Source organism: Papaver somniferum, chromosome 8 (assembly GCF_003573695.1).
Source record: "Papaver somniferum cultivar HN1 chromosome 8, ASM357369v1, whole genome shotgun sequence".
NCBI classification, from domain to species: domain Eukaryota; kingdom Viridiplantae; phylum Streptophyta; class Magnoliopsida; order Ranunculales; family Papaveraceae; genus Papaver; species Papaver somniferum.
In genome coordinates, this window is record NC_039365.1 from 30479224 (window position 1) to 30623402 (window position 144179).

General features: G+C 37.1%; 6 protein-coding genes, 1 long non-coding RNA gene and 1 other non-coding gene across 13 annotated transcripts in view; 6 read left to right on the forward strand and 2 right to left on the reverse strand.

The window, feature by feature from the left end:
• Nucleotides 1-12217: 12217 nt before the first annotated feature.
• Nucleotides 12218-22336, reverse strand: LOC113306060 (WASH complex subunit 4-like). Of its 2 annotated transcripts, none has more exons than XM_026555046.1 (26): nucleotides 22248-22336; nucleotides 21854-22128; nucleotides 21263-21612; nucleotides 20838-20955; nucleotides 20582-20705; nucleotides 20421-20501; nucleotides 20018-20237; nucleotides 19483-19552; nucleotides 19341-19397; nucleotides 18713-18781; nucleotides 17927-17983; nucleotides 17738-17845; nucleotides 17560-17629; nucleotides 16952-16995; nucleotides 16529-16624; nucleotides 16142-16323; nucleotides 15899-16007; nucleotides 15318-15416; nucleotides 15045-15188; nucleotides 14674-14835; nucleotides 14353-14574; nucleotides 13739-13935; nucleotides 13438-13609; nucleotides 13125-13298; nucleotides 12651-12836; nucleotides 12218-12449 (listed from the first exon to the last, which is right to left on the reverse strand). In XM_026555046.1, the coding sequence occupies exons 1-26, from the start codon at nucleotides 22255-22257 to the stop codon at nucleotides 12360-12362; spliced, it is 3486 nt and encodes a 1161-aa protein (XP_026410831.1). In that variant the 5' UTR covers nucleotides 22258-22336; the 3' UTR covers nucleotides 12218-12359. The 2 variants fall into 2 exon arrangements, with proteins under 2 accessions (XP_026410831.1, XP_026410830.1); XM_026555045.1 differs by having other exon boundaries at nucleotides 13125-13307.
• A 12388-nt stretch (nucleotides 22337-34724) lies between these two features.
• LOC113306846 (dihydroorotase, mitochondrial-like) lies at nucleotides 34725-38804 on the forward strand. 3 transcript variants are annotated; one of them, XM_026555758.1, is made up of 8 exons: nucleotides 34725-34933; nucleotides 36532-36677; nucleotides 36782-36963; nucleotides 37079-37215; nucleotides 37619-37784; nucleotides 37883-37999; nucleotides 38086-38246; nucleotides 38445-38804. In XM_026555758.1, the coding sequence occupies exons 1-8, from the start codon at nucleotides 34892-34894 to the stop codon at nucleotides 38643-38645; spliced, it is 1152 nt and encodes a 383-aa protein (XP_026411543.1). In that variant the 5' UTR covers nucleotides 34725-34891; the 3' UTR covers nucleotides 38646-38804. The 3 variants fall into 3 exon arrangements, with proteins under 3 accessions (XP_026411543.1, XP_026411545.1, XP_026411544.1); XM_026555760.1 differs by lacking the exon at nucleotides 34725-34933 and adding an exon at nucleotides 35054-35251 and having other exon boundaries at nucleotides 36514-36677; XM_026555759.1 differs by lacking the exon at nucleotides 34725-34933 and adding an exon at nucleotides 35054-35251.
• An 864-nt stretch (nucleotides 38805-39668) lies between these two features.
• Nucleotides 39669-40637, forward strand: LOC113305342 (F-box protein At3g07870-like). Its single transcript, XM_026554398.1, has one exon. It carries the CDS (start codon nucleotides 39669-39671, stop codon nucleotides 40635-40637), a length of 969 nt encoding a protein of 322 aa, XP_026410183.1.
• Nucleotides 40638-43705: 3068 nt separating this feature from the next.
• Nucleotides 43706-48503, forward strand: LOC113304751 (enolase 2). The gene is made up of 17 exons (XM_026553894.1): nucleotides 43706-43883; nucleotides 44030-44093; nucleotides 44198-44262; nucleotides 44345-44392; nucleotides 44512-44598; nucleotides 44716-44796; nucleotides 44883-44984; nucleotides 45093-45173; nucleotides 45313-45387; nucleotides 45796-45858; nucleotides 45973-46053; nucleotides 46669-46863; nucleotides 46955-47005; nucleotides 47118-47206; nucleotides 47287-47338; nucleotides 47501-47557; nucleotides 48090-48503. Exons 1-17 carry the CDS (start codon nucleotides 43815-43817, stop codon nucleotides 48168-48170), a joined length of 1341 nt encoding a protein of 446 aa, XP_026409679.1. The 5' UTR covers nucleotides 43706-43814; the 3' UTR covers nucleotides 48171-48503.
• A 15688-nt stretch (nucleotides 48504-64191) lies between these two features.
• On the forward strand, nucleotides 64192-64265 carry TRNAN-GUU. The gene has a single exon. It is a non-coding gene; the product is annotated as a tRNA-Asn (tRNA).
• A 686-nt stretch (nucleotides 64266-64951) lies between these two features.
• On the forward strand, nucleotides 64952-66978 carry LOC113301755. Of its 2 annotated transcripts, none has more exons than XM_026550560.1 (4): nucleotides 64952-65312; nucleotides 65413-65483; nucleotides 65598-65733; nucleotides 66305-66978. In XM_026550560.1, the coding sequence occupies exons 1-4, from the start codon at nucleotides 65006-65008 to the stop codon at nucleotides 66736-66738; spliced, it is 948 nt and encodes a 315-aa protein (XP_026406345.1). In that variant the 5' UTR covers nucleotides 64952-65005; the 3' UTR covers nucleotides 66739-66978. The 2 variants fall into 2 exon arrangements, with proteins under 2 accessions (XP_026406345.1, XP_026406344.1); XM_026550559.1 differs by having other exon boundaries at nucleotides 64953-65330.
• An 18248-nt stretch (nucleotides 66979-85226) lies between these two features.
• On the reverse strand, nucleotides 85227-86675 carry LOC113302747. The gene is made up of 3 exons (XR_003337071.1): nucleotides 86527-86675; nucleotides 85853-85937; nucleotides 85227-85623 (listed from the first exon to the last, which is right to left on the reverse strand). It is a non-coding gene; the product is annotated as an uncharacterized LOC113302747 (long non-coding RNA).
• Nucleotides 86676-136734: 50059 nt separating this feature from the next.
• LOC113304755 (protein ENHANCED DOWNY MILDEW 2-like) overlaps nucleotides 136735-144179 on the forward strand; it is an 8010-nt gene continuing 565 nt past the window's right edge. The window contains exons 1-18 of one of the 2 annotated variants that reach the window (XM_026553897.1): nucleotides 136735-136959; nucleotides 137573-138010; nucleotides 138092-138188; nucleotides 139588-139638; nucleotides 139717-139880; nucleotides 140473-140569; nucleotides 140668-140766; nucleotides 141146-141393; nucleotides 141512-141601; nucleotides 141683-142030; nucleotides 142199-142343; nucleotides 142428-142529; nucleotides 142712-142804; nucleotides 143109-143150; nucleotides 143302-143412; nucleotides 143732-143803; nucleotides 143941-144059; nucleotides 144144-144179. The exon at nucleotides 144144-144179 is cut by the window's right edge and continues 28 nt beyond it. In XM_026553897.1, coding sequence (XP_026409682.1) covers nucleotides 137604-138010; nucleotides 138092-138188; nucleotides 139588-139638; nucleotides 139717-139880; nucleotides 140473-140569; nucleotides 140668-140766; nucleotides 141146-141393; nucleotides 141512-141601; nucleotides 141683-142030; nucleotides 142199-142343; nucleotides 142428-142529; nucleotides 142712-142804; nucleotides 143109-143150; nucleotides 143302-143412; nucleotides 143732-143803; nucleotides 143941-144059; nucleotides 144144-144179 — 2321 coding nt within the window. In that variant the 5' untranslated portion in view covers nucleotides 136735-136959; nucleotides 137573-137603. The remainder of the gene's footprint in view (nucleotides 136960-137572; nucleotides 138011-138091; nucleotides 138189-139587; nucleotides 139639-139716; nucleotides 139881-140472; nucleotides 140570-140667; nucleotides 140767-141145; nucleotides 141394-141511; nucleotides 141602-141682; nucleotides 142031-142198; nucleotides 142344-142427; nucleotides 142530-142711; nucleotides 142805-143108; nucleotides 143151-143301; nucleotides 143413-143731; nucleotides 143804-143940; nucleotides 144060-144143) is intronic. The other variant, XM_026553898.1, reaches the window with a different exon arrangement.

The window sequence follows — 144179 nt, forward strand, 5'->3', positions numbered from 1 at the left end:
AAATTTTATTTTGCTCCCACATTAACAACCAAATTTTTTTTTTTTTTTATCCCACCAAAACCAAATTTTTCCCAAAAATCCAAACCCATTAAAAACCAAATTTTGGGCTTTGTAACATAGTTACTTAGCTTTTGAGCCCAATCATGTCTAGATCTTGGTCTACAGTTGGGGAATACAACAAATCCCTTAGAGAACTTGCGTGTGGACATACTTCACGTTATGAACCTCCCATAGACCATGATGTCAATAGTCATAGGAATTATTATGGACATTTTCAAAGTCCCGAGCCTCAATACATGAACCCTAATGACTATTCACACATGCATCATTCGCCACAACGTGAAAATGAACATTTTGCTAATACCTCACTCACACAATCATCTCTTGAGGATCAATTAGAAGCTCGAATCGCAGCTTTAGAAATGCAATCACATGAGGAATCTGTCACATCTAATTTTCTTAGGCAACCTGAAATCTATGCATGTCCCGCATGTGGTAGTTTAGACCACCCTGTTGAGAATTGTCATAGTTTGCATGATTTTAGGCAATCTAGAGAAAATCCAAGGTATGAAATGCCCATAAATTGTGAGGATGGTAGTCATTGGGACCATAATCAATCCTTTGAGGGTTGCGATCAATCTTTTATAAACCCTAATGACCATGCACACATGTACCAATCACCACAATTTGAACATGAAGAATTTTGTACTCCCATGAATTTAGACTCCACCACAGAAGCTTTAAGACTCAGTAAGCAAGACTATGATAGATCTACATCACGAATTCATGCATATTTAGATCAGATTTTGCTTCACCTACAAAAGGAGTAAATTCATGAGGAAATGTATGTTGTCCCTAATGAAGTGTCTAGTCCCATTCATGTAAATAATGTTGAATATGAACCTAATTTAGAGGAACATGAATCGACTAATGACACCACCACTGTTAATGAGGACCAATATGCATGCTACCATGATGATGATTATGATGATTATGATGATATGTTAGAAGAACATGAAAATATTGTGGAACCTGTTGGTTCAAAAACATATGGCTTCTCGCCCTCGACCTTCATGCATGTTGTTCTTTCTAATACTCATTGTAATTCATATGATTTTGATATTGACATGGGATTCGTACAATTATTCTGTGAAGATGAGCATGACATAGGAATAGTTGAATCTTCTGTAGACACTAATATGCATGAAAATATATTTGATGTGTCTGATTCTCTACCTGGGTCACGTTGTGATGTTTCCAATGATTTGCCGATGCATGAGAATAATTCTTCTGATGATGTTGATGATTCTGATTTGTGTGAGCATGGTGAGAATGTTGTGACACTTGTAGAAGACTTAGGAGATGTTGATGTGATTAATAATGATGTGCCTATCGTCCTACATAAGTCACAATCTGATGGCCTTCCACCCAACCTAGATTTGGTTTGTACCCATATTGTCAAACCGACTTTTCTGAGAGTCCCTAATCTAGGTTTGGAACTGTGTGCTTCCCAAGTCCTCTTGGACTATTTTGCTTCTAAGTATAATACATTTGAGGAACCACAGTTGGAATTAGCATGTTTGCCCGTCCCTAGCACAGTTCACTTTGAGCTAGACCTTGTACATGATGAACCCCCAAAACTGCGAGATTTTGTTTCCAAAATTTTATCCGTTGAAAAATCCAGGTTTGGGGGTAGCTCATTTTGTTTCACAGCTTCACGTGCTTTTCTTTCATGTGTGAAGTTGTTGAAACCGCTACACTTTGTCTTTTGGGTTGATCCTCAACTCTTTAGACTTTTGGTGTATGGTGAATTTTTTGTATATAATCCAGTAGATAATTTTTAAAAAATTTTGGTTTCTTTTGTATATATTTTTGCTAATCCAATATAAGCTAAGTTGAAAATGTTGGATTCTAGCCGGTGAATAATGGAGTTCGGTTCGTGTTTTCGACGAATCGGGTATTCTCTCTCCTTTTACTCTACTTAGCATGTTCCTCTTCATATGTTGCATTATAATTTTGTTATCTTTTGAAACATTGAGGACAATGTTTAGTTTAGGTTTGGGGGTATGGAATGGATACCATGATAATATGCTATAATTGAAAACGAACTCCTTCTTCTTTTGAAAAAATCGAAAAAATTCAAAAAAATTAAAAAATTAGAAAAATGATAAAAACATAAAAATGGAGCTCATTTACCTTGAAATGTTGACTCTTGTGCAAATATGTAATTATTAGGAGTCTTAGTCTAGATATTTAGGCACCCTGATTCTAGCACAATTCACATAGTGATAAGAAATTTGCACGCGCACGATCTACCAATACATGTATGGCCTCGATCTTCAAGGTGTTTGATAGGAAGTCACGATTGCCAATCACTTTATAATACTGAACGAAACTTGACTAGCTTGTTCTTTGGTTGGTTGGGATAGAAGGTGGAGGTTACATTAAGAAAGACAACCATCGAATTTAACTGGGTGCATCAAAAAGGGCTACCTCTTGTAAAGTGTCATGTAATCTTTTGTTTCCTTTTGTATATGTATCAAAAGTGTTTCTTTATCAATGTAAAAAAAAAAAATCAAAAAAAAAATCAAAAAAAAAATCAAAAAAAAGAATGAAAAAAATGAAAAAAATCAATCAAGTATTTTTCAATTCCATCCTCTCTTGTTCCAAAAATAAAAGAGAGTAGTCAATGTAAATAAGAGTCATGTAAAGAATCATTTTGTTGTTTCATTGTAATAAGCAAGGAGGGTGTATGCCATTGATGTACAACGCGAGTAATTGTGAAATACCTCCAACTCATTCACAATTCTCGTAAAGTCCGGACAGCTAGCTAGATTTCGACCTTGGTTCTTAGCCTGAGAAACTATCTCTTGGTGATTAGTAGTCATAACTTCAGATCTTTCTTTACACATGTGTAGATACACTTTACACTCTTATCACATGTCTTTTTTTGTTATCAGTGCTAGGATTGTGCCTTTGATAGCTAGATTGACATCTCCATTTTGCTGTGAGCTTAAACTGACTTGCACATGTCACATTTGATGGAATCTGAGCTTATATTTTGACCTAGAACTTTGTAGGTACGTTCTAAGCAAACCTTCACGAGACTTAACTCGTCCACTAGGGACACTTAGTGGTTTAAAAGGCTTAGTGCATACGCTAAATGCATTCGAGAGACCAGCGACAGTGGTATAGGTAGGATTTCCTTAGTTTTGTTTTACTTGAGGACAAGTAAAATTCAGGTTTGGGGGTATTTGATGAGTGCTAAAAAGTGCATATTTCTATATATTTTTCTTGGCATTTAACTCATCTTTTGTGCGTTAATTCTACATTTTATCCCATATTCTGTATTTTCATTGTTTCCAAGAATAAATATTTTTCTTAATTAATTTTGCATTTTTAGGTAACAAATAAAGTTAGATGAATTGCGGAGCGGAAAAGAGCAGAAAAGTAGTGAAAAGCCGGGAGGAATCACGCAAGGAAGCCGCGAAGAATGTTGTGCACAAGACCAAAAGGCTAGAAGTGGGCTTGAAGAGGAAGAATTGTTCTTAAAAAAGATATGGGCTTGGCATACCCAAGGCCCAAAACCCTCACCCAAATCCATTTCCTATATCCATACCCGTTTCCCTTTCTAGCCGTCAGATTGGATCATCTCAGCATCCTATGGTCGCAGCATCACCAGTACATCAAAGTCTGAAGCTCCTGTCAAACACTACAGCACCTAACTCCATCTTGAGCCGTCAGTTTCGTTGTACTTCCGCATCCAACGGTCGCTCCTCGCTTCCTTCTGTCTCGCCGTTAGATCGATCCATCATCTTCGCATCCAACGTCGCATCCTCGTTGTTCATCAACAATTGCTAAACTCGCCAAACACACGAGCACCTAACACCTTCCCCTACCAAACCAAACGCACCCTTCCTTCTTTCCCATCGAACCCATCTTCCCGCACCTCACCTCTGCAGAACCACTACTCCACTGTCACCACCTTCTCCATCATCGCCACCACTCCCTGACGCCACCAAACACCACCAAACCACTCTACCTTTTCCATAAAAGCAAAACCCATCATTTTCCCCATCCTTCTAGCCTCCTACTTCATCAATCTCGCACCTTCCCTATCCCTGAAACCCTAGGTTAGAGATTGATGAATTAGGTGAAGCTAAAGAAGAAATTGAGGCGTGGGAATGAAGCAGTGAAGTCAGAGGAAGATTGGGTCGACATTGTGGGTAAGATTAGACCCATCAAAGTATGTAAATTTCATAGCCCTAATTCACTGTTAAATTTGGGGATTTTTCGGAATTGTGTGTATGAGCTAGAATTGTGTAAATTGGGTATAAATAGGATGATATGGTGTGTGTTGTAGGCATGCCTGGGCTAGCCAGAGCTTCACCCAAGGGGCCTGGAATAGCCAGTGCTTCCAAGTTGTTTTCAGTTCATGTTTTGAAGTCAGTTAATTTCAATTTCAAATGTTAATTATGTTTATCATGTTTTAATTTCATGTGCTAGGGTTTAGATGAAACGCTTGATTGTATGTTAAGATAGTTAGTAATTTGTCATTGTTCTTGTAGTGCTAACAATGAGTTAGGACTGCTAGTAGCCATTTGAACAAGCAAGCCTGTGATCAGCTGTGCTGTATAAAGACAGCTGATGCTAGGGGTAAGTGAGTGATAATGGTTAAAAATTCAGTACATTAGAAGGATTGAGCCCAATTGCCTTAGAGTTGATAGATTAAGTGGTTGTGCAAGTAAACCTGTGATCAGCTGTGCTGTAGAAAGACAGCTGATGCTAGGGGTATGCTAGTAAAATTAGTTGATAAATCATCCATTACAATCTTCCCTGAGATGAAACAAGAACATGATTGATTAGGATCTGCCTTAGTTTAGGATCAAGAAGTAGATTCAAAGACCCCAGTACCTTCATTCTTTACTTCACTGCCTTTGGCTCATTGCCACTGTCACTTACTGTCACTGCTTAGCTTAGGAAACCTCAACTACACACACCAATTCCCTAAGGACAAACCCCTTCTTACTCCACCTATCTACAACAACCCTGTATACTTGCAGGTGTAGTTGTAGGTTCTTTTAAAACCACACCAATATGATGCATAGGTAGTCTTAGAAGATTATGCAGTTGTAGGATGAGAAGATGATCCAGTGGTAGGTTAAGAAGATGATGCAGTGGTAGGCTGAGAAGATGATGCAGATCCTTTTGCTCTTCCCCTCTTACTTTCCCTTCTACTGGTACTAAGCGCTGCAGGATCTGGGTGAGTAGTCTTGAGACTTCCTCCTTCCATCCTAGTTCTCTGTCTTTTTGTTTTTGGGTTAGATCCAACTGGTGCACCAGCACATGTCCTCTTGTTGTGACCAGACATCTTTCATCTCTTACAAGTTCTGACCACCTTCTCACTGTGAAGTTCATCATGTCATCTCTTCCTTTTCTTGCAAGGCCTTCCTGGTTTCCTCATATCTATGGGTGGGTTGGTTTCTACCAATGGCTTCAAAATGAAATGAGAAGGAAGACGAAGATAAGTATATATGAAACATAGTGAAAACCCTAATCTTAAAATATTGTTTTCCAAAAATAAAAAGATTCCCTACAATAATATTGTTAAATGACATCAAAAGATATTAAAGGAAAAAAATATGAAAAGTTAAAAAAAAAACATCATACCTCAGGCCACTCTTCTCTTCCAATCAGTAACCCCATCTCAGGTGCATGAATTGCCTTATAAGATTCCACATGATAGTACTTGCTGCAATAACTGCATAAATAACCAGAGCAATAATAAGTGAGAAATAGGTCACCATTACAACTAACAACCCAAAAATAAATGCAAAACAACTAAAACAAATATATTACACCAATGCAATAATAAGTGAAGTAAGTCAGAAATCTCACTCTGCCCAATTGATTTTCATGTCTATGAGCACACACACTGCGTGTTGACATACAAAGTCTCTAAGTTGCCATTGAACACAGGAACAAGTCTTCCCAACCACATCAACTTGAAATAAAACATTGGTCTTTGAAGTCACTTCATATAGCTTATCAATAATAGCTCCATTAACCCTGAATGCTCCACAAAATTTATGCATCTCATCAATCAAGTCTTGAGCAGTTGGCACCAACTTACCATCTTCCCAATTTGCACTCGCATTTCTTCTGTTGAACATAGTACCCATAACTAGCTGGCCATATATCATTCCAAGGGTACAAATAGGCTTGCTTGTCTCTCATATGTCTATCCATGTTATTGAAGGATTCTGAGAAATTGTTGTTTAAGTGCTCATAACATGCAGATGGGTCAAAGAAAGCCCTAGACCATTGTTCTGGTTTTTCCTTCAACATGTAAGCTGCAGCAGCTGGGGACAACTTGATCAGATCATCCATATTGGTCTACACATACCATTAACAAGATTAATTAAATGCAAATCCATAATTAACATGACTAAAAAAACTCACAATAGTGAATTAGGAAGAGAGATTACCTTCCAGTGTAGCATTTGCAGCATTGTATACAAGGTGGTGCAACTTTGATCCATTGAAGTGAGTCTTCAAGTTCTTGAACATATGACTGGTTCTAAAACATAGCATTTCAGCAAGAGTTCTTGAACATGACTGGTTCTAAAGAGTAAATGTTTAAAGAGTAATAGGATTTCCTTTAAATAATTAGATATTGTAAGACTCACCGAAGGCAGTATCTTTTGAAATGTTCTGGGTAAACCTCATATAATGACTCTTGGAGACCTTTTTGTCTATCTGAGATAAAGGTTATCTTCCAAGTTGGATGGTCTTCAATAAGTGGATTCAGATCTTTCATGAGTAAGTGCCAATTTTCCCCATATTCATTCCTGACCACCTTTATGGCTAGAGGAACAATCCAATTTTGTCCATCAAAACCAATGAATGGTCTACCACCATCCCTCCATCCTTGAATTGGTGCTGCAAATGCAATCATCATGGACTCAAAACATTTGTCCTCATTGAAACAAACATAATCATAAGATATAAGTTAGCATAGTATTTTATGTGGTTATACATAATACATAAACAAATTATAGTACTGTTACTATAAGAAATAAACTAACTTAGTAAAGTTAGATTCCAAAAGTGTAATTTCTAACAGAACCAGGATTAGTTGCTTCTACCATATCACAAAAGGCTGGAACCAGCCTATAAGATCCATCATAGATGCCATTGAGTGTTTCTAAAGTCATTGTTCTTGCTCTCCAAGTAACATGATATGGAACATTGGTATTGTGAGTAGTAAAGAATTGATCTTTCAGTGCATATGGCAGTGGCATTGCATCTCCTCTCTTTATCTTGTCATACAAATACTCAGCAACAAATTCTGCATTATCTTCTCTATTCCTGGTCTTCAGTTGAGTGGTACATGTATGCTTTAAGTTGAACCTCTTCACAGTAAAAGTTGGTTCACCCCAGAAAATGCGGGGGTCTAACAACCACACCCAAGAATTCGTTTGGAAATCTGAGAGGACTTACTCCAATACACTTTCTAGAGAATCAACTAGACAGTCAGAATCAATATAGAATAAAGTATATCAAAGAGTTTAATATCTCCAACTCTTAATTCAATCCGCAATCAGCAAATAGAAACGTGCGAGCCTGATTGAATATAAGGGGAGTTACTTGAACGGTACCAAAGACCAATGTTCAAGTGTCAATCAATGTAAATCAACAACCAAAGGTTGGATATTCTAATTGATTGATCTTAATGCACAACATGTGATATTTCGATTATATAACAAAATATAATGCGGAAACGAAATAACACATACACCAGAATTTTGTTAACGAGGAAACCGCAAATGCAGAAAACCCCCGGGACCTAGTCCAGATTGAACACCACACTGTATTAAGCCGCTACAGACACTAGCCTACTACCAATTAATTTCGGACTGGACTATAGTTGAACCCTAATCAATCTCACACTGATTCGAGGTACAGTTGCGCTCCTTACGTCTCTGATCCCAGCAGGATACTACGCACTTGATTCCCTTAGCTGATCTCACCCACAACTAAGAGTTGATACGACCCAAAGTCGAAGACTTGATAGACAAATTTGTCTCACACAGAAAAGTCTATAGGATTGAATAAATATGTATCCTACAGAAATACCCAAGAGTTTTTGTTCCGTCTTTTGATAAATCAAGGTGAACAGGAACCAATTGATAAATCGGACTTATATTCCCGAAGAACATCCTAGTATTATCAATCACCTCACAATAAACTTAATAGACTAGCGAGACAAGTTATTGTGGAATCACAAACGATGAGATGAAGTTGTTTGCGATTACTTTTCTATCTTGCCTATCGGAGATATAAAATCTCGAGCTAATTATTTCAATTGCACTCAACACGATAGAAACAACAAGATCAGATCACGCAACTACAAAGATAATAGTTGGGTCTGGCTTCACAATCCCAATGAAGTCTTCAAGTTTTTAACTTATAGGGTCTCGAGAAGAAACCTAAGGTTAAAGGAGAATCGACTCTAGTTATGCAACTAGTAACACACAAGAGGTGTAGGGATTAGTTTTCCCAGTTGCTAGAGTTCTCCTTTATATAGTTTTCAAATCAGGGTTTGCAATCTATGTTATCTTGGTAACAAAGCATTCAATAATCACCGTTAGATGAAAAACCTAATTCAACCAAGCTAATATCTTTCAACCGTTAGATCTAACTTAGCTTGTTACACACAAATGAAATGTACCCTCATTTAGGTTTATGTAACCGTACCTAAACATGTGCACCAGTTTGGTTCACAAATAGTTAACCGAGCTTAGCCATATGATTACTCTCATGTCAACCTTATTCATCTTAACCATAACTAGTTCAAATGACTCAAATGAAACTATTTAAAGAGTTGTTCAATTGTTTAGAAAACACAATTGAAACCAAATCGATTTGATTCACTTGAATCAAGCATGGACATTATAGCCATGGTTTGCAAAGATTGCATTCCTTATGATTTAAATGTTTAAGTCCATGAACTGACCGATTTAACAAAGTAATCAGCTTAAGTATGCGTACGGGTATGCGTACTTAAGCAACCGGTCTTGAGTTTGTAAAGTTTCCAAACTCAGCAGAAACTTTCGGCCAGTATGCGTACGGGTACGCATACTTAAGGTGACTAGTTAAGAGTTTGTCAAAAACCAAACTCAGCAGAAATTCTCGGTCCGAGAACTAACCTGTCTCCCTCACCAATTTCGTATACACACATATGCATACTCTTGGCTTCCGGTTTATGGATTTATACACTAATGTGTGAACACACTATATATGCTTATATCCAAAGATGGTTACATCATCAAATCTTTATTTCAATCATTGAAACATTCTTTTATAATGACAATAGACCTTTTCACACACTATTACCGTCAAAGCAATTTTTAAGATATTGAAATAATCATTATCGAAGCATTCCAAGCCTACATCAAATGATTGTATCACAAAAACCATGTAAGATGTTACTCGGCAATTTTCTCATGATATAAGATGAAATTGGTCGAAGCGAAAGCGTACCAACACATATTTCGAGAAATATGTAAGCGAGATATACTCAGCTCGAAATCTCAAATGTGTATAGAGAAAACTATATCGTAACACGACTTATGTCTCAATATAGGAGATAGTAGAAATAGACTTTCCAGGTGATAGATGATTTCAAGTATCCACATAAATTTTGTCGAAGAAGTTCCACACGCTCCCCTTAGTAGTTCTTCGTCTTCAAGAGATGAACGTCGAGAGATCTAAGCTCAACTACACTATCCGTGTCATAGTCCGAGACATCTATAAATAGGCTAGAAATCAAGACTTATTGTTTTGATCACTAACATTGAAAAACATGCTTGAGATAGAAACGCATGCGAGTTCGACCGAGCAATGCTCTAACAACCCCTGGTAACACTTGCCCACATAAAGAACTTGCAGTCTTGAGATTTGTTGAACCTGCATATAACTTTAATCATATCATTGTCATTGGGCTTAAGCTTGTACTGGAATCTCTTCTTAATGGCATAACCCCTGAGGTGCTTCTTGAAGTCATCTTTGTCCATAAACTGCATACCCACAAACATTGTGTCAACATTAACCATGATTAATGTATTCCCATCAACATCAGTAAACAACTCTTCATTGCCATCTGCATCAATATCTGGACCATGTATTTGCTCAAAATGGTTGTACCGTAGATTAGGTTTTCTGATGAGTTGGCTCATTAGCACACTCATTGGGACCTTGGACTTTTGTTACACCTACATACACATAAGGACTTGGTTTGTCAGTTCTTTTATATGGAAGCAAACAAACTAATGCCATGATTAAAATAAAACCTTATAAGTTAGACAATTACCTTCAGAGCTTGAACTGTCATCACCACTATTGTAATCCTCATTACCCTCAGCATCATACAGAACAATTGATTTTCCTTTAGGATCTTCCTGCTCCACACCACTTGCTTGTACTTCATTGACTACTTCCATATATTGTTTTGGATGTACAGAGTCAACCTAGTTATGGTCCTTAAAGTAATTGTTGACAAATTCACAGTATACACCAATGCTCATTTCTTCAGTATCAGAAACTGGACTTCTAGAATCATCATTTGGATGACAGACATCTTTAGCATCATTAGGTAGTTGAATGTTCTCATACTCCCTCTCAGCTTGGAGTGTTTCAGCACAAAAAACAACATTCTCATAATCATCATCATCAACATTCACATACTCATCCACATTCTCAAATAACCTCTTACTATTGCTAGTACATCCAGTCACTGCATCAACAAATCTCTTAATTAGCCTTGGACTCCTTTTGACCAGATGTGGTGATGTAATGCATGTTAACTTCTTCTTAGGTGTGGCAACATCTCTGGATCAAGTCTGACTGGTGAAGAAGCATAGTTAATGCATGTTACTGAGCTACTTATAACCTTGGATGGTGTTGAGTCCCTCTTGTTTGATATCCCAGAAGTTTCAGCACATCCATCACCAGGAGGCACAATCCTGTCACTAACATCGCACCATAAATTTACATACCCTTCCTCAGCAACAGCCTTATTCCACATTTCATACCAATGTGAATCATTAACCATATATTCTGGTTTATCATTACCAATCCAAATCACCTCAACCTTCTTATTTGGTGCTAACTTAAAAGAAGCATGAACTTTATCACAAAATGCCTTCAACCCACCAGAATTAACATCCACATTTGCAAAATACTGAATCTTATTTGTCCAAAACCATTATACCCTAAAATTCCTAGTTGGGTACTTCACATACTTCCTGCACAAAATTGAACTGACAATGATTACCATTTACTAACATATAATCAAACCCTAGCACAAATTTTATGAAGAAAATCCCAAATCCCCAATTTCATAAAATTAGGGTTTATGAAGACAATCCCTATTAACACAAATTTATGGATTATCAGTAAAAACACTAAACCTTCAGAAATTTAGGGTTTATGAAGAAAACCACAAATCTAGGGTTTATCAGTAAATAATCAACATTCAGAAAATTAGGGTTTCTGAATCGAGTTGATAATCTACAAAAACAGCATAACAAGGAAGGGTATTTACCTGGTGATGTTTGTAAACATCTTGATGGCGAAAACTAACACTGATTATCTTCAAAGTTCGATAACTGATGTGAAGAACTCTCTAAACTCGTATTTCGCTTCATAACTTTAGTAGATCGAGATGAAGAGGAAAAGATATTGAAGAAATATCTGAAGAAACAGATCGATCTATACTGCTTCATGGGATTACCATCATCTTCTCCATTTCTTCAGAGAAGAAGCTATCAAACAGAGGCAGCAAGAAATGAGGTGGGAAATGGTCACACTATCTTATTTGTGCTAGGGTGAAATGAGGTGGAAAATGGTTACATTATCGCATTTGTGCTAGGGTTTTCTTTTATTTACTATCATATTTGTGCTAGGTTGAAATGAGGTGGGAAATGGTTACACTATCGTATTTGTGCTAGGGTTTTCTTTTGTTTTGATCCAGCGTCCCACATTTTTTAGAGATTTGTTAATCGATCCCACACGTGCAAATGCCACGGTTTAGGAGTATTTAGGTAACTTAACAGCCCGACAAACGTCCGACACGTGACATAACTCCGCAATTACATGTCCAGTGACCGTTTTGTTAATACTTTGTAACAGTGGGATCGATTTGTAAACCGGAATAGTAAAGTGTGATTATTTTTGTAAATACCCTATGTGTAAAGTTAAGTGAGGGAGCCCTTTTGGCATGAAAAAGTTTTACAACTAAAAGAAAGGCATACAATTAAACAACAACAATAACTACATCAGCTTAAAGTATTCCCCTAGTTACAAATGATGATTGTCTGCGCGATATCAAGACTACAGTGAACAAGCTCCAACTCATTTTGGTAATTCTTGATTTTATCAATGACCTGCAAACCCAGTTATATGGGGTAGGATGTTAGTAATCAAGCCAAGTGATAAACTAAATGAGGAAGAGGTAGATGATTGTAGGAACTAGAAGGCCCGTTTGAACAAAATAACGATTCTAGGATACCTGAGAAAAACCTTTACTCGGCAAAATCTGGAAAAAATATTAGTTGTTGACAAGTAGAAGGAGATGTTTATCGAACCTTTTTTGTTTCTGTTGAAATTGGTGAACCTGTTTTGCCCCATATCTTTAATTGGGTAAGACCACTGTTACCCGTATGTTGCTCTGTATCTTTACTTTCCTCCAGAGACAGCAATTGCTGATGTAAGTGCTCACTCATGTTGGCAAACCAATGAAGCCCATCTAGTGCCTTTTCTTGTTCTGTAACCTGCAATATAAATATTTGGGCACGTTAATGCTAGCCTATGAAACTCCTGCACATATTTTATCACACAAATTGCCAACCATCATCAATTATAAAGACATGTCATGAGAAGCAAATTTAGCTTTTACCTTTTTCACTTAAACAAAAATAGTTAAATAAACAAAAATTCTTTCGTTTGTGAGAGAAAGGAAAATCACCCATTTTCTTTCACATATTTTTCATCAACTAAAACGATAAAGGAAAATCAGTTTGCTAGAAGAAGAGGTAAGAATAAAATTTAAGAGAACATACCTTGAGAACAAATGCAACACCCATCATGAACCCATCATCCATAATTATTTGGTTTACTGTATCAGGGCCCCTCCTCATTATTTTATCCTTGCCATTGATTTTGAAATCTAATGAGTAGATTATAAGGGGTGGAATTATAAGATAGAAATCCCTGACAGGCATTTTCTCACTGCTCTGAAGTCCCTACATACAAATGAATAGGTAGTAATACTATTAATTCATTTATAAGACGAAAGTAGTAATAGAATGGAGTTAATATTCTGAGGTTTAGCAACTAAGACTCATATATGACATGAACAAAAATCAAAGTTACCTTTGAAACTGTAGTAAGAAGAGAAGAAAAAAATTCCACATGCGCTTCAGCTTGATGTATAATTTTTACTGCTGTGTGCATAATTTTGGCGGCTGTAACCATTCCATCTATTGAGCCAAGCTTTTGAAATTCTTCGTCGTACCTTATGATACTTGCCGGTTTGCGTATAAACCTACAAGTCAGAAAGTCTTATTGAGTTCATGAAACATAATTGCTTCTTTTTTCCTTTCTGCTAGATCAAACACGAATGAATTGCTGGCACAAGATAAATCCATTTGTGAAGTTTGTGTCATATTCATACCGAGATTCACTGTAGGCATAACGCAAACACCCTGCTTGCAGGACCCGCACCAACCCTAACACGTTACCAATATAAGTGATGGTACAGCGTATCTGTTCCAAAAGCCGTAACTCATCATCCCCAAATGGCAGCTTCATAGCCACATCGTACCTATCCCCTTGTACTGAAGGATAACCGTTTGTAGATTTTTTGCTGATCTTCAATATGAAAAAAAAATATAAAAAAATTCAAATTGTTATTGTGCAACAATTTATAGTACAGTGAATGACAGACTATTTCATGCAGAAATGTGACCACCAACATGAAGAGTTATCGTACATTGTACAACCATGTATTTATGCATAAATAAAGGAGGAGGAGAAGAGCATTGTCACATCTTGTGATAAGATAAATACTCGAGAGGCTATCTATTATTCGCCACCTAAACCCAGTTAAATGTTCCCTAGTTGGTGGTATATTTAGAGCTGACTCGATGCCAACTACAAAAGTAGGCAAGTATATCAAGAATCCCAGGCTTTTGCATAAGAATGATTAATAACTTTAAAGGGAGCCCCTCTGTCATATACTACAGTTGATATTGTTGACATGTTTTCTCCTACACAACAATCACATACCTTCAAGACGTTGATATCCTTCCGTGAAATAGAATTGACAAAATTTTCTTGAAGGAACTCCGGCAGAGCTATAATCTTCTGAGTTACAAAATTGAGCACAGAGTTTAATGCTGCAGAGATCATTCCAAAACCATGGGTAGTTATTGAAGAGACAACATTGTCCGCTCCAAAAACACTAGAGGCCTTTCGACCATGATTGCTGGAAGCCTTCCTGATGAAAACCTAAAAAAAGAAAATAATTGTAACTCAATTAGACCTTCTTTGCATACTTAATCTTTGTACAACATCCTCTGAAACAGATGCAAGCTACCAATATCTCACCTGATTACTCATGTTATACGAGTATGTAGCAGCAAACTCTTCAAGATTTTGCATAATACAAGCCACATCAAAATCAGTCTCCAAAGAATGCTCCGGTAGATGAATCTCATTTAATACAAGCCCATACTTCAATCCGGCTAGTTGTCTCATATCCAAGTATATCTGGAGTTAAACATGTCAGAATCAGCTCAAACCCACAACCATCACCACACCAGATATTACAATAGTTCAGGTGTAAACAGGTTCTAGAACATGGCAACAATCATCTCTTGCAAAGTTGCATGCATCTAGAAGCATCCAATAGCAAGGTACATGGAGTAATACTTTGTACAATTTAAAGGAGGATAACAAATAAAGAAGATGATATTTACCTTCCAATCATTAGGTGACATGGCTGTGTATTTGTGGAAGGCAGAATTCAAGTAACTCTCCACATGTAACTTAATATGAATAGACTTCATTGGTAGTCGCAGAGGCTTCAGCTGTATGTAGCAAGAAAGATTCCGTACGCCAGTCTGGTGCAAAAATCCACAACAGTACCATATTACAACAGCAGTAGATAAGAGGAGGCACTCACCCAAAACAAGAAGAAAAAAATGAGAAAAAGGGGAGACTGATGTCTTCAGTCAGCAAAACTTGATTACCTTTCGTGGGTTTACAGGCACAGATTCCTTTAAGTGGGTAGAATGAACATGAAGCCGGAGATCGGTCTCGATATCTTTACAAAGAGGTGCAAGAATATCCTGTGATCAAAGCAGACACTTTTAGGATGAGCAGAAAATGCCATCAATTAAAGGAATACAATAGCAGAATCTTTTTCCCAGAAAAAGAACTTATATCGTTACAGAAGGAAGGATCCTTGTATAACGCTATCCCTAAAATGTTTCTGTGGGCGCATGCACACGCTTATATGAACATGAGGGTGTTAAATCACTCGAACATCACACCCCCAACAGAGTCGGTCAAAAATAATCCATAAATAGCTCAACATTTTCATTATTTCATTTCAAACACCTTTTGATGGAATAACAAGTGCAGATCGGGATGGATATTTCGAGGGTGGTCACTGGTGAGGAGATTATACCCACCAAAAACACCCCAGTTGATCATCTCCATACCACTACAGGATGACCTATCTCAAGTAAGGGTTGAAACCAAAGAAAGCCAATGCTAATTGAAACGAATGCATACAAGTATAGCGAGTTCAGCAGTTAAACTTACACACATTTTTAACTGCACTCTCTATTTTTTCCTCCAGTGAATGAATGACCGACTTTCCTACATGACCATGTTTGAGAAGCCTCAATCCATCACAAAATGCATCAAGAAGGTACCTGAAAATCGAAAACTTATTACACCATACAGCAACATTCACTTAAATATAGGATATGTTGATTCCTTTTAAACGTCAAAGTAAGTTCTAGATGTCTATTAGTATAGATGCGTAATTGGTTTCTTGTCGACTTACTGCAGCCATGAGAGCTTGTTTACATCCATATAAACCATGGAAAACCAAGTTCCCATCAATTCCTCTCTCCAGTACAAGAAGCTGCATTCTGTAACGTCCTCCAATATTCTTTGAAATTTAGCAACAAGTTCAACCTTGGATATGAGCTTCTTGATTCGTGAGTAGTCAATGTCCAGATAACCCTGGTTCAGTGAGCAAATATATCCATAAACATGAGAGAATAAGAATTATTACGACTGTCCCACACATCCACATTCAAGTGTGCAAGCCCAAATGCAGCATCAGTTTGCAACAAATGCAGTTGAAAGCTAAGGGCAGGGGAACAGTAGCATTCTCATGGTAAAATGGATGATAATTACAGAATGCAAGTTTTGTCCACCAACTAACCAGTAAAATGCTTTGGAGGACATCCAGGGCTGTAGAAAGTATGCAAAGCCTTTTACCGCTACCCCCTCCTTCCAGCATACGCAATGATATCAGCACCTATAGAAATGGTCAAGACGTTTTGCAAAGATTATCAGAAAAAGCATCAAGCTTTCAATTGATCATATATTACAACAAGGTCCCGATGCCTAGAATTTCCTGAAAAGGCTAACTCCTATACCAAGAAACTGTCCAATTTTTTGTGTTTCAGAGATCAGATGTTGTATGAAATAGAGATAAAAGAAATTATAAACTACGGAGTACTAAACAAAGATCGTGTACCAAAGGAAAACTGAGGGGATGTTTTAGAACAAAGCAAAGCTTAATTCAAGCACAGATTTATATAAAGAGTCATATACAAGATGGTAGTAACATATGTGTCTTTACCAAAGAAAGTGCATCTGTCAGCCTTGTGTCTGTATCTCTACCACCTACATCCAGAGGAGTTTAAGATTAAAATACCACAAAAGATACCCTATATTCTTGCATAGAAATATAACTTCACAAAATCAAAGAATGATAACAAGGTAAAGAAAGAAGCTTGCACTGAATCAGCTCAAGTGGGTATACAAATTACAAATAGACTATAATTCCTCAAAAAAGCCAACTCATGCAAACTCCTCCAGTACATGAAAAGCTCCAAGATTGTTGCCAAATTGCTTTTTGATTAAAATCAACGAATTTTGTTCTGGACTATTTATTTCTATTAGTCAACTCATCAGTACTCAACCAAAAGACATAAAGGTTGTCTACAACACAGAAAGAGTGACATACAAGAATGATGGAGAGTACATGAATGCATGGGTAATTGGCACTTGACGAGTTCTTTTTTTTTTTTCACTCCTGAAACGAGCATCAGTTATTCATATTACAGAAATTTATTGCTGCTTCTATATGATATATTTATTCTTGTGTAAGCAAGTTTCTTTTCATTTAAAGGTCAAAAGTCTTAACTTCCCGAAAGGGAGAATGATGAAGCCCAAATATATGCTTACGTGTTAAAGAGCTTAAAATTTTAATCTTGCCCGCTTGACTTCCTCTAGAAATTTCTGACAGCAGCTTTTCCTACAAACAACGATTAATATCAAAAGATGCATTTCCAAATTAACCTTATAAAACATGGAAGTGTGCAACATCACACGCTAACGCCCGAGAGCAGATAAACATATATACCTTTACTAGTAGGAGTAACTGCTCTATCTCCTCCTGGATAAGATTTATCATATGTGGAAGAGTTTGGATGATATCTAGTTCCTTCTTTCTGAATGTGCTCTCAACAACCTATATCAAACAGACTACATTACATACAAGACGCAACCACAACAGGTCCTCCAATTGAAAATAGCAATATTGTTGTCTTACCTTGATTAAAACTACAATGTGGCAGAGAGACATCAATCTTTCTCTCCTGATAGGAACCTGCAAATTTTCTAGAGTTTTTAAAAGGAGAAAACCAAAAATACAAACGACTCAATATTAGTAATAGACAATAAGAAAAGTGCCTACAAAGAAACTTAACTGATTAAAGATCACAAATTGGTGATGCAAAGGAAAAATGACCTTTAATTTCAGTATACACTGTTCTGGTGATTCGATGGCATAGCTAACACAAGTAAATAAAACTCATAACATAAAAAATGACTTACTGATGATGGGGTCCCAAACACAAATCTATCACCTGATCCATTGGATTCAAATATTTATCATTTTATAGTACCAAAAGGAATCCAGACAGCTGCTAATATAGAAAATACGCCTTAAACAATTGTGTCAAGTAGAACCTATGAGAACTAGCTGCCACTGATTAAGTTTTTTTCAAATACTAAATACTATCTTCGGTATGCACTATGTATAGTCTTTTACCAATACAAAGGAAAACAATTTATTTTCTGCGTTCATATTGGCTCAACTCCTACCTTTATTTTCTGTAAGGTAGAGCATGGTACTCAAATATACTTGCTGGAAAATCAATCTTTTAACCTTATAAATTTACAAAAGTAGCAAGCAAAATCGGAGACCAGGTACATCTTTCATTGCCCTTTACTCATCAAGACATACCACCATGGGAAATTAAAAGCTTAATTTATCACTGACCACTTCGAGCTAACGAAAATGAATAAAGACACTGAATAAGCATGTTTAGCATACCTGAAGTAGCATATGAAGATCCAACATCGACGTGACCATCATTTGCATTCTATTCGCCAGAAGTATTCCCTGCACTGGATTAGTACACTTGAATAAGTCTCCAAGCTGATGTTCAAATCCGAAACACATCATACATGAGATACACAAGGCATATTCCCCAGAACAAGAACGAACTTTCGGGACATATTTGTGGCTCCCACATGAAGATGAACCGGGGGTGATTTATGAGCTGTCTACTGATATATATGCCAAACTAACTTTTTAAGGCCTAAGAGGTATCAAAACGGGTGAATGTTAACTGTGGACGATCTAAGTGGTGATGAGACCGTCCTTCCACCCCTGGATGATTATAATTTTGGTGGGTCGCACAAAATACTTGTCTATTTCTTGCCTTACAACCTTGACTGCCAATCTTGGCTCAGATGGGAACTAGAATCATGTGTTCAAAATTTCACTTTTAAAATGACGTGAGGTCATATAAATTCAGAATATTCTGATATATGACACTAATATAAAGAATACAGCTCTAAATTAACTCCACCTTGTTACCTAAATAATCTGTTAAAGGATGAGTAACTACCCATGCGATTGGCCAAAATACAGCTCTAATTTAACTTCTACTTGTTACCTGAATAATCTGTTTGAAGTGAAGTGTTAGGCATGCCTCAACCTTTGACAACTCGACCTACACCCACAGTAAACAGGCGACTCAATACCCCAGATTTAGTAAGTAAGAAAGGTCTAAGAAGATAAAGCAATTCATCAACTACCATTTGATATATAGTTGACTGAAAGGATGCAACCCAACAAGCTAATGCATTTTTCATCGGCTGCCAGTCCCTGAAAGGTAAATCAGTTAACATTTCTTATGGTATTCAAATGTTTCTGGAACACATACTGGTGCAGTTAAAAAAATATCTACAAAATTAAAATCGGGAAAACAGGTCATGGCTATACATCGGGTAATGCTTAATTTATCAGACTGCCGAATCCACAAAATGACTAGCATTCAAACAAATACTTGTCAAATGAGCTTTCTCATGAAGAATGTGTATGGGAAGTAAGCAACTAACAAAAACCTGGAAGAAAAAACAAAATAATGATTGTTTTCGTTTTATAGAACATTCATAGGATACTAGGATATGATTGCCAAATGTGAGAACATTACTCTTCGCCTCTTCCATATAATAATTAACTCTATGCAAAAGAAATGTGTGTATATAATTTTATAAACATCCTAACAAGATACGATGAGTCTAAATTTCAGTATAAAATAAAACATATTGAAGGAGCATCCAAGCATACCTAGAATACATCTCATTTAGATGTATAAGATATTTATTCTTGATAGTAGCAGATTCGGTTGTAGCATCTCTCAATATAGGCCATGCTGATAGCGGTGGAATAAACTGACTTCTCAACAAGTCCAAGAGTATAAATCTAAAACCACCTTCACAATAAATTACAGGGACCACTTGAAGCATCTCCTTTATGACCTTCCCTAATCTTTTCTCCGGCATTTGAGCTGAAAGTAACAGATGCATAAAATCATCAACTGGAAAAAAAGGATGAGATTCAGCACCAGGCTTTGTCCCAATTTAGTTAGTGAATAAAAATAATCTAGGATGAGACTTAGAAGAAACTAGGAAGCAGTTGTGGCAAAAACAAAAAACAGATAATTATGATCAGAACATGTAGAGATCCATACCTGTAGCATAAGTACCAAATAAAAGTAGAGCCACGTAATGGAGAATCTCCTTACGATCCAAAAGAGACTCCTTCCACGTATCTGTGCCACACAAATTACTGACTCTTCAGTCTGCGATGAAAAGAAAAGAAGAAACTTCAAAGCAACTACGTAATACTTACCGAGCCGTGGAATGATTGCTAATAAACCATCGTGAATACATGAAGTACATGCATCAAGGAATTTTCTGTTCTGGTTGATCTTCTGCAGAATTTCATTCCATGACGATTCCTCACGCAATAAACGCTGAAACCAGAAGCGAACTATCTTATACCTTTAAGGTTAACACAATGCTGAGAAACTAATAAAATTGGAAGAAAAGAAATATTGGAAAATGGATACTAAAGCTCATGCATAAAAGAAAAATCAGTATTTTACCTTAAACAGCCCAAACTCCAAAAGTCTTCCTAGATGACTAAGTACTTGATCTAGGCAGTCCAGATCCCCCACCGCAATCCCAAGGTTGTCAACTTCAAGTTTTACCTTATTCAACATACTAGAGTAAAATATGATTCTTAGAAACCGAGTCACAAACAAAAGTAACAAGAATTTGTACAAAGATCATTTACAACAAACTCATCCCAAGTTGTCCAGGTATAAGCTACACTGGACACACGTGCAATATTACTTCAAAATTGTGGTTCTATCATACAACATTACCCAAAGGATATTGCCAACTCAATAAAAAGATGCGGTCTTAAAATGATCAGTAAGCAAATAGGTATAAGTTTCAAACTTTTACTAGGTTGTGAAAACATGTTTTAAAAGATGTCTACAACAAACTACGGGAAGTCAAAGTATACCTTGTGAAAAGAGATAAATAGTTCTTAATGTGGTCATTGTTTGCCAATACTTCATCCAAAATAAGAAACATCGCCAGACCATCACCGAGGGAAGTAAAGGCGGTTACAAGTGTAATGTTCTTAAAAGATTTGCATGGTGTACCATTCTTGTCTTGCAGAGAGTATATGAAATCCAGCTGCTGGAGCAAATTGCACATCACGGCACTCATCCTACGAGTAATGTCTGATAGCTCCATGAACAATGGTAACGCGTGACCAAAGGCCTTCTGTGGCTCTCCCTCCAATAGCATTTCTTGGGGATTTGATCCATGACCAAACAAAGAAAGTTGTCTATAAATATTTCTTCTGGCCTACAAGCATTGAGAGAATCTATTATCGTCTTATCGAGAGAGAAAGAGACTGTGCCAACTAATTGAAAAACAAATAGCAAACATTGGTCGTCTAGTATTATAGTGTCTAGAATTTCCCTAAAATTTGAGTTCACTGCAACTACGAATCCAATAAAAACCTTTTAACGCCCAATTTCCAACAATTTCAAAACCAAAATCACACAAAAAGCAGAAAATCAAGTCAATATTGAGAAAAACATACATATCGACTGAGCCTGGATATTTCGCTGCAATCATAAGAAAGCACAGCAACAAACTTCGAAACTGCAACGTTATCCGATTCAACAAGTGTTGAAAGACTAGAATGTTCTAATGGCTCGGCAAATACACGAACTGGATCATAATTTGAACTACATGCATCAAATGTTGACGGCGATCTATATGGATCTTTTGCTAAATTGTTTAATAAAACATTGCTTTGTAATCTCCAGTCATCTACTAATCTTCTTAGTTTTTCTTGCTGTTCTTCAAGTGCAACTGTAAATGAGAATGAAGAACAAATTTTCAGTTGAAAAATGAGATTAAACAGATATCAAAACTAGGTTAGTGATTGTATAATATACATTGAATTTGGGAGAAATTGACAGAAATCTCACCCGATGTCATGGATATAGTTAGGGTTTTCAAATCTTTAGATGCAGTTTCAGGAGAGGTTTTTAGGGGTTATTTTTAGCTGTTGTTGTTGGTCACGAGTACGGAAAAAGCTCATGAACTGAGGAGCTATTTTTGCTACATAATGTGCGTGGAAGTCAAAGTCAATCCAACTGAGACCAAACGAAGAATAGCTTCCACCAAGTGCCTCAATTAGAAATCAGTAAGTACCGAAGAGGATGATTCTACACCGGCAGTAATTTATCCAGTAAAAAAGGGAGATTACAAACATACAAAGGTAAATTTCGATTTCTGTCCCGACTCTCATTGAGTCATGGGATCCACCACCCAAAGGAGTTAATAAGGGCCATTTCTGTGTGTGGTGGGTCTCACGACTCAATCAGAGTCGGGATCAAAATCGAGAATTTTTTCTCGGTTAGTTTATCATTTTTGGTACAAAAAATCGGAAAAGAAGATGGATCGGTAAGAGTAAAGCAGGTGGGAATCGGCAAATGAACAAACTTGATTGTGAACACCAGACCACGCTTGGTATCTTGGTGCCACACTCAATATTCGCAGTTATACTAAATCAGTATGATCAATATGAAGGCGTGTTAACGAGGTGGCATATGATCGTTCACATGACACCACGTATATGAAAATGAAACGATATAACGATGTAGCAATAATAATTGTGAGTGCAGTAAACATAAGTGTGTTAATGCAAGTACGATAATGTAAACATAAGTGTGTCAATATAAAGGCCTACGTTCATAAGGGTATTGAAAGAGTTTCAGTGTATGATTTGGACTTTGAGTAAAAGGAAGGTAAGATAATACAATGGAAGTTCCCATATAATACTTACTTTCTCTTTCCTATTAAATTTTCTTTTATCGGTAAAGATTTTGGTGCTGGTGAGTTTCGAACTCGGGTCACTGGTATCATCACATAATGACTTTACCACTGCAATACAGTGACACGGGCCTCTTCTACAATACTTCTTCTCTGACTAAATTGCTAATCTTTTGTCCATTAATGGAGTTGTGTATTTATAGAATCTTCGGATGGACCCCACCGATACAGTTGTTGCGCAGTCCCTCGGGTCTTGTGCCTTATCCCGCTGCCTTGGATCTTCGTTACACGAAGATGCTACATTGGTGTGTTACTTCTCCAACGGTCCACCCTTTTATTAACAGAACGGCTTACACGTGTTATCTGCTTGTTGTATTTAATGCTGGTAGTTGGCTCGATCCATGCGGACAGTTGTTAATGGTGTCTTGTCTTTTCAATGTCAGTTGGACTACATCTGGTCCGTTTATTTTGAATTTATCTCGAGATGTGTTAACATAGATTTCGGGATATTAGTGTGCAACGCGTGTACATATGCATCTGATGTGATTTGGTTGGTGATTCCCACGCGTCTATCTTGATTGCCACGTGTATGCTAATCCAGTACCTATAATTGCCCCATTTCTTTTTCTTTCTTCCAAGGGTAGGATGGGAAGAAAACTTTCCCACGATTATACGGTTACCAATACCGGCAATAACTCCTCTTAATTTTTGGCGGCAGTTTCAATTCTTCTAGGTATAAAAGTTGGAAACCAAGGGTTAGATGGCTTTTAATTCCATTCACTGAACATTCATTTCCTTTGTCTTCAAAAGTAACTTCTATGTCTCTATATTTTCTTCATTTATCTTCTACTTCTTCAATCTAACATTAACAGCATCTGGACCTTTAATCGTCTTTATTGCTTTTATCACACATTTGCATTGATATTTTTGTCCTTGGGTTTTTCGATTCTTCACTTAATGTTGGTTGGGATTTCGCATGTCGCCACTGTTGAAGGTACGAAAAGCTATTATAGTTGATAGCTTTGTTTTTTCTCGTCTGTTTAGTGTTATTCTGAGTTTATCTGCCTGAATTTGTTTATGTTTTTGTGGTTTGTGATCCTGGGTTTTATGATGGAGAACATGATATACTTAAAAGTATATATACTTGCCCGTGTTCTTCATCATAAAACCTAGTGTTGGTTGACTTGCATTAAAAAAAATACTTTATTGACGTATTTAGAATTGCAATTAGTTATCTAATAAAGCGTGTTTGAAGTATGAGATGGGATGTCAATCAATATTTGGTATGACAAATGGATACTTGGATGTTTTGTTCATCTGTTTGAGCTAATCTCAACCGCAAGTCCTAGTTTAACACTTGTGTATAACTGGTAGATTTAGATACCTAAAGGAGGGAGATTGTTAACATATTCCCTTCTGTAATTGCCAATCAAATATTACGTATTAGGATTTTCAAGAAATTAAAGGTATTGCAAAATATATGTTTATAGACATAAGACTTGTGGAAAGATTGAACAAACTGTCAAGTTTCTTCTTCTTATTAAGTTTCTTGGATAAAGATTGTTCACTGAAATTGACTATTTCGATATTCTTTGCCTGGGTTTGGTCTTTAACCAAAGGATCTTATACTAAATAACCGGAAGATCCTTTACTCTAGTACATCTCTGATTTAAGGATTGATTTTCGAGATTGATCAGTGAGTTGGTTACTGGAACAAATTCAGTATTTCGTTGTTTCGGGTTACGATCCAAATGAGTTAAGAGCGCAAGTCTTCGCAGCGATGAAACAACTCAGTAAAGTGGAGTTTATATTTGGTTCACATGCTTAGACCTGATTGGTTGTTGGCGTAGGGATACTGAAGGAACTGAGGTAACGAATGAGTGTTTACTCAACAATACGAAACGACAGTAGTGCAATTTGTATATCAGCGTAATTCTGGGAGTATTCAAAACTGGACTATGTCTCAGGGTTTTTGTGCCAGGTAGTTTTCCTCGTTAACAAGATCTTGTATGTCTGTGTGATTTAGTTTCCTTTCACCATTATAATTATTGCTATAGTTATAATAAAATAAATACACTTGTATATTAATCCACCTGGTACGATCCTGTAGTTAGTTCAGTTTCAAACCTTGACTATATACCAAGCTACACCTTGTTAAAATGGTATTTTTGCAGTTATGATTTCTGAAATATTATACAAGGTGTCTCTATATAAGTTGACATCGAAAAGATTGCGGTGCACTCGGTACCCTTGTCATTTCAAGGGAAAAGAGATCTCATAAGCTGAACCATGTATACATATAAAAAGAAGATAATTAACTGCATAGCATGGCCTCTTAAGTAACTTAAAATGACAGTTTAAGACCATCTTGAAACATGTGACTCAGACCACAGATGATTGCACCTTTTTTCGTTGTTTCGATTTCATATATGGAATAAACAATACTAAAGCAGCAGATGCACTAGCAAATAAATAAATAAATAATTTTTTGGGATGAATGACATTAATTTGAACTCAAATTTCCTTGTTTAGCAATAAATAAGTCTAACATCCACTAACTTGCATTAGAAGTCTCTACCGCGTACATAAGTTTTATTAGGGGATGGATAAGGGCAAACACTCCATTTAATTAAGTTACAATGGTTTAGTAAAAGTTCATTTCTACTGTTAAAAAAGCTTTGAATTGATTTAATGTAATTTTGTAACCCAAAAGTACTAGGTACAAAAACTTGAAAAGGGAAAAAAGTGAGGAAAATCTGCAAATAAGTATTCACATGGTACAAACTCATGAATAAGGAGTTTTTAAATAAAGGCCTAAAAATAATTTTACTATACACGAGCATAAATAACTTTTTTGTTACATTACCTCTTTTGAACTTAATATAATCTAACTGATCTCTCGCCTTCCCTTATGAAGCTCTTATTTGTCTAGATTTTTCCATCGTTTTTTTGTTATTTTCGTTTTAAAACTTTCTCTTATTCATCTGATCTCTGCTTTCCGATGGTGTTTTCATTAATGTATGTGTTGTAATTTTTTAATATTAATAATATTTCTTACATCTATCAGGAAAAAAAATCTCGTAATTTTTTTGAAAAGCTAGATGCAGAGATGTAGATTCTTTTTCTTGTTATTTATTTTTGTATATAGGTCGTTGTAAGTTTCATTATTGAAGGTGTGTTAGAACTTTTTTCGGAGTTCTCTTATTGATAAAGGCAGTTGTAACCTTTTTTTTATAGAACTGCTTGTCTTTAATAATTGTTGGTTTTATATTTGTTTAGTTTTTAATCCCGCCAGCAAGCAAGATGGATAAGAAACACTTTTTGCTTCGTGAATATTTCCTTGGAAAAGTTATCTTCTCTGGCATATATATTTTTTTTATCAACAAGGCTACTTGTGAAGTTATGTATGATCGATGTTAACTTTTTTTTTTCTTTTTTCTTTTGTGGAATGGAGTTTGCATAAAAAACTATCAAATATACATACATTGCAGGTTTGTGTCATTTACGAGAAATAAAAGCATAAAGACCAACCCTCAAGGTACACACCAAACTAAAAACAAATAATTTTTATCCAACAATAAAAATACTGCTAACACTATTTAAGCAGGTAAAAAAGTTGAAAGAAAATGGACTTCATTATGTAACCTGACCAACCACCACTTCGATTCCAGCAAAACGGAGCTCCAGTTTAAGACGCCGCAACAGCACCACCACCGCGTGTTACAGCAGAAGTACGCTGCTTTCTTTCATCTCAAACTGCACGTACAAAATTAGCATGTTAAGAATCAATCTTATCAACTACCTTGTGGACCTTGTGCCTCGAAGCACCATGCGAGTCAATAAATTCCTGAATGAATTGACGCATACGTGTAGCTTCTTTAGCATCAACGACGTTCATGTCAAAGTTGTCCATAAAGGTTGTAGATAACCTGAGAAAATCAACCATTTTATCTTACATAGTGACGCTTATGTGACCATACTTAAATTTTTGGAACCTCTGTCAACTGTCTTTTGATTCCAGAAAGCTGCTCATTCATGTATATGTTTATGTGAAAATCATGGAGAAAGAAACAACAATAACCTAAAATTTCAATCTTAACCGCGTTGCGGCGCTAGAAGGATACATATAACGGATGTATATGTATGTATGATGTTAATATTTTATATTGTTGTTTACTTTGGCGATCCTTCTTTCTTTCCATAAGTATGTTATACCTTGCATCCAAGTCTTAGATTTGCATTTTTTTTTCCTTCCAGAGAAACTGATATTATTACTCCTCGGTGCCTTCCTACGGAATTGTTGAAACGTCTGAATATTATCCGAACCGCAAGATATGGGCATCAAAATATGATACAGGTTTGAGTTGTGTAACTTTATGACTAGTTTGATTTTATTTTATTTTTGTGTTTACTCTACTGTTTTCATTTTTTGTCGAGGTTTAGATCTTATAGTGTTTTCGTACTTTCTTGTCACTTTAGATAATGTCGTGTGCTCGAATATGAAATAATTAAAAAAACTCTATTTATTTTGTTTGTTTGTTTGTCATGATTGCAGTGAAATGGAAATAACCTTTGTATATAAACACATTTACACGAAGATGCGGTGATACTGGTTTGAACTGTATTGCTTATGATGATTTCGATATTTTTATGTTTCATCAAATGTTTTCTGGTAATAAAGGGGGTAATTTGCGTTACCTCCCCCGTAAAGATTCATAATTTGTATTACCTCCCCTACAGAAATAAAATTAGCAAAACCTCCTCTCGTCAATAATTCTGTTTATTCCAAGTTAGCTGACTCGGCACTAACTTAAACTTGGTTTTTATTTTTTTTTGGGTAATTTGCGTTACTTCCCTTGTAAAAATTGGTAATTTGCGTTACCTCCACTATAAAGATTGGTAATTTGCATAAGACGAATTGAATAACTGAGAAATGAGTCATAGTCTTTGTGCGTGAAGGAGTTATCTTGGGCTCCGCCAGAAATTTTCCTTTATTATCTTTTCCTCTAGAAGCTCTTATATATAGTTGTTTATGTTTCGTATGCACTTGCGCTCGTGGAAGGAAATAGAGCGGGTGTAAATTCATTGTAATTCAGTTAGAGGGGTTGTTTGTGTGACTAAATACATCCTTAAATTGGGTTAATTACAACCATGACTAAATACAACTCCCTGATTTATGTAATTAGTTTGCTAATTGTAACCCTTACTTCTTTTTACAATCCTTTTATATACAACCCAAGTCAAAGTTGACTGTTTATTCCACTCTTTTTTTTTTAAATCTGAACTTTTATTACCCATCTTATTTTCCTCCACAAAGACAGTGAGACGAAGCTTTTCCCTGAGGAATTTTGTTTGAAAGAATTCGGCTTAGAACCCTCTCCAACAGATGTTGAGATTGCATTAGTCAATGATGGTCGAACCCACTATTATTTTTACCTATGCTATATTGAAACCACCTACTTATGATTCTTGGCTTGAAAATTTAAATAATTGTTGAATTCAAACCAGGTGTCCATTCTTATTGTGCTTTGGTTGAAATAGTTTTGAGAAGACAGTGCAGTTCTTAATCATCATTTTCTAATGACGTTGTTCATTTCCGTATTTGAGAAATAAAGAAAAACATTTGGCGGTAATCCGAAAGCTTTTTATCCTTCATCAACCAATAAGCCAATAAGAAAGAGTTTATGGTCAGGTATTCTAAAAAGAAATTCTACTATGATTCAAAATTTTGTCCTTAAGGTTAATAATGGAGACATATTTTTTTTTTGGAGAGACATTTGGTTAAATGGTCATAAACCAATGACGTTGTTTCCGGCTTTATTCAAACTTATCAGAAATAAGGAAGTCAGTGTTCAATAAAGGTTGATGATGTCCAGTGATAATAGCTGGAATTTTGCTTTAAGTAAACTGCTTAATGATTGGGAAATTGAGGATTTAGCACATCTACTGAATTTAATTCTTACTATTAATAACAACAGTGGCAGTACCAATGAATCTGGGAGTCAGGTAATAATTTTTTTTTGTAGCCTCTTGTTATAAGACTTTAGAAGATTGGCTTACTAGTATTCTCATACAAATGCATATGAAATCCGAGAATTCCACATAAAGTTATTTTATTCGTTTGGAGTCTTTGCTATGAGGCGACACCTACTTTGGATTCTTACAAGAACACAATTATGGTCAATGGATGTTTGTTGTGCAAGAAGGATGCAAAATCTTATCATCACATATTCCTTCATTGTGAAAACCACAAGGTTAGTTTGGCATCATTTTCTGAACTACTATAATCTAAGTTGGGTATTTCAAGCTTTAGTTAGGAACACAATATGGGAATGGAGGAAAAAGAAGACATATAGCTCTCACCCAGTGCGAAAGCGAATTTGGGATATCTACCATTTCACAATTTGGTAGACTATTTAGATCGAGAGGAATACGCGTTTGTTTAATGGGAAATACAAAAACCTTGACTCTATAATTGACAGTGTAAAGGTATTTGTTTATAATTGGTGCGTTGGCACATATATTTAAGGGTTACTCGTTCGATACAATATTGCATAATTAGGGTGCAACCATGAGATAGTTGTAATTTTGTTTTCTAAATCTCTACTATAACTGAACTTTCTTTTGCTTTCCCTGTCATTCTAGCAATGTCTTAGCGGTGAATTGATTATTTTTTTTCCAATATATTTCCCTTTTTGAATAAAAGAAAAACAGAAGAATTCGGATCCTCGTAAAAATAATTGTTATAGTTAGGGTTTGAATAATAATCCATTTGGGAAAGAAGAAAATAAAATCAATATTACCTAAATAAACTCTTAAGGTTATTTATGGTTATAGTGAGATTTAAGTTTTGACTTGACCTTTTAGATTTGATTTAGCTATTCTTGAAATTAAAATTTTAAAAAGTAGAATCATGGTCATATTTAACCCAAAGTTTAGTCACTGCCTTTTGTCACACCCCGAGTTCCGGACCTGGGTCAAACCCATATGGGGATCCGAACTCGAAACGTTACGGGTCGGAATAAGACTTATGCGTATATTTATTCTTGCTAATTTACTTTTATATCAAACATAATTGAAATTTTTATACATGAATTAAAGCATATGAATACATTAAACATCGTTCGAAACATTTTCAACTAGACATGTTTTTAATTCAATTTACACAATGCAATCACTAATCTACTCATTTCTAACTTCCACTTCCAACTTCCGTAAATTTGCAAGGAATGTCAACTGGGGTGAGATGACAGCTCAATAGAATGCAATACCTTTCTCAAAATATATGAAAACATTACAATCAATCAAAGTGAATATGTACAACAAGAGTATACGGCGCAACTTCAATGATTCAAATATATGTATATTCATCAACCAAACTCACAATCTATCAAATTCTCTTAACTGCACGAGTATCCTCGGTTCGTGCCCCGCCTATCCGTGTATCCTCGGCACGGGACCTCCAACCTCACTTACACGAGTATCCTTGGGTCATGCCCCACCTATCCGTGTATCCTCGGTACGGGCACCACCATTCAAACAAGTATATCCATTCATTTATAAACTCACACTACCATTGCACGAGTATCCTTGGGTCGTTCCCCACCTATCCGTATATCCTCGGTACGGGAACCGCCATTCAAACAAATATATTCATTCATTTATAAATTCAAACTACCGTAACACGAGTATCTTTGGGTCGTGCCCCACCTATCCGTATATCCTCGGTACGGGCACCGCCATCCAAACAAGCATATCCAATTATTTATAGAAAATAATTTTATCATACAATATACATTTTGATATTCCAAATCACTTCATCAACAAGTTATAAGTTCACAACCCAACTAAACGATGTAATTCTTTTAAGCATTTAAGCAAACACACTAACTGCAGAATTTTATTTTATAGGTTTTATAATGAAAGCTTATCCGATCGTCTTTAAATTTTAGGTGAACATTCCAGATAAATTTTTATATCACATATCCAAATTTCACACCAAACTAACGGCTTAATCAAAAAATATTGATTTTAAAAACGCATCACAAAATCTAGGCAGATAACATCATTTTACCATAATATTCACCATAAATTCATATTAGTCTCAAAATAAGAAAATCAAAATCACAATGAAAGATAATAGATTTATATACAACTTTTGTTAAGATCTCAAATCATTTTAACATCGTTAAGACTTCCTAAGAACATCAAAATCATAGAAAAACGAAACTGTCCAGAATTTCATAAATCACAATCCAAATTACAAGGAACATTCAACGGTGAATTTGCGTAGGAAAATTCTCAAAATTTAACAAGAGATACCTAATCATATTATAAATTAATATGAGAATCCTGATTATCAATAAAACACATATATTTATTCAATTAAATTTCAGAAACCAAACAATACAAAGGCATACGAAATAAACACCAAAAGAGAAAGGGTTTCACATTCTACCTTAATTTCCTTTGATCCTCTTGATTCTCCATACTCTTATTCTCTAAAATAAATCCATATCCATCTCCTTCTTCTTCTCTTAGCCTTTTCTTTCCTAATTTCTAAAATTATTTTTATTTTTATATTAATACAAAACCTATATATTAATACTAACATAAATACACATAAATATAGTTATTGTTTTTCTTAATTATTTTATTTGTCTTTTCAAATTTCTCTAAACTTATTTATTTATTAAGATAAATTAGGTGACTTTATTTCCACCCTAACTTGTATCTCTTGAAGTTCAAACAACCTAATTATGCTAAGGAAAAAGAAGCAACAACCGTTGACTAATTCGGGCAACTGAACCGTAACAGTAAATAAAAACATAGGGTATTACACACCTAATATATATAAACTTGTTTGTTTGAAAGAATACGCAATTGAGAGATATGGAAATTCCATGGGGGATATCGATTACTATTCTCATCCAATAATTTCTGCTATGGGGTGTTTTTTTAGGGGTGAAAATACTAAACTACCCTTTAAAATAAATAAAAACTTAATCAAATCTAAATATTCTCTATTCTCCATTCCCTTTCAAATTCTCTTCTCCTTCTATGTCGGCTCCTCACTTTGAAAACGATTTTTTTACATCGCCGATATTGTATTAGTGATGAATATCATGCCGGAAATGATGAAGACCGGTGATGTCCGCATCACCTCTGGCACGGTCTTCATCACTTTTGGCGTAGTCTTCATCACTTCCGACATGGTCTTCATCACTAATAAAATACCAGCGATATAAAAAAAATCGTTTCTTTTTGTTCACTATCATCACCCATTTTCACCCAAACCCTTTTCCTATAAATTTTTTCCTAATCTCACCAAAAATCTATAATTCATAATCAATTTAATATATAAACTTATCTAATTATGATTAACCACTAAACATGATTAGAGGGGTAGATTAGATATTAATTAAAATACCCGGATAAGGGACGACCCTGATTTACTATTTATATCCCGCATGAAATTTTTATATCCCCAATTGCGTCTTCGTTTGAAAGATCTAGCTTCTTTACTAACCTAATTAAAGGGATGCTTAATATCCAATTTGATACTTGATTATATTTTGAATTACTAATAATATTTAAAATAAATAGGTAGTCTTTGTTTACTTTGTATCGAAATCTTCTCTCTAAATATTTGTATTTTATTAGTTTAAAAGCTCTATATTTTCTTTATAGACTTAATTATTGAAAAAGAGGGGAACCAAGTTAACCACCAAATTTTAATTCAGAAACCTGTATGGACAAACTTGTCACAGTCAGTAGCATAGATCTACGATAAAGATCTGGTACTTGATATGAAGATAAGTTTAACTGGACGATCTCAAAAATCAAGTAATAGTATGTACCCGAATTGTTTTAGAACCGAATTCTAACAAGCACAAGTTTTGTGATCTTTCTTTCAAAATACGAATTCTTAAAAATAAATCTTGGAGGTTCTGTGTAGTCTCTTTTAGGTTCCCAAGAATAAATCTTGCAGATACGAATTCTCTAGAAAAAAAACAGAATTCCATCCCATATTATACATCACTTGTTTTTTTTTTTAATAATCTTGTTATAGGGGCGGCATGGTTTATTAGAGGGGCGGCATTGTGATAATAGTGTCCCTCTAGTTGGTTAGGAGGTGTCCAAATGGTTTTGTAAATTATCTAGATTACCTTTCCCATGTTTTAACCTAAATCAAAGCTAAATTGAAAATCTGTTTTCTTTCTTCTTCTCTTCTCCTCCCATCAACCGTAACCTCCATTAAAACTCAAAATTTCATCGTCTTCGATTAATCAGCGATTCAAAAATTAATCAAGTATAATGACTTATATGAGGTATGTTATGAAAAACTCAGTTAGGGTTTAGTTTATTTTGTTCGATTTAAGTTTAATTTATATCAGAAATTAGGGTTTTAGGTGAAAATTCAAATTCAAATTTCTGGGTTTATGTGAGTTACGGTTGATTTTAACTCTATTACGAACCGTAACTGGAGAATTTGATGTTGTTACGGTTGGTAATAGTTCAATTACCAACCGTATGTTCTTATATCTGAGAATTTTCTTCAGTTACGGTTGGTATCGAGCATTTGGTTACCAACCGTAACTGAGTTACGGTTCGTATCGAGCATTTAGTTACCAACCGTAACTGGTTTTACAATTGGGTTTTCCCCAAATTTAACCAGTTACGGTTGGTAGTTCATCTTTTACGAACCATAAATATGAATTACGGTTGGTTACGAGCAAAATGCCAACCGTAATTAACTTTGAAAATGTAAGAAATTGAATTGTTTTACGTATTTGAGCAACAAAAAACTAGTTGAGACTAATTTAGAAGTACCTGGTCATTTTCAGGCATTGGGTTTTCACTTTGTTGGTTAATTTCTTCAATTGATTGAGATTGACCTTCACCTTGGGTTAAAACTTCTCTACCATCTCCAACTTTTTTTTATTTTTAAACTCTAAAATCTGATTTTGAGTTAATGTAAGTGAAATTAATCATTAACATTAAACTTAATTATCATCACTAAACTGGGTTATCAATTATGAGGGTTAATTTGTCATTTCTAGTTTTTTTTTTTGTTAAGGGACACCTTGAATGATCATGTAATGACCATTTTTGTTCTATTAGAATGCCGCCCCTCTAATAAACCATGCCGCCCCTATAACGGGTTACTTTTTTTTAGAGTTGCATATTTGTTCTTTGAAATTCTGGAAAGTGCTGAAAATCTTGAATCAATTTGTTCAATTCAATATCAACTTTATTAAGGAGCTATCAAATGTAAAGACGTTATAAATATATATATATTTTGAAGGAACAAGGGGCTAAACAGAACCCCTAGAATAATTATATCAATAAAATGTCGACAAGTGACAGATATTCATACATCATCAACAAAAAATAGTAAAAAATACATTTAGTGATAACAACAAGATCTAACACACATTAACTTCTTCATGTATGCTCGGCAGTTTTAATGCAGCAATGGCATACAATCATGGCAGTTCTAGTCAACTTCTTCTGTTTTCGCCATTGACATTTTGGTGGACCGTGGGAATAAAGCCCATAAATAACTATTTGGACGGTTGGACCTCTCTAAGCCATTAGCCTAATTAATTTCAGGCGTGGTGGCTGCCTGGCTGGTGCGGGACTAAGTTCTTTTGGGGAGTTGGTGAAAGACGTAAAACCGGGAAGAGTGAAAGTTTAAGGTTTATCTCTCTCGTTCTTTTCTCATCAAGATTTGGAGAGACAGGAGCAATGAGGTGAAAGAGGTCGTGATTTTAAGTTTTACCAGATAAAATCGATGGCACTAACAGTTTCAAGATTAGCTTCTTTTGGATTCCAGGTACACATTTTTTATGCTTTCATGGAAACTTCTCAATCTATCTGTTTTTTTTTTTATTGCTGTAAAAGCAAAGAACGATAAAATACACGTTTTTGCACTGTTTTCATTTTTATTCAATTCTTTCTTTCTCATCCCGTCACGTTCTCCATTCACTCTCACTAACCTACCACCATTGCCACTACCACTCTCTGAATTTTGTAGCTTTTCTTAGTCAAATCTCTGATGCATCCATCCAAATTTTATTCGTAGCAAGTATTACAACTCAATCTAATCTAAAGAACTGAAAGGAAATTTGACTATAGATTCGGGTAGATTTTTGTAAGTATCTAGTTGACTTTGCTGGAAAATTACTGTATTTCAACAATTCAACTTTGTTTCAATTGTTCGTTGTATAGCGGTGTAAGTGTTCGATAAAATGCCAACCAAACAAGTTTTTGAATTGAGAAAAATAAAACTTGATTTTGACATTCTGAACTAATGATTTTTATTTGATACGCTAAATCTAGAGTGTTACATCATCTTATGATCAAACTATCCATCTTGTGATCAAAGCTATCTTGACAAATTTGGTTAGAAGATATTTACATGTATATCTGTGCAGTAATGGATTTCTCCCACGCAGTGTGGTTTTAGATTGATTTTTCTTGTTCATGATTAATTGTTGTGCATTATGTTCCCTTCATGGGGAGTTTTGATAGATAGGAGTCTTGGTGATTGAAGTTGTAGTAGATTTTTTTAGGTGATATTCCATAAGATCTAGTGAAGATAAGGAAAGGGAAACTCACAATTGTAGTTGTAGTACTGTAGTAGTAGTTGGAAATTCATAAGAGATGATGTTGATTGAGATTAAAATTACTGGCGACATTTGGTATAGCTAAATTGATCGGACCAAATTAAATGTCTAATCCCTGTGTTATTACAGAGCCATACGACACTGTAAGTTCATAATGTGAAAACAAAAATAAATCGCCTTTTGGGTAGCGCTCTTGGATGGCTAATTATTTGCATATTTGGGAATCACTGATCTCACTCTCTTGGTTAAGGTTATTCTATTTGAATATTGAGACCCATTCTGTTTATTTTTATGACTCATGTTTATGATTTAGTTTCACTTAAAGTAGTTTTTGAACTGGAACAACATTAATATATTTCAATTATTGATTAGAGATCAGTGTTTAGGTATTTCTCGTTATAGCAATGTTGAAACCCAGTGGTGTCGTAGTATGAACCTTTAGCATTATCTGGATTGATTAAATAAAGAAACATAATTCCATACTCCGTATCCTTATGTATCTAGTATGGCAGATGTTCCCCATGTGAATTCCGGTACCTAGAATTACTGTACTACAAAACTGAAGTTTGAGATGTAATCTACCAAGGCATGAATTGAAATATTTAAACAACTTACTCAAACGTTGATGTAGTCTAGAAGCTTAACAAGTATTCCTTTTCTGGTCTGTAGCCCATGCTATGTGATCATCATTGATCTTCAGTGTTCAACTAAGCTTACCATCCATATGAAATTTATTGGTTAGAATAGTTAAGCTTTTTTTTCGCCCCTCTTTCGTGACTTTCTGCAGATGTTTCTTGAATTCTAGGCACTTAATTCCCCTTTTAAGAAGGCCGAAAGCCTGCGTCCAACAAAAATCAAGGGAGTAAATATGGAATTATCACTTACACAGCCTGATGATTGGCATCTTCATCTTCGTGATGGTGATCTCCTAGAAGCTGTTGTCCAACACAGGTCGACCATTTTCTCTTTCACTATTTTTATTATTTTTTTATTTTTTATGATTTGGATTTTCATTAATTTCGTCAAGTTACTTAAGAAGACTTGGTATCCTGCAGTGCAAATCATTTTGGGAGGGCCATTGTAATGCCAAATCTGAAACCTCCTGTCACTACTACCGCCGCCGCAGTCTCTTATCGAGAATCCATACTGAAAGCGTTCCCAACAAAGAGCGATTTCACTCCTCTTATGACACTTTACCTAACAGATAACACCCATCCCAATGAGATTAAGCTTGCTAGTGAGTCCGTAATCAATTTCTTATGTGATTCCTTTCGTGAAATGTTATTCTGCTTTGCGTAGAAGTGTAAGGTTTGCTCTTGAAATCCTAAATAATACGTGATTTCCTTTGTCAGGGGAGAGTGGGGTTGTTTTTGCAGTGAAGTTGTATCCTGCGGGAGCCACTACAAATTCTCAAGATGGTGTTTCAGATCTTTTCGGGAAGTGTTTGCCTGTTCTCGAGGAGATGATTGAGCAGAATATGCCATTGCTGGTAATATTACTCCTGTACTTGGTTAACAATTTAATCAGTAGAGCATGCTTATGACCAATACGAGAAGTCCATGGACGTGTGCAACATGTGTTGTGCATGATTTTCAGGGGTTAGCTAACAAATTGTTTCTGGTGATTGATTCTCTTTATTTTTATGTTAAAGGTGGACGTAACATGTTGTGCTGTTTATTTATTGACACTGCGTAGTTCATTCAGTTATCTTTTTTTGGTTAATGAACTGTTTTGTTTTGGATGCCCATTAGTTGTATGTCTTTAGTGGAAAAGCTCACTTTGACGTCTTAACCCTCTCAAATCTGCTCTTGTAAACTGGCAAATTACTTTCATTTTTTATCATCGGTTTGCAGTCAACTTTGTTTTCATTAAGTGAATGAATTCTTATGCAGGTCCATGGGGAGGTTACAAATTCAGAGGTTGACATATTTGATCGTGAGAAAGTCTTCATTGATACCATTTTAAGACCATTAATTCAGAAGCTTCCACAGTTGAAAGTTGTCATGGAGCATATTACTACTGAGGATGCCGTGAGATTCGTTGAATCTTGTAGTGAAGGTACTTCTGTTTTATTGTCTTTTATGGAAGTCCTTGTCACTCATCAATTCTGATATACCACCCCGTTTTAACATTTGTTGATTCATGTAATCTGTCAGGATCTGTTGCTGCAACTGTGACACCTCAACATCTTATTCTCAACAGAAATGCTTTGTTTCAAGGAGGATTGCAACCACATAATTACTGTCTTCCAGTTTTAAAAAGAGAGATCCACAGTAGGCACTCACACTCTCTTGATAAACAACTTCGACTCCTTTTTACTGTATTGGTCATAAATTTGTTGGGTTGTTGTTTCATTCAGGACAAGCCATTGTCTCAGCTGTAACAAGTGGCAATAAAAGGTTTTTTCTTGGAACTGATAGTGCTCCTCATGAGAGAAAGCGGAAAGAAACTACTTGTGGGTGTGCCGGTATTTACAACTCCCCTGTTGCCCTATCTGCTTATGCAAAGGTCTTTGAAGAGGTAATACTGTTTTTCTCATATTTGGGTTTTAGCATGAAATTTTTAATTACACTTCGGTAGTTATGTCAATTGATTATCGAGATGATATTATTCAAGGGGTTCCATCTTAAAACGATGATATCTCTCTCCATTCTCAATAGTAATTGTATTAGTTGTTGTTTGTTGAAGAGTTGAAATCGTACCACCTTTCATTTGTAGGCTGGTGCACTTGAGCACCTGGAAGCGTTTACAAGCTTTAATGGGCCTGATTTTTATGGGCTCCCAAGAAATACAGCGAAAATCAAATTAATCAAGAAACCATGGAAGGTACCTGAGTATTATACTCTTGAAGATGGAGGACAACTTGTTCCCATGTTTGCAGGCCAAACCCTCGACTGGTTCCCCAGCACTCTTACATGATCCAACTCGCATTATTTATCCTTGCAGTGTATTTGTTTTTCTTTTTGATTCATTTCCGTACATTGTGAGACATTAATGTCATCACCTTAATTTGTATTTGCTCAATAAGTTAAAACCAGTTTCCAGATACAAGTACCAAATAGAGTTCAGAAAAAAAAAGAAAGAAACAAGTACAAAATGGCAAGCTTTTATGTTGAAGGCTATTATTGGGGCGTGGCCGTCTAATAGAGGGGTTTCACTTGGATTCTTAATGTCCAAAAAATGGTTATGGGATATCCTAACACATATACAAAATGTCTAGATTACCCTTTAACTAAAATAAAAACTTAAAAACCGTAGAAGTGATTTTACGTCCAGGTTTGGATTAATTCCAACCGTAAAATTTTATTTGCATGTAGTTTTACGTCCAGGTTTGAATTAGTTCCAATTGTAGAAGCTCATTTTACGTCCAGATTCTTTTTAATTCCAACCGTAGAATCTGATTTTATGTCTAGTTTTCTTTTAATTTCAAAGGTAGAAGTGATTTTACGTCCAGGTTTGAATTAGTTCCAATCGTAGAAGCTCATTTTACGTCCAGGTTCTTTTTAATTCCAACCGTAGAATTTGATTTTACGTCTAGTTTTCTTTTAATTCCAACCGTAAAAGTGATTTTACGTCCAGGTTTGGATTATTTCCAACCGTAGAAGTTTATTTTACGGCCAGTTTTTCTTCCCACAAAAACTTTGTCCCAGAATTCACCAAGTATACAACAAAATTTATTAATTTAATTTTTATCTAATTAAACTAAATTAAAATTAACTAAATAAGAGTTGTTTAGTCATTACAAAATTATTTTAAATAAGGAATTTTTTAATATTACTTATGAGTGACCCGTTTTTGTCCCATTAGATGACGCCTCTAATGGAATGTGACTCCCCAATAATAGCCTTCTTTATTTTTGAAAGTCGTACCAAAACATACCATATAAACACTCATGGTACTACGCTAAAATAATCAAAATTTCAGGTCTTGAAAATCATCTTGATGGAGAATCTTCACCGTGATATTTTAGACAATATACTTTCTCGCTTACCCAATAAATCAATTTTACACTTCAAACTAGTATGCAAAACTTGGAGAGCTCTTCTCGTAAATAAAACAGGTCTCCTTTACAGCGAGTTCTTTTACTGCAGGGGCTGCCAGCTTGAAATCCAATTTCATTATGGAAAAGATTCCGGTCAACTTTTTGATTATAATGAAATTAATATTAAAAAGCTGCAGCATGGCAACTTCAGATTGACAAGCATCACTTCGGCGTTCCTGGTTGGTTCATGCAATGGATTAGTTTGCCTCGAAGAATTGCATGAATATAAGGGAAAAATGTATTCACGTCAAGTCATTAGTATTTGCAATCCGTTTACTGGAGAATTCATTAATCTTCCAGGATCAAGGAAACTGAATCTATTGCAAGAAGACTCAGCGGTTGGATTTGGTTACATTCCTGCCACTAATGAGTATAAGATTGTTAGAATACATTATACCATGGCCAAGGAGGGACGTGTCCAGGTATATACTCTTGGCTCCAACCTCGGGTGGAGAGATGTAGGGAGAATGCCTTTCTTCCTCCCCTTGCTTAGGGATGTTTCAAATAGAGCTTTAGGGAGGATTCCTTTCATACCCCCCTTGTTTGGGGTCTTTGCAAATGGAGCTGTTTATTGGTTGGTCGATTTGACAACCGAGAAATTCAAAAGTGTCACATCACCTCCTTTAAATGGACATGTTCAGCCTAGACTCTTGTTGTTGGGGGAATATTTATGTCTTGTTCTTAAAAACGCGATGTACGATTGGATCGATATATGGGTATTTCAGAAGAAAATGGACAGTGGTACCATTTGTGAAGCCAAGCAAAACCGACATGAGCGCTACTACGACCATCAACAAGAGTACTACTACGACAACGTTAATACTTGGGGTTGGAGTAAAGAGTACTCCAGTATACCATTTGTCAAGTGATGGAATATGAACCTTTCACAGTTACAAACAAAAACGAAGTTTTACTGTTGTCCAGCAAAGCATCACCTCAAGAAATATACTGTTATAACCGAAAAACTTTAGCTTTGGAGAAACTTGGGGATTGTTATTGGTCTCGAGCAATTCCTCACATGAACAATTTTGTTTCGTTGAAAGCTCCGGGAGAACGTACCATATTCCGTGAACTGTTTTGTTTCTTCAAAAGATTTAAGAGGATGCTCCGAGTTCCTCGAATTAAATATTAATGCAAGCTAAGATCGATGGAGGTAATATCAGCATGATGGAAATCAAGTACTTTTTATTCTCGTGTCCTTACTAGTAAAGAGTTAGTTGGTTTCTATGAGAACAAGTCCTTATGGCCACTATGGGTACCAGATTTTGAACTGTTCTACTCCACTCGCCAACCTCAGAGCAGGAGGCAACGAAGATTATTCTCTATCAGTGATTAGACTTTTTATGAATTAAATTCCTCTATGTATATTAACCACGCACCTAATTTATACAATTTTAATTTTAATCCTCTGTCAGTGATTCACTCCTCTTATGTCACATTACCTAACGGACAACACCCATCCTGATGAGATCTCGAGTGAGTTCATTTCTCGAATTTGTTATGTGATTGTGTTAACAATATGCTTTCGTCTGAAATGATGAGAATTGAAATTTTTGTATAAGCATGTCTAGATGTTTGTGCATTTCTAGTATCTGATTTTCTTTGTCAGGAGTGGTTTTTGCGCTTAAGTTATCCTGCTGGTGCTTGTTCTGGAGGAGATGGTTGGTAATCCAAGGGTTTCCATCATAAAACGATGGCATCTCTTTAAGTTCCCCAAAGTAATTGTATTAGTTGTTGTTTGTCAAGTTGAAGTCATACCACATTTCATTTGTAGGCTGGTGCACTTGAGAACCTGAAAGCTTATACGGAAAATGGGTCATTTGTCCAAATATTTTTAAAACATGGTTCAAATGGACGAGTAAAAATTAGTATGGGTGAAATGGACACTAAAAGAATAGCAAGTATGAAACTGAATTCATCCTGGCTTAAACTTAAAAAATGGCGAGGATGAAACTGGATGTATCCTGATAAGAAAAAGTATTTGAAAATGGGTAGGATGAAACTGTTTACATCCTGACTATTTTAACATTTTTGTCCATTTAAACAATATCCAAATCTAGATGTCTTTTTCACCCATGAATTGTTGTTTTTGATCTTTTTAACCAATTTTGCGAAACTTTTACAAGCTTTAAAGGGCCGGAATCTTATGGGTTTCCGAGTTCCAAGAAATACAACGAAAATCAAAGAAACCATGGAAATGAAGGAAACATGTTTTGAGGCATACTGAATTTTTTTAAGGCATACTTATTTATTATCCTATCTAGGGTGGCTTTATAAGGGGTGTCTAAAGGTAGTGCAATTACATATATATATCCTTAAACAATCTAATTACTAGAGTGCCCTTATCATCAAAAACCTAAAATCAAAAATCAAAATAACCTTTAAACTTAAACATCTTGGACTTCAATTCAATCGAGCAATCAATCAATCAAAGGAAACACGAGTCGAAGTGAGCGATGTTGGAGTGCGAAATCCAAATCTCAATTGCTCTTAGATGTATTTTAGGATGCATTTGTAACAAACCCATCTTGTTTTTGATTGATTTTATTTTGTTTGATCGATAAAATATGATTTCAAAGATGAAATTAGGGTTTTCAGAAGATCAGTTCGGCTGATCTTGGAATACCAATTTCGAGTCGAACCTAGTATATGATTTAGAGAAACACTATGTTCGGCTAATGCGATTTTGCTAGATTTTGTTCGAATCAACCGAACCCAAATTCGTCAGTTATAGAGTGAAGTTCGGCTGATAACTTGTCAGCCAAACCTGAATTCTTGAGTTACGGAGTAAAGTTCGGCTGATAAATTATCAGCAGAACCTCTGTGTTTCACTTGTCAGCCGAACCTAGGTATGTCTTCGAAACACAGAGGTTCGGCTGAAAAGTTATCAACCGAACTGATCATCTGATCAGTAGATCTGGGTTTTAAAAATTCAATTTTTTGATAGATTCAACTTATAAGAAGGACATTAAACCTCGTATATAGAAGTCTACCTCTGATTTGAATCACACATTTTGGTCACTTCTAATCACTAAAATCTCAAAACCCAAGTTTTTTTTCACTTCTTCTTCTTCCTCTCAAAAATTCCAACTCGCTCACATAAATTTGATTTCTCTACTAATTTTAAAACTAATAATTTAATTTTTAATCAATCCTTAAAATTCCTAATTAATCATGTCTAATCATAATCATTAACACTAATTATGAAATGGTAGTTATGCCATTATCAAAAAGGATTGATAAGGGGTGATGTTGTTTTTTATTTAGTGACCCTATTTTGACATTATTTAGTATGCCTCAAAAAAATTCAGTATGTCTCGAAACAGGTTTCAAATGAAAAGCAACTTGTTCCCGTGTTTGCAAGCCAAACCCTCGACTGCTTCCCGAGCACTCTTACATGATCCAACTCGCGTTATTTATGCCTGCAGTGCAAGTGATTTTGTGTTTGCACCTCAAGCGTTATTCATTTCCTTACGTTGTGAGACATTAATTTCATCACCTCAAGCGTATTTGCTCAATCAGTTAAAACATTTTTCCAGTACAAACTTTGCTCGTGAGTAGACTGGGTCTGGAGCAACCAAGTGGAGTAAGCTTCAGGTAGTACCAAACAGAGTTTTGCGAGAGACACTACAAATCCCCAGCTCCATTTCTGGTTGTCTATAATTCGATATGCTATAAACACACAGCATTTCCTTGAATCATGCACACATGCCATGCCTTACTTTTACCTACAGCCAAAATTTTATTGGAACTGCGAACGAATATGCCTTTCACTATGGGTCCAGTACTCCAATGACATCTGAAAAGAGCAAATATCCTGTGAGTCATATGTCCACGACGCTTTATATCTCTTACATCGCACCCGTCAAAACCAACTTTTATTTACTCAACGGCTACTATGAATCCACAGCATTAACCTATTAAACTTCTACAAATTCATTTTCATAAACCAATCCAGAAACTCGACATCGTCATTCACAAAGTTTCATCGGTCAGAATAAGAAAGTGAGAAAATCAAAACAAGAGTGACTGAGATCACCGGAGAAATGGCAAGTACGATCAAAGCAATCAAAGCTAGACAGATTTTTGACAGTCGTGGAAATCCTACTGTTGAAGTAATTTTTGTTTGTTTTTTCATTTTTTTGATTCATATATTTTCTTACTTTTTTGTTTTTACGGATTTTATGATCTATTGATTCTATTTCCTTAGATTGTGTAACAGTAAAAATTTTTCTTACTGATTGTGAGAAAATTTTATTAGGTTGATGTTCATTTAAACGATGGAACCCTAGCTAGGGCTGCTGTTCCGAGTGGCGCTTCTACAGGTAATTATGTGATTAGCTCAGAGATATCCATGGATTTTTATTTAGTTTGGGAGACGATTAATTACTTTACTTGTACTGATTTGTATGTTTGGTAATTTGTTAAGGTGTTTATGAAGCCTTGGAATTAAGAGATGGAGGATCCGATTACCTTGGGAAAGGTGTTTCTAAGGTTAGTGTTTGGTAGAGATTATTGTCAGTTGGGTTGAAATTTTAGGATGTTGGTGGTTTGATTGTGTTGTGTTTCTTGTTAGGCTGTTGAAAATGTGAATGGAATCATTGGACCTGCATTGATTGGAAAGGTACTACTTGAATTCACCTTTTTTTTTTGTTTAAGTATGTGTGTAGTTTTTGGTGACCTATGAGAATATGTTTGTTGATGCTGTAGAGTGTGGATGTCTGGTTATTTGTTTTTTTATAGGATCCAACGAAGCAGGTTGAACTTGACAACCTCATGGTACAACAACTTGATGGAACACAAAATGAATGGGGTTGGTGCAAACAAAAGGTACTATGGATTCTTATCATTTTACTTATTGTAACAATGATCATGATACGATAAATTATTTATTAGTTTGCCCTCTAATTGTTCTTTTATTGCTTTGTTTGTTTCGTACATTGTCAGCTCGGTGCAAATGCTATATTGGCTGTATCACTTGCTATTTGCAAGGCTGGAGCTAGTGTTAATAAGATCCCTCTTTACAAGGTATATTTTCTGGCTACCTTTTGCACAATGACATTTTCATGACATGCAGTTCTGTTGCTCAATTTTACTTGTTCTTTTTTATGTAGCACATTGCAAATCTTGCTGGTAACAAAAACTTAGTGTTACCTGTGCCTGCTTTCAACGTCATCAATGGTGGCTCACATGCAGGCAATAAACTGGCAATGCAGGTAATCCTTCTGGTTCTTATCTTATACTTGTAAAAATTGTATTAATAGTTTCTTTGTGTACTGAAATTTCTTTTTATTTCTAACTAACTTGTTTATCTCATCGTGCAGGAATTTATGATCCTTCCAGTCGGTGCTTCCTCTTTCAAGGAAGCCATGAAGATGGGTGTAGAAGTATACCATCACTTGAAGGTATTACATCTATCTTCGTTTCACTTCTTAGGCTTTCCGGAATTACTGTTCAACAGAAGTGTCGGGTTCTTTGCCAATCTATGCTGTTATAGTATGAATAAAAGCCTGGCACTGATACCTTATTTTGTTATATTTTCAGTCTGTTATTAAGAAGAAATATGGTCAAGATGCGACTAATGTTGGTGATGAAGGTGGCTTTGCTCCTAATATTCAGGTTTGCATTTTTTTCTGAAAGCTATTAATAGTATAACATTTTTATCTGTGTAACCTTGATAAATTGAGTGTTCGCTTATACAGAAAAGTGACCAAAATATCGATTTTGTTTCGATAGGCTTAACCTGGTTATATCATCATTAGTATGGGTAGGCTAATGGTTATCGGTTTTTTGGTAGGCTTTATCATTTTTAATATAACTAAAGTTAGGGTGAGATTCAGGCTCAAATTGATATAACAACAGCTTTTATAGTGCCCTAAGGTAGTACAGATTCAAATATATAGTTGGACTTTATTTTTTCCTGGTGTTCACCAGGTGTAACAGAAACCAGCTGACACTCTTTAGACATATTTTAGTTGAGTGTATTTATATCTAATTGTATTTTTTCTTTTTGTGTCAAATGTACAGGAAAACAAAGAGGGTCTTGAACTTTTGAAGACAGCGATTGCCAAAGCGGGATACACCGGCAAAGTATATCTTCTATCTGATTTCCTTGAGAACCTACTTACACCCACGCCATATCGTTCTCGATCATTATTGCTTCTCAAGTGTATTCTTTGTAGTTATTGCTCTGTCTTTGTGTAGGTTGTAATTGGGATGGATGTTGCTGCTTCAGAGTTTTATGCTGAGAAGGATAAGACCTATGATTTAAATTTCAAGGAGGAGGTAAGAAAACAGCCATCACCAGCTTTCATTTATCAATTGATGTAACAGCTTATATATTTCTTGTGTCCCTATGAGAAGCAAAAGCGTATATGAGTATTCTGGAAAGTTTTTATGTTGAAGTATCGGCTTAAAAGAACAAAATAGTTGATCTAAAAAACAAATAAAAGTAACATGTAAACACAGAACTTGAGGTGAACTTGCATCCTGTAGAATCACTCATTGCTTTAAAAGAAGTAACTCTTGCCTCAGATAGTGTTTTTTGTAACAAGGTTCATCTTTTTCGGCTTATATTAACAAAAAACAAAAGGGTAAGAGTTTTTAAGTACAAATCCTGTTAGGTTACTGTTAATGCTATTCAAGTAAATAAATTAAAAGAATGATTTGCAAAATAAAATGTCCTGCAAGAAGCGGATAGCATCTTTCTTGTGAAGCAAGCTGTTATTGCTTCTCTTTTAAAGAGTTCAACTTCGGTTACGAACCCATTGTGTATTGAAAAATTGCTTTTGTGCCAGTTCCTTAAATTCTGTCTATTGATTAACCAAGACCTTTATTGGCCTGTCTGTACCTCTTACCTTTCTTAGAGTTGAAGTGAAACTGACACTCTCTTTTCTGCAGAACAATGATGGGTCACAGAAAATATCTGGAGACAGTTTGAAAAATGTCTACAAGTCTTTCGTGGCTGATTATCCAATTGTATCCATTGAAGACCCATTTGATCAGGATGACTGGGAACACTATGCTAAGATGACCAGTGAGGTCGGACAACAAGTGCAGATCGTTGGGGATGATCTCCTTGTCACTAATCCTACTGTATGTATACTTATATTCGAATAACAAAAACATCAAGTTATTGTTTGGATATCAGGTTTTTATTTAATCTTATTATTTGCGTGGTTCACAGCGTGTCGCAAAAGCAATCAAAGAGAAGTCCTGCAATGCCCTTCTATTGAAGGTTTGTGTTTTGTATGTTGATAATATGTTTCAATCATGAATCTTTTAGTTCAGCATTTTATAACATTCTTAGCACGAGAATTTTCTGAATATGCCTTTTGTTTTTCTGCCAGGTCAACCAAATTGGTTCTGTGACTGAGAGCATTGAAGCTGTGAGAATGTCTAAGCATGCTGGATGGGGTGTTATGGCTAGCCACCGGAGGTAGTACTCAATACTTTATTGGTTATTTAAATAATTCATTTTATGAGATGTTGAACTAACTTCTCCTATATGGGGTGCAGTGGTGAAACTGAGGATACCTTTATTGCAGATCTCTCTGTTGGTTTGGCCACGGTGAGCTTGCTTGTTTATTTATTAATTACAGTTATTATCTTTTGCTTTTGTTTACTGCTTATACATTTTTCTTACGGTGTGCCTAAAACTGAATATGAATTTGTTGTGTATGATTTTTGAAGCTCACATATTACTCACAAATATTTGCTTCTGTTGAAACAGGGCCAAATCAAAACTGGAGCTCCTTGCAGATCAGAACGCCTTGCTAAATACAATCAGGTAATTGTTACACAATTCTTTTATATTGTAAGAATACAGTTATTGGAATTCCTGTCCATATTTTATATTCCCTATAAATTAATAATAGGTATTGGAGTGTTGCCTGAATTTTATACCCTATCTTAAATCTTGTTACTAAAATATGTGATAAAATGAAAATTTAGGTTGAAGTTAGAGGAAAATGTATAGTTTCAAATGCTGAATTTTTATCCTTGGCATAACAATCTGGATCCAAGTTGTGAACCTAAGTATTTCTGGTCTGAAGTACTGTGAAAATGGATGCCGGCTTGCAGCAATGCAAACACCATTAGAGAGAAAAAAAAGTTGGTTCTAGAGTTTCTCGGCAACCTTGTTGTTTTTTAAGCTCCCTTTTTTGTTCTCTTCTGCTACAAAACATCAGAATAATGGAGTGAATGATCAATATTTTGATTATGGAAAGTGGTGCTACTGTGCTTTGCTCCATTCAGGAGTTCTTAGACACGGACAGGCACTGAAAATTGGTGATTTTGTTTTGCCTTCCCAATTTGTGCAGCTTCTTAGGATCGAAGAAGAACTCGGATCTGTTGCAGTTTATGCGGGAGCTAAATTCCGAACCCCAGTGGAACCTTATTAAATCTGATCATTATCTGGCAGCAGCAGAGACGTCTAAATTTTTCTTATAGCTTGTTTGTTTTTCTTTGCCACATAAGTAGTGCTCTTCCACACTGGTCTGTCAGTGTCATTTCTTCTGTAACTACCGTATACTACTTTCTAATTTCATCAGGCCAATACTTTAATGTAGTAAGATTAGAATTCACTACATTAGGTAATTCCTTTCAAACTGATTTAGGTATCCTCCCTCTTACTGAATTCATTTAAAATTTGGTGAATACCACTTGAAAAACATCAAATTTTTAGAGAATCTCACTATTTTTTAAGCATTTAAAAAAATACATTTTTTTTAGAAGATATCGTTTTTATTTTTTTACACTAAAAGGTATTATGAGTCATCAATTGCATATTTCTTAAGCACGTAACTTTTGTGTGGCGCCAGATTTGCTATTGCATCTGCCTAGTTGGCCTTTCAGTAAATGTGGTGGATTGTATGATGCAAAATCGAGTGCGGTAGGTCTCTGATTTAATTGATCATCTACCGCAAGTATCATAGTATCTCGATCCGGTTGGTGATGAAGTTGACTATGTTTTCTGAGCGTAACTCGTTTTAAGCATATTTTTGCCTTGTGTTGTTGTTTGACCGCCAAAGGCATGCCCTATGTTTCACGACTAAAAGCGGTGTTTATTCCCAGAGGTTGTGCCATTGCTACGATCATGATAGTTGAGCAATTGCTGCATAAAATTCTCACTATTAGTTTGATGCTACAATTAATGGAAAAGAATTATATTACAACAAAAATTATCAAATTGTAAAAGATGGTTGATTTGAAATCAAGTCCAAAACATCAAGTATAAACAATTTGAAACCAAGATCTCTTTCTCATAAATAAATAAAGATGGCTAATTCCACGAAATTAACTCTTATGAAACACAACCTTCGATTAAGCAATAATCTCTTGCAACCCAAGTAATTCTTAATGTTGCTAAGTTTAAATTCAATCCTTAAATACAAAAGGTTTGTTTCTTTGGTTAAACATCTACTTGCATTGGGTCTATCCACAATTTGAAGTGTTGAGACAATTAAACATTAAGCAATTATGGTAAGTGGATTATTTTTAGGCGTGTGCACTCAAAGTTTCAACTGTGTGAATTAAGACCCAAACTTGATCAATTCTTGGAAAGAACAAATAACTTTTCTCGCCAAAAAATTAGCTAAAATTAGCGATTTGTAAATGTGTGAATATTTTGTCTCAAAAAACAAAGAAGAAAAGCACAACAATTGTCAAAAAAGAAGGTTCGTGAACTCAATTAGAAAGTGTCGGGTGAAAATTTTCTAATCAAGGTTCACAAACTCAAGTAAATTTTAGTTCAAGAACCTTTCTCTTTTCACGAGGTTCATATACTCATAACTAGGGCCGCACAGGAACCGTTCCGTCCCATGGAACCGTACCGGTACCGTCCCGGAACCGCGGTCAGATAAGACAGGTACAAGTATCAAAAACTGGTACCGTGCCTATAGTGGGTACAAGTAACGGTTCTAAGCTATTCCAGTCCGGTATTACCGAGAATTTATATCCATTGATATTAGGGTTAAATCATGGTCATTGATAATAGGGGTTATACCCTTTCTATATCGTAGTGCCTCCTCTAACACTTACGAAGTACAAATCAAGCATCATATCTTTTGATGTCATCTTCGTGGAGTTGTTTGTGGATTTCTGAGTCCCACCACTATTAAAAATAAGGAAGAAAGCAAAGCAGAGAGTAAATTGTATAAACAATGTGCATCATAATGAGTGTTTCTCCATGGAAATTACTTGAGTGTTTCACCACCTCCAGTTATAAACTGTCAAGAATCAACAGATAACCTTAGAATTTCAAGTAATGATTATCGACGAATTGGTGGGGTGCATGTGAGATTTAGATATTGATAAATGCACGATTGTTTTTATCACATAAAGGAAACAACTCAACAATTATTTCTCTAGTTTTGATCTCTTGGATGGCTAGTGAAAACTTCTTGACGAATTTAGAGATAAATAAATCATAATGCCATGTAGAATCCAACCTCGCTAGATCTACCACCTCTACAAGTATCAAAACCAATAGTAATTATAGAGAATTATATCTACGAGCAGAACTAGAAATAAGAATATGGGAGAATCAAATATCCTTATAAGTACATGAACAAAACCTAGGGTTTTCCTGGGTGAGATTGAAATAGCGAGACAAAGAGAAAGCTTACCTATTTTAAACTTTCAAGATCTTTTGCTTTGTTTTTTGTTTTTGTTTTTTTTATATATGTTGTAGGTAAAGAACCGGTCCTGTCCCGTCCCGAGTTAAACATGTACAGGTCTCGTCCCGTACTGCACAGGTACAGGTACAAGGTACAACGTACAGGAACCGGCCATAGGGAGGTACAAGTACTGAGCTAGGAAAAAACCCATACCGTCCCGTCCCATGTGCAGCCCTACTCATAACATAAGTTTGCGAACTCAAACCAACACCGAGTTCAGGAACCTTTCTATCTCTTTTAGGTTTGCGAACTTAAATTTCAAACAAATTTCTTTTACATGTTTGCGAACCTATATTTTCAAAACTTATGAGAGAATACTTATTTGATTTTAGTTTCGAAAAAACGATAAACATGAGCTTTTCATCGAAACTTCACTAAATATTATCCTAATAGCTAGTCTAGGGCACAAACCTTCTTTTCAATTCAATTATTTGTTAAAATATTCGATTTTGCTACGACAGATATATATAGAAAGAAGGGAAAATAGTCTAAAAGAAAAATCAGTGTTTATTACTAACAATTGATGATTAATCATTACGAATAACTTGGATGATCCTAAGATTTTATAATCTAATCTAATCTGGATCAATGCAAACTTTAGTAGGATAAAAATCAAGAAATTGTTATGGCATCTAAACTTGACAACAAACTTGCCATATCAATGATCGGAGGTTCAACCGAGCATTTGCTCTAACAATATTCCCCTTTGTTAATATTGGTGACGAAAATTTTGAAATACATATGGACTTTTATGAATTGTATTTTCGGCACGAACGACAAGATGCTTTCTTAATTTCTTTAATCTTCAACTTTTTTCTTCTACGGCACGGCAGTGATATATACCAAATTTTGAAATTTCCTCCCCCTTTCATTCTGCACACAGTTGTTATGCCAATGAGTAGTATTGCTTATCACTTTTAAGTACAATATATTTTTTGAAACATATAACGATACTACTTTTTATTGTGACATGATCTTTCCCATAGTCTTTACATGTTTATTTTAGTAGATATGACGATGATCTCACATAATAATTAATTCACCCCCTTAAGATAATGCTTTGAAAAATGGAATGTCATTAATACTAGATTATCAATATTCCTCACCTTTTTATCACAAAGAGAACAAAGGTGATGGGAATTGGGTTCTCCATGAATTAAGCCATTAGGAGAAAGATTGAGGCCAAGAGTTCAATCATATCATCAACGATGATTCCATTAAGTTTAGAAACTTAGTTTCTTTCACCATAGAGAGATCAAACATACTTTTCTCAACTAAATTCCACAACCACTTTCCCCGCAAAGATATGTCAATCAAGCGCAACTTCAATTAAAAACTCTCCCCCATGTCATGTTACTCTCAAAAGAGAACAACATATGCAATTTTTATCTTCTAGAAATGATTTTCTCGGATTTTTACGAATCTCACAAGAAGATATAAGTTAGACATTCAATCGTCAAAAGTATTCATCTTAAGTTGTTCAAGGAACAACATGAGAGTTATAATCATAACTATCGGGAGATCGTCCATAAAGAAAAATGATTAAATATAAAAATCTAATGAAGAAAAAAATACACATAAGATATATTCATGAAGATCAAGTATTGCAATTATCATCAATAAAAATTTTAACTAAATAAATTTCTGCAGATGATAATATAAAGAAATAACTAATACATAAAATAAATTACCACATAGGTATTAAAGACAAAAAATTAGTTTTAAAAAACAAGGAAACCCCCTAATGAATTCAATGATCTTCATTAATGTATTTACTATGCACATTACTACTAACTTAACTGTGAAAATGTGTCTTATGTGTTAAAACAAACATCTTCATAATGTGAACTTTCGCTTTTGTATACGATTATCTTATTACATATAATTTTTCGAGCACAGTATGATTTTTTGTTCATATAAATTGTGGAATGTTGTTTGGTGGAAAATCCTTATCCTTACATTTAATGATATAAGTATTACGATAATATATAACAATGTGCCTAAAAACATAATTCAAAGGTTGTGTGTGTGAAAACATTAATTGCTAGTTTCATATATGTACGATCGCCAAATTACTTTTCAGAAAACATTGTAATTTATTGGTGGCACCAAAAAGGCCATATTTTTAATCACGCCTAGAGCCTCCAGGAACTATGATGAGACGACCCTGACAGCAATGCTGGTTGTAAAGGAACTATGATCATCGTATTACTCACAAATATTTGTTTCTGGTGAAACAGGGACAAATCAAGACTGGAGCTCCTTGCAGATCTGAACGCCTTGCTAAATACAATCAGGTAACTGCTACACATTTCTTTTTACTGTAAGAATACACGCATTGGAATTACTGTCCATATAGTATATTCCCTATAAATAATAGGTGTCATCGCATAGGAGTGTTGCATGAGTTTTGTATGCTATCCCAAATCTTATTTTAATTCTGCAGCTTCTTAGGATCGAGGAAGAGCTCAGATATGCTGTAGTTTATGCAGGAGCTACGTTCCGAACCCCGGTGGAACCTTACTAAATCTGATCATTATCAGGCAAACAACAATGTTGGTAGTAAAAGGCTGGTTTTAGTTTTTCCTTCCCTCTCAAAGGTGGAGTTTTTTTTTTTTTTTGAAGGGGTTAAAATTTTTTATTAGAAAAGAAAAAGAAGAAACAACACATGGATCCTCCAATTTGTAATAAGATCCCTAAATGTTCTAAGATCGAATCAGTTATGAGCTGACCCCCATTGGAAGATGAATCTCTTCACATATGTAATTGTTTCCCGCCTATCTCTATGTCTCTTCTTCGTCATGACTCTAACGTTCCTGTCTCTCCAAATAACCCAAAAAATTGCAGCTAGCACTATGTTCCAAATTTTCTTGCCTATGTGCTTTCCTTTGTTGTTGTCCCAATCTTGAATATGCTCATTGACTGTAGGTTTAAAGGACCACTGAATCCCATAGCTGGAGTTGAAGTATTTCCATACATCTGCAGAGTAGTTACAATGTAAAATGAGATGGTTCGGGGTATCATTGTGGATGTTGCACAAACTGCATCTAACATTTTCAGTTTCACATCCCCTTTTGATCAGTTTATCCACTGATGGCAATGCATTCTGCCAGACAAACCACAAAAATATCTGCACCTTTGGTGGTAATTTCTTGACCCAGATGAGCTTACGAGGAAATATTTGTGGTTGTTGCAAAGCTTGATTTTGTTGGGATACCTCATACATTGATTTCCGCTGTATATATACAAAACCGGAGCATCATTGGTCGCGCACCGCCCAAAAACGGAACAGAACCGACCACAGCCGTACCAGACCGTGGATTTTTCTTCCACAAATTTTCTTTCTCCTCATAACAGAAGGATTTTTCTTCCACGGATTTTCCACTGACGGAGCAAAATCAAGATCCCCAAATCCTTAATTACATATGACCTAAACTTCCATTTACAAGCTTCAATAAAAAAAATATCAATTATAAGCGTCAATCCGAACCTGAACTTGACCGTCAAATACGCTTCTTCGTGAAACAATAGATATCTTTGTCATCTTTAACCAGTAAATTAGTTGATATATGTCATGGGAACCATTGCTTTCTCTATAGAGGCAAAAGTCGAAAACTAATAAAACACATTTTAATTTGCCTTTTTTTTGAAAAATAAAATAACGCATGTTACATAAGGAAGAGGTAAAACATCAAATATAAAGTAAAAGATTAGATAAAATAATAGTACCTTTACACACCTTCCTCTGTCTATATTTAAAATTATTAGAGGATACAGTAACATTTACAAAGTCTGTCTCAAGTAGCCAAAAAAATATAATATCTAACTTATAGCCTAAACACTTAAGGTTGTTAGGCTTGATAATACCAAATATAACAATATCTACTATAAACACGAGAATTCATATATGGAAAATAGAACAAACCTCATCGATTTATAGATAGAACCCCAAGAACAAGTTACGACACTCCTTCGTCAATATTATTATAACGGACTGCATGAACATTCACTTATCAGTTAAGGTAATAAAAACTTATTCTTGAATTTACCCTACAAGTCAAAATAAGTTATAATCATAAATAATGTGTATATCTCATGTATCCTCGCAGGTTGTATGTGATACTATTTCTTTTATATACTAATACTTTATGTTGGACTATACTGTATATGTCATTTTCTCTTTTCCGGTTGGCGGTTGCACATCCATGTCGTAAAATGTTATCTCCTCTTAAGAATAATTAATTAAAGTGAAGAACAAGATTAAATATAGAATATGACTTTTTTTTTATCTCTCATTATCATGTTCTAAAACAAATAAATACTAATTACCTCAATGAATAATATTTGAATACATCAATCTTGTTTGCGAAACATGCGGTATGTTACGAAGTACTTCAGGCTAAAAGTATGTTTCCAGTCTCATCAGAATATAATTGAATTCATCAAACTTTCAGCATTTTTCTTTCAACGTATGTCTATATGAAAAAAAAATACATGAAAAAAATGAATGATACCTATCAACTTAATCAAATAAGATCAGTGTGAAAAATATTTAATATCTTGAAATGAATACAATATTTTAAATATATTGTCATGTTACGAAGATGTGGATTTATTTTCCTTTAAAGTCTGAGCAAACTTGAAAATTCTACTAACATTACTATATAAACTCCTACGATCGATATGAAGCATTTGATGTAGATTATTCTTCTTTAGTAAAAATCTTAGCACGGGACACAAGATTATTTTTCGAACCAATCCAACATATGGGCTTGCACATATATGCTCACCACAATGGTTCTTCTTCAAAAACCATAACTTCCACATATGAGTCATTTCAGAAACCGATTGACCAAGCCATAAAAATCCTCCATCTCTATTAGCTACAATAGGTATTTAAAAACCTGAAAAACGACTTGGGAGTTTGATTGTAGAGAGAGTTTCATTATCGACATCAAGACTTAGTATCCGTCCTCCCTCTAAACACTTTCCCTCTAACGAAATCCAGTGTGAAAAACCATTCGCAAATAAGGAATGTAGTGAGTATAGACTCCTTGAACGTCAGCAATCCTCGAAACATCTCTCCAAGAGATGTCTTACCTTCGTGTTCTGAACGTCCTTCAATTACAATCATGATTTTGCACAAGGATGAATCATAAGTCATTGTATCGACCACTTACTTCAATACGACTGTGTCATAAACCAACCAATATGAAGTCAAACATGGTTTCATTGTGGAAATATAAAACGAATAATGAGTGACATGGTTATAAACATCGTAAGAATTAGTATCCCAAACATCATCCCCAAAGACAACGCATTTGAGAATCAATTGACCATTTCACTTATATGTAATACCAATGACAACATGTCCATTATCTTAATATAGTTGTGGGAATTCAAATGGAATAACCTTTTCCTCTTTCTTATCAAAGAAAACAACTCGATGTGTATAATAAACCTCTTTGTTGTTGATTAGTGCTAATAGTTCTTCGTAGGTTTACAAATAAAGGATCATTAAATAAGTTATTAGGCCATTGCTTACATATGCACCTAAATCGGTTCAAACTATTATCCAGAGTTCTAGTTAGAATGTTGTAGATTATGATGTCGCTATGAAGATGGTTGTTTTTGTTGACATTCTTGATCTTCACCTTCTTCTTCTTGGTTTTTCCGATATGCTAGATAACCTAAGGATGAAGGAAGGCTTATTCGTATATGGACTGTAGGTGAATAAAGAATTTGAACTATTTTGATTGAAACAAGAAATATAAATTACATGAAAATGTAATTTTTGCCCAATTAGACTATATGCGTAGGGAGCATGGGGCAACTTTGCAATTAGGGAAACTTGCCTAGAGTAAAATCAGTACTGGGCAGTAAATGCATAGAAATTTGCGTTCCCCCGGAGAGCATATCCGAAACTCATTATGTGTTTCTACTGAGTCATCAGAGATTCAACGAGTCATTGCTACCTTACGATTTGAAAATCATAATGATTATCTTTTCAAAGTAGTTTTAATTTATATGAGTGAAATTTCTACCTTAATGTTGCTTCATTTTTAACTTAGAGCCAAATATAGACCTTCTTGGCGAAAAGAAACAAAACATACCTTAGCCCCAAATGTTATCCTTCAGAAAAAGAAAAAAAATCCACTGTCAAATGCCTGGAAATCCTTGGTCAGTTGGTCGAGAAAATCTATATCTTTGTAAAGAACATGTATAGAATAATTTGTTGCTTAAGTCTCATCCATGCATTCCCTCGAATGTATAATTGTAACTATCCATGGCCTCATTACCGAGCTTGACCCGATTTATCAGAAAATTCACAACTTGACAAAAAGCAACCTCCGTTGGCTGGTCAAAAGAAGGATGAGAACTTTTTTTAAAAAGGTGGTACACAGAAACTCAGTTCCAATACTCCATTTTACCAAATATTGCACGGCATTGCCACTGTTTTCAGTTTCCCACATAAGGGCAATTCCTAGGTAATCACCAATTTTTTTTTTTTTTGTGAGCCACATGGACGAACAAACGCGATTTTCCACTATGGAAAATCAAAGCACAATGAACAAATCTGGTTTTTTAGGTCCACTATTATTTCTTTTGAATAGAAAATCTTTTGTAGAATAAAATTAACATATAAAATATTATATTTAGGTGAGATAAAACACGATAAAGTGAGATAAAATAGAATACATAATAATAAAATAATACCTGGGAAACCGAAATTGTACTTGGACTTTGTGGAAGACACACGAGCGGTTGAAGAAGATCCTCCCGCGGATTTGGTTAGTTTGCGCGGTGTTGATTGATACGCGCGTCCCTTGTTGGTCCGTAGTCAACAAGCCAACAAATTTATTAGTTCCACCACTCGTTTCCCATGTTTGTTGAAACCATGGTAGAGAGAAATTTGTTGTTTAGTCCACAAAACCCGACCCGGGTTAATCTGTAGTCCAGCAGCAAAAATAAATAACCGGAGGTCCAAAAAAGTTAAAATTACTTCACTATCACGTGCAGACTATATCTCATTCTTCTTCTTTATTTTCAGACGAAAACATTCTTGTTTTCATCTACTTTTCAGAGAAAAACTTCATTCTTCAATCTTCTTCAACAAACCCTAACTTCATTTCAGTAACCATCTCTAAAATCCACCAAAAATCCATACTTAATCATCTCTAAAAATCGATCATTATCAGCAACAATAACCCTAACTCCATTTCAGTAACCACCAGATCCCCTTTGTTGTTGTCGATAAATCATTCCATTAATCAAAAATAGGGAAATCATCAACAAAAATCGAAATCAAAACAGAAAATTGAAATCGAGACTCAAAAACAAGCCTAAAAGCATCAAAAACCGTAGATCTGAAAACTGATTTCTACAAAAAATCTATTGGATACTCAACCAACAACAAAGAAGAAGAAACCCACGGTTTCTTCCAAGAAAAAGGTACAACTTCTACTTTATACTTCTATTTTTACTGATTTTTTATACCAAATTTCTTATTTTTGATACCAATATGTGTAAAATATGATCTGTTTTGGATACAATTTTAGGATTTTTCATTTTGTGATATGATTCTAGAATACATATCAATTTTAGGAAAGAGTGGTTCGTTGAAGCAGTACATATCAACATGTAATATGAACATCTACTTTATAATCTTACAATACATATCAATAGTATTTAGAGAAAGACTGATTCATTGATGCAGTACATGTCATTATGTAGTGTATAAACAGTAGTTTATGCTTGAATAAGCATCAATACATACTGATACGAAACATAGATTACACATGCAAAAGGAAAATAATATGTTTTTGATGATACACGTTGATATGTACCCATTGTTGTGTATGATTTCAACATCGCATAATTAGATGTAATATATAGTACAATGTTATATGTAAGTTGTTTTATGTAATTGGTAGATATTGATATGTACTAATTGTACCTCTGAAAAACGGTACCCTTCTAAGTAACAGTGTGGTTGAATACTAATTGTAGGATTGATATGTACTTAGGTTGTGATTTTATTTTATTTTATTTTATTTTTGAAGCATTTTGCAGGTTGTGATGCTTGAATGCCAACAGTATGGTTGAATATTGATTTTTCAATGCTTGAAAATGTCTAAAAACAAGAGTATATATATTGATATATAATGGGAACATGGTCAACCTAGTTTATTTCTTACATACAAAATATGTACAACAACAATACATATTTTGTTGTTGAGATACAGTTCCTTGATATCTACTCTGGAAAAGAAAGCTACAACATATCAACATGTACTACCTTGGAAAAGGAAAAAATAAAAATGTTCTTGTGCTTCGTTATAACTTAAATTTTTGATGCTTAAATACCAACAATATGTTATGACATTACATATCCAATAATACATATCTATATGTACTGATGAAAAAGTCATTTTGTAATGCTTGAATTCCAATAATATGTTCTTAACAATTGATATCTACTCTTATGTTACGTACATTATATATCTATTTCTACTGAATAAATGACCTTGTTGATTGTGCAGGTTATGTAAAGAATACGAAAAAGAATAAGGAAGCACCTGCTTAAACCCCTAGGAGAATATACATATATGGTTTTAAGAGGATGTATATTCTTTGAGAACAATTATAAATGAAAACCTAAATTGACTTACACAGAACTGCAAATGATAAGTGAGTCGTCTTACGGGAACTTATTCTTAATGTTTTGGTACATGGAGTAGATATCTTCGGTATATTTTCAACACTACAAGAGATAAGCTGCATATTTACATGTACTGAAAAAGCAATTAATAGTGGATATTAGTTTGTATACATTTTGTTGCGATTACCTAGCAGATATGTACTAGTAGTATTTTGTTATAAAAGAAGAACAATTTGGTGCTCAAATACCCATCACTAATAAAAATGCAACATGTTTTCATTCAGTCTTTTATTTCAGTGTTCAATATTGTTTGTTTATATTTATAATTTTGGAACATACTAGTCAGTATGAAGACTGGAACAAAAGTATGAAGCCTTAAATAAAAGGAGTACATATATGCATGTACTGTAAAACTTGGCACGAATAAGAATATTGGACTGAAACTCAGAATTATATTAACATAAAAAGAGGCTGCAAAACAACAATTGAATGTGTCTCAATACTTCTTACAATACTCTACATCATACTAGTTGTATGAACTAATATAAAAGACTGACAAAAGAGTATGAAGCCTTAAAACCGACAGTACATATTTGCGTATATTGTAAACCTAGAGCGCAAAAGAAAATTCTGTGAAAAAGTATAAAACTTATCCAACTTTAGTACATATTGAGAGAAAACCCAGTACATATATAACTTAGCGAACTTTAGTACATATTGAGCGAAACCACAGTACACATTGACCTGTACTGAGCGAAAACCCAGTATGTATCAATATGTACTGAGTGAAACTATAGTACATATCTATATGTACCGAGTATCAAACTCTTCAATTTGATGGGATAATTCCGCTAGTCCCTCTCTCAGCCTTGATGCCTACAAGTCTGCTAACCTCAAATGACTTGTTTGTTGCATCTCCAGTGGCCATAAGTGTTTCCTTTTTCAATTTGCCACCATAGCTTGTCTTATTTTCATCCAACTCATGCTTTCAACTGCCAAATGCACAATCAGAATTATCAAGTGTCAAGACTTAGCCATTAAGGACTTAAGGTTATGCATTGTAGTTTTTTTCCTCTAGAGAACTCAAAATGTTCAAACCAACCGGTGAATCTAGCAAACTCCTACAAACCACTAGAAAATACTCTTCAATGACGCGCAAAAGAAATAAAACTGAATAAGTGTACGGTAGGGAAAAACTGAAATTAAAAAAAGTTCGTCAGTACATAAACAAAAAAATTGAATTTGTAGTATGTTTTACAAGGTACATATTGATATGTATCCATTTTTGTGTATGGTTCCAATAATGGATATTGATATAAACATATTACTATATGATTCAAACAACGAATATTAAAAGGATTCAACAGAAAAATAAACCGAGGATAATTTATCAAAGAAAATAATATCAAATTACTGAGAGATGAATGATTACGAGGGGGCGCTGCCCCCTCGACCCCCGTGAACCAAAGGGACACAATCAGAATATGTACCTGTCATTGTACAAAAATGTTTAAGCCGAGGTCGAACTTCTGGATCTAATACACGATTAGGAACAACCCCGTCTTCACAGCATAACCAAGTGACTTAGAAGCTCCTTCCTGAAATCAATTAATGCTCATACAAGTGAGATACTCTTGAGTGTAATCGGAAAACTCTGAAAAACAAATACAACAGATACATTAAGTTTCAACTTAGCAGGAATAAATGCAATCTGAGTCCAAATTCGACATGGAGGGTTACGCTTGCTTAATAGCCAGTTTCCTTTAGATGCTTCATTTATGCTGAGTATCATTTCCGTAAAGGTTCATTGCTACTGTAGGATATAACTCTTATATAGGTAGAAATTCAAGCCTATAAACAATCTTTCAAAATCAAAAACAGAAAATTGCAGTACTTGTACATATGTACTGATGAAAATAAGAAGCGAAGCCTAGTAGATATTGATATGTATTGAGTAAAAATCTAGTAGATATTTATATCTACTTAGTAAAAACCTAGTAGATATCACACTACATGTACACATGTAAGAAATTAAAATATGTACTCAATTGACAAAACAAAATACGTGCTGTATATCATTAATAGAAAGATGTCGTTGAAAGATAGTGCCTTTATCTCCATTCTCTTCCATAATGCATATTGATATGTACTGATTGAAAACAAAATGTTTCTTCTATGCCATATAATACAATTATCTACACTAATCACTATCCATTCTACTTACGACACTACTCACTAATCTAGAACCATCAAAATAAAAAGGAAGATTAGGTTTTGTACTATCCAGAAAGTAGATCCCTCATCATCAGGCTCTCTTGATCCTTCCTCTACTCCAGTCTATAAATAATGATATCCGCAGCTTTTTGTTTGAGTGTTGGTACATGATTTATCCAACATCCCAGTAGGCGATGGTACCTAAAATTTGGTCTTCGAAATGAAACAAACAAAACTAACATTGGTACATAAAACACACTCCAATTAGGTGATCCTTAAACCATAGTGCATATTGTTATGTACTGATTGAAAACCTAATACATAAAGCACACTCATTACGTACAAATACTCCAGCACACTCATTACATATCAATACTCCAACAGGCATAGCTGCAATAGTAATTTCTCCTTTGAATTTGAGATTTTTCACAGACTCTACCATAACTTGTTTCGTTTCATCCATCTATTGCCGCAGAACTGTCAACGGCCAATCACACAATCAAAACTACCAACATAAATTATTAAGGAGTTGAACATTGAGTGAAAACCTTGTACATATTGATATGTAATGAGTGAAATCATGTACATATTGATATGTACTGATTGAAAACCTAATACATAAAGATATGTACTGAGTGAAACACTTGTATATATGATATGGATTAAGTGAAATCCAAATGCATGCTACATATAGATTAAAAATCTAACCATTTAACAGTTTATTAGTATGATCCATTGTATAAATAAATTCAAACATTAAAGGACAAATGCAAAAGGTCAAGTGGATCTAAATGATAATTCAAACATTTCTGAATTAAAACTACTAACATGTCTGCCCACTAATAATTTCAGTTCATATTTCCAATATCAAAATTTGTACCTCGGAAAGTTAATATTATGTTTTCACACCTCATGTAATCCATCTAGCAATTCCAACTTCAAAACCTAGATCTTGTAAACCCCCATTGTATTCTTCCACTAAAATAGTCAGATCTATTAAAAACGCCACACCAACAACACAATTGTCAATCCCAAAACGTATAAGCTATTGCATAATTCTCATTTTCGTCAAATTCCATCATAAAACATACTGAAGGTTTCAATTTTAACATAATAAATTAGGAAACAAAGCAACCAAAAAAGCCAAAATAAGCCCTAACCTGAAAAATGAAGGTTGAGTTTGAGGAACAAAGCTTGTTATTTATGTGGAATCAAGAGATTTGGATCTTAGATTTGGACGATACCCAAACGAACCCTAAAAAAACCATCAGATGAAGACACTGAAGAAAAAAACATAAATTAAATGAACTTACCCATCCAATCGTTCGAACTTGAATCGCAATTCGTTGGAGCTGAAAAATGACGATTCACCATTATTGCCTCCTCTGGTTTTAGTTTGAACCGAGAGTTGGAATTCTCCTGGTTTTTTCCACCAATCGCAATCGCAATCGCCATCGCAAGAGTTCTCTAATTTGTGATGAACGAACTGATAAAACAGAATTATATCCGACTTAAAAGGGTATTTTGGCCAATTAGAAAACACACTTTATAACTTCCGCACGTGTACTGGACGAGCGAGTAAAAAATCTGGTCCAAAAACATGTTTTTGGACCAGCGATTAAATTTGTTTTAGGACTGGATAACCATTAAATGGGTCTCCTAAAACTGGATTAACCAGTAATTCCTAGATTTTTATTTTATTTTCCGTTCATTTTGCTCGAAAAATGAACAAAAGGGCCTCAACGTCTGTTTCATTGTGTTTTGATAAGGGACAACCTGATCTTTCAAATTATACAGCAAAATTCTAAGCTGGGGGAGATACACGAGCATGAAACAGTTTCATGTGCCCCGAAACGGTACTAGTATGCAAACTAACCAATCAAATCCTTGAAGGTGTTGTTCTTCGGCACCAATCAGTTTAAAATAATAAATTATGACTTGATAACATGGCTGAACTGCTGTCACAGAAAAATCTTCCTGGTTGTATGAGGGCCAACGGTGACAGTAGGAGACGACGTTTTTCTTGCTCATAAAAATTGCGTAACCACCTCTTGCATTCAGTTGCTATCTTCTCAGTGGGATTGCTCGACAATACCCTAGCTCACTACGTTGGAGCCAAAGCAAGCTGCGGGTGCAAATGTGCAACTGCAACCGCAAGGAGCAATCTTCGTCGGGTGGTAAAAAGAAGGAACGTGCACTTCTGGCAAAAAGTTGGTACACAGAAACTTAGTCCAATACTCCAATTTACCAAATATCGCACGCCACTGTTTTCAGTTTCCCACGTAATAAAGCGAAAAACAACTGGTCCCATAGTTTTTTGAGGTTTGTACACACAAAACAGTTGTGTCTTTGATGTACAATTGTACCTGATTTTTACCTTTTCCTCTTTCCCAGTATGGTAAAACCGATAATTTTACACTTCATTGTGTTTGTCAAGGGACAACCTGATTTTTATACATTAATCTCATTAGTCAAGTACCATAGATTAGTGCATTTTATTGATTTATAGAGGAGTTAGTGAGCGACACATGTCAAGCTCTAAATTTGATTTTTACGCATGCCTCATTGGGAATGTGCATTCACTTTTTTTTACTGATGGTTACTAAATCCAATGGAAGAATATTTGGTGTTCATCTTTACTTAAGCAGAGTATCAAGCATTCAAGTTACCAAGAGGTTCTCTTTCGGAGCAAATCTGTTGGAATGTTTTAATAGAGATATATCGGGCAGGTTTCAATGGGAGTGATCGAAATATTTTACTCGTCAGTAGTGTATGCTTTTAAAGAAAGTGTTGACAAACGGAAACATAGATTTGTTTAAAACTATTTTTACATAATATGTAAGTTAGAGTATGGAGGTCGCCAACAAAGCTGGAATAGCTCAGCTGGTTAGAGCGTGTGGCTGTTAACCACAAGGTCACAGGTTCAATCCCTGTTTCTAGCGATTTTTTTTTTCTTCTCTTTTTTGCGTTAGAGACTGCATAAGTAGGTTAGGAGCGTGCCACACTGAGTTGTCTACTTGTCTTCCTTTTTGACAAAGTAACAATTGATAAGCACATTATCCAGACTACCTCTTGAAATGGCAAGCTTAACACCAGCCATGGCACCATTAGCTTCAGCTTCACAAGGAGAAATGTACCTGAGAAGTTTTGTCTGACACCATCGATATTTTGTCTATATCTTTATTTTCCATTTGTGAATGAAATTTTGTCTGACCTTGCTCGAATTAATTAACATCTTTAGTTCTACTTATTACCTTGAGTAGTTGAAGGAAAGGGATTTACGCAATGTTAAATGTACCCTGTGTGCTTGCTAACCAGAGAAATTTCTGGGTCTGGGTTTCAAAAAGAGTTAAATTTTTGGTCAAAAACTCTTTAGTGTTCAATGACAGTTACAAACACGTGTCCGCTAGTGACTGGTGGGAACAGATATCAGTGGCTTTCCCTGAACAGACATTAGGAGCCCCTATAACATGTAGACGTGGCTTACTCTGATAATTTTTTAAGGTAAGGTCGGCAACTAGCTAGCTCAAATACTTGGCCGCAAAACCTTCCTTAAGTTGTATGAATCGGACCAACTGACATCCTAACATTTTGAAGCCTACCCAAAAAGTCTAAATTCAAGTTTTCAAGCTTTGGAGTTTGAACATTTTCTTTGTTTTAATTTGTGGGTTTTGGCTATTCAATGTGTAAAACCCTAAAAGTACAAGTAATTAATAATATACTGGTACTCATCTGCCAGGGGATGTCGGAACCCCGCTTTGACTTGGAGTACACTACTTTAGATTTTGGATTCTCTATAAATCCCACCTACTGTTTCATCTTTACTTCCTCTCCTCCTTTGATTGTTGAACATTCAAAACAAAAAGAAAACCTAGCTAATTACTTACTCTCACAAGAAAGGTTAACATACACTGTGCTGATGAATACTTTTTCAAGCCTTCTGCTTTGCCTTCTTTTCACTACGCTTTCCTTAGGGAACTCTACTGCAGGTGAATATACGAAACAAGGTACCTATAGCTAGATTCTTTCCTTATTCATGTTACAACTAAGTTGTGTTTAAGTTTTATTTTTGTTTCTTGTCTCAAGTAGATGAAAAGATGATGGCGGCGACTGCAAATGGTTTCGATATTGTGCAGTCCAAGGGATCAAAGATTAATCAGGTCTTTTCCATCTTCACATACATTTTATGACACTTTTTGTCATATATATATATGTAAACGCATGCATGGTTGTTAAGCATATATACTAAAAGATGGATACCATATCTTAAACAGGAACGTTTCTCGGATTCTGCTGATTCGAAGAAATCTGATATTAGTAACAAAAAACTACAAGGACGGAAAATGTTGGTGAATACTGCTCATGATGCCAAGGAGACAATGGTCGTGAAAGATGCCTCTTCTTCATCAGGTGCAGCTCATTCTGTTGTAAACTGTGAAAATGAAAGGGTACATAAGCGTGACGAGTTGAAACATCAAGCAGTTAGCGGTAGTAGTAGTTTATTTTCTGCTGACAAGGTCTTTAATAGTGGGGTTGGTTTTACGGTTACTAGTGTTGATTATCACTCTCCTCAGCGACATCCACCAAAGAATAATTGACCGGATGAAGAGATTATCACTATGAACAAACTTAAGCTTTTCTTTGATCTCTCTTCATTTGTTAGTACTAAATATTGTGTCATTTGGTGTCCCATAGCACTACCACTATAGCAATCTAGTGATATATAAGTGACTATCATCAATGTATAAAAGTGTTTTTGTGGAGCTTCAGCTTACTTCCGTATGCATTTTTTCTTTTTTCTCGAAGTTCGGCAATACACAGTTTATTACGTTTTAACTTGTTAGAAATGCTCAACTATAAGCTGTTAGTCCCAAGTTCTTGCTACATATGTATAAAGGGTGTACACTTTTGTAGTATTTTTTCTCTTCCAAAAAAGTTTATTTCTGTAGTCTTAACGATCTTAAATATTTTGATTGTGTAGATGCGGCAAAAGGTACTAAGAGTACCGCGTCAAGGAATTCAGGTACTAATCTCCTCAACACAAGCAAAATCAGCTCGCAACAGTCCAATGCAAATGCAGCAAGTAGCAGCAGATTTGAAGGTTCTCATGGCAATCCTTCAGAAACCTTCGAATCCCAAAAACATCACCAAGCGACCCAAGCCGCTGGTAAGTTTATGAACATGATGCACAAGGACTACAAAGGGTCCGATGGGAAGGCTTCGTCCCACCGCAGACCCCCTATCAACAACGATGCGCCATTGGATGTTGACGATAGTAATGAACTCATCCACAATTCTGATGTAGACTTTTCAACTTCTACGATGATGAGCAATAACCAAATATTAGATGATTATCCCCGACCTGCTCCCAAGCCTCGCCGGAAGCCTCCCATAAACAATAACCTAAACCCTTGAAGACAGTCTTTCGCCTCATACAATTTTGCCTTTGCCCTCGTATTCGGAAATATGTACCTTTATATTACTTAATTACTTCCCTGTTTTCCCTATTGTATTTTGTTGGTGTTGTTTGTTTTTTTGTTGATTACGTAGTAACTTTGTCTTCTCTACTGTTGCTACGGTAGGAAGATATGGTGTAGAAAATCAAGTCAGGTAGTATATGGTGGTTATATAAATATATGATATGACTTTATATAAGAGCATCATCTCCAACAACATCGGGTGTAAATTTTCACGTGGAAGTCTTGTTAAGACTAAGGATTTATTCGCATTTTATTTCTCACACTATCTCACACATTGGACGTCATTTTTGTGAATAAAATCCAAAAGGTTACGAGTTTGAAGCTAATATTTAGGGGATATGTTCCTCTTACAAAGCTATGCTTACCAAAATCTTAATTTTAATGGTTAAAAATCCGTTGATTTTCAACAACTCATATTGAAAGTTGTAGATGGTGATGTTATCATTTCGGAACACACTCGATTTTGGTCATGCTCGACATAAGAGAACTTACAGAGCCTCACAATATATACATAAAATATGGATCAGGGAAGATCAATACTGCGGAATAGACAAGGATTCATTCTATTTTCCATCACTATTTGCACAATGACATACAAAAGACATAATCCTCGTAAACAAAAGTTCATCCTATCTTTCATCAATACTTGCATAATGACATAATAGGATTAAAACTTTTGTAATGTCAAAAGTTCATTCATTCTTTTATCAATACATGCATATCAACATATGAAAGACTTAACTTTTGACAAAGTATGGGACAATCATAGTTCACGGATGCAAACACACATATCCCATAACAAATTTGCAATATATAAAACCATAAAGATTAATACTGCAAAAATCATCTTCCAAACAATTTTTTAGAATTTAAATAAATAAACCTAAAAAATAAAGATGAAAACATTGGACATAGCTATGTGTAGTCACAATAATAGTTATTCCAAACCCTAGTTATTCTTCCTAAAAACACAAGAATAAAATTCTCATAAGAAGATTTACTAGATGTTAAGACCTTTGAAGAATTCTTTATCGTCCCCGAACTCCTTGTCTTCAACAACCATTGGGACATAAGGTTCATGAAGATATGAGTTAATATCAATAAACCTTCTTGACTGATGTCGAACCAGGGCCTTCGGAATCTCATGAGTCTTAAGTACAAAAGCCTTTATTTGTTCAATCTCCTTTCGTGTCTCCTTCAACACTTCAAGAACATCAGAAAACTTCTGATAATTTGAAGGAACGGCTATTGGCTTCCTCACATTCCTTCTTTTCCTTTTCAAAGTTGGAGGAAACAGAGATTTCTCTTTTTCCTTCATGATTGATGGCTTGACAATCATATTAACATCTTTTCCATCCGAAGAGATAATACTTGGAGCATCCATAAGCGTATGGGTTTGTGAGAGGAAATCATAATTCAAATCAACAAGTAGTCTTAAGATAAAAGAAGTTTTAGGGAAGGAAAAAGGAATATAGGGTTAACCTTTAAAAGGTTTGTGCACGCACAATTCTGAACCCTAGAGAGAGTAGAATTGTCGAGAATAACCCTCCTTTATTGATAGACATGGAATTCCCATTTTATATCAAAAACAAAACTAAGAAAAGATGAACACAAACTTTTCCTAAAGCCTGAGAGGTGCACAACCTTGTTTCTTTTAATCAGGCACATGAGACAAGATCACCAAATCAACACAATCAAGTTGTGTTGCGGTGAACAACAATTTGTCCACCATGTTCCTCTTGAGAGGAATCCATAGACCCATGTCTATCAAAATGATTGGACCATGATTTCTTCTCTAATGGTCTTGTTTTATCCTTGGAAACTAACTTCTTAGACGAAGATAAAATCTTACATACCTCAGCGGTCTTTTGAACAAGTTTGAGCTTGTTTGCTAATCGATTTGCTCTTCGTTGAAGTTTGTTGACATGTCTCAATTTGTGTTTATACTTGTAACACTTTGATAGTTCATGACCTTTTCTAATCTCACTGAATCCATGATTTGCAGCTTCCCTTGTGATGAGAACAACCTCTTGATAAGTGTCCGCCAGTTGGTCGTACGTATGCTCCTTCCTTTGTTTAGTAGAAAGTATCCTTTCTACTATGATGTTTTGTCTACCAGGGATGACCCGATGAACAAGACTCAGGTTCGAGGGATTATGCAGTACACTGGTAACTTTTGGCGTGCCCTTCATGAGTGCTGATACCGTAGCAAGGGCAAGACTACTTTGAAGTCCTATAATCCTTTTGCTCTTAGGAGGTCTAAGCAGGAGGATTACACCCCTGCCAACTTCAATGCTACCTATGCTGATGCCATTCAGAAAAGTAACCTTCTTCCTTGGAGTGTTGTCCCCCGACGTATTCATGTTACTGCTAAGCAGATTAGGGAGGGCAACAACCTTCGTCTATTGGAGGAGATTGAAAAGATTGGTCTGACTATCATCCCTTACTCTGCTAAGATTTTCTTGACGAAGCCTGACCGCATCCGTCTTGATCATGATGATCGCTGGGTGTGTACTCCTCTTCGTGTGGTGGATCCCTGGATCCTTGGGCCTATGGTTTTACTACCTCTCATCCCATCGTCCCTCGTACAACTTTCTCTCTTCCTTCTATGTATGATGGATATCAGCCTTGGGGTTTCTACCCTGTCACTTCTCACGAGATAACCTTCATTTATCACAGAAGTTTTTTTATTTTTCATCCTTGTTTTGTAGCCTTTGCTCAATATTCTGTTAGCTCATTTGCAGCCTGCCCCTGCTTCTTCAGCTGAAACTGCTCTGGGCTCTGCTGCTGGGACTGCTCCGGGCTCTGCTGGTAACTCCGTAGCTACTAGGACCAGGAAAAGAAAGGCTTCGATCGAAGCAACTAAGGCAACACCTACGGAGGTAAGGATTATAGCTATACCTTTGCGTTTGTAGGTTCCTTAGTATTTTTCCCCTGATCCTTAGCTGGCGCATGTGTTCTTCTATAGTCTTCCAAAAGGAAAGGAAAGTTGAAGGCTGTGATTGATGTTGAAGAATCCGATGAGAATCCTAAGGCTGTTGCGGAAGAACAAGATGACGAAGATATGGAGGACGTCGAGGATACTTCCCTTAGTCCTCACTTAGTCGATATTGAGGAATATTTTTCCAAAGATAGTCCTAGTCCCCTTTGTGTTGTCTCTATGGAAGGTGACAACATCCCAGTCAATTGTGGTACTTCATTGGTGAGCCCAGTTAGTGCTCAAGATATGGCTCCTTCTTTGCTGCCAAATGTACCCCCGTTTTCTGCTCCTGGTGATCTGTAACCTGTTACCTCGGCTACTACCAATGCTATAGTGATATCTTCCAAGATCCTTCCATCATATCCTACTACTTCGCTCCACTCGAGTGGTTCGTTTGCGAAAGGTCTTGCTCCTATGGTGAGGGTTGGTAGTTCAAACTCTCAGCCGAGGAAGAAGGTTGTGAATTCTCTTGGTAGCTTGTCCTTCAATGCCACGCCTGCTTCTTTGGGAAGCGCTCAGTCTGTTTCTACTGCCTATGCTAGCAAATTTATTGGAGCTTCGCCTTCGTCACCAGATCGGATCTTATTGGGTAATCTTCCTTGTGCTGGTGATATGGACTTATTTGGTATTTCTAGCCAAGCATTTCCCTCCATTCCCAGCTCATCCACCATGTCGTCTCTTTGTCGTGGTGAGGATTCAGTACTTGTTCCCCATGCCCGTTCTCAGGCGACTGGTGGAGTTCTTTCGGATCTTGGGAAGGGTAAGTTAATGATAATTTGAGCCTTCGGAGTTCTGACGATGCCATCCTCGAAGCCATACTGCGGGATTCAAAGTGTCCCTTTTCTTCTGAGGTTGATCGTCACCAACTGGATGATTCTTTGGAGGTTGCTTCTCAGTTGGATGTTTTGTCTGCTCACTATCGTGTGACCAATGATCTATTCTTTGACCCTGACTTCCTTCGTTCTAGCCATAGCTTTGGTGAAATTCGAAGGGGTATCATCCAAGAGAGGAAGGCCTTCATGGATACCTATGCTAATTTCCTTCCTCGTCTTTTGTTGTTCTCAGTAAGTGATTCTTACCTTATTATTTTATGCATTGTTTTGAACCTCCGTTTGTTCTTATGCTCTGTTGTTTGCAGCTTTGCAAACAAATCGACGTTGGCTTCACCTTGTTCAAGTTTTATAGGGATAAGTGTACTCACTTGAGTGCCCTGCTGGAGTGTACCCGCCAAGATCATGCCCTTGCTAGAGCGCAACAACCTTCTTCCAGTGGTGCTGATTCTGCCCCCAAGGTATCTTTGTTACATAGCGATCTGAGGAAAACTCAGAGGTCCCTAGAAGCTTGCTTGTTGGCTCTTGAGAGAGCTAATAATGCTGCAAAAGTTGCTGAGGATGGATGTCAGACCGCTGATTCTGCTTTGGCTGCTGAATCCTCCAAATCCATAGGTTCGTTTCTTCTTTTCCTTAGCTTTGTCTTCATTTTTGTTTGGTAGCATAGTCCTGAGACAACCTACACCTGCCAGCTGGTAGCTCTAGTGAACTTAGACATATCCGGGAGAAGGTAGCCAAGTTGACTTCCGATGTTTGGAATTATCAGAAGAAGTCTGACAGGTTGATGAACGTGACTGTTCATAACGATGCCCAAATTTTTCTTGAATCTGCTCATAACTCAGATCTTGTGAAGAAGACGGCCTTGCTCCGTAAAGAATGTGACGAAGCCCTTAAGTAGAAAGGGGGTCTCATTTCAAATAAAAAGGAGGATATTTCCTTGGTAGTGAAGCGCCTCTCAGCTCAAGAAATTATCCGTAAAAAATATCATGCGGATTTTGAAGATGTCTGTGCTTCCTTAGCTAAGGTTACTGCAGAACGTAACGTTTTTTCTTCTGAGGTCTGCTATCTTAAGAACAAACTTATCGAGGCTGGTTACGTGCCTTCTTCCATGTCCCATGCATCTTTGGTTAAAAGATTGGAAGAGTTAGAGAATGTTTACCAGGTTTTGTCCTCTGAGAAGGCTCCGCTCCGGATTGATGTTGAGGATCCCCGGACCGAACGATACACCCTTGTGGAGGATCTGATTTCGCTGAGGTGGATCTGGTCGAAGCCCATCATAGTTTAGAAGAATCCCTTAGCCATGCTGGAGGTAGCTTAGGGTTTTCTTATTCCCGCAGCATCCTTTTTTCCCCTTGTTGCATTCGCCTTTTATTTATCCCTTTTACATCTGCAGGTCTCCAGGAGAAACTTGTAGGTGTGAATGCTAATATCAACCGTCTTGAGGGCCAAGTATCTTCTTTAGAGATAACTCGTCAATTTGATGTTGCCGCCAAGTTTAAAGCCGAGTCTCTTCAGCAGGCTAATGATCATCCCAGTGCTCAAATGATGGAGCTTCGTCGAAAATTGACCTCTGATTTGTAGACTCATGCCTCCCAAATGATGGTGAAATTCGAGCACTCGGCCATTGATTACATCAATGATGCCTTTGTTGAAGCTGAACACCAAGCTGACGGATGTATCTTTCCTCGTCTTCCTTATCCTTGATTTTGTCGTATCCATCTTTGTTTAACCAGACTCTTTGTTGTTTTATGCCCTCAGTTGAGGTTCCTTTATGATGTCTCCCTTCTTTGAAACAATGATTTATGACGGTTTGAACCTTTGTTATCTGCAACTTTTAAGACATGTCAGGTATATTTTGGTAAAATTATTATTTCACTTATGTTATTGCATGAATATTTTGTTTAGACGTATTGTGTCTAATTGATCGCACAATCAAGTCATCACAAGGTGCTAAGGTATGCTTAACCTTTGGTGGAACATTCAACATCATACCGGATATCCTTTGGCCAAAAGGTATCATGGTGGAGAAGGTCCATACGTGGGCAATAATTTTCCTGTAACCCTACGGGTTCAGCATGGAGACTTCTTTACTTCGACAAGGTATATCTATAGGGGATATCTTTTTTTTTCTTATTCCTCATGAAAGAAGATGTCGCCCCGAGGATCTGAGATTGACATATGCGCAATTATGCCTTGTCTTGCCTCATCGTCAATCCTGACGGAGGGTTTTTATTCTAACCCAATTGTATTATTCAAAACTAATTTTTTAGCAAAAAAGTTTCTTTCATTGATTAGTAAGGTTTATAATACCTTAGATCAGGGATAGAACATGGTAGGCTATTGCCTGTTCCTTTCTTCTCTTGAGTAATCACCATTCTCTTACGGGTAGTACTTTTTTAGGTACACCGCATTCCAAGGATGCTGTAGTACTTCTCCTTTGGGGGTTCTTAGGTAGTAAGATCCTTTTCCGGCAATGTCGTGTATAATGTAAGGTATGTACCACGTCGGAGCTAGCTTGCCCCACTCATTCTTTCTTTGATATGGTGGTATCTGACGTAGTACGTATTCCTCAGCCACAAAGTTATGAGGGATGACCCGTTTGTTGTATTCCTGAGCTAGACTTCGTTGATAGTTCACCATCTTTTGCAAGGCTACCTCCCTTCTTTCCTCAAGATCATCCAGCTTTTCTAACATAAAGTCTATTGTTAGATTCTTCTCACATGCCTCCGTTTTTTTTGGGAGTATTATCTCCGTTGGGATGACTGCTTCGGCTCCGTAGGTCAACAAGAATGGAGTTTCCCCCGTAGTTGACCTTCTTGTAGTTAGATAAGCGCATACGACGTTGTGCAGTTGTTCGCACCACCTGTTTTTGTAAGCTCATAGCTTCTTCTTTAAGTTCATCGATATGGTTTTGTTGGTCGCCTCCGCTTATCCATTGTTCTTAGGGTATATAGGAGTGGACTTGTTCTTCTGAATGTTGAAAGTATCAAACAACATGTTGATGTTCTTTCCTTGCAACTGTTTGCCATTGTATGAAACTATGGCGGATGGTATTCCGAACCTGTATATGATTTGCTCAAACAAGAATTTAAAGACAGCTGTGTCCCTAATTCTTGCCAAAGGTTTTTCTTCCACCCACTTGGTGAAGTAATCCGTAGACACAATAAGGTATTTTCTTTTTGAAGTTCCCTCAATCAAGGGTCTGAAAATATCAACCCCCCATTTGACAAATGTCCAAGGGATGATAACTGAGTTAAGCTCCGTTGTTGGTGCTTTGATCTTCTTGGCAAAGCGTTGGCATCTTTCGCATCGCTTGGCCATGTTCTTTGAATCTTCGTCCATGCTTAGCCAGTAGTATCCTTGTATTTTGGCTTTAACCGGCAAGGATCTTCTTCCACTATGGTTTCCGACATCTCCGATGTCTATATCATGGAGTATTCTCATTCCTTCGGATCGTGAGAGGAACCGCATTAGAGGTCCGAGAAATGACCTCCTATACAGTATTCCGTAACGAAGGCTGTACATTGCTACTTTTGATTCGAGTTTCCGAGCTTCCTTAATATCATCTGGTAGCGTAACTTTGTCAAGGTACTGGTGGATTGGAATCCTCCAATCATCTTCTGCTTCATTTTTGTTTCCTTCGTCTGACATGGATTGGTCTTTGTCAGATTTTTCAGCTTTGTCGTCTGATTCTTTATCTCTTTGTTTGTTTCTCCTTTGTCTGCTTCTCTCACGGACCGAGTTTGAATAGCCAAAGTTTTCTCAGCGCTTGAGATGGGTCATTCTATCGAAGGTTCGTATATCTTTCCAATTTACACGGCAATGGTATTTCTATCCTTTAGCATAGAGGATATGAATGCTAAGGCATCTGCGTGTCTGTTGTCTTTTCGACATACATGCCTGAATGTTACGTTGCTGATTTTTGACGCATGTTCATGAGCTAGCTTTAAGTATGAAGATAACACTGGATCCAAAGTTTGGTATTTGAGTTCAATTTGTCTAATGACCAACTGTGAGTCACTAGTCAACCGAACATCTGACAATCCTAGCTCTCGTGCCAAGCGTAGACCATGTATGACCGCCTCATATTCTGTGATGTTATTGGTGTATTGTTCAAATTCTAACCTGAATGCGTAGATGAGTCGATCTCCGGTAGGAGTTGTTATTACAATACCTATGCCTGCGCCTTCTCTATTGGAGGATCCATCTACGAACATTTTCCATCTTCGTGAATTCTGACGTTCTAGCAGATCCTCTGGTTCTTTTTCTTGTATTCCTTCATTCCTGAGATCTCGTCTATCTCCGCCTCGTCGCTGAGAAGTAGGTCTGCCAGAAAGTCTGTTAAGATTTGTGATTTCTCAGCCTTCCTTGTTTCAAAGATTATGTGGAACTATTTGATCATGGCATTCCATTTTGCCACCCTTCCAATTTTCTCCGTGCTATCGAGGATTTGACCTATCTGAGACTTTGTGAAAACTCAGATGGTATGTGCATCAAAATATATCCTTAGTTTTGTGTTGCCACTACTAATGCATATACAAGTTGCTCCACCTTGGTGTAGTTACGATCCGCTGAACTAAGTATCTTGCTGATGTAGTAGATGGGTTTTTCTCCTTGCCCTTGGTCTCGTACCAATACTGTGCTTACATCGTAGCTTTTTGCTGCTAAGTATAGAGTGAGTATTTCACCAGGCTCCAGCTTCTGTAATATAGGTACTGATGCCAACTACTCCTTGATTTTTTGGAAAGCTTACTCGCATACCTTGGTCCATATGAACCTGCTTCCTTTCATCGGTGTATCGAAAAATGCTTTGCATTTTTCCGATGACCCTTCTATGAATCTTCCCATGGAGGCTAAGATTCCACTTAGCTTTTGTACTCCTTTTAGTGTTTTCGGAGATGGAATCTCCATTATTGCTCTGACCCTTACGGGGTCTACTTCTATTCCTCGCTTAGTTACCAAGTATCCTAGGAATATTCCTGAGGTTACTCTAAACGTGCATTTCTCCGGGTTCACTTTCATGTGAAAGTTTCTCATGACTTCGAATATCTCCCTTAGGTCCGAAAGGTGGTTTTTTGCCTCTTTGATTTTGACAAGCATGTCGTCCACGTAGATTTCTAGTATCTTGCCTATCCATGGTTTAAAGATTTTGTCTACCAATCGCTGGTATGTTGCCCCCTTGTTCTTTAGTCCAAAAGGCATCCTTGTATAACAATACAAGCCTCATGGGATAAAGAAAGCAGTATGCTCCTGGTCTTCTTCTGCAAGGGCGATTTGGTTGTAACCGAAGCAAACATCCATGAAGAACAGCCTCTGGTGACCTTCGGTTTCATTGACCAGTTGGTCAATATTTGGTAGCGGGTAGCTGTCCTTGGGGCATGCTTTGTTGAGATTGTTAAAGTCGATGCAAATGCGTACGACTCCGTTTTTCTTGAGTACAATCACCATGTTGGATATCCACGTGGGATACTTGACTTCTCGTATGAATCCTGCTGCTAGGAGTTTTTGTAACTCCTTCTCTGCTATTTTCTGGTAGATATCTTCCACCTTGCGGATATGTTGCTTGAATGGTGGAATTTATGGTTTGATTCGAAGGTGGCGGGAGACCAAATTTAGGTCAATTCCTGGCATTTCTTCCATTGACCATGCAAAGACATCTGCGTAATCCGTAGTAGCCTTTGTAGTTTCATCTCCTCGTCCTCTGATAGTAAAGTTCCGATGATGATCATCTTTGGTTCTGTCTCTGCTCCGATGTTGATTTTCTTTGTTGGTTCCACCGGTGAAAAGATTTGTTTTTGAGGTCGTATAGGAGTACATTTCTGTGGCGGAGGTGCTCGTTTCTTGAACTGAGGGGACTTCAGGAACTTTGAAGCCTCCATCTATTAATTTGTTGGCATTCGCTATTCGTGTTGCTGTGCAGCATCTCTTTCTTCGTTGAGTCTGACCTCTACTAGATTGCATAGCCTTGCTTCTTGTTGATCACCTTTGATTTCCATTTCACCCATGGGTGTAGGGAATCGAAGGTACTGATGATATGTCGAAGTTGTTCCTCGTAATCGATGGACCCATAGTCGTATCATAATGACGTTACAAAGGGAAGGTGCTTCCACAACACAGAACCTTGATTTGATTACTAAGGGTCATGCGCGTACCTGCAAGACAATTTCTCCTTTTGGTCTAGAGACTGCTCTACTGAAACTGTATATTGTGCAAGTGGATGAATTCATTTTCTCAGCGGTCAAAACCATACGTAAGTAGGATTCGTAGAACAACACATTTAATGAGATGCCCCCATCAATGAGGACCTTCGTAACATTCCATCCATGTATTGGAAGATTGATCACAAGTGGATCATTGTGCATCTAGACTTCCTGGTTCACGTCTCTTATTGAGAATGTGAGTAGTCATCCATTCTTCCCAAGTGCTAGTAGGTGGTCCACTTAGCTTGAACACCTCGTGGGTTTCTAGCTTTCTTATGTTCCAATCCAACTCGAGGACGTCTTCGAGTAGATCCTCCTGACATCCGCTGGAGAATGTGATCATGTTGATGTATTTGTCGTACTCAGGTAGTTCTACCCTTTTCTTGGGGGATACCTCGGTATCCGCTGGTTGTATTTGCACACTCCATGAACTTGCCTTCGTCTATGAATCTTTGAATCGTGTTCCGTAGGTGATAGCATGTGTCAGTTGTATTCCCGTAGTTTTGGTGGTAATCACATTACTCCTTAGCCTCCATTGTTTAACCGATTGCTTTCCCCTAGTATTAGGGTAAGGATAGCCCGACTTCGCTCCTTCCTTTTCCTCTGCCTTTGCCATCTCTGTATTTTGATGTTTTGTCTCGAGAGATGGTTCTTCCCACGGCTTCATTTTGCCTCTTAGGTATCTCGAAATTGGTTCAAGAGAGTTGGCTCATTGCGGAGCTGTTGTTGTCTTTGTTTGCGCCCTGGGATTGTCCTTCTGGATTCTTCGAGTCTGATATAGCGATCTTGGAAAACCCTGAGCTCTCCTTCGGAATCAAGGGATCGGTTGTGAAGCTCCACGAAGATAGCCGAGGTTCTATCAAGTCCGTACTTATAGAAATTAATGCTAATTTCTGTATTGACTTTCCCGATTGCTTGACATGTCTTCTTCCACCTGTCTGTGTATTGCATCAATGTATCCCGGGCTCCGATAGCTAAAGAAAATAGCCTATCTAACCCTGCCTTTGTTGACTTTTTGTACATGTATGTCTCCAAGAATACCGTAGAAAATTGCTCAAAAGAGTCATTGAGTTTGCTGGTAAATTATCATACCACGCCAACGCTGATCGCGTCAAGCTTGCAGGAAAGTACTACCTCATCTCTTTCCCAATGGGCAAGGACACGAGTGTAGTATCGGAGGTGGGCTGCGGGATCTGAGGTACCATTGTATGCCTGAAACGTAGGTACTGGGAATTTCAGAGGGATAGGCTCCCTAAAAATGCAAAAAGACAACGGAGATGTTGTCGCTTCTTGGAGTACTTCTTCCAGCCTTGTGCCTGCTATTTGAGGGTGAAAACAGTTTCTGTTGGTTTTGGTAAATTTGTGTGTGTGGATGAGAAACGAGTCGAAACCCTAAACAATGCATTGCACGGGAGTAATTTTGATTCGAAAGATCAATTTGTACAATCCTGGCCTAAACCAAGAAATGGCCGTTCCAGGATGAAGGAGAAGGGTTGGTTTTAGGGAGGGAAGCGAAGAAAGTGTTGAGACCAGAATCGTTGATTCTGGAGGTGTGGTTTGTTTATGACTTGTATCAGAAGGTAGAACTGGATAGCAGAATGGAAAGCTACCAGGTGATTTCTGGATATTGTGTTGTTCTCTGACCAAAACTTGTTGTTTGGTGGAAATAGGTGAAACCTATTTATACAAGTCGTAATAAAACGTACCCTGGCCTCGTAAGAAGTGGAAAACGATTGAGTGGTGGAAGAGTGGAGTAACGTGTAACATCAGGAATTTTGCTTCCATAATGAAGGATCCGTTTACACCATTACTTCTTTCCATTACTAACCGCCCCGCTTTATGACACTTTCTTGTAACGGGCGTATTGCACGCCGCACGCTGTAAACCGCCAGACCAATACCATGATGAGTATTCCCCAGTTTGTGACATGTTTGATGTCTCGAGTGTTTTCGTGGAAAAAATGTAGAACTTCGCTACGTGTGGCAAGTTAAAATCAAGAGGCTTGCCATAGGAAAATAACATGTGATGCTATTAGGCTCGTCTTGGATGGTCGGCTAAAACTTTCCACGAGTCAGTCAGTTCGGTGGCAAACTTTGATGGCTAAGATCACATCTCATGAGAAAGGGTAGCCGTTGATTATGGCTACCTTTTGTTGGCGCCTGATAATGGCACAGTGGCGTTTTGGTGTATGCCAGTGGCAGTGAGGCATGGTTAGCATGGCTCGTGCATGCCAGTGGTACGGTGGTGCAAGTGGCGCCTGTCATAGCCATGTCCACTAGATTTAGGCGGTTGGTCGCCCAAAACTTGCCACAAGCCTGCCATCTTGGTGGCGAACTTGGATGGCTGAGATTGCATCTCATGAGAAAGGGGAGCCGTTGATTATGGATACCTTTTGTTGGCGCCTGATAGTGGCAAAATGGCGCCTTTAGTGCATGCTAGCGGCATTGCGGCATGGCTGGCATAGTTCGTGCATGCCAGTGGAACGGTGGAATGGCTGGCATAGTTTGTGCATGTCAGCGGCACGATGGTGCTAGCGCCTGACGTAGCCATGGCCACTGAAATTTTGGTACGTTGGTGTTAGAATCAAATGTGGTGTGGCAACATCAGTTTCAATCGCCGTATTGATCCCCATGATCTGTTGAACATTGTTTGGCTCGGTTGGCGTAACAACTTTTCCTAAATTAGGGTTTGGCATGCCGAAACCCTAATTAGCGCATATGGCATGTGGCATGCGACATGTGGTCGTGGCACAACGGTGTTTCATGTAAACGGGGAAAGAACCATGCCAAAAAGAACTATAGTCAGGTCGTTGTGTGAAAATGGTCACAAGAGTCAATATTTCCACGAGTGGCATGTTGTGATGCCTTTATTAGGGTTTCCACGGCTCGTGGCATGTTGTGGGCCAGGAGTGGCATAGTTTGTGCCACGACTAGAAATTAGGGTTTCATCCATCACCACTAGAGCATGGTCGTGCTTCTGGTTAGGATAGCCAAATTGAAGTTCGTTGTGAATCTGATCACGCACAGAGAGTTGTTTGGCAGGTTTGGCATGCTGTCGCGGTGAGTGGCGCGTTTGACATGTGCACTTGGCATGCCTGTTTGGCGTGTGCGATTGGAATGTTTGTTTTGGCGTGTTTGGCAATGCCGTTAGTATGTTGGCGCGGTTTTGGGAAGCTAAATTGGTATGGCGACCTCTTGACACAATTTCTACCTATTTTAAAGTTGTAGCAGGTTTAGAGTAACCCGATTGGTCAATGGAAGTAGGGGGCCGACCAAGCATGGGCGTGGCTACCCTTTTGACGCGCGTGGTAGGTTTAATGTGACCTGATTGGTCGATAGAGTATAGGGCCGGCAAATATGGGCCCATCCAGAGTGTGGCAGTTTTAAAGCGACCTGATTGGTCGGCAAAGGAATAAGGGCCGGTTGGGTAGCATGGGACGTGGACGAGTGGCGTCGGCTAGCCTATGGCATGGCCACGCTTCCCTCGTTGTTGCTCCTACTTCGCGAATCTGTTTATTCTTTGCTTTCTGACTAAGTATTCCATGCAAGGATCTTAATCTTGATACTTGGACGCTACTCTGCTGCGAGTGAACACAAATCCGTCATGCCATACCAACGTTAATAGTTCTGCTGGGGAACTAGACACGGGAAAAGTACTCAGGGGTCTTACATTAGGGAATAATATAAGCAAGGTGTTGAAATTTACAGAGCATCTGGGATTGTTGCTACATGGGCCAGTCTGAATAAATTTCATGAAAATATATTGAACGGCTCAATAAATATGCCAGTGGAGAGGTTGACACTCATGGCTCCGTTTTCTTACAGAGTGACATCACATCAGATGCAAGGTTTTACAATTTTAACCCTAAGATAAGAACCACCATCAACATTAAGTTCCCTGCTTAGCCCGTGACAGTGGCATTGTTGCGGGGTAAGCATGAGATGGTGACTGACAAGGGTAAAATCAAAACGGCAAGTCATGAAGAGATTGTCAGGAAAATTTGGCTACCTTTGTCGGAAGGCGTGAAGAATATGTGATCCTTGCATTTCCGGCTTTGCATAAATTTGGCTCGGCCATAGGGTGTTGGCGTCAGCGCATCAACTTTGGTTACTGATCGGTAAAGAGGGCACTGAAACTTGGATCGTGGAATGGGCAAGGGATGGCTAGGTCACGGAATGTGCGGAGATGGCGCTTGACTTGGAATGGTGAAGATGACGCTGCTTTGAACGGCGGAGATGGCACTTCAATCTTGATCGTGGATTGTTGGAGCTGGGAGTGGTTTGTTGGCGCCGGGCGTGGTACTGGCTAGGACGCGCACCGTTGGTCCCGACTTGGGCGCGGTTTGTTGGCACTGGCTTGGCCGCGGCCTGTTGGCGCCAAGGAGCGTTGTCAGGGTGGGCCCGGTTGCCTCTTTCCGTGTATATCCCAAACAAGAAACCTTCCTTCACTCGAACTCCAAAAGTGTTATTCCTATAAAAGGCGTTACCTATCCTCTTTATCTCGTATTATTGACTTTGTTTCCACGTCTTGGTGCTAGCAGCATGACAGTAGCAATAAGAAAGGCAGTCATATTTCTGGTACGTATCCCAGTGTTTCTTCTTTTGCTTGCTCTTCTGTATTGGTGTAAACCTTAACCATAGGTATATCTTCCATAAATTTGGAGAAATACTTCGGTATGAATGATTTCTCTTTTAGCCTCCACATTAGTAAAAACGAAAACTATTATTATGCAAAGTAGGCATGCATGGACGGGTGGCTGCCATTAATCCCTTTCCCATGAAAACCTAGCTTTATTGTTTCATTTTCCTTTGTGGTCGTGAGCACAATTTCCACGGTGGGGTGTACTCTTCCTTTTGGCCGAGAGCATGCTTCCCGCTGTAAGACACGGTTTTGGCTAGGGGCGTGTTTTCCGCGGAAAAATATGGCTTGTTGAAACGAGCATCAGTCCCCTCTCCTTTGGCTATGCGTGCTCCTATTGGCTACGCGTGTTATGACAAATCCTTCGTGCACAGTTTTCCCAAAGTAATGACTTTTCTCCATTTTTGCTTTATTGTAGTTAAGCGGCATAAAAGGATTTTGTCGAGATGTCACCTGAAAGCGGTCTCTCCGTTGCGTCGAAAAATGCTAGTGTAGCGCCCCCAGAGCTAGCAGCTGACTAATCCAAGTGATTAACTAAACAAAGGGGCACTAAGGATCTAAAACATTTACTTAAGCATTCAATTAGAAAATATGCTATAGAATTTAACCCAATACTAGCTCCGTTCAGGAATATATATACAAGAACTTCTCTCAAATGATTATACGATAGTCATTTGGTTTTCAAATAAAATAAACAACATAATACACATATCAGAAGTTAACTAATTAACGGAGTTAACTCCTCGAGCTTTCGCTCCGCAGCTTTGATCTGTCTCTGAAACTGAAAGTGGGAATGGGTGAGCACATCATCCCTAAAAGGGTGCCCCGCAGGAATAACATTTAACTTTCAAGTAATCATTGAAATGATTTGAAAAACAATTCATGTTTTCCCAAAACACTAAAAGACAATCCAGTTCACAGAAATAAACAAATCATGATATATGGAACTAACTTCTTCAAAACAATAAACTATATTGGATGTCGACCAATTCCTTACACATCCAATAGAATACATTGGTGTCGACCAATTCCTTCCACACCAATGTTGGTGTCGACCAATTCCTTCCACACCTAGAACATATGTTTGGTGTCGACCAATTCCTTACATACCAAATGAAGGAGCGTATCCTATATACCTCAAATGGAAATGTTTATTTCCCAATCAATTCATAAAGACTAACAAAGCATTACAATTCCTTTCCAAGCGATGGAAAGATTAAAAGAATCAACAGTACTTTCGAAATTTAAAATAAAACTATGCATGGAATACACAATTAGGACAATGCATGAATTTGTTAAACATAAACTTTTATGAAAGAAAACAACTATGATCACAAAAGAGTTAAAAGTATTCCCACCTCTTTTGATGACAAGCCACGCCTACCTTGAGATCCGTGTCCATATAATTATCCTTTGAATCGATCGTTGTTAAATTAGATTAATTATTAATCACACAGAAACTCTAAGGTTTTAGCCAGTAGACTCACACAACAGTCATAACATAACAACCACAAATTTCCAGTTACGCGCTAAGTGAACATTACTAACTTTAACCTCCCAGGGAATCTTCCTAAATAGAATTAGGATTGTAGACCTTAATGACTCTTCAACTTCTTTCTATTATGTTATTAAATATATAAAAACCACCATGTTCTAATCCAACTCCAAACCATTAAACTAATGACTAACCTAACAATCATTTCTTTCCATCTAAATAATGCACTAAATATTAAACCAACTACCAGAACCTAACTGCAAGTCCAAGCCATGCATGAAATTTTATCAACTAATACTGTAGCATCTAATTAAGCTATCTATGTATATCACCCGATGAACCAAGACCAACAAGCTAGCTGTACGCACACATATACAAACTACTCAACTAAAATGATAACTATATGGTATGAGAATGAACTACAAAAGATAGTATCAGGCTTCTTGATTTATTGGGATTATCACTAGCTAAATTAAGTTACCAAATGAAAAATAAGCTACAAAAAGGTAAACATCACCTTAATTAATGCTTGGTGTTCAATCCCGTTCCAGCACCATAATTACCCATGTTTCACGACCTGCACTATCTCCCGTTCATCTTTATACTCCGCACGGTGTCTCTATTTCCAATTGAATTCTCTGTTCGGTACATATGGTTCTCTTCCTGTCTCTCCCTAGTCTAACTTACTAACTATGGTTTTCAAAGAAATATAGATTGGATTTAAGACGAAACACTAACTTATCATTTTATATAATAATGCATCATTATTAACTCACCTTGAATTATTTATACTTAGCAACCCATAATCACGACACCTCTCCAGCTGACTTAGTTTCCCTCTCTCTAGTTGAACAGCACATGGTAAAAGATAACTCTACATATATTTACCAAATTACTAACCAGAAATAATATCTTATTCTATGCATTAACCAATACATACATGACAAGCTTACATGGTTGTTATATAGTAAATTCTATCCAAATTAATCATGGTGATGAAATTTAATTATATATAAACCCTTTAATTAGACATCAATTAATGGTCAAATACGCGTGGCTTTCACAATTGACTTTGACTCCTTCAGCTAACCAAATGTCGTGTCTTACTCTTACTCGCCCGACGCCCGGAAACCCGAATAACATTATCAAGTAAACTATTTTGCATAATTTTTCGAGATCTATTTAATGGTACTAGTTTTATATCCATTTTATTATTTAATTAATTTTTATTAAATTTATTCTTCATATTTAATTAATTACGTTATTATCGGCTAAATCGTCTCTTGACTGGTCTAATATCGTAGACGTGCTTGAGGGTCCTTACATTCTCCCCACCTTATTCATTTTCTTCCTTGAAAATCGAACTACCTTTATGGTCTTCAAAACTCCCGACCTTAAAGAATAATCCTATCTCTTATTTAAACGCAAACAACAAGAAATAAAGCACAAGCCCATATGGCTTCTACAACTAAAATTTATAGCTCTAGATTGAACTATGCTGATTTTAAGTTCTATCAGATACAGAAGTCTAAGTCTCTTAAAGTAATGTCTATATTATAAAATACTTGTCTCTAATTACAAGAGATATTCGTACGAATCTTTCTAATTGACTTTATAATTATCGGTTTTCTAAAAAATCATATTAACTTCTATGATCGGTTATCTCTGAATTCAGTTGCCCTGCCAAGATTGGCCAAGCCCAACAATGCCTTCCTACGAACAGAGAAAACACAACTCTCACTATTCCCAAATGTTGGATTAACTAAGTGTTAAGTTATTAAAATTAATTATTCTCTAAACTTTGTTAGCTAAAGTTATTGGTGTACCCTACAATTTTTACTTCATTACATAAACAAACAATAAAACAAACACATAAACCAATCAAATAAATCTTTTAGTTATTCATAGATTTTAGTGATTAAATTTATCTCACGACCCAACCCAGTTCTAAACTAATCTATTTCACTAACTAGCACTGGATAATTTCTATATTTCCCATATAATATCTAATAGTGAGCTCTGATACCAATTTTATAGCGCCCCCAAAGCTAGCAGCTGACTAAATCAAGTGATTAACTAAACAAAGGGGCACTAAGAATCTAAAACATTTACTTAAACATTCAATTAGAAAATCTGCTATAGAATTTAACCCAATACTAGCTCCGCTCAGGCATATATATACAAGAACTTCTCTCAAATGATACATATACAATAGTCATTTGGTTTTCAAATAAAATAAACAACATAATACACATATCAGAAGTTAACTAATTAACAGAGTCAACTCTTCGAGATTTCGCTGCGCAACTTTGATCTGTCTCTGAAGCTGAAAGTGGGAATGGATGAGCACATCATCCCTAAAAGGAGTGCCTCACAGGAATAACATTTAGCTTTCAAGTAATCATTGAAATAATTTGAAAAACAATTCATGTTTTCCCAAAACACTAAAAGACAATCCAGTTCACAGAAATAAACAAATCATGATATATGGAACTAACAACTTCTTCAAAATAATAAACTATATTGGATGTCGACCAATTCCTTACACATCCACTAGAATTCATTGCTGTCCACCAATTCCTTCCACACCAATGTTGGTGTCGGCCAATTCCTTCCACACCTAGAACATATGTTTGGTGTCGACCAATTCCTTACACACCAAATGAATGAGAGTATCCTGTATACCTCAAATGGAAATGTTCATTTCCCAATCAATTCATAAAGACTAACAAAGCATTACAATTCCTTTCCAAGCAATGGAAAGATTAAAAGAATCAACAGTATTTTCGAAATTTAAAATAAAACTATGCTTGAAATACACAATTAGGCAATACATGAATTTGTTAAACATAAACTTTTATGAAAGAAAACAACAATGGTCACAAAAGAGTTAAAAGTATTCCCACCTCTTTTGATGACAAGCCACGCCTACCTCAAAATCCGCGTTCCATATAATTATCCTTTGAATCAATCGTTGTTAAATTAGATTAACTGTTAATCACACAGAAACTCTAAGATTTTAGTCAATAGACTCACACAACAGTCATAACATAACAACCACAAATTTCCGGTTACGCGCTAAGTGAACATTACTAACTCTAAGTGAACATTACTAACTTTAACCTCCCAGAGAATCTTCCTAAATAGAATTAGGATTGTAGACCTTAATGACTCTTCAACTTATTTCTATTATGTTATTAAATATATAAAAATCATCATTTTCTCATCCAACTCCAAACCATTAAATTAATGACTAACCTAACAATCATTTCTTTCCATCTAAATAATGCACTAAATATTAAACCAACTACCAGAACCTAACTGCAAGTCCAAGCCATGCATGAAATTTTATCAACTAATACTGTAACATCTAATTAACTATCTATGTATATCAACCGATGAACCAAGACCAACAAGCTAGCTGTACGCACACATATACAAACTACTCAACTAAAATGATAACTATATGGTATGAGAATGAACTACAAAAGATAGTGTCAGGCTTCTTGATTTATTGGGATTATAACTAGCTAAATTAAGTTACCAAATGAAAAATAAGCTACAAAAAGCTAAAAATCACCTTAATTAACGCTTGGTGTTCAATCCCGTTCCAGCACCATAATTACTCCTGTTTCACGACCTGCGTTATCTCCCGTTCATCTCTATACTTTGTACGGTGTCTCTATTTCCAATTGAATTCTCTGTTCGGTACATATGGTTCTCTTCCTCTCTCCCTAGTCTAACTTACTAACTATGCTTGTTAAAGAAATATAGATTGGATTTAAGACGCGACATTATCATTTTATATAATAATGCATCATTATCTAAACTAGCCAACTCACCTTGAATTATTTATACTTAGCAACCCATAATCACGACACCTCTCCAGCTGACTTAGTCTCCCTCTCTCTAGTTCAACAACACATGGTAGAAGATAACTCTACATATATTTACCAAATTACTAACTCGAAATATTATCTTATTATATGCATTAACCAATACATACATGACAAGCTTACATGGTTGTTATATAGTAAATTCTATCCAAATTAATCATGGTGATGAAAGTTAATTATATACAAACCCTTTAATTAAACATCAATTAATGGTCAAATGCGCGTGGCTTTCACGATTGACTTTGACTCCTTCAGCTAACCAAATGTCGTGTCTTACTCGTCCGACGCCGAGAACCCGAATAACATTATCAAGTAAACTATTTTGCATAATTTTTTGAGATCTATTTAATGGTACTAGTTTCTTATATATCTTATTATTTAATTAATTTCTATTAAATTTATTCTGCATATTTAATTAATTACGTCATCATCGGCTAAATCGTCTCTTGACTGGTTTAATAGCGTAGACGTGCTTGAGGGTCCTTACAGCTAGCGTCTACAAACCGAATATGGATGATGAGTTATTCACAAAGTCTTCCACAATTAGGAGGACACATCCCAAATATGTCGCGATCCTTTTGACCGGTTCCGAAAATGAGGGAGACGTCCAATCGGTTCGGCCAGGGCGCATAATGCGGTTTTGTCTTTAGAGAAAAGAGTATCCTGTTTCTCCTATCGACTTCAAGATCTGTCAAAGTCCATTGTAGTATTTTGGTAAATGGATGCAATTCATGATAAGTCAAGGCTGCGTGAAGGCCAATCTGACCAAGGCGCAAATCATCAATGCTGTTATGGCTTCTGCAACACTTCGAATTAGGAAAAACATTACGGGCTTGATCACTTTTATCTCCAGATGGTGTCTGGATACTCACACGGCCATATGTAGGTGGAGTGAAATGACCATTTCTTTGGAGAGTGATAGACGCATTTATGTGTCTATTTTGTTCTCAATATTCTGTATTGTTAGACTCGATTAAGTACTTATTGTGTTATTTTGTGTTCTTGTAGGAAATTTTAGAGAAATAAGCCCTTGCGGCGAAATGGGCTCAAAAAGTGGTGTTTTACACCCCCAAGATAAAGTATTAAACGAACCCCAGAAATGCACTGGAAACGTCACAGAAATGTCCCGGAGGAACCAAGAAAAATTACTATTTCCACCCAAAAATTACTATTTCAGCCCCAATTGCTAAAGGGACACCAGAACTGGATTAAGGGGAGGCCAGTTTTCTTCCCAAATTCAAATTCCAAAATTGGCGGGAAAATTTGGTTATTTACTGGCATATTTGCCAATCGATTTTTGAAGGAGTTTCAGGCCGATTTAATGGCTGAAACTCATTGGGTATCTTCTGCTGGGCTAGACAGGAAGGATATGGGTGTTGGATGCGATCAAATTTGGCTGGAAAATCCATCAGATGAAATCAGAGCAGACGTGTGCATGGAAAATATTTCACGGGATTTTGATGATTTGGAAGTGTGCTGCTCGTGTTTGGATGGAGCTTGGCTATATTCTGAAGTGTGTTTGAGATAAACAAAGAAAATATACTCACCATTTACAGCTCCAGACGCGTATAGAGATAATTCAGGGAAGAAAATATTCCGAAATATTTTTCTTCAATGGCCGAGTAAATGAAGATTATTTGGAGTTAATGGAGGAGATTCAATGGTTCAATTACGTATAAATATGTTCCTAATGTGCTACAGAGAGGTTGTCGAGAGTTTGGGGTCGAGAGGAGGTCCAGAGAAGCAGAAATCAAGAGTTGATGAAACTCTGTTGCTGCTGCTGCTGCTGATGAAGAACACCAAGAACACGAAGAACGGACTCGCAAGGACAGTCGCTTATGAACAGTGTCTAAGACGCACAGCCGTGGGTCGCAGCGCAGTCTAAACAGCAGCAGCACTTGTCTTTTATCGTTCATTCTGTGACGCTTTTTGTGCGTCGCAGATTACAGTTTTACACCATTTTCTCTTCTTCTCATCATTTGTAAACCATTTTTGAGACATAATAAATTATTTTGAGAGCATTTTTACTATGATGAGTTAAACCCCAACACTGGGACGACGGAGGAGGCCGAGCTTCATACATGGGTAATTTTATTAATTCTTTTTAAGACTTTTGCATTAAAAAATAATTGAAATATGATTTGATTAAATTGGGTGTTATTTGATTAGATGGGTCATGCTTAGCTTAGGTGATTTGATGTTCCATGCTTAACATTTACAATCAATGTTTTGAGAATCTACTTTGGCAAAATAAGAGTCCATATATGTTTTGAACGATTATTGTTGAGAATAAATCATTGAGCCCTATGTTATGAAGATTGACCGAATCATTAGTCTCAGTACCTCTCACCATTGTTAATATTTTTATTGTATATATTTTTTTTTTATTAAGTCTAAAAAAAATCATCCTTCACAAGTCCGAGAGTTTGAACCTCATTACTACAACCCCACGAAAAATCTTAAATCATTTTGGCGTCGCCGACGCGGATTTGTGCTTAGGTAGAATTTTTAGGTTTTTATTATTTATTTTTTTTACTATTATTTGTTCCTTTTTACGTTTCTTTTTGTGTCTTTGATTTACAGGTTCGAAGTGGAATACTAAGGACTTGGGAACAAAAAGCTTAAAGCTAAAAGCTAAAAGAGAAGAAAAAAAACACATAATTTTTTTTAGGATTTGTAAATAGGCTTTATTTTTCATAATTTTTGTAATTTTTGGACTTTTTATTTGGACTTTATTCTGGACAATTGGACTTTATTCTTTTTTTAACCCTACGGAAGGGTATTATTAAAAAAAAAAAAAAATTATATAAACTGTGTGCAGGGAAGGACGACGATTACTATATCGTCTCGGCCCCTCGGGTTCGTACACGGCATAGGAGTCGTGGCCCGAGTCGACGACAACGGTTCATCCCCCGTCTGGTACGGGAGGTAAGTCCAATCGAAACACTCGCGAATCCCCTGCAAGCGAGTTACTGTATGCCTTAAGGTGATAATTGTTTGAGGACGAACCAGACTGTCTTTATTTTCCTAGTAAAGAGCAAGGCCTGGCCTAAACAAGATAAGGGTTAGGATTTCATCACCGTTCCCTTCTTGCCCGTTTTAGGAAAACAAAACCTAACGCGAACCCAAGCTTTAAAATCTGATTAGAAAGAGACCTATAGGGTATCGAGCTTGTTAGGAAAAAATTTCGAAGGATATTGGTTACCTTTTAAGCAACTTCAAAGTTCATGGTGACTTCTGGGAGTTGAAACAAGCCGCCTTGTAACGCCGGTGAGGCCTTGGGTATCAAAGCTCCATTGAGCGTCCCTCGCCTCAGTTTCATCTCACATTAGCTCGGATTGATCCAGAGGTGTTGCTCAAACTGTAGAGAATTCCCCTTCGAGAGATAGAAGCTGGTCTAGAAACAATCTAAGTGGAGCCATCATGCTTTTTGTTTGCTAGAAATATTTATGTTTGCTTTGGTGGAGTCGAGTCGGCCTTGTTTGTGATTGTATAGAATTCCTCTGTAGTTTATATTTCTTCAGTGATGAATCTTTTTGAGGAGACGCCACCTGCGATGACGTTGCGAGAATATATGTCTAGAAATTCTCGTTATCAAGAGACGTCTTCGGAAATGACTCTTGGTGAATATATGCATGGGCAGCGATATATGGATACTCCAACTTTTATTGAGGAATCACCTCTAACGATCTATGAGAAATATTATAAACATAGACCATGTAGTTGGGAACAAAGCTTGACAATTCGTGAATATCAAAAATTATATTGTGGTGATGATGATGAGGAGGATGGTGATGATGATTATAATGATATTTCTAGTTCAAATCCAAATAATTTTAATAATTATTTACCTATTCAAAAGGACGAGGATTTGACTAGAAATACCCCCGTTTTAGACGATGATTACGAAACCGATGATGGTTTAGAGGAACCAGTTTATCTTGAGAGTACTGTTTTCGAGTCAAACGATTTAGAAACAATAGTCTTAGAAGAACTCGTAGAGATTAGCGGGGATGAACCTGACTTAGAAAAATCAATCGCCCACTTTCAGGAATCTGATACCTAGAAATTAGGGAGATTATGACCAGTCTACCTAGAGACGCCGAAAACTCTAAGTTTGGGGGTGATTATCATTCTCCATGTTCTTTAACTCTTAAAAATATCCCTCACTTGGGACTTGACATCAATGCCTCACCCATCTTACGAGACTATCTTCGTACTCGTTTTCCCGAACTTAATAATATTCAACACGAGTCTCAACTGTTAGAAACCATCCTCTGGTTGATGTGGTTAATCAGGCAATAATCCAAGATTGACTTTGTTTTCCCACCAAAAACGTTTCTACCAATTGTGGGAACTTTTGATTTTAAGATGTGTCGGTTATTAAGTTTTGAGACTAAACCTAATCACTTTAGGATATTAGGGTCGACACATTTTCTTAAGGAAGACCACCTCTTTCATTGTGGTCAGCTGTGTGAGTCAAATCTGATTGACTTAGAGGATCCCAGTTATTCAGGTTGTTGTTATGTGCTTATAAGTTCTTAGTTGAGTTTTTCCAGACTCTAATACCTGAACCGGATCTTAGCTTTGAGGAAATCCAACCGATGAAAACCTTTTATTTAGACCCTTTTATAGAGCCTGAACCTGAACCACAACTAGATGTAGTTGTCTTAAGCAAGGGTATGTTCGGTATCTTCTTGGTCTGTTGCAGTTTCCTCTTCTTGTGGGTAACACTTTTTGATCCAGATGACCCACAGTTATTCCGGCTACTACTATATGATTCTACGTGGTGACTAATCCTTGCTTAGTCTGGCTGAAGACTTTAAACTTAGCACTTCTTGGGAGGTAACCCAATATTCATGCGACATGGTAATATCTTTCCTTATCTTTTTGCTTCATTGGTAACAGTTTCTCCTTGTTCATGCTTTTAATTTTATCTTTAGAACATCGAGGACAATGTTAGATTTAAGTTTGGGGGTATGGGAGAAACATTTTAGTCGCATTTTTGAAAATTCTAGCGTCACATAGTACCCGGTTAGCTAAGTTTACATACTGTTTCTCACCGAAAAGATAGAAATTGGAATGCTAGAGATAACAACCTATTGAGACATTAGAGAAAAAGACATTGAGATCCTTGAAATTCAGGAGAGAACTTGTTCCTTTTAGAGGGTAACCGTGATGGACCTAACCATCCATGATGGAAAGGCAAGTAGGTCAGAAGGAAATGCCAGAAAGACAGAGCAACCTCACAATGTAGTCTTAGTTACTGGATTACGACTCTCTCTCAGTAGAAACTTATCATCATCAACAAGCGGAGTGACATCAAAATTTATGAAAAAGTTGAAGACGTTTAAGGTTTAGAAGCAACAATAGAAAAGAATAATTCAAAAATCAAAGTTGAAGACTTAGTTACAAGAAGTTACAAGAGCAAATGATATAAGTTGTTGAAGTTCATGATACCAAGACATCACAAGTTGTGAAGATCCAAGTTCTAAAGTCCTTCTCTCATGGCCATGTAAATTTTTGTCTTGTAAAAAAACAAAAAAAAAATGAAAAATGAAAAAAAAAACATCATTACGTTCTTTTTGTTCAATAAGGCCATAGGGAAGAAGAAATTTATAAGTCAAGCAAGAAATCGAAGAGAAGAGTTAATTGTCAAGGTTCTATGAGGTTCGAGAGTTTATCATCAACAGTTGAAGACCGAAGAAGACGTTATTTCTACTGAGCACTGTGAGAGAGTCGAAGAAAGATGCATTTTGGTTGCTTTGTTAGTCTGCTTTCAATCTGGCACAAGATCTTTCTAGCACTGGTTTAACTCATCACACGTAATTAGTCCAGCTGTGTAGCAGATGTCCCTCTCATCTTTATCTCTCTCCTAATCTTATCCAGTTGTAAAGCAGCGGACGCATCTTACAATGTTTATCTAGCTGTGTAGCGGATATCTCTTTATCTAGCAGTCGTGCGGATGTGTCTCTCCTTTTCTTCAGTCAGCTTTAGAGCTGACACCTTTAATTTCTCTGGCATTCTAGTTACTTGGAGATAGGTTGAGAATATGTATGTCTTCATAGCTCTTTGGATACTTGTGACCAATTAGAAGTCATGGTTTTTGTGGGTACACCTCTGTTAAACCAACCCGAGATTAACTCGGTTTTATTTTTTAGTTTTGCTCGAGGACTAGCAAATAATAAGTTTGGGGGTATTTGATAGACGCATTTATGTGTCTATTTTGTTCTCAATATTCTGTATTGTTAGACTCGATTAAGTACTTATTGTGTTATTTTGTGTTCTTGTAAGAAATTTTAGAGAAATAAGCCCTTGCGGCGAAATGGGCTCAAAAAGTGGTGTTTTACACCCCCAAGATAAAGTATTAAAGGAACCCCAGAAATGCACTGGAAACGTCACATAAATGTCCCGGAGGAACCAAGAAAAATTACTATTTCCACCCAAAAATTACTATTTCAGCCTCAATTGCTAAAGGGACACCAGAACTGGATTAGGGGGAGGCCAGTTTTCTTCCCAAATTCAAATTCCAAAATTGGCGGGAAAAATTGGTTATTTACTGGCATATTTGCCAATCGATTTTTGAAGGAGTTTCAGGCCTATTCAATGGCTGAAACTCATTGGGTATCTTCTGCTGGGCTAGACAGGAAGGATATGGGTGTTGGATGCGATCAAATTTGGCTGGAAAATCCATCAGATGAAATCAGAGTAGACGCGTGCATGGAAAATATTTCACGGGGTTTTGATGAGTTGGAAGTGTGCTGCTCGTGTTTGGATGGAGCTTGGCTATATTCTGAAGTGTGTTTGAGATAAACAAAGAAAATACTCACCATTTACAGCTCCAGACGCGTATAGAGATAATTCAGGGAAGAAAATATTCCGAAATATTTTTCTTCAATGGCCAAGTAAATGAAGATTATTTGGAGTTAATGGAGGAGATTCAATGGTTCAATTACGTATAAATATGTTCCTAATGTGCTACAGAGAGGTTGTCGAGAGTTTGGGGTCGAGAAGAGGTCCAGAGAAGCAGAAATCAAGAGTTGATGAAACTCTGTTGCTGCTGCTGCTGATGATGAAGAACACCAAGAACACGAAGAACGGACTCGCAAGGACAGTCGCTTATAAACAGTGTCCAAAACGCACAGACGTGGGTCGCAGCGCAGTCTAAACAGCAGCAGCACTTGTCTTTTATCGTTCATTGTGTGACGCTTTTTGTGCGTCGCAGATTACAGTTTTACACCATTTTCTCTTCTTCTCATCATTTGTAAACCATTTTTGAGACATAATAAATTATTTTGAGAGCATTTTTACTATGATGAGTTAAACCCCAACACTGGGACGACGGAGGAGGCCGAGCTTCATACATGGGTAATTTTATTAATTTTTTTTAAGACTTTTGCATTAAAAAATAATTGAAATATGATTTGATTAAATCGGGTGTTATTTGATTAGATGGGTCATGCTTAGCTTAGGTGATTTGATGTTCCATGCTTAACATTTACAATCAATGTTTTGAGAATCTACTTTGGCAAAATAAGAGTCCATATATGTTTTGAACGATTATTGTTGAGAATAAATCATTGAGCCCTATGTTATGAAGATTGGCGGAATCATTAGTCTCAGTACCTCTCACCATTATTAATATTTTTATTGTATATATTTTTTTTTTATTAAGTCTAAAAAAAATCATCCTTCACAAGTCCGAGAGTTTGAACCTCATTACTACAACCCCACGAAAAATCTTAAATCAGAGAGCGTGGCCATCTTGCTGAATCATCGAATAACAGGGAATCTTAACATCACTTTGTTTGATGAAAAAGAAAAAATGCGTACCATCCTTGATAAGTGCATATTTCACATATTACTGGTGTCAATTCCATGCTAGTAATTGCTTGTATTCTTGCAAATTGTTGTATATTACGCTTGTTTTGTCTTATTTAAGTTTTATTAGGTGAATCATCCAAAAAGAAGTGAATTTGTGCTTAAGTGTGCAATGAAAGAAGCTAACTACAAGTGAAGAAGGGCCAAAGACCAATTGGAACACGTTCAATTACAAGATTTCTTAAGGGGTAGTCAGTATGTTAAGGGGCAGTCAAGTTCAAAGGAACTGCTAAAGACAGTTCACTCTTTTACTTAAGGGGCTACAAAAATTCAAAGATTGTTAAAGGCACCCAACTTATTACTCAGGGCACTTCATCTTCATTGTTAAAAAATAGAATGCAGGCAATTGCAATCGGAACTTGATGATCATGATGATCAAGACGATGATGGATTTTGGAAAAGTGATATTCGAGATTTGGCAGACATCAGTGGGTCATTGAAGCTGATAGAAATCTTGGGTATTAGCCTGATTTCGATAAATCACTCATAATCGAATTTGGCAGTGGATTATTCGTTTGATTCCATTGAACTCCACGATGACGAGATGGGTCGTGGTGAAGATGCAGAGAAGAAGGAAGACGAGCTATCTGCGATGAAGAGGAGCAGTTGAGGAAACAGAGTCAGAGAAGTTGGTTTGGTGCCATTGATGGTGGCCGAGCCAGTGATAAAGCTGATCGGTGAGGGAAATATGGGTCGTTGTTGCTGCAAACTATATACGCTAGTTTAATGGAAGTCGAGCTGATAACAACAATGGCAGAAGATGGAAAATGAAGCTTGAGCTTTGGGATAATGGCAGTAGATGATGATGCTGATGTTCGGGATGATCATGTTGATGCTGTGAACAGATGGAAGTTGATCGTGATGGGAAAAGAAGAACACGAGAATGGTGCAGTCAAAAAGAGATTCTTATGGCAGTAATGGAGCTGTGGACGATGACGCTGTTTGATGGGTTATAATGGAAGCTCGGAGCTGCGGACAGTGGACGGTAATGGAAGAGAAGACTACTTCTTATGTTGTTTGGCTCGTGACGCATTCGTGGTCCCTACATATTTTATCTTCTGCGTTTGTAAGGGAACAGTCCGACAAAATCTGATGGGAAGAGAAAATGATTGACGCGTTTTGGGAAAAGGCGATGATCTGATGTAACGCGATCCATTGAAGCTGGTTAAACCGACGGACCATATGAAGACACGTGCATTTCTGGAATGATCGAATGGACTGGAATTACTATACACATTTCTCAGGTGCACCGTGTTACTCTGAATCAGCACCAATTGATTCCAACTGCAACAAGACTGTTTTGGTAGGCGCTTTACTTCTTATCGCATACGGATTTGACGGAGGAAACTATAGCGGTGACTCTCTTTTATAAATATAGGTCGATAGTGAGATAAAAGTTCACCTCGGCCTACCACTTATCTTTTTACCACCTCTTCTTTTGGATCAATTTCCAAGGAGGAGAACCACTTCTTCCTTCACTTAATCCTTTACCATTGTAGCGAGAAAGAAAGCTCGTGGCTTTTGTCGCGAGCTTCTGTTTCTAATTTTACTTAATTCCTTCTTCTTTATTTATTTACTAGTACATTCTAATTATGAATAACTAAACTTTTAATTGATTAGGAAGATTTCAAAGTCCTGAACCATGAAGCAGTATTTTCTTTAATCACGTTTATTTCAAGTTTTATTATATTATTGATTATCTATATTATTTTGGTTGTCTAAGAATATTGAGGGTTATTTAAAATGATAAATTAAATTAACCAATCAATATTTCTTCTACTAGTTTAGGGTTATGTGATACGTGTAATTGTCACACTAACTCTTTACACATTAGTAAATCGCAAGAGCTGACAGAAGGATTTTGTTAATAAATTGTGTATAAAGATAACACTAGTAAGCAGACCGAGCTTATGCGTCTGATGCTGGGATCAAACTGATTCACAGAGTGTAAAGCACCGACTAATTTACACCTTGAGAGCTTATTCTTGGTGGGTTGGTTGGATAGAATCTAGTAGTCGAGCGCTTCTGTATCCAGTGACAGTAGGAATCCGGGGGATAGCAGAGCTTATTGTTATTCTATGGTTGGTAGCAATATAAGTTCAACAATAAATAAATTTGCATTTAATTAGGCTTCGGTTCAGTGACGGCGAATGATTCCTTAGTCATCTTTCTCCTTATTGCTTTAAACTAATATTTATTTATTTATTTATTTTAGTAGTTACTTTGATTTAAAAAGCTAAAAACCCCATTTTTAGTTACTTTTTAACAGCTAAAAACTCCATGCTCTTTGTGGGTACGAACTCCTTGCCATTATATTACCAGTTAATTGTGTGGAAAGGTGTAATTAATTTGTTGCGTTAATGACGCGCATCAAATTTTGGCGCTGTTGCCGGGGAGTAGTCGGTAGCTTTTAGTTGTTTTATTTTCTTTTAGTAATTTTATTTAGTACTTTCGTTTTTAGATTTTTCTTTTAGTTTTAGTTGTTTTTTTAAGTACTTTAGTTGTTTTTTTTTTATTATTATTATTTTGCTTCTTGATTTTATTTTTATATTGTGTTCACAATGGATTAATAGTATTCATAGCCCGTTTAGAACGGGGGAAAATTATTTAAACGATTTGTGTGCATAATTATTTATTTTTATTTTTATTTTTAGGTTGAATTAAATTTAATTGTTATAATTTTTTATCATCGTCATGTTTCCATTTGGAAATAACATGTACAGTGTACAAGATCAATCACATCACAGTGGTGATCAATTTGATACTAATCAATATGGTTTTCAATCTCAGTTTTATGATAATTACCAACCATATCAAGGATATAATCAAAACCAATCATTTGTCCATGATCCATATCCTATGGAACCTTACGGGTACTCTCATGCATATCAATAAACTTATGACGGGTATGTAAGGGAGCAACCACAAGGACGGGAGAATAGTTATACTTTTGATCAGAAATTCTCTAGTATTGCAGAACGGATGTGTACCATGATGCAAGAATCACTTCAAACCTATGATGAGTGGGAGGAATCACATAGACAACTTCAAACCTTCGAATGACCGAAATTCAAAGAAATTATACGAACAACTTTCTCAACTCGGTAAAAATAGGTATGAGGAAGAAGTATGGCCTCAAAACCAAAACAATTCCGAAATTCCTATGGGTGACAAAGAATATTTTGAAGATGAGCAACCTTTGGAAATTTCGTGTAATAGTGATGAAGTTATTCCAACATTTGATCGTAATAATGATTATTCGCCTATTCAAAAGGAGGAGCCTTGGAATGACCGAACAATTGTTGTGAACGGTATAATACTCAAATGCATATCAACGTTATGAAGAATATCCGGATTACAATTTTTTTAGGCCGGTTGATTTGCAGGAAGTAAACCCAATTATTCCTTCATCGGAGACTCATATGGAAGACCCTAAGATTTGCACTAATGAACTAGACTTTATAGGAGAGGACTCAGATTCCGATGACGAGGTTGTTGAAGAGATGGAGATTGAGAAAGAAACCAAATTGATTAAAGTCGTGGAACACCCAATTGAACTTGCCAAGGATTATAATGATGCCGAGAATTTAGTTGAAGCATAAACCGATGAAGAATGACTAAAACGTTTGATAGAGGACCACGATACACATGAGGTAAATAATTCATTGCAATTCTTTAAGAATGATGAAGATCCTGTAACACAAGATATTGTGGAAGGTTTGTCTAATCCTTTACATATTTCTAAATCTTTTGATCCGCATCACTTAGGATTGGAGTTGTGTGCTTCCAAAGTTTTAACGGATTATTTTACTTCGAATTATCCACCACTAGATGTGTTTGATTCTAGCATTGTGCAGGTTCACCGAGAGGAACCCGAAGTACCCATATTTTATGTTTTATATACACTTCCGAGTGTAGAAAGTACTAAGTATGGGGGAAGCTTCCATAAAGTAGCAGTTTTATTATCTTTACCTTATGCTAATAATTGTGTGAAGTTGTTACTAGAATTGTAAATTGTTTTCTGGGTGGACTACCAAAATTTCAGATTATTGGTTTATGGGGAGGTTCCATGCGAAAAGGTGGATGTTGATGAGATTGAGCTTCGTGATTTGCTCCCTCTGGAGGAGTAATCTGAATGTATGTCAAGTCAGGCTGGGGACGTTAAACTAAGCGCTAGACGGGAGGCAACCCACTGGTTTTGTATTTCTATCTTTATGTTTTATTTTTCTAAGTTTTGCATACCATATTTTTATTTTCCAACTTATTTTACTTTGGATGACTCAATTACATTGAGGACAATGTAAAGTTAAAGTGTGGGGGGGTGTTTTCAGTATTTTACATATAGAGCTTTTAGCCTTTTTGAGTCGATTTTTTTTCAAAAAATTTGTAAATATTTGCATTAAAAAAAAAACCTTCAACTTATAGAGATTTTTAGAATCACTAGCATACTTCTAGGTATGTTTACATAGAGAATTCTGACCGACATAACTGAACTTGGAAGTGTTAGGGAACTACGTTCAGATTTCTTCCTTGTTAGAGTTTTAAATAATGGATTTAATCATGCCGGTGGCAAATTAGGTGTAGGGGAATGCATTATTAGAGTTGTTGATCAATCATTAGTGGAGACTACCTATTTTCATATCAACAGAGGCACCAGACCTTCAATTTTTTGTAGTTAACTAAAAAGCTTTTATTTTTGAGTGTGTGTCACCGTACGTTAACTCCGGGTAGAATGGTGAGCTACCCAACTTCACACCATTTTCAGCACTACTCTTTGATATCTTGAATGCTAATTTTGTCAATCATGAGGGTGACGTCTATAGATGAAAACCACCTTCTTGTAGTTTGATTTGCAGTTAGCACCATTCTCTCTCTCGCCAACAACAGGTCCATAGAAACACACCATCATCATCATCAACAAGGGAGCGACATCAAAATCTACAAGGAAAGTTGAAGACGTTTACGGTTTATAAGCAACAATACAAAGAAAAGAAAATTTCATATCCAAGTGAAGCAACATACAATGATCATAATTCTATATCCAAGTTGAAGACTTATTTACAAGAGTAAAGAATATCAAAAGATGAGAGTTATTGAAGTTTATAATACGAAGACAATACAAGTTGTGAAGATCAAAGTGGTAAAGTCCTTCTCTCATGGCCATGTTAATTTTATTATCATAGTTGCAATCTTATTGTGAAAAAAAAAATGAAATAAAAAAGAATAACAATAATAAAAAAAATACAATTTTTTTTTGCATTTAGGATTTATTTCATCAATAAAGACATGAGGAAGAAAAATCTATAAAGAAGCAGTTTCAAGCAACAAGGAAATAGAGGAAAAAAGTTACAAATTGACAAAGTTTTATGAAGTTCAAGGTTTATCATCAACAGTTGAAGCCGAAGACAAAGACCAAGAAGATGAAGAACACGAGCCGAAGACGTTTCTATTGGATGTTGTGAGAGTGGTGCTATCATTACTGCCGATCGTATGTGAAGGTGGTAAGTACTCCCATCCTTACTATAATGGTTGATTTCCTTTCTTAGATATCATTAAAGAGTCTTTTATTTCCTACGATTTTGTGGGGTCTCCAGAAATAATTCGGAAGGTTTCCTTCCCACCATTCAACGTGTGTAGGATTTCTCTCTTCATTCCTACTTACACACATGTGAGACCCATAAAAATGCCATCTTATTGAGTGTAATTATCATAAAATCCTTTCAAGTGAGGAAGAAGTCGAGACAAAATGCTTATTGGTCACTCTCAAACATGCGTTCTCTTATTATGGTATGATTTTTTCTCACTCAATATTTGAGAATGAGAATATGTTCTTTGGTATTTCTAACTTCTTATTACTAGCATGCAGAAACTATATGTCCTCATAGCTCTTTGGATGCTTGGGACGCTGGAATACTTTTAAGTTGGAGTTGGTTTTGTGGGTATACCTCTCGAAAGCCCTCACGAGACTATAACTCGTCAACTAGGGACACCTAGGGGCTTAAAGGCTTGTTGCACATGCTAAGTGCAACCGGGTCCTCAACGAAAGAGATATGTCGTATTTTAGGTTAGATAGTTTGCTCGAGGACTAGCAAAAGCCAAGTGTTGGGGAATTTGATAAGTGCATATTTCACATATAACTGGTGTCAATTCCATGCTAGTAATTGCTTGTATTCTTGCAAATTGTTGTATATTACGCTTGTTTTGTCTTATTTGTGTTTTATTAGGTGAATCATCCAAAAAGAAGTGAATTTCTGCTTAAGTGTGCAATGAAAGAAGCTAACTACAAGTGAAGAAGGGCCAAAGACCAATTGGAACACGTTCAATTACAAGATTTCTTAAGGGGTAGTCAGTATGTTAAGGGGCAGTCAAGTTCAAAGGAACTGCTAAAGACAGTTCACTCTTTTACTTAAGGGGCTACCAAAATTCAAAGATTGTTAAAGGCACCCAACTTATTACTCAGGGCACTTCATCTTTATTGTTAAAAAATAGAATGCAAGCAATTGCAGTCGGAACTTGATGATCATGATGATCAAGACGATGATGGATTTTGGAAAAGTGATATTCGAGATTTGGCAGACATCAGTGGGTCATTGAAGCTGATAGAAATCTTGGGTATTAGCCTAATTTCGATAAATCACTCATACTCGAATTTGGCAGTGGATTATTCGTTTGATTCCATTGAACTCCACGATGACGAGATGGGTCGTGATGAAGATGCAGAGAAGAAGGAAGACGAGCTATCTGCGATGAAGAGGAGCAGTTGAGGAAACAGAGTCAGAGAAGTTGGTTTGGTGTCATTTATGGTGGCCGAGCCAGTGATAAAGCTGTTACCATTATCGGTGAGGGAACTATGGGTCGTTGTTGCTGCAAACTATATACGCTAGTATAATGGAAGTCGAGCTGATAACAGCAATGGAAGAAGATGGAAAATGAAGCTTGATCTTTGGGATAATGGCAGTAGATGATGATGTTGATGTTCGTGATGATCATGTTGATGCTGTGAACAGATGGAAGTTGATCGTGATGGGAAAAGAAGAACTCGAGAATGATGCAGTCAAAAAGAGATTCTTATGGCAGTAATGGAGTTGTGGACGATGACGCTGTTTGATCGGTGATAATGGAAGCTCGGAGCTGCGGACAGTGGACGGTAATGGAAGAGAAGACTACTTCTTATGTTGTTTGGATCGTGACGCATTCGTGGTCCCTACATATTTTATCTTCTGCGTTTGTAAGGGAACAGTCAGACAAAATCTGATGGGAAGAGAAAATGATTGACGCGTTTTAGGAAAAGGCGATGATCTGATGTAACGCGGTCCATTGAAGCTGGTTAAACCGACGGACCATATGAAGACACGTGCATTTCTGGGATGATCGAATGGACTGGAATTACTATACACATTTCTCAGGTGCACCTTGTTACTCTGAATCAGCACCAATTGATTCCAACTGCAACAAGACTGTTTTGCCAGGCGCTTTACTTCTTATCGCATACGGATTCGACGGAGGAATGATGGGAACTATGGCGGTGACTCTCTTGTATAAATAGAGGTCGATAGTGAGAGAAAAGTTCACCTCGGCCTACCACTTCTCTTTTTTCCACCTCTTCTTTTGGATTAATTTCCAAGGAGGAGAACGACTTCTTCCTTCAGTTAATCTTTTACCATTGTAGCGAGAAAGAAAGCTCGTGGATTTTGTCGCGAGCTTCTGTTTCTAATTTTATTTAATTCCTTCTTCTTTATTTATTTACTAGTACATTCTAATTATGAATAGCTAAACTTTTAATTGATTAGGATGATTTCAAAGTCCTCAACCATGAAGCAGTATTTTCTTTAACCACGTTTATTTCAAGTTTTATTATATTATTGATTATCTTTATTATTTTTGTTGTCTAAGAATATTGAGGGTTATTTAAAATGATCAATTAAATTAACCAATCAATATTTCTTCTACTAGTTTAGGGTTATGTGATACGTGTAATTGTCACACTAACTCTTTACACATTAGTAAATCGCAAGAGCTGACAGAAGGATTTTGTTAATAAATTGTGTATAAAGATAACACTAGTAAGCAGACCGAGCTTATGCGTCTGATGCTGGGATCAACCTGATTCACAGAGTGTAAAGCATCCGACTAATTTACACCTTGAGAGCTTATTCTTGGTGGGTTGGTTGATAGAATCTGGTAGTCGAGCGCTTCCGTATCCAGTGACAGTAGGAATCCGGGGGATAGCAGAGCTTATTGTTATTCTATGGTTGGTAGCAATATAAGTTCAACAATGAATAAATTTGCATTTAATTAGGCTTCGGTTCAGTGACGGCGAATGATTCCTTAGTCATCTTTCTCCTTATTGCTTTAAACTAATATTTATTTATTTATTTTAGTAGTTACTTTGATTTAAAAATCTAAAAACCTCATTTTTAGTTACTTTTTAACAGCTAGAAACTCCCTGCTCTTCGTTGGAACGAACTCCTTTCCATTGTATTACCAATTAATTATATGGAAAGGTGTAATTAATTTGTTGCGTTAACGACGCGCACCAATCCTCGTCGAGAAGTCTACAGGATTCGTTCGGAAGGAAAATGAGACGAAATGCTTCTATAATTGGTGGGTGTCTAAATGGTTCCCGGGTGTATCAAAGTCAAATCAGGAGCTGAGTAGTATGCTCCACGTTGCGGCATTTTTGGATATGTGGCTATCCAGAGACATTTTTGATGATGGCTCTGGAAAGAAGGAGATAAGACAGAAACTCATCAAATTGGCGAAAGGTGTCATTCTCTCCATTGGTGGCTTGTTTCTTGGCTCTTTGTACACCCATCTGGATCATCTGGCCGCAGACATGCATGCTTCCAATGGTTATATGAAAGTATACTCGTACGTCCACGCTGCTTTCCTCCAAGCGTGGTTGTGGAAGCACTTTAAAAATTATGTTCCTAACCCGTTGGATTCACTCCCTGAATCCAATGGCGGCTCTAGGATACTTCGTTGGTTGAATAAGCGTCCAAAAGCTGGATCAAATCTCATTGACTTCCTCGACAACGCGTACGCAGTTAACTTTCGTCCCTGGGCTCCGGTCCATGCATTCATAGTTCAGGCGAATACTTTTGCCTCTGCCCCGAACACGACTTTGTTTTCCACTGAAAATAATATGAGTGTTGGAGAAATCATATTCATGCAAAGCTGTATTCCCGCACATGTGCCGTTTTTTTTCCGAGGATCTTAACAGGCCTGCTCGGCATATGGGCTTTGACCAAGGAGTCCCATTTCTTCCTTAGTTGGCGACTCTAGAAGAATTGTTGGTAGCTGCTCTTGATGCCAGTGTCCTTGCGCCGAGTAAAAGTCTCCCTTTCCTGCTTTCAGAGTGAAATCCAGCGACTACCTCCAGATATAACATATTTTGGAAGGATGAGTTTCTTGCCATCCACGGGTTCATGAATGAAGTGGTGAAAGATCCCCGTGGAAAGCCTTCCCCTGGGATCTTGGCGAAACATCCATTATTGAGGGAGATTCCCACAATTAAGTGGAAGTCTCTTAGACCGGATATGAACAGTCCCCAGAAAAGAGGGCGAAGGTCAAAAAATCGTACATGCGGCTTCCAATCGGGTTCGACAGCTCTTGTGACCTTCAGTTCTTCAACACACGGGTATGCATGAACTCCTTATTAACTTGATTGGATTACATAGATCTTCTATTTTGTCGCTGAACATCTCTTTCTTTTCTTTTTTTTGAAATTCAGGGTCTTTATAGCACGAACGCTTTTGCCCAACTCGCACATAGTCATAGGATGGCGTCTCTCAAGAAAATGGGTGGCAATACTGAGCCTCCCCACGGTGAAGGAGAATCCGAAGAGAAGGAAAGTTTGGAATCCAGTGGTGATGAGAATAGCTCTTCTGAAAGTAGCGCTGAATCTTCCTCCAGTGAGTCCACAGATAAGTCGGTAAGTCTTCCACACATTTCCTTCTCCTTCTTTGTTTTGCACTATTTACTTGGAATAAATATTCAATTGGTGACATTATAGGGAAACATCACTCCTCGAGATAAACCTGAAATGGAGACTTACCATAGTGAAGATACGGCTTCGTCTCTGATTGTGAAAGCCATATCCGCTGGTAGCCCAGAGATGGATATTGATTATCATGAAGATGTTGATGTGCTTCAGCTGGCGGAAAACGCTTCTGCGACTGCTGATGCAATTGTAACTAAGGAATCCTTGTTGGTCACGGATTCGGTTGTGGGTGTAGCTTTCTTCCCTCCGTTCTTGGCTCCTTTTCCAGATCATGTGTTGATCGGCGGCTTCAGTGTACCAGCTAAGTATGCGGCGTTGTATACCAAAATATGGGAAAGGTATGGACATATTGCCACAACCAAAAATATCACTAGCCTATTTGCGCTTGTCAGGCGTGTGGAAGAAGCTTTATCTTCGATTCATGACATGTGCAATGTGACTGGCTATACCGTCTCCAGAGATGTAATCTCGAGCTGGAAGTTTCACCGGGATATGTGTGTAGGCTTTGAGTTCAACGTCTCCTAGTTTTGTGAAGGTTTTTCCGAGATTCAAAAGTTGTAGGCCGAAGCGATCGAAGGTCTCTCCGCGGATGCAATCAATCAACAGGAAGCAGAAATCGAAAGATTTTCCCAGGAGTTAAAGCTGAAACAGGCGGCTCTTCAAAGCGCGTAGGATGTTTTCTCCAAGAAGAACAAACCATTGTTGAATGATTTTCCCTTGAACATCTTCTGTCTTCTGAACTTCCTTTTCTTAGGTTTTTCTTTTTGAAAGGAAAAAGAAACGCCTAGTTTATGGTTTGCTTTTATGGTTTTTTGGATTTAATAGACGATTGCTTTCTATGAGGGTTTTGGATTATTCTTTGGAATGAATTATTACTTTTAAGATAGCGGCACCCCGATCGTCGTGAGTAGCACAATTATTCCAGAAAAGTCGTGAAACCATGAATGTTGTATGAAAGGGAAAATATGGGAAAATATGAAATCTGGGATAACATGGTTATCGACTTCCATTGTAAATGTGGAAACAATAGATCGTATAAGCATTGTATGACAAAACTTACTCGCTTTTAGGGTCTTTTAACAAAACTAGATCTTCATAGTGCAAATCCGAGTTTTATGGTAACGCAGTCCTGGCTGCGAGAAGTCCCCAGTCATTCTTCATTTATCTGAGCAAATTATCTTCAGGTCGCTTGTATCAGAAACTATCAAAAGCGGCTCCATGTCTCGGTTTGATACGTACACTTGAGGAGGAGACTTGACGGGTGAGTCACAGTATGAGCTCTCACTAGTGTTTTCAAGGTTTGTTGCTGATCCGGACCTGAGTTCTATCATCTTGAGATCGGGATTGAAAAATGAAATTGGAAATTTGAAATTGATATTGCAACCGAGAGATTAATCTCCCACTGTGGTCGCCAATTGTTTGAGGGTGAAAGCAGTTTCTGCTGGTTTTGGTAAATTCGTGTGTGTGGATGAGAAACGAGTCTAAACCCTAAACAATGCACTGCACGGGAGTAATTTTGATTCGAGAGATCAATCTGTACAATCCTGGCCTAAACCAAGAAATGGTTGTTCCAGGCTTGCTTCGGTCACAAAGCGAAGGAGAAGGGTTGGTTTTAGGGAGGGAAGCGAAGAAAGTGTTGATATCGAAATCGTTGATTCTGAATGTGTGGTTTTTTTACGACTTGTATCAGAAGGTAGAACTGGATAGCAGAATGGAAAGCTACCAGGTGATTTCCGGATATTGTGTTGTTCTCTAACCAAAACTTGTTGTTTGGTGGAAATAGGTGAAACCTATTTATACAAGTCGTAATAAAACGTACCCTGGCCTTGTAGGAAGTGGAAAACGATTGAGTGGTGGAAGAGCGGAGTAACGTGTAACGTCAAGAATTATGCTTCCATAATGAAGGATCCGTTTACACCATTACTTCTTGCCATTACTAACCGCCTCGCTTTATGATACTTTCTTGTAACGGGCGTATTGCACGCCGCACACTGTAAACCGCCAGACCAATACCCTGATGAGTATTCCCCAGTTTGTGACATGTTTGATGTCTCGAGTGTTTTTGTGGAAAACATGTAGCACTTTTCTACGTGTGACAAGTTAAAATCAAGAGGCTTGCCGTAGGAAAATAGCATGTGATGCTATTAGGCTTGTCTTGGATGGTCTCCTAAAACTTCCCACAAGTCTGTCAGTTCGGTGGCAAACTTCGATAGTTGAGATCACATCTCATGAGAAAGGGAAGTCTTTGATTATGGCTACCTTGTGTTGGCGCCTGATAATGGCACATTGGAGTTTTGTTGTATGCTAGTGGCAGTGCGGCATGGCTGGCATGGCTCGTGCATGCCAGTGGTACGGTGGTGCAAGGACGCCTGGCGCAGCCATGGCCACTAGATTTAGGCGGCTGGTCGCCCAAAACTTGCCTCAACCCTTCCAGCTTGGTGGCGAACTTGGATGGCTGAGATTGCATCTCATGAGGAATGGTAGCCGTTGATTATGGCTACCTTTTGTTGGCGCATGATAGTGGCACAATGGCACCTTTAGTGCATGGTAGCGGCATTGCGGCATGGATGGCATAGTCGTGCATGCCAGTGGAACGGTGGAATGGCTGGCGTAGTTTGTGCATGCCAACGGCACGATGGCGCTAGTGGCGCCTGGCGTAGCCATGGCAACTGAAATTTTGGCACATTGGTGTTAGACTCAAACGTGGTGTGGCAACATCATTTTCAATGGCCACATTGATCCCCATGTTCTATGGAACATTGTTTGGCTCGGTTGGCGTAGCAACTTTGCCTCAAATTGGGTTTGGCATGCCGAAACCCTAGTTAGCGCATGCGGCATGCGGTATGTGGTCGTGGCACAGCGGCGTTTCATGTAAGCGGTGCCAGAGCCATGCCAAAAAGAACCTTAGTCAGGCCGTTATGTGAAAATGGTCACAGGAGTCAATATTTCCACGAGTGGCATGTTGTGATACCTTTATTAGGGTTTCCACGGCTCGTGGCATGTTGTGGGCCCGGAGTGGCATGGTTTGTGCCACGACTAGAAATTAGGGTTTCATCCATCGCCATTAGATCATGGTCGTGCTTCTGGTTAGGATAGCCAAATTGAAGTCTGTTGTGAAGCTGGTCACGCACGGAGAGTGGTTTGGAAGGTTTGGCATGCTGTCGCGGTGAGTGGCGCGTTTGGCATATGCACTTGGCATGCATGTTTGGCGTGTGCGATTGGCATGTTCGTTTTGGCATGTTTGGCATGCCGTTATTATGTTGGCTTTTTTTGGAAGCTAACTTGGTATGGCGACCTCTTGACACAATTTTCACCTCTTTTAAAGTTGTGGCAGGTTTAGAGTAACCTGATTGGTCAATGGAAGTAGGGGGTCGGCCAAGCACGGGCGTGGATACCCTTTTGGCGCGCGTGGTAGGTTTAATGTGACATGATTGGTCGATAGAGAATAGAGACGGCAAATATGGGCCCAGCCACAACTCACTGAGAGTGTGGCAGTTTTAAAGCGACCTGATTGGTCGGAAAAGGAATAAGGGCCGGTTAGGTAGCATGGGGCATGGCCAAGTGGCGTCGGCTAGCCTATGGCATGGCCACGCTTCCCTCGTTGTTGCTCCTACTCCGCGACTCTGTTTATTCTTTGCTTTCTGACTGAGTATTCCATGCAAGGATCTTAATCTTGATACTTGGAAATTTGTGTTACTCTGTTACGAGTGAACACAAATCCGTCATGCCATACCAACATTAAGAGTTCTGCTGGGGAACTGGACATGGGAAAAGTACTCAGGGGGTCTTACATAGGGAATAATATAAGCAAGGTGTTGAAATTTACAGAGCATTTGGGATTGTTGCTACATGCGTCAGTCTGGATAAATTTCATGAAAATATATTGAAAGGCTCAATAAATATGCCAGTGGATAGGTTGACACTCATGGATCTGTTTCCTTATAGAATGGCGTCACATCAGATGCAAGGTTTTACAATTTTAACCCTAAGCTAAGAACCACCATCAACACTTGCGTAGCCGGTTTTCAGTCCTTGTATTTCTTTCCGCATCTTCTCCATTTGCTCCATGACCATGTTCACATTGTGAGCATCTCTGGAAAATGTCTCATCATAGTAAGACTGAGAGGGCTTGTAAGTTGGATCCATCTCATCTGGATCATGCCATGTGTTCCTGGCTCCCCCTAGTGGGATAAGATCCACCCTTCGTCTTCCTGAGATAGCTCTGTTTTCACGCCTCTTTAGCGGAGGGTGAGTTTGGGAACCTTCGATCTGCACATATAGCATATGTTTGAGGTTATGGTTTTCCTGAGCCATCACGTGCGTTGCATCCTCGTGCTCCTTGTTACGGAGTAGCAGAGCTGCTACCTTTGCTGACATTTGTTCTTTATTGTGGATTCCACCACTCTGAGGATTGATATCGTACGGATCCTCAGATTCATCTACTCCTTCTTGTATGACCGGAGCATCATGATCTAGTTGGATTGGAGTTAGGTTTCCGAACCCTCGTCCCGTAGGAGCTAAGGTTCTGGGTAACCCTGTGTTAGCCGCAGGTGGATTCGTAACACTGGGACGCTCCGGTAACGGCATGCCGTAAAATGGTTGTGCTCCCGATGTTTTCCCCATCCCTTCAGCAGGTTTAGGTGGTTTGTTGGTAGCCATTCTTCTTGCTATTTCTCTTTGTATGTCCTCAGCTTCATTTCTTTGATTCCCTTGAGATGGTTCTTGAGATTTGCCTCTCGTAACCACTGGTTATGAGCTTGTTGGTACATCACTTGGTTTATGCATGCCTTCGGTCTCTGGTTATCCTGATGACACAGAAAAAGTGGAAAAATCTGCTACTTGGGTGCCTTCGTTAGAGGTAGCAATTAATGCTCTGACACATAAGACGGCTAAGCAGCTTTTTCAGAAAAAGTGATAGAATGACGTCTGAAAAGATGGGTATTTAATTTCTTATGACACCCTTGGAAAAAACAACCTTAAATGTTGAAAAACAATTAAAAAGGGTGTCAAATGTTCCAAGAAAAAGGGGTTATTAAATGCTTTGTAAGATCTTTTCTCCTTAAAATTCTCACTGAGATTCCTTAGTGCTCAGAGGTACTCATATCCAGAGGATACTCTGTCGGAAAAAGTTGTTTTAGTACAAAACAAAAGTTTTAACGTTTTGTGAGTGCGTTTTTGCAAAAAAAAATTGTGGATCTGTAAGGTTATAAGTCTTTAGACTCTATGAACTCCAAGAACTTACGTGAATAAGGATGAACAAATCACTAGAAAGTGAGATCCCTAGTTTTTGAACTCAGATCTCTTCGTTAAAGAGGATGCGGAAGTTAAAAAATAAAGGAACATAAAAACTCAAGTCAGTGAGCAAAACCTTCTAGAGCCAAAATGTGGCTACTAATTTTCTCATAGTCTATGTAATTTATACAGCTCATAGGATCAGATACTAAGCAGTATTGATATCTCTGTTGAACTGATAATACTAAATTTTAAAAGGTATTCAATATCACAATAATAACGAAGAATAAATATAATGTAAATGCTACTAAGTTATCATGAGACACAAGAAATTACGTGGTTCGAATTTTTTCTACGTCCATGGGTAATGAGTGATTGTTTGTATTAAGTTGTGGTGGTTACAAAGATCTTAAATGCTTCCCAAATTAATAGAGAGAACTCAATTCGAAGTTAATACTTAAGTTATAAACATTAAAGGGGTATAAGCTTGAGAATAGATCTTCTTCTCCTAGATATTGAATGCCTTTGGTTTGTTGGTGAAGCTTGGTATTTATAGCCCCTTCTGCTCCATGTATATCTTTGTTGTCTTTGGATCTATCGTTCCATGATATACCTTTCGTACAAATGGTACCTTCTTCCACCACATTCTTTCTCCAGTCGGACTCTTCCATCTCAGCTGACCCACGTTCCTTCGGGAACTTCCCATCCTTAGTACAGGTTGTACCTTCGTAGCCAGTCAGACTCAGCCACCTCATCTCTCTCCAAGTGCTTTGATTAAGCGTGTAGATAAGAGATTTATTCATTTAATGCTGATTGGATATGTCATCTACCTTTGTCCCTTCGCCAGCTGCCTCTCTTTAGACTAGTCTTTACTTTTCTATCTTGGTCGTCGAGGTATCTCCTCTTAGGATAAGATAAAGTATATCTGCGAAGGTGTCTTCTGCTACTCAGGTTCCTCTGTATAGCGAGGGCTACACAGTTATCTTCCATGCGACCACCGAAACCATGACACGTGCTCCGCAGAATATTGATATTCACAACAACCTAGTAATATCAATCACCTCTCAATAATCTTAATCGTATGGTAGAGAAACAAGATATTTTGGAATCACAAACAATGAGACGAAGATGTTTGTGACTACTTTTTATCTTGCCTATCGTAGAATAAATCTCGAGCAAATCTTATAAAATATAGTACTCAATACGCTAGAAAACACTAAGATCAGAACACGCAACTACAGAGAAAATAGTTGGGTCTGGCTTCACAATCCCAATGAAGTCTTTAAGTCATTAACCTATAATGGTTTTAGAAAAACCTAGGTTAAAGGAGAATCGACTCTAGTCACAACTAGTATTACACATGAGGTGTGGGGATTAGGTTTCCTAGTTGCTATAGTTCTCCCTTATACAATCTTCAAATCATGGTTTGCAATCAATGTTACCTTGGTAACAAAGCATTCAATATTCACCGTTAGATGAAAACCTGATTAGACTCAAGATAATATCTTTCAACCATTAGATCGAACTTATATTGTTATACACAAATGAAAAGTGAATTCATTTGGATGTGGGTAACCGTACCTAAACGTGCACACCTTTGGATCAACAGTAGTTAACCGAAGTTAGCCATATGAACACTTTCATATCAACCTTATACATCTTAACCATAACTAGTTCAAATGACTCAAACGAAACTAGTTCTAGAGTTGTTCAATTGTTTATATTCTCATAGAAGTATACAAGATATAATTGAAGCAAAATCGATTTTGATTCACTCGAAATTCATGAACATTATAGCCACGGTTTTCAAAAGATTGCATTCCTTAATTTATAAATGTATTAGTTCATGAACAAACCGATTTTTGAACATAACCTACTCAAGTATGCAAACGGGTACGCATACCTTCCAAACTCAGTTGAATTCCCGGACATGAACCTACGCCAGTACGCGTATGGTATGCATACTAAGTTCCCGAACTTTCATTAAACCAACCATTACGCATACGGGTATGCATACTATGGTTCCCGGACTTGGAATAACTTGCAATAGTTACAAGTACGCATACTGTGCTAAATCCAATCATGGTTAATTTATTCTAAACTCCCATTTCAATAATTGAGGCATTCTCAAAAGATGACAATAATTGTCTCACACAAACTATTAGCTTCAAAGCAATTTTCAAGTGATTGATAGATCAATACGAAATATTTTAAGTCTACATCAAATGATTGTCACAAATCATGTAAGATGTTACCAGGAGATTTTCACATGATCAACTTTTGACTTTCGTCAAGAATATAAGATGAACTTGGTTAAAGCGAAAGCTTACCAACACATATTTCTAGAAATTTGTAAGCGATTTGAAATCATCTCGAAATATCAAATGTGTATAATTGAAGTCTATATAGCGATATGAATTTTGTCTCAAATAGGAGATATAGTAGATATACTTTTGAGTGATAGATGAGTTCAAGTCTCCACATACCTTTTGTTGATGGAGTTACATAAGCTCCCCTTAGTAGTTTTTCGTCTTTAATCGATGAACGCCGTGAAGTCTAAAGCTCAACTATACTTTCTATCCTAATCCGAGACTTAGCTATATGTAAACTAGAAATCAAGACTTATAATTTTAGCAACTAAACTTGACAAACAAGATTGAGATAGAAACGCTTGCGAGTTCGACCGAGCAGTGCTCTAACAGTTTCCCTCACTAGTTAGAAACCAAAAGGGAATAAAACAAATCTATTATCACTATAACTCAATTGGAAGGACTTATGTGTTTGGTTGTTTGGTATGGGAAACTGCCAAAGCTTATGTCGTGGCATGAACATTATGGTTATTGGTGAAGAAATCAAATTCCACAATTTGTTTATGACGATAACCCATCATAAATTTGTAATGTAGAGTAAGACTAAGCATGTTCCGCTTCTAATATCTATGAGAATACACAAAAATTTTATTTGACACCTAAAACTTTTTGTTTAAAAACATCATGCATGAATTTTTTAGTGCATTTTCTATGTAACTAACTTGCATATTATACGAAAAGGAAAGCATGAATTTTGTGCCAAATCATCTACCAATACAATAAAAGTTTTCAATGAAACACATTATATTGGTTTACTGAAGGGAGCAAATGCACCGATTCCTCCTTATTCATCGTGTTTTTGCAGGATTTTTTGTAACGATGGGGAAAGGAATGCCTAGACTTACATGAGAAAAAAATTGCAATCTATTGTTAGCTTAGACGAGAATTCTTAAATTTAATTCAATATGTAATACATAATTGAATATTTTGCATAATAAATAATTTCACGAATAAGCAAAATTTTTCTTTAATTATCCGTATGATTAGCATTCATCAAAACATGTAATACCTCTTAATTATATACCTTTGTACAATAAGAACTCTGCAAACAAAATTGCTTTGCAAACAACGTTTCGAACAAATCAATCATGTACTGAATATTTGAAGGCTAAAGTAACTTTAGTAAAGTTAGAAATTATGATGTCCACAATTGAATAGTAAAATGTTTAAACTAAGGTACACAAAGCATAGTATAGAAGAGACATACCAAAACCTTGAGGGGCAATTAACCGTTTTGCAGGATTAGTGCAAAAAATTTGATGTAGATTGATCCTTCGTAAGTAAAAAGTCAGAGCATAGTTAAACCTTCTACCAATATTTCTTTTTTCAAGAATCACTTATCTTGATATGTTTTACTTGTCATTTTGACAATTTCCCCTCTAAAGTTCAACACAATAAGTTATTTTCCATTTCAATTAGGGGGCCTAGGTGGTTTAATGTTACTCAACTCATGTAAAAACTAAAAAAGGATCCATCGTGTATCCGAGATTGATCAGTACTTTGTGTAGAACTTTTTTCAGGACTCTACAGTTTGTAGTTTTGTTAATAAGTCATTATGCTTAGTGGGATTCTTTGTGATCATGAATATCAAATCATTTGTTGCTATTTATGCTACATAACAGTATAGTCACTTTCTCTGAAACATGGCATGCATGCATAGGTGTTATATAAAAGATTTAAAGTTCTAATTGTGTAATTTGAAATTCCACTTCTTTTGTTACATAAATTTTGAGGTCAAATTTTTGCATTAGATGTGATTTTATCTAATGATGCACAGAAATTTGAGGCTTTAAAAGAAAACTATCGAAGAGCCATTAATCTACAAATGAAGGAAGTTAGGGATGTCTACGAAGGGGTGGTCACTGAACTGACTGAAGTTATAAAAAAACTGTGAAGGAATTCTGAAAATTTTGGTATAGAAAAGGACTTTGAGGAACATGAGTATGTTCCACTTACTAAAGGGAAAGTTTATAAGGAGAAAGAGATAGTAGTCCAGGTTAATCTCTCATTCTGTTATCCAATGAGGTAGTTACGTCTTTAATCATGTTATTTTTTCTTCAATCAATCGTCACAATTTGTTCTTGGGGTTCTATCTATAAATCGATGAGGTTTGTTCTATTTACTATATATGAATTCTCGTGTTTATAGCAGATATTGTTATATTTGGTATTATCAAGTCTAACAATCTTAAGTGTTTAGATATTGGATTTTTTTGCTATTTAAGACAAATTTTGTAGATGTCGTTATATCCTCTAATAATTTTAAATACAAATAGAGAAAGGTGTGTATACAATTATTTAATCTAATTTTTTACTAGTATATTTGATGTAATACCCCTCCGTATCTAATATGTGTTATTATTATTTTTTTTAAAGACAAATTAACATTTGTTTTATTAGTTTTTGACTTTTGCCTCTACAGAGAAGTATTGGTGGCCATGACATATAACATTTAATTTATTAAGATATACGATTATTATTCAAATCATTCTAACATATGAGATTTCACATATGCTCCAGGTCGAAATCTACTAGCTTTGAGAAACCTTATTTTGTCATTTTTGTTTTGAATCTCATCATTGCATTTATGAACAAGGTTATATATTGTAATTTTTTTCTATGATATGCGCATACTATTTATGCTTTGCAAAAAAAATTAATTTGCAATTACATTTTTTACACTTTTTACTTGTACATTATCAAATGCATGTATATATATCTTTACAATATATATGATGTATTTAAAAGTCTTGACAATAGTTTTTATTTCTTTTCAACAACATGAATTAATTATAATCAATGTAAATGGTATGCTACCATTGTTAACAGAGAATGTATTGGTCCCCATGGCATACCATTTAGATTATTGAAACATATGATTATCATACGAACTTCTCCAACATACAGCATTGCACACACAGTTTAGGTTCATTTTTTGCTAATGTTTTGCAAGGTTGTTAAATCGTAAGTCGCGAGGCGAATTGATTTTTAATTTTGAGAATCAAATCGTCTTTTAGATCGTGAATGGAAGATTCATGGTTGATTTTTCGAATCGCTATTGTAAGCCTATAAATATCATTGAACTAAATAAAAATATTGAAGTTTTGATCTTTAATGTAAAAGTATTAATTGTATAGAACACGTTGTTAGAGCACTGCTCGGTCGAACTCGCAAGTGTTGCTATCTCAAGAATGTTTGTCAAGTTTATATAGTTGATCATAACTGTAAGTATTGATTTATAGTCTACTTATAGCTATGTATCGAATTAGGATAGAATGCGTAGTTGAGCTTTAGACTTCCCGACGTTCATCGACTGAAGACGAAGATCTACTAAGGAGAGCTTGGAAGACCTTTATCAACAAAAGGTATGTGGAGACTAAAACTTATCTATCATTCAGAAGTCTATTATATTCTATCTCATATTGAGACTAAGTCGTATAGCTATATAGATTTTTATATTATACACATTTGATATTTCAAGCTGAGTTTAACTCGCTTATATCTTTCTTGAAATATGTGTTGGAAAGTTTTTTGTTTTAACTACGTTCATCATTATTCTTGACGAGTTTAGTTGGAAAACAATTTATTTATTGAAAACTATATAATAAGTCAAAATACATGTGAAAGTTGCCTTGAAATATCTTATATTATTTATGTAAGACAGTCATTTGATGTCGACTCAGAATATTTTGTATTGATCATTCGATCACTTGAAAATTACTTATAAGCTAATAGTTTGTGTGAGACAGCTATTGTCGTCTTCTAAGGATGTTTTAATGATTGAAATAGGAGTTTAGAACAATTAACCATTGTCTGGATATAGCACAGTATGCATAACAGTATGCAAACTTTTGTGGTATGATTCAGGTCCGGGAACCAAGTTTGCATACCAGAATGCGAACGGTTTTACCAGACTTCGGTCCAGAACGATAGTATGCATACCCCTTTGCGAACTGTCGTACATGACCAAAGTCCAGAACTTAAGGTTGCTTACCCGTTTGCAAACTGAATTGGTTAAAGTTCTAAAATCGGTTAAGTATGATTCCATACATGAACAAATATATTTATGAATTAAGGAATGCAGTCTTTGCAAACCATGGCTAAATGTTCATGAATTGATTCTCTTGAATCAAATTCGATTTTGCTTCAATTGTGTCTTATATACTTCTATGAGAATATAAATAATTGAACAACTCTATGAGTAACACAATTAAATTCATTTGATTATCATTTGATCTAGAAGTGTTAGATGAATGTGGTTAATACGAAAGTGTTCATATGTCTAACTTCAGTTAACTATTGTTGAGCCAACTCAATATACACGTCTAGGTATGGTTACGCATATCTAAATGAAGGTATATTTCATTTGTGTGTAACAAGCTAAGACCATCTAACGGTGGAGAGATATTTCTTTGGTTTTAAACAAACTTAACTTGAATCTTAAATCATGTTTTCATCTAACGGTGAATATTGATTGCTTTGTTAATAAGCTAACTTAGAATGTAAACCCTAATTTGAAAGACTATATAAGGGAGAACTCTAGCAACTGGAAAACCTAATCCCCACACCTCTTGTGTGATACTAGTTGTGTACTAGAATCGATTCTCCTTTAACCTAGGTTTTTCCTAAAATCATTATAGATTAACGACTTGAAGACTTCATTGGGATTCTGAAGCCAGACCCAACTATTTTCTCTATAGTTGTGAGTTCTGATCTTACTTGTTCTATCGAATTGAGTACTATCTTCTAAAAGATTGGCTCGATATTTATCTCCGATAGGTAAGATATAAAAAGTAATCACAAAGCTATTCGTCTCATTCTTTGTGATTCCACAATAACTTGTTCTACTACCATATAGTTAAGTTATTGTGAAGTGATTAATATTTCGAGGCTGTTCTTCTGGAATATAAGACCGGATTATCAAGTGGTTCATGTTCACCATGATTTATTAAAAGACGAAACAAAAACTTCATAGGTATTTCTGTGGGAGACAGATTTTTCTATCAGAATAGACTTTTTTGTGGGAGACAGATTTGTTTATGAAGTCTTCGCCTTATGGTCGTAGCAACTCTTAGTTATGGGTGAGATCATCTAAGGAATCAAGTGCATAGAGTCCTGCTGGGATTCAGAGGCGTAAGGAACACGACTGTACCTTAATCGGTGTGAGACTTCGTTAGGGCTCAACTACATTCCAGTCTGAAGTTAACTTGTAGCAGGCTAGTGTCTGTAGCGTCTTAATACAGTGTGGTGTTCAAATCTGGACTAGGTCCCGGGGTTTTTCTGCATTTGCGGTTTCCTCGTTAACAAAACTTCTGGTGTATGTGTTATTTTTTTTCCGCATCATATTTGTTTATATAATTGAAATATCACAGGTTGTGCGTATTTCAATCAATTGGTAAATCCAACCTTTGATTGTTGATTGAAATTGATTGACACTTGAACATTGGTCTTTGGTACCGTTCAAGTTATTTTCCATATCAATCAGGCTCACAGATCTCTATCTGTTCGATTGCAGATTGTATTGAGAAATTTAGATATAACTCTTGGATATATTTCCTTAATTGAGCCTGACTTTCTAGTTGATTCTCTTGGAATTATATTGGAGTTAGTACATACAGATTGCCAAACGAAATACTGGGTGTGGTTGTTAGACCCCCGGTTTTTCACACGTTGATTATTATCACAAAAAATTGGGTTGGTACAATGGTATAGAGTGGCTACTATAAATAGGGTGTCTCAGATTCGACTCTCTACACCCTCAAAAAAAAATCACAACATTTACTTAACATTAATTTGGTTTAACTTAGTCTGGAATCGCAAGTCAACGTTGGAATATTATGATTGATTATAAAAACGATTTACACTAGCGGTTCAAATCGATTTGCAAATATTTGAATCGAATCTTAAGAGAAATGACGTGGGTACCAAGTACACCACAATCTTTTCGATATTAACCTATAAGTCTGACCTTGTGTGATCTAATATAAACAAAGTCTGTCAAGAAGATAACAACCACAAGGTATACACTTGGTATATAATATAGGTCTGAAACCAAACCTTAAACTACTGGATCAACCCAAGTGTTTGTGATTAACGTACAAGTACAATTACTTTAATTATAACTTAAACAAATTATAATGCGGAAAGTAAAGTAAAAATACACAAAAAGATTTTGTTATCGAGGAAACCACAAATGCAGAAAAACCCTAGACTTAGTCTAGTTTTGAATACTCTCAGAATTAAGCCGCTATACAAATACCACTACTAATTTCGTATAGTTGATACCAAGTAAACTACCCTAACTACCTAGTTTTATCAGTATCCATGTGCCTTCAACCAATTTGGACAACGCATATGATTCCTAAGATAGAGTTCGCTACTTTTAAGAAGACTCAAAATGAAGAAAATGTCATTAGAGGAAAAATACATGGGTATACCATTATTCCTGAACAGAAAGAAAACTACTTCCTTTTGAAGTTTGGTGGATAATATGAAAAACAAATTGACTAAGTGGAATGGTAAGTTTATGAATCAGGTAGGAAGATCTATAATGGTTAAGAGTGTTCTTAACTCTATGTCATCACATAATATGGGAGTTCTCAAAATTCTTGAAACCATTATCAAATTCAGCGTGACTTCTGGTGGGGCAAAAATGAAAGCAAATGATTGTACTTAACTTCATGGCTTAATTTTGGAAATGACAAGACTAATTTTGGAGGTATGGGTTTCAGAGACTTATCTTGTTTCAAGCAAACTCTATTGGCTAAAGTTGCTTGGAGGTTATGTAATGATAATGATCAGCTGGGATATATCGCTTCAAAAAATGACATTTTCTTAATATTAGTGCTCTTTATGCTAAGAAGAAAAAGAATGCCACTTGGGCATGGAAAATTATTTACAACATTATGGATTTTGTTAGTTCCAGCTTCTGGGTCATTGAAAATGACAGAAAAGTCCAAATATGGAAGGACATATGGTTACCTGGTAGTAACCTCCCACCTAGACCAGCAGTAACAGATGAAGAAGAAAGTAACTACATAATGATGTCAGATTTAATTGATCAGAACACTAAAGCTTGGAGTGTTACTTTGGTACAATCCTTATCGAATCTAGCAAACGCGGGAAAAATTCTTCAAATCCGACTACTCATAGTGAATGAAGACATGCTTGTTCAGACACTAACAAGAAACGGGAAGTTCGCAGTTAAATAAATATATCGGAAACCAATGAATATCAAACACAACAGAGTTCAAGCTCATGATACAGTAACCACCAACTGTGGAACTTGAATACTTTACCTAAAGTTAAGCACATTTTTTGGAAGGGTCTGGACCATGGGACTTAGAATTTTGACGCATGGTTTTGACACAAACATCAAATCGTTCATTACAGTTCATCTAAAGTTTGTCAGGTTTAATGAGTTGGCATATGTTTTAGCCCAAATAAACTATACAGCTCCAACCAAGCCGAGCCAAAGAAAACAAAGTATATCTTCCCATGTTTTTGGGTTCAGTAGTTTCGTCTTCTTCCCCAATTTTCCATTACGGTATAATGACAACAACATTTCGAAGAACACAACAACAAAGCTGCTGCAAACTATAACAATTCTTCTAGTTTAATAGTTTGCCAATACAAACCAATACCAATATAAAAAATACTGAAATGATTATCCGACATTATTAAACCTTCAAAAAATTTATCAATCAAGAATAATTCAGTCAGAGTACATGTTCTAATCATAATTAGGAATTCTACTTTTTTAAGAAATAAAACCACTATTAGGGCTTAACTAATTTCTAACAAATTGATAAAAATAAGAATCAATATGCCAATTAGATTACATAGAGTTAAAGAAAATCATCCCTTGGGCATTTCATGGTACTAATTCATAGGAATAAATAGATTCAATCACAACTTTGGATGCATCATAAATGTGCAATATGATGGAAAAAAGGACTTTGCAGAAACTCAAACGAAGAAGATACACCGTAAGAATGAACACTACCTTAAATTTTTCAAAATACAGGTATCAGACTTGTATTAACTAATAAATTGATAAACCTAAGAACCAATATGCCAATTAGATTACATAGAGTTAAAAAAATCATCCCTTGGGCATTTCATCGTACTAATCCATAGCAATAAATAGATTCAATCGCAACTTTGGATGCATCAAAAAATGTGCAATATGGACAGAAAAAAGAACATTGCAGAAACTTAAACGAAAAAAATACACCGTAAGAATGAACACCACCTTAATTTTTTTAAAACACAGATATCATACTTGTATTAGTCGACCGAATTACCTATTGCAATCACAGAAATTCCAATACAACAGCTGATGACAGACTTAAATATATAAATCATGAATGGATTTCAGATCTTCGAGTTGCATTTATGGTTTATTCGTTTGAGCAATTTATTGAAAAAGGAGAGGAAGGAGTTACCAAGTTATGCGAAGAAGATGAACACATATTCCTTTGTCAAACCACAAGATATTGATGTTTTAATTTTCCTTCGTCGAACTGTAATGTATTATGTTATTGGCTCGACTTGGATGGAGCCATAAAGTTTATGGAGGTTGAAACCATGCCACCTCATCATACTTGACAGCCATTATATGAACTATAATGAACGATTAGATGTTTGTGTCAAAACCATGCGTCAAAATTCTGAGTCCCATGATCGGGACCATTTTTGGAAATGGGTTATTGATATTGTTCCTTATAGTGAGAGGATGGCAACAAATATGGGATATGAAGGTGAAACCTGCAAGATATATAATCAAGGGATTGAAACAACACATCACACACTTAGGGGGTGTCATTTTTCTAGAGAAGTTTGGTTGTCTGTTCCAGGGGCAAGTCAAAGTATACATCGAAACATAATTAATGTAGTTGATTGGATAAAAGGTTGGTTTACTGATATGATGACTATAATGGAGGATGATTTGATAGTAAAGATGGCCAACACGGTATGAGAGATGGAAAGCAATTGCTACTGCGTTTTTCAGGACATAAAACCAAATCCAATGGGTACTATCAGACTCATTCAACTTTTGAATGATGGCACAAGAAAAAATATGAAGAAGAAACAAAAATCAGCAGTTTACACTCATCCATGCTCGACAATTCAACATCATTGGAGTCCACGAAAGACCCCTTTTTATTCAATTTATTATGACGCATCATACAAAAAGACTTATGACTATTCCACTGACACTAGAATAATCATTCAAAATTTTGCAGGTGTTTATGAGCAAGGAATGTGTATCTATGCAAACAGATACCTAGAGGCGGAACATGATGATTGTGGTGGATTACTGCTAGCAATAGAATAGGCAGGAGAAATTGGAATTCATCAAGCGTGTTTTGAGCTGGATGCACAGTTGGTTGCATATGCATTTAATGTAAACCACCAGAAGGTAGCATGGGAGCATCAATATTTAACTTTGGACATTAAGTACAAGTTGCGCAAAAATCCATTATGGTATTGCAAATTTCAAAGAAGAGATTGTAATAAGCCCGCTAACAGAGACGGAAATGTGTATTGCACAGGGGTGGCCCCCGCCTCTCCTAAAATATTGAATATCTTTACTAATCGTTTTTAAATCGCTTAGTTTTAGGGAAAACGTCCGTTGTCCGCCCCCTCTAAAATAAATTGTAAAAACTGTAAGGACGATTTAGAGATACTCTATTAAGTTTTTTAAGCTTTTTTGAACACGTGGAGAGCAGGACTATTCGTTTGCACTTTTGAGTTTGACTTTTCTTAACCTAAACACGTATTTGTAACTTTGTTTCTTTTTGTAGTTTATCGACTTTAGTCTTTAGAGATATGCAAGATTTTGTATTGATTTTCTTATAATTATTTACAGGAAAGAATATGTAGAGACGAGAAAGGAAGTGAACAAGAAAACTAAAATAAAAACCTCTTACCTTTGCAACGTTTTTCATCTTTAACTGAAGCTATAAGAAAATGATTGTATTGATTTAATTGAAGGTATTTTTCTACTTTTTTATATCGAATTGGTTTTTAAATAATTAAAATTATTGATCAGACTCTAAAATTCAATTTAACATCTAGGGTTGTTTGAAATTGGGTTTTAGATAATTGAATTGAAGGGCTAGATTTTGTTATATTTAAAATTTAGGGTTGTTATTATTCTAGAATGTTTGTTTAGAATGATTTTTTATCATTAGTTATGCTCTGAAGTCTAAATTGTATTCCTCAGTTTCCTTAAATTGTAAGTGTATGTTATTGTTTAGCACTGTACAGGAAGCCAAGAACTAATCTAATTTATTATAGGTACAAAAGAAATTGAGTTGTTGCACACAAATGGATGGTGATAGAGGTCAAAGTGGACGTGAAAAGGCAAGAATCTATATGCCCATTCTTTAAATTGTTTTGCTTTGGTGTGAAATACTATATTTGTTTATATGTAAATGGAGCATAGTTATTGTCATTTATCCAATGATTATGATAAATTATATAAAACAGTTGATCCACGATATCGATACTGAACTTTTGTTTTTTTGTAGTCAAAGAGAAAGGGTATTCATGGTGCGACACTCTTTGATTATTTCAAGAAGAAATCTACCAATGATTCTAAAACTGCATGCTCACCATTTATAACTAGAAGTACTGAGGTTTCAAATGCCAACGACCAAGCAATAAATTCTCCGGTCAGAAGTACTGAGGTTCCATGTACCGAGATTCCAATTTCTGACAACCCAACGCCAAATTATCCAAGAAGAATTATCAATACTATCGGTGGTTTGCAACGTGATCCAGGATTATGTCCTCAAATATGGGAATATGATGTTAACTAACGCGAAGAAATTAGACGAGCATATATTTCAACCGGTCCATATCAACCTAAGATTTCAAGATACCCGCTATCCGGAGAACTTGGTAACCAACGTCCTTTTTTATATTCATGATTTAGTTTATTCCCATCATGGTTAGAATACCGCAAGGACGCAACTTTTTATATACCTTGCTATCTATATACTAAACCGTCAACCAATGCTTCCAAGAATGCTTTTACTATAAATGGTTTCAGAAACTGGAAGAAATTTAATGATGGAGGCGCAACAAAATTCATGGGGATGCAATGAAAGCATTAAAGGACTTGAAGAACCATTATCAAGATATAGAAAGAGTAGCTCAGAGTTATACTTCGTAACAAATTTCTGAAAATAGGTTGAGAATCAAAACCTCGATTGATTCAGTTCGCTGGATACATTTCAAGGTTATGCTTTAAGAGGTCGAGATGAAAGTCAAGGATCACTGAACCGCGGCAGTTTTCTTGAAATGATTGAGATATTAGCTTCTTATAATAAAGATGTTTCAAGTATTTATATTAGATAAATCTTCAAAAAAACGCTTCCTACACTTCTCCGCAGATTTAAAAAGAGATTCTACATGTCATTGTGACAAAAATGAAAAAAGAAATTCGTGAAGAGATCGGTGATATAAAATTTTGTCTTATCGTTAATGAAGCTAGTGATGAATCCAAAAAAGAGCAAATGGCTATAGTACTTAGGTTCTTTGATAAGAATAGATTGATACAAGAGCGATTTTTTGAACTTGTTCAGATACAACCGCATTGACCTTAAAACAAGAAATATATTCAGTGTTAACTCAACATGGTCTAGATGTTCAAAATTTTCGAAGACAAGGATATGACGGAGCAAGTAATATGCAAGGTGAGTGGCATGGTTTGCAAGCTTTGATTATGAAAGATTGTCCATATGCTTATTATATTCATTGTTTAGCACATATATTACAATTAGCATTGGTAGCTGCAGCAAAATAAGTTATTCCAGTTGATTAATTTTTCATCAAACCAAATATGGTTATTAATATTGTTAGTGCTTCTTGTAAGCGCAAAGATGAATTATTGATTTCTCAATATGCTAATATTGAATATATGATATCTATCAATGAAATTGAGACAAAAAGCGGTTTAAATCAGATAGGTAATTTACAACGGCTTGCAGATACTCGGTGGAGTTTTCATTTTAGATTAGTTTCTATTTTGATTGATATGTTTAGTTCAACTTGTCAGGTTTTTCTTAACGTCATTCAAGATGGTATTAAAGCTTCACAACGATCACTAGCATATGGGGCTTATGAAAACATGACTACTTTCGAGTTTGTTTTCATCTTGCATATCATGAATGTTGATGGTGGTTTTTAGCTTAGGGTTAAAATCGTAAAACCTTGCATCAGCTGTGACGTCACTCTGCAAGGAAGCGATGCCGCGAGTACTAACCTCTTCGCCGACATATTTATTGAGCCGCTCAATATACTTTTATCCATAACACTCTGTAAATTTCGGCACCTCGCCAAAAAGAGACTCACTGAGTACTTTCATGTGCTATGTTCCCCAACAGAACCTTAATCGGTATGGCCTGAAGGATTTATGTTCACTCGCAGCGGAGTAGCATGAACCTCCAAGTACCTAAGTTAAGGCCATTGCACGAAATGCTCAGACAGAAAGCACACTGCATTCTGTAGATAAAGATTTATGTATGGCAGCATACAAAATCCAGCTAATTATTATGATAACTCTCAAAGAACTCATAAACCCAATTTGAAAATTAGGATTTCGCGCCCCGCGCAGTATACTGGACCCCGTTGGTCGAAACCATGCTTAAACAAACTAGGCAACCGAATCCACCATAGCGCTTTAAAAGTGCAGTCGCGCCCTAACATGCTGGCCCTCTTTCCATCGACCAATCAGGTCGCTTCAAATCCGCCACCGCGCCAATGTTTACGCCCTAGCATGTATGGCTACGCCCTAGCATGTTGTCCCCACTTACCGACAACCAAACTGGTTGCTCCAAAACTTTCCACGGCCTCAAAAAGGTCGTCATACTAAGTTGGCTTCCCAAAACACCCCAGCTTCCCATAAACGCCAATATGCCGCGCATGCCGCACATGCCAGGCGTGCATGCCAGACGCGCTTACCAGGCGCGCATGCCAGACGCGCTTACCAGATGTGCATGCCAGACACGCTTTCCAGACGCGCATGCCAAAAAACATGTGCAATCCATACCAGTGACGCCACCACGCATCTGACCAACAACGAAAGGTAACCACGATCGACGGCTGCCCTTCCTCCTGAGATGCAAATCTCAGCCGTACAAGTTTGCCACCAAACTTGTGGCAACTTTTGGTCGCAATGCCAAAACCCCTAACTTGGCTGCGCCTAAAAAATGCGCGAGCATGTTGGCCATGCCGCCATGCCACAGCTACTAGCACGTCGCTATGCCACGGCTACTGGCATGACACCATGCCACAGCTACTAGCACGTCTCTATGCCACGGCTACTGGCATGACACCATGCCACAGCTACTAGCACGTCGCTATGCCACGACTACTGGAATGCCACCATTCCACGGCTACTAGCACGTCGCTATGCCACGGCTACTGGCATGCCACCATGCCACAGCTACTAGCACGTCGTTATGTAACGTCTACTGACATGCCACCATGCCACAGCTACAAGCACGTTGCTATGCCAAGGCTACTGGCATGCCACCATGCCACAGCTACTAGCACGCCGCTATGTCAAGGCTACTGGCATGCCACGATGCCACAGCTGCTAGCACGTCACTATGCCACGGTTACTTGCATGACACAATGCCACAGCTACTAGCACGGCGTTATGCCACAGCTACTAGCACGCCACCATGCCACGGCTACTAGCACGTCGCTATGCCATGGCCACTGGAATGACACCATGCCACACATAGAAACCTGCTACACGTTTTCCACGAAAACATTCGAGACATCAAAACATGTCACAAACTGGGGGATACTCATCAGGGTATTGGTCTGGCGGTTTACAGCGTGCGGCGTGCAATACGCCCGTTACAAAAAAGTGTCATAAGAGTGAGGCGGTTAGTAAATACAAGAAGTAATGGTGAAACGTTTTCTTTATTATGGAAACATCAATTCCAGGCGTTACCCGTTACCGCTTTCTTCCATTACTCAACCGTTTCCACTTCTTACGAGGCCAGGGTACGTTTCGTTGCGACTTGTATAAATAGGTCTCACCTATTTCTACCAAAGAACAAGTTTTGGTCAGGAGAACAATACACATCCAGAAATCACCTGGTAGCTTTCCATTCATCTCGCCAGTTCAACTTTCGGATACAAGTCGCAAAACACCCACACTTCCAGAATCAACTATTCTGGCCTCAACACTTTCTTCGCTTCCCTCCCTAAGACCAACCCTCTCCTTCACTTTGTGACCAAAGCAAGCCTGGAACGACCATTTCTTGGTTTAGGCCAGGATTGTACAGATTGATCTCTCGAATCAAAAGTACTTCAGTGCAGTACATTGTTTAGGGTTTAGATTCGTTTCTCATCCGCACTCACACGAAATTACTAAAATTAGCAGAAACTGTTTTCACCCACAAACAATTGGCGACCACAGTGGGAGATTAATCTTCCGATTACAATATCAATTTCCAATTCCCGATTTCATTCTTCAATCCAGATTCTAAGATGTTGAAAGAAAACGATCCACTCGGGGATCAATGGCTCGGTCACCAAACGGCTCAGTTACCAGTTATCACACGACAAGGGGTGACTGGGGACTTCTAAGATGGTGAAAGCAAACGATCCGCTCAGGGATCAATGGCTGGGTCACCAAACGGCTCAGTTACCAGTTATCACACGAGAAGGAGTGACTGGGGACTTCTCGCGGTCAGGAAGGCGTCGCCCATAAAACTATGGCGGACATGCCTATGGTTAGGGTTTGCACCAACACTAGAAGAGAAAAAAGAAAGAATAAACACGGAGATATGTACCTGGAATATGTTCGCCTACTCTATTGCTACCACTCTGCCGTTAGCACCAATACATGGAAACAAAGCCAATAATACGAGCGCTAACATCTTGCGTCCTTCCAGCGCCGGCAGCTTACATCTTTTCCAGCGCTAACAGCTTGCATCCTTCCAGCGCTAACAGCTTACATCCTTTCCAACGCTAACAGCTTGCATCCTTTCCAGCCGCTAACAGCTTGCACCCTTCCGGCGCCATCTTTTCGCTCAACAGCCATCCAAAGTCCAGCGTCATCTTCTCCGCTCCACAACCAACCAAAGCAGCGCCATCCTCACCCTTCGAAATAGCGCCATGGCTCCAGCACTCCGTGATCAAAACCGCGCCATCTTTGCACGATACACCTATGATCACGAGAACCAGAGCCGTTTCCGCCACTCCAACATTTCTTCAAGCGTAACAGCTCCAACCGTCACCAGAGCCGCTGGTACTCCACCATCAGGGAAAGAGACTAGAAGAGTCGGAAGAAGCGGACCTCCTTTTACCACTGTTGATTTGATGGAAAGACAAAAGGTTCTCGTAAGGCTCAGACAGACGCGTCTATAACTCAGAAAGAGATACCTATTTCCTCAAGACACTGACGGAGCGGCCACCATAAGAGTCACTTCAACCCAAGAGGGAGATGACAAGGAATACTTTTAAAATCCGGCGCAGGCACTTCAGCAGGACGTGCGTTTATAGATGAAGAAGCTCGCGTTGCTCTTGAACACCCAGTAGAAGGGAATCAACAATCCAATTTCATCAAACGTAGGAACGACTTCTCCAAAATCGAGGAAAAGAAAATCAGCAACCCTCTTGGGCTTACAGAGACCCTCTTCCCATCAGTAGTTGTATAATTTCTTGGGACTCCATCCAAATCGTGCAATCCATGATAAACCATTTTCTTGAGATTATGTATTTCTACAGGGTGCATCGTCAAGACATACTCGCAGCCTCAACCGCACTGCATCAGGAAAGCAGCTGTTTCCAGCCAGGGAAGCCATTCCCAAACCCGAACCTCTCCTGGGAAGCACGATTGATAGACGGAACTGGGGACTCCTAACCACTGTTCACTTGAAGGATGTCAAGTTTGACAACACGCTGATTGACGCGGCCTCCGACTTCAACATTGTAGCCGTCAAGGCTCTGAGAGGTGCAAGGGAGAATCGAAAAGAAAAAGTGTATTCTTTCCCATAAGGAGAAAAACACTACTTGCCGACCAGCACCATTTGTGACGTCTTCCCATTCCATATTGTATCAATTCATTTTTTCGGAGTCAAGGGTTAATGGCACCCTCACTGGAGTTTTCTACAGGATCCGCTTCAATATTCTCTCGGGAATCCGCTCCGCTTCCAGAGCCAGAAGCCGCTCCACTTTAATGTTTCTCTCTAGAAACCGCTTCAACATTCTCTCGGGAAGCCACTCCGCTTCCAGAGCCATAAGCCGCTCCGCTTTAATGTTTCGCTCTGGAAACCGCTTCAACATTATCTCGGGAGGCCGCTCCACTTCCAGAGCCAGAAGTCGCTCCGCTTCAGCATCCTCTCCATAAACTGCTCCAGGATCCGAAGCCGAAGCTTCAGCGTTTTGCTCCATAAGCTTTAACGTCCTCTCCAAGAGCCGAAGCCGCTTCAACGCCACCCTCCTTCCTTCCAAAGTTCGTGCATGTAGCCACCACACTCCTACCTATAAAGGATCATGATCACATCCAGCCAAGGATCGCAGTTGTGGCCGCTTTTTTATCCATCTCGCCAAACCTCGTGGTCATGGACAATTTACTCGCTTACGCATACAACCGATCCCTTTGCTTCCATGGACACCCATGCAATTCCAGCGACCTATTTTGGTTCCCACGTGGTGTAATCTCTTCTGATCACATCTGCTGCCAAGAACTGTTACTGCTCGTTTGTCGATACCAGCCAGAACTTCACCATAGCAACAACCGCTACAAGGGTAATCCATACTTCTCCATGTTTTAGTTTCACATGGAAGAAGTAATAGAGTCACCACTACGAATGCGAGATGGTGGTATCCTTATCATGGTCAAATCACCGATCATACCGGATATAAGCATGTAAACCACACCTGGGTACTGAAGCCTCCTTCGTGTTTAGAAGCTTAAACGCAGTCACCACCTTACCAGCAAATGCAAGATAAGCACATCTTCCACGAGAAAATAGGCTCAGGATAATTACACATGGGGACTACCAGAGCGGGACGCCTTTACTGCTCTCAACCAGGTTATTTCCGATTTCAACATCATCACTGTTGAAGTTTTACAAGCCTTAAGAATTTCTCAACATCAAGCCGTACATGTGCATCAAATTTCCCAAAATCACGCCACATAAATACATTCACATATCCGGCCACACCATCGGATCTAACAGAAGTATAACTGGGCACTGCTCACTGCATCCCATTCCATACAATAGTCCAAGGTTCAGAAGATGGTTCGAAGGATGTCGTTTAGAACGAAGTCCTTGAGGACTTGATAGAAGCACATCGTCAATGGAACATCTCTCAACTCATCTACTTCACCCAATGGTTGCGGAAGATTTCGACCATACAAGCATCCACAGTATATCATCATCGCAATCAAAAGTCTAGGTACCAAATAACCTAAAGTCAAGGATGAACCAACAACGCAACCACAATCTCAAAGATTAGCCCTGACATTATTTCATCCATCCATCCCAAGAGTGCAATGGAGTTTAGTAAATTTTGAAATCCACTGTCAGATACTCATCCTTCTAGAGTCAGAACCTTATTACACATTCTGGAGAAGATCGATGGAACTGTTGGGTGGATACATGCGAGAACACCTACCTTGAGTTCTCCTGGCTTGCCTTGATGCTGATTTGAAGATTGCTTTGTTACCATTAATGCTCGCTCTACCACCGATAACAAATGACGAAGAGGAGCCAGATATTGCGGATGAAAGCACGGAGCTGGATGAAGAACAAAAACAGAAGAGGGTCGATACCCGTTTTCATACGAACGCAGTTTTTAGAGTTTGAACAGAATAAGGATTCCTTACTTCCATGAACGGGAATAGATGACTGGGCGCACCACACTCATGCTCCATAGCCGAACAAGTAGTGTGCCAATATCTCCACTCCATGAACGAACCAACAGCGCGATAGAACGAGAAACACCAATCGCTCAACATGCAACTCTCCATGACTCCAGCACTCTCTGGTTAAGTTAGCGCCAACGCTCCAGCATTCCTTGATCCACCCTGCAAGCCTTCCAAGTTCTATTTCCACCATCCCACGGACTGAAGCCATTAGCGCTATCATCACCGCTTGGTAGCCGAGTCCCAGCGCCAATAGTCCGCGGCCAAGACAATGCAAGACGCGCTTACCAGACGCGCATGCCAGACGCGCTTACTAGACGCTCCTACCAAGCCGCACAATTCCCACGGCTCCCATTCCAAGCTGCTCCAATCCAAGTCGCGTCCAAGTCGTGCCAAGTCAAGTCGCGGCCAAGCCGCACCCAAACCAAGTCATTCCAAGCCGCCCAATGTCAGCGGATCCGTTTCAAGCCGCGCAATTCCAACGACTCCCTTTCGCGCCAAGTCTATGCTAGTGGCTCCCTTCTAAGCTGACGCCAACAGTCTGCGTCTCAGCCAGCAGCCATCTCTACCACCCCGCGGCCTAGCCAGCAGCACAGAATTTATGCAAAGCCACTAATGCAAGAGTTATGGATTCTCTTTATCTCCCGAAAAAGGTTAGTCGGATCTGCCTGACCATCTTTTCATAACTTGTCATTTCGATCTTGCCTTCGTATGTCACCATCTCATGCTTACCTCGCAACAAGGCCCCTGTTCCGAGCTAAGTAGGGGACTTAATATTGATAGTGGTTTTTAGCTTAGGGTTAAAATCGTAAAACCTTGCATCATATGTGACGTCACTCTGCAAGGAAGCGGTGCCGCGAGTACTAACCTCTCTGCCGACATATTTATTGAGCCGCTCAATACACTTTTACCCATAACACTCTGTAAATTTCGGCACCTCGTCAAAACGAGACTCACTGAGTAATTTCCTGTGCTATGTTCCCCAGCATAACCCTTAATCGGTATGGCATGACGGATTTATGTTCACTCGCAGCGGAGTAGCATGAACCTCTAAGTACCAAAGTTAAGGCCATTGCACGAAATGCTCAGACAGAAAGCACAATGCATTCTATAGATAAAGATTTATGTATGTCAGCATACAAAATCCAGCTAATTATTGTGATAACTCGCAAATAACTCATAAACCCAATTTGCAAATTAGGGTTTCGCGCCCGGCGCAGTATACTGGACCCCGTTGGTCGAAACCATGCTTAAACAAACCAGGCAACCGAATCCGCCACAGTGCGTTAAAAGTGCAGTCGCGCCCTAACATGCCATCCCTTTATCCATCGACCAATCAGGTCGCTTCAAATCCTCCACCGCGCGTTAGAAGTATGGCCACGCCCTAGCATGCTGGCCCCACTTCCCGACAACCAAACGGGTTGCTCCAAAACTTTCCACGGCCTCAAAAAGGTCGTCATACTAAGTTGGCTTCTCAAAAACGCGCTAGCTTCCCAAAAACGCCAGCATGCCGCGCATGCCGCACATGCTAGACGCGCTTACCAGGCGCGCATGCCAGACGCACATGCCAGACACGCTTGCCATACGCGCATGCCAAAAAACATGCGCAATCCATGCCAGTCACGCCACCACGCCTCTGACCAACAACGAAAGGTAATCACGATCGACGGCTGCCCTTCCTCCTGAGATGCAAATCTCATCCGTACAAGTTTGCCACCAAACTTGTGGCAACTTTTGGTCGCAATGCCAAATTCCATGGTTTATGCCCAAACCCCTAACTTGGCCGCGCCTAAAAAATGCGCGAGCCTGTTGGCCATGCCGCCATGCCACAGCTACTAGCACGTCGTTATGCCACAGCTACTGGCATGACACCATGCCACATCTACTAGCACGTCGCTATGCCACGGCTACTGGCATGACACGATAGCACATCTACTAGCACGTTGTTATGCCACGGCTACTGGCATGCCGCCATGCCACAGCTACTAGCACGTCGCTATGCCATAGCTACTGGCATGCCACCATGCCACCATGCCACAGCTACTAGCACGTCTCTATGCCAAGGCTACTGGCATGACACCATGCCACAGCTACTAGCACGTCGCTATGCCATAGCTACTGGCATGCCACCATGCCACAGCTACTAACACGTCGCTATGTCAAGGATACTGGCATGCCACCATGCCACAGCTGCTAGCACGTCTCTATGCCACGGTTACTGGCATGACACCATGCCACATCTACTAGCACGGCGCTATGCCACAGCTACTGGTGTGCCGCCATGCCACGGCTACTAGCACGTCGCCATGCCACAACTACTAGCACGTCGTTATGCCATGGCCACTGGCATGCCACCATGCCACACGTAGTAACCTGCTACACGTTTTCCACGAAAACATTCGAGACATCAAAACATGTCACAAACTGGGGGATACTCATCAGGGTATTAGTCTGGCGGTTTACAGCGTACGGCGTGCAATACGCCTGTTACAAGAAAATGTCATAAGAGTGAGGCGGTTAGTAAATACAAGAAGTAATGGTGAAACGTTTTCTTCATTATGGAAACATCAATTCCAGGCGTTACCCGTTACCGATTTCTTCCATTACTCAAACGTTTCCACTTCTTACGAGGCCAGGGTACGTTTCGTTGCGACTTGTATAAGTAGGTCTCACCTATTTCTACCAAAGAACAAGTTTTGGTCAGGAGAACAATACACATCCAGAAATCACCTGGTAGCTTTCCATTCACCTCGCCAGTTCAACTTTCGGATACAAGTCGCAAAACACCCACACTTCCAGAATCAACTATTCGGGCCTCAACACTTTCTTCGCTTCCCTCCCTAAGACCAACCCTTCTCCTTCACTTTGTTACCGAAGCAAGCCTGGAAAGGCCATTTCTTGGTTTAGGCCAGGATTGTACAGATTGATCTCTCGAATCAAAAGTACTCCGGTGCAGTACATTGTTTAGGGTTTAGATTCTCATCCGCACTCACACGAAATTACCGAAATCAACAGAAACGGTTTTCACCCACAAACAATGAGGAAAACCATGGAGATCACTGACTTGCTCTCTCGGGCTTTGCAATTCCAATCCCAGGACATTGTAAACGCTATATATGAAACTTGTTTCGTCAACTAAAGCATTGCTTCAAAAGTTGAGGGATGATGGTCCAGATGACTTAATCAATGAGGTACGTGCATTTTGTGCTGCTAGAAATATAGATGTTCCTGATTTCAATCTTAATTATGTTCCATTAGTAATAAGAGTAGAAGCTCGTCATCATTCGAGTACTTTTACCATTATGGAACACTACCATGTGGATATTTTTAATGCTGCTACTAGAACTGAATACCAGGTTCAACGAAGAAGCGATGAAATTACTTATCCTTAGTTCAGCTTTGGATCCTCGTGAAGGGAAAAAAATCACTTAGAGTTGATGATATTTGCATATTGGTTGATATGTTTTATCCAAAGGGCTTCATAGAACAAGAGAAGTTGCACTTGAAGATACAACTTCGACATTTATGAGCATAGTGTTGTTTCTTCTGAAGAGTTCAAGAACTTGAAGAATATGTCTAGTTTGTGTGAATGGTTGGTGAAGAATGGAAAATCGATTACATATTATCTTATACATGGAATGATTGAACTTGTGCTTACCCTACCAGTTTCTACTGCCACAGCAGAGCAGGTTTTTTTGGAAATGAAAATTATCAAAAATAGACTTCGCAGTAAAATTAGTGATGAATTCTTTGAAGACTCTTTGGTTGTGCATATTGAAAAAGAAATTGCTAAGAAGTTTAGCATTGATTCAATTGTTGATGATTTTCGAAATTTCAAAGAACGTCGTGTAATATTTTGATAATTATCAAGTTAAATAGCTTTGGTTTAATAAAAAAATTTAATGATTTGTGTTAAATTTTTTTACTTCTTCCCCCTTTTGCAAAAATCTTAGTTCCGTCCCTGCCCGCTGACAGATTGGCGACATGCTAGGATACTTAAAACTCGAGAGTTTATGCTTCACATCCACCAACTTTTATTGCTGAGTCAATACTGGAGGATGAAAATTTCATAATTTGGTTCTCTTAAATTTAAACTTCTTTTCAGGACTATATAATAAAGAAAAGAAAAGAAAATTTTGAAATGTAGGAATTACCAATAGGTACTATTACAGTGGTCTTAGTTAGTGGCAGGTCCACCCACTAAAACCCAGTAATTGGAGGTCCATAATAAAAAGAAAACAACAAAATTGGACCTAAAACTTTATCCCCTGGTCCTGTACACGTGTGGAACATATGAGGACGTATTTTTAAATACCGAAAACACCCTTAAGTATATAAAAGCAGTAACCAAATCCATTTTTTCTTCATTTTCTCGATCTATTCTTTTTCTTCTTCATTTTCTCATATGTGCTTTGGTGAAGAGCTCCGGCTATGAAGATCTCCATAGGTATCTTGTAAGTTGATTTACCTATATTGATCTTTAATTATTTTAAGTTTCTTCTTGATTTTATCTTAATCTGAGATCCAAATCTCTTGATTTCATGGAGAAAAATTCAAAATTCAGATTTTAGGGTTCCGAAAAGAGGAATTGAATTCGTTTTTTTTATGTTTACAATCTTCATGCTTGATTCGTTAATTTTTTACTTCAATTTTGGTAAAAATCCTTCAGATCTAGATAGAAAGTCATGTTTTATGTTCATTTCATTAGTAGATCTGATGTTTTAATTCCATTTTGTTGGTCTTTGGTTTGTTTTTAGTTTGCTTTTGTGTATTAATCATCAATACGTATATGATGTACTAGTGGTTTTTGATGAAAATAGTCCAGATCTAGTTATAAAATCATGTTTTACGTTCGTTTCGTTTGTAGATCTGGTATTTTAGTTTCATTTTGGTGGCTTTTGGTTTGGTTTCAGTTTGGTTTTGTGTATTAACCATCAGTACGTATATGACGTACCGATTTTTATGTGTTTACAATGCTTCTATATGTTTGGTTTCAGCTTTTGCTTGTGTATTAAACATCAGTACGTATATGACGTATTGTTTTTATGAATCTTGATCGTAATTAGTCGATTTTTTGGTTAGATTACGATGGTTTTAACTTATTTGAACTCTCAATTTGATTTTCTTGTTATTTCCGTTCTTTATTTTCTCAAAATCGTACTTATTTGTTGTTTCAGGGGTATTATCCATCAGTACATATGTTGCATACTAATACAAACTACTTTTGATTCTATTTTATTCTTAGTTTTATCACTTGTTGTTTGATCCATAAGTACATATCTTCGATACTCAAATAAGATTATCTCGATTCTGTTTTTTTGATAGATTCATTGCATGTAGTTGTTTTTTAGTTCATGAATCAGCAGTACATATGTGGCATACTTATACGAACTGCTTTTGATTATGTTTTATTCTTAGTTTTATCACTTGTCGTTGTTTCATCCACAAGTACATATATGCGATACTGAAATAAGACTATCTTGATTCTGTTATTTTTTTTTTGCCATGGAGTTGTTTTATATAGTGAATTAACAGTACATATATTAAATACTGAAAAACTGCTTTTTGAATCTGTTTTATACATAGATTTTCGTCAGTTAATTCTTATCATTTTGGCAATGCATATATGGAATACCGAAATAAAATTGAACCATCGTTAGGTAATATTAATTTTGATGTTTGTCATATTACTTATACTGTTCATTTTTATCTATTATTCATATATGGATTGTTGTTGTGTTTTAATTGTTACATTTTGGTCACATTTACAGGTTCAAGAAGAGTGTTGGCGCTTTGGGAGGACGTGGTCCAATGGGAGTGGAGCACTAGAGAGATCCTGTGTTTATGTAGTATATGAATTTTTACATATATGTAGTGAAAAATTTCATTTTAACCCGTTTCTTTTAAGTACATCATATATGTACTGCTGAATTATATTGTAAAAAACAACTAAAGTAAGTGATGAACTTACGCAAATAATGAAATTTAACCTGCAAGCAGTGTAACAGATATGTACCCAAATTATGTAAGCAGTGTAGTAGATATGTACTCAAATTATGTAAGCAGTGTAGCAGATATGTACTCGAATTTGTAAACAGTGTAGCAGATATGTACTCAATATAATGAGCATGTAGACACACATGTTTGGTAGTCGAGGATATTATGGCCATTTCCATGTTTTAATTAATTTTGGACCTTCCGATAAAAGAAAATTCTGGTAGGACCCTACTATAAATAACTATACGGGCTTAGGACCAAATAACAAATTTTCCTTTTGAAATAACTTTAAAATTATTTCGATTAAACGCCGCGCATTTCATTGAAGGAGATTAAAGAAGAGAGATTACCGTGTTTTGTAATCTCTCTTTTCAAGGAACGAACCGAGCACGCGTCATAAAACAAAGCAAGCCGTACTATTCACAGTATAAGGTTATTTTCGTCATTTACAAAAAAAAAGTATTAGGATCATATTCACTTGAATTTTTCATTCAAGGGTTTCTACTACTGTATTTAGTACTGTGTCAGTCCCATTTTGATCAAAGAAGCATCAGAGTGGAAGTTTTTCTTTCTCGAGAGATGTTTCATAAAATGAAGGAGAAGTAGGAAGAAGAATCTCAGTTTCATCGTCTTCTTCTTCTTCAGTTCCTCTCTCCACAGGTCTCATCACACAAGAATAACAAGTATTTTGTCTAGGAAAATAAAAAGCTTCGATCGAATTTTCTAGGGTAACAATTCTGTAATATTGAAACAAATGACTATTTTATTGCTCATTTTTAGGTCATTATTGCGATTATTAGTCCATTTTCACTGTTTTTAGTTAAATTATTTAGAATTTTCCTTGTTTTTCAGTGGATTTTGGTTTTGCTAATTGTTTTTTTTTTTTTTGAGGGTTGCTTAGTAGAAATGCTTATCAGACATGATAGAATGTTTGTTTAGATTCTTCAGGAAATTCAATGTGACTATTATCCTTATGACTTACTAGGTTAGATTAAGTGAAAGCAGCATTGATGTGCGTCGTATTTGTAGTGTTTATAATAGTGTCCGTGCTTGTAAGGAGTGCCGTTTTTAGACCTAGAGATATTTTTCCTTACTAGTTACTACCCTCCATGTTATAGAATTTCATCACTTAGTTTTCCCTGGTTGAATTGCTAGTGCAAATGGGCTAGACTAGTTGTTAATTAGGAGATTCCTTATGAATTTTGTGGTTGTTTTGAATATTTTGTTATTGCTTAAACCTGTTGTCATTTGCACTCAGGTGTTATTTATTTGGGAATCTGGTTAGCTATTGGCTTTGATAGTTTGATTTATTCTGTGATTTCATCTTTCGCTTGTGTTTAGGTTTTGTCGTAAAAGTAGCAGGCTAGTAAAAATGGATTTCTCAGATGATGAAGCGGATGATATGGCACAATTCGTGGACAACTTCCACTTTGTTGACGATAGGAATGAGCCGATTACTTTTTGCAATTTGCCTATCTGTTGGACCGGTGATGCAAATCCATCCCTTGAAAAGCAGATTTTCTTGCAAGGAACTGCAGATGGTGGGCTGCAACCAATCTATAAACCAGTAATTTCATGGAAATTCGAGCTTTTAGACAAAGAACCTCGAATATTGGTGTTTTCCAAGGAGAAGAGCTGGATTAAGCTTCTAAAGCCAAGGAAGAGCTATGAGCCTACAATCAGGACCGTTTTGATAACATTGAGTGCTCTACACTGTTTGAAGAGGAATCCAGATACATTAGTAAAGCCCTTTTGGGATCGCTTAAGAAAACTTTTCAGGTTTGCAAACTTACTTGATTAAGATTTCTTATGTTTCTCTAAAGGTTTAATAGATCTGATATATTGTTTGGTCATATGCAGTTCGCATGAGGTCAAACCTTCTGTGGATGATCTGATTGATCACATCTCTTTAATTAATGACGCAGTGAAGCATGATGTAACTTTATCAGAATCAAAGGTATGTATAATATTTTATAGAACAACAATTCTGACATTCACCGAGGAAATATTTATTGATAGAATAGGAGAATTTTGACTTGTCTCTGTTAAGTTATACTCAATTATCCACTGTTGAATGAATGAACTAATAGTATCACACTTCGGTTGACAACCTTATGATTAGTTAGTGCTACATGTATACCCCTCGCATTGTCAAAATTCGATTCATAATTTATTTTCGACTTTATTTATGATAAATGCTTTCATTTTTCTCACTGGAGGGATGCATTTATTGCAAACTTGTAATCGTTTTCCAGGGTATAATCAGACGTTCTAGTGTAACAGATGATTTCTCTTGGCTTGCTGAGAATTGAATTTTTGGATTTTTCTTAACGTTTCTGTTTTTAAAACTTATCCTTTCAACAGCGGGGTTTCAGGATTTACTCAGTTTCTATCCATTTTATAGATGAGTTGTTCGGAAATTCGATTTTTATTACGAACTGCGAGTTTGAAGCCTTGAAATTTATTCATTCTGTTTGATACCGAGTTTTGATTGAAGAAATTGGTTTCTTTTGGCATAGGTTAGGTCTATTGTGGTACATTGTTGTTAGTATTAGGATTTTAATATGAGTTGCATTTTGACTCTCACCAAAGTTTTGGCTAGGTTTAGTCTCATTTATATAATGGAATGACTTAGCTCCGAAGTCGGTGATGATTAGCACAGCATTTAGGAGTTATTTGAGTGAACCCTAGGTTTGCTTATTGTCTATTTATATTATAGATTACAGATGAGTATTGCAAAGACTTATTATTAGGTTCTTGTGTGCGGTTCCATTTGAAATATGATTATTAGGCTTAGTTATAGATTTCAATTTGAGGAACAGTGTATGATTCGGGTCTCATTTTAAGACTTCAAATTTCAGCATTTGAGAATTTTTTATTTATTTTTACTTTTGGTTTCCGTGAAATCGTTCTTTTTGGCAGTTGCATTATATCGAAGATCTCGTCTCTCTCGGAAAATGACTTCACCAAATAAGTTTCTGTGAGAGAGCGAAACTGCTTGACTAGGTTACTAAACTATTACCACTAGACCTTCAGTGTTTGAGCAGTTGTTATGTCTTCATAGTACCCTCTGTATTCTACTACAAGGATTATGAATACATGCCTGGATGTGATGAGCAGAATAATAAATTTTTATATGTCAAATAAGTAAAATTGGAATTTTGTAATTGTGTCGATTCTTATTTGTATGTGAGTGTATTGAATCTATGATGGTTAGAAAATTCAAATGGGTAATCCTGTTGTTATTAGCTTACTTTCTCTATGTGAATGTACACTGCTCTAGTATTGTAGCTAGCAAGAAGCCATATTTTGTTCAGGTGTTTATCATATGCCTTGACAATATTTTATTGAAACAGTTTCTACAAGGATTCCTTCAAAATCCTTCTATGGCAGAAGCCTCTAATGAGGTTAGTGTTTCCACTGTTCTTTCTTACTTTGATGAATGTATTTTTTGCTACTCTGCAGTACTGACTAATCTGGTATAGGATGTTTATACTGCGCCAAAAGCAAAAAAGAGTAAATTTATAGTGGATGATGATGAAGAACTGGATGGAGCATTTGGTGATGAAGGTGAAGATGGAAACGATCAAGAGACAGATCTATTTGATTCTGTCTGTTCAATCTGTGATAATGGTGGTGAAATTTTATGGTGAGCAACGTGGTTCTTTACTTAATCACTTATGACTTAACCATACGTCAGGGTGCCTTTTGTGCTGTGCTGCTGTTCAGAACACTGATAGTCTGATATCATCTCTATGCATGATTGAAACTCTTAATATGACTGCACTTTTTTTATTTTACTAAGTGCACATATAGGTTAAGCGTTATCATTATTCATGACTTGGGTACGAGATAATTTTTTTAGCCAAGGTGGAGTACTAGAGTCTGCTGTGTTACATTATGTTCAAACTTTAGTAATGGTTCTTATAACTGAGACAATTGCAGCTTTAAGAAAGAGAAGATGAAAAAAAAATGGATTGAATTGGAACTTTTTTGTTCTGCCTTTAGTGCGTCTAAAAAAAGAGAGAGAACGGTGTTAGTTTGTGCATCACTTCACTTCCAAGGGCTGACAAATCTTGGTGTATTTGTCAAGAGTTTTGAATGTTAATTTCTGTTGCTAACATGTCATCATAGAGAGGACACACCTGTTAACCTGTTTATTGTATTCATTGCTGCTGTTGATATCCTTATTTTTGGAACATTGATGTATGTGACCACGATGTTGCCTTTTCTTAATTTAGCTGCGAGGGAAGGTGCTTGAGGTCTTTTCATGCAACCGTGCATGACGGTGTAGAGTCAGATTGTAGATCCCTGGGCTTTTCTAAGGATCAAGTTGAAGTATGGGTCTCTATTCTTGCAACATCTTTTGTTAACTTTATATGCATGAATTATAGCGTGTATGGTATTTTCGTTGTAAGCTTGTTGGTCTCGTGCAGGCAATTCAAAACTTTTTATGTGAGAATTGTAAACACAAACAGCACCAGTGCTATGTCTGTGGAATTTTGGGATCCTCCGATAAAGAGAATCAGCCTGAGGTATGGATCTGTTACTTACACAACTGCTGTAGTGCAATTACATTTATCATGTTTATAGTATATTAGACTATCCATCAAAAGGGGAAAAAAAGGAAGAAGCTATATAGAACCGACGTTTTGCTTTTAATTTTTAAAGTATCTAAACCGTTTGGTAGACGTAGCTAGAGTTTTTCTTCGACGCGTCTCTTCCAGCAATTGATATATCTTTCTGATCTCCAGTTGACGATGGTATTGATATAGTAGTAGCAATAGACATAGTTAAAGCAAAAGAAACATCTAAGGAAATTTTCCAACAGGAACTGTACTTGCTTGGTTATATTCAGTCTGTAAATTTGGATATCCATAGATGCAGCACTCATGTTTTCACATCTTATTTCAGGTTTTCTCGTGTGTCTCTGCACTTTGTGGATATTTCTATCATCCAGAGTGTGTTTCAAAACTTCTTTTTCCTGAGAATAATGCTGAAGCAGAAGAGTATAAGCAAAAGATTTTTGCCGGAGAATCATTTACATGTCCTGCCCATCAATGCTTTGTGTGTAAAGAGCGAGAGAACAAGGACGTTCACGAGTTAAACTTTGCTGTTTGCAGACGTTGTCCAAAGGCATACCATCGGAAATGCTTACCTAGGTAGCAAGAATTCTTTCTCATTATGTTTGATGGTATTTATTTTCTTCAAAATAGTATGTTGTGTGTATTTTCTTCAAAATAGTATGTTGTGTGTCAATTCATTAACTGTGTTGTTCAGGAGGATTGCCTATGAAGTATCAGAGGATGCAGAAGCTGTGAGGGCTTGGGACGGTCTCTTGCCAAACAATCGTATACTTATATATTGTTTGTAAGTTCTTATATTTATTCCTGATGTTTTGATCTTTTGTTGCAAAGCGTTCGGCTTGATTGGTTAATGATCTGGTCCCAGGAAGCATCAAATTGAATCATATGGAACACCTAAGAGAAACCATATTAAATTTCCCCATGATGAACAAAGCAAGATATTTGAGCGGCAAGATTTGCTATCTGATAAGGGAAAGACTCTTTCAAAGAAAAGAAGTGCTCCGTCTGGCCACTTTATAAGTGAAACAACCTTTTCCAAGAAGCCAAAGTTGGCTGAAAAGGTATGCTTTTCTATAAAGAACAGTACTACTGCGCTAAAAAGGAAGATGGTGAAGCCCTACGTATTTGATGAAAGGAAGGACATACATGGCCATAAAACTGAAAAGCTCCAGAGCTCTGCTTCTCTCGTCTTAGATAGTGAGACCAAAGACAGGTTAGGTGCTACCATGGCTGAACGGTTTTCTATAATAACAGTAGGTACTTCTTATGGAATTTGTATGACAACTCAAACCTTTGCTAGGAGAGCTTGGTGCAATAAAACTGTCTTAACTGTGTGAAAATTGATTATTCATTTTCTCATTCTTAAATGCGTGCAATGCAGGATACTGACTTTGAGGAAAAGGATATCAGAAACTATAACATTAAAGGATGTTACAAGAAGTCATAGTATACCATCAACCTATCCGAACTTCTATAGAAATTTGGACAAGTCCATTTCTCAAGGAAAGGTGGATCGGTTTGTTGAGGTAATTTTTTTTCATTAAATTTTGTTGGTGCTTAAAAATCTTAATTGTCTGTTGATGATTATTGCACCTTGGATGTATTTGCAGGCTTGTCGAACTGCTGTACACATGTTAGAAAAAAATGGCAGAGTAGAGGAAGCTAGAGCTGTTTGTCAACCAAACGTTCTCACCACCATATCAAAATGGAGGGTAATTTTTGTTCTTATATTTTGTCATGATGACGTACAAGTTCTCACCTGTGAAGGATTAGCTGATCTTGCATCTCCTGTTAAGAATCATGAAATTAGCAAAGAAAAAAGCAGTTTACTTTTAGGTACCATGTGCACTTTCATGTAAATCATGGTGCTGACAAATTGAGCACATTGTTGTAGAACAAGCTAAAAGTCTACCTTGCGCCTTCTCTGCATGGCATGCGCTACACATCTTTTGGTCGTCATTTCACAAAATTGGATAAGCTTCAGGAGGTAAATTTTGTTGTTGTTTAGCTTTTAAATTTTAAATTGATAATGAACTTTAACAGAGGCTTGCTTAGTTCTCAAACCGTTTCAGCTTCAGTACATTCACTATAGACTGTAATGCCTCAATGCTTACAAGAGCAGTAGGTGTAGATGGAATTTACTCCACCCGGATGTACTTGTATATATACATAACTTTTGTATTCTAGAACAAGAAGCAACTCCAGTACCAAACTTCTTCAGTTCTTTTAGGTAGTCTAAAAACAACTAACTGGAATAGATGAACACTGACTGCATTAGCTTCTATGTGCAGATTGTTAATAAGCTTCACCCTTATGTGCAAAATGGAGACATGGTAAGAAATCATCAAGGTTGCTTGGTTCCTTGTCGTCAAATATTTTATCCAGAAGCTTATTAGATAGTTCATAGTATCATTTTGGTATCTTGTAATTTCATGAGTTTTAACAAAAACATTTTTTGCTTATGATGCCAAATTTTCTTTTCAGATAGTTGACTTCTGCTGTGGCGCCAACGATTTCAGTTGCTTAATGAAAAAAAAGCTTGAAGAAACTGGGAAAATGTGCAGTTTTAAAAACTTTGACTTGCTTTCACCTAAGGTAAATTTCACAGTTACTTCAGTTTATAGTAGCAGTGGAGTAAAGTTGCTCCCATTTTCCTTCTGTCATAGAATGGTTAAATATTAGATTTCAGAATTGGTTAGCATCTCTCAAATATATCTGATGATCTAGGATTGTCCTTTGGTCAAAGAAGCCACGCCTCTGTACTCTACCAAATTTTGGACTCTTAGGAATACTTAGGCATGTCTGCACATGCTGTCCATTTACTTAGTTTCTACTCCTTCGTCAAGGGAACTTCCTTTGTTTCTGCCCATATATGCCCTGACTACCGTTGTATTGATGAACCCTTTTTGTGCAGAATGATTTTAATTTCGAGAGGAGAGATTGGATGACTGTTCGTAAGGATGAACTGCCAGCTGGATCTAAACTGGTGTGTTTCTTACTTGATATCCACCATAGTATTTTACCTGACCTGATTTATGTGGAAATAATTGGAACATTCAAGTTTATCTGAAAGTGTGGCAAACAAATTGAACCATCACATTTTTTTTTGATGTTTTCTACTAGATCATGGGATTAAACCCTCCTTTTGGGTGTAAAGCGCATTTAGCAAACAAGTTTATTGACAAGGCTCTTGAGTTTAAGCCAAAGCTCATTATTCTCATTGTTCCACCGGAAACAGAAAGGTTTTGCTCTGTGAGACAAAAACTCACTCTCTATCTATGTACATGTCAGACATCTTTCTAATTTTCTTTGGTTAAATTACACAGGCTAGATAAAAAAAGAGAGGCATATGATCTGATCTG

Bases quoted from the DNA above. Each gene is read 5' to 3' on its own strand.
- LOC113306060 (XM_026555045.1), bottom strand. The intron at 19,553-20,017 runs GTATGCTTGGAT...TTTACCTTTCAG, and splicing joins CTAAATGAGATGTATTCTAG to GGACTGGCAGCCGATGAAAA. The intron at 16,008-16,141 runs GTAAGTCGACAA...TTCGATTTTCAG, and splicing joins AACAAGCTCTCATGGCTGCA to GTACCTTCTTGATGCATTTT.
- LOC113306846 (XM_026555758.1), top strand. From the start codon at position 34,892: ATGGCACTAACAGTTTCAAGATTAGCTTCTTTTGGATTCCAG. The intron at 34,934-36,531 runs GTACACATTTTT...CTTGAATTCTAG, and splicing joins TAGCTTCTTTTGGATTCCAG to GCACTTAATTCCCCTTTTAA. The intron at 38,000-38,085 runs GTAGGCACTCAC...TGTTTCATTCAG, and splicing joins TTTAAAAAGAGAGATCCACA to GACAAGCCATTGTCTCAGCT.
- LOC113305342 (XM_026554398.1), top strand. From the start codon at position 39,669: ATGGAGAATCTTCACCGTGATATTTTAGACAATATACTTTCTCGCTTA.
- LOC113304751 (XM_026553894.1), top strand. From the start codon at position 43,815: ATGGCAAGTACGATCAAAGCAATCAAAGCTAGACAGATTTTTGACAGT. The intron at 43,884-44,029 runs GTAATTTTTGTT...AAATTTTATTAG, and splicing joins GTGGAAATCCTACTGTTGAA to GTTGATGTTCATTTAAACGA. The intron at 44,985-45,092 runs GTAATCCTTCTG...CTCATCGTGCAG, and splicing joins GCAATAAACTGGCAATGCAG to GAATTTATGATCCTTCCAGT.
- LOC113301755 (XM_026550559.1), top strand. From the start codon at position 65,006: ATGTGTAAAACCCTAAAAGTACAAGTAATTAATAATATACTGGTACTC. The intron at 65,484-65,597 runs GTCTTTTCCATC...TATCTTAAACAG, and splicing joins AGGGATCAAAGATTAATCAG to GAACGTTTCTCGGATTCTGC. The intron at 65,734-66,304 runs GTGCAGCTCATT...TTGATTGTGTAG, and splicing joins AGATGCCTCTTCTTCATCAG to ATGCGGCAAAAGGTACTAAG.